Source organism: Haliotis rubra, unplaced genomic scaffold (assembly GCF_003918875.1).
Source record: "Haliotis rubra isolate DU_JTF1 unplaced genomic scaffold, ASM391887v1 Scf45, whole genome shotgun sequence".
Classification (NCBI taxonomy): Eukaryota; Metazoa; Mollusca; class Gastropoda; order Lepetellida; family Haliotidae; genus Haliotis; species Haliotis rubra.
The window spans coordinates 2837897-2982075 of record NW_025767135.1 but is presented as its reverse complement, the minus strand read 5'-3'; the positions used below and the strand labels follow the sequence as shown (position 1 = coordinate 2982075).

Below are 144179 nucleotides of genomic sequence, written 5' to 3'. Positions count from 1 at the left end.
ATGGGTAAATGTGTGAAGCCATTATGATATGCAATATTGAAAAAGCGGCGTAAAACTCGATTCAAATCGATCATAAGTTCTTATGATATGTTAAACTCGATAATACATGAGATGTTCTGGTAATGAGAATGTTGCTGACAATTGCTCATTTCATGTGTTTAGATCGGACACACCACATATGTATTCAGTTAATGAATCAGACATTCTTTGTCGGTTTACATTCTAAGTACAATTTTTAATTGAATGATCATTTGGTTGTTGTTCTATATTCATCCACCATACAAATCGCTGTAATGCGTTCTTTTGTCTGGCTTAGTCTTCAGCAACCCTTGCTTTACGTAACAGGCCACTAACGGAACCGGGTGATCAGACTTTGTTGACACATGTCATCGTATCCCAATTGTTTGGTCCAGAATCACTGGATTGTTTACAGACTCGATTATTTACAAACCGCCACCATATAGCTGGAATGCGGAATTAAACAAACTTTTGCTGGCGAATTCTGTCTTACATTTGCCTGTAGTTGATACTAATGTGACGCACATTTTCCTGTGACACAAGACACAGATCGAATGTTTTCATCTACGTTATTCAACACTTCAGAGGTTATCTGGGAAGGACAAAAGTACTGGAAGTTGACGGAGGTCAGAAAACCGGAGTATTCCAGTTCTGGACTCCCGTGCCAGAGCTCATGATCCTGAAGTCTGTCGTTGCCAACATGTCGTCGGTGTTCATCACCGCCATCAGTACTGACCAGGAGGACGCCCTACTCGCCTACGAGAGCGCGGTCGAAATGTCTTCTGACACCTTGCTGAGCACTCACGCTGAGGTAGGCCTCATCCACCCATACTCAGATCAGATTTATCTGGGACCATAGCCACAAATCGTTCGTGGCATTACGTCATTCATAAGCCAGTGATGTAGTATAGTGTTACGATAGGTCGTAACTTTACGAAAACCACCATGACCCGATCAGTTTTGTATGTCTGCTGGCGTCGTGCATGAATACATTGACATAAAACACTTAACTCTCTTGGAGCATATCTGTGCTTCCGGTGATTCCCTTAGAATGAATCCATGTTGTTTTACGCCATAAGCTATAGTATAGCAATATCACGCCAGGTTCTGTCATCGCGTTGATAGCTTGTATACATGTTACTGTGGCCGAGATGATGTTATTACTGTTTTATATATTTATATTTTAGTAACATCTTTTAATTTATCTAGCTTCTCTCAGTAAGGGCCGTTTCAAGGTATATCACTTAAGCAGTATACAGAATGTAACAATAGATTTACACCAGCACTTACATAAATAATATATCAAGATCCTCCTCCTCTCTCTCTCTCTCTCTCTCTCTCTCTCTCTCTCTCTCTCTCTCTCTCTCTCTCTCTCTCTCTCTCTCTCTCTCTCTCTCTCTCTCTCTCTCTCTCTCTCTCTCTCTCTCTCTCTCAGTACTATAATTTTGATTTCAGGTGTTGAATACTGAGCAAAATTATACTTTTCATCTCAGATGTTGATTACTGAGTAAAATTTTACTGGCATTTCAGGCATGGCGCAAGGTGTGGGAGGAAGGTCGCCTGGAGGTGAATGGCAACCCGGATGTAGCTCTGACTCTTAACGCGGGCCTCTATTACATCCTGTCTTCGATTCCCCTCAGTCGTGACCACCTCAACCCATTCATGGGTCTCAGTCCAGGTACTCTATCCATCACACAAGGTTACTGCCCACGTGGCTGTATTAATGTTCTGTAACCCTCAACCCTCAACCCTCAGCCCAGGTACTCTATCCATCACACAAGGTTCCTGCCCACGTGGCTGTATTAATGTTCTGTAACCCTCAACCCTCAGCCCAGGTACTCTATCCATCACACAAGGTTCCTGCCCACGTGGCTGTATTAATGTTCTGTAACCCTCAACCCTCAACCCTCAGCCCAGGTACTCTAACCATCACACAAGGTTCCTGCCCACGTGGCTGTATTAATGTTCTGTAACCCTCAACCCTCAGCCCAGGTACTCTATCCATCACACAAGGTTCCTGCCCACGTGGCTGTATTAATGTTCTGTAACCCTCAACTCTCAACCCTCAGCCCAGGTGCTCTATCCATCACACAAGGTTCCTGCCCACGTGGCTGTATTAATGTTCTGTAACCCTCAACCCTCAGCCCAGGTACTCTATCCATCACACAAGGTTCCTGCCCACGTGGCTGTATTAATGTTCTGTAACCCTCAACCCATAACCCTCAGCCCAGGTACTCTATCCATCACACAAGGTTCCTGCCCACGTGGCTGTATTAATGTTCTGTAACCCTCAACCCCTCAACCCAGGTTCTCTATCCATCACACAAGGTTCCTGCCCACGTGGCTGTATTAATGTTCTGTAACCCTCAACCCTCAACCCTCAGCCCAGGTACTCTATCCATCACACAAGGTTCCTGCCCACGTGGCTGTATTGATGCTCTGTAACCCTCAACCCTCAACCCTCAGCCCAGGTACTCTATCCATCACACAAGGTTCCTGCCCACGTGGCTGTATTGATGCTCTGTAACCCTCAACCCTCAACCCTCAGCCCAGGTACTCTATCCATCACACAAGGTTCCTGCCCACGTGGCTGTATTAATATTCTGTAACCCTCAACCCTCAGCCCAGGTACTCTATCCATCACACAAGGTTCCTGCCCACGTGGCTGTATTAATGTTCTGTAACCCTCAACCCTCAACCCTCAGCCCAGGTACTCTATCCATCACACAAGGTTCCTGCCCACGTGGCTGTATTAATGTTCTGTAACCCTCAACCCTCAGCCCAGGTACTCTATCCATCACACAAGGTTCCTGCCCACGTGGCTGTATTAATGTTCTGTAACCCTCAACCCTCAACCCTCAGCCCAGGTGCTCTATCCATCACACAAGGTTCTTGCCCACGTGGCTGTATTAATGTTCTGTAACCCTCAACCCTCAGCCCAGGTACTCTATCCATCACACAAGGTTCCTGCCCACGTGGCTGTATTAATGTTCTGTAACCCTCTACCCATAACCCTCAGCCCAGGTACTCTATCCATCACACAAGGTTCCTGTCCACGTGGCTGTATTAATGTTCTGTAACCCTCAACCCTCAACCCAGGTTCTCTATCCATCACACAAGGTTCCTGCCCACGTGGCTGTATTAATGTTCTGTAACCCTCAACCCTCAACCCTCAACCCTCAGCCCAGGTACTCTATCCATCACACAAGGTTCCTGCCCACGTGGCTGTATTGATGCTCTGTAACCCTCAACCCTCAACCCTCAGCCCAGGTACTCTATCCATCACACAAGGTTCCTGCCCACGTGGCTGTATTAATGCTCTGTAACCCTCAGATGAACATTCATCGATCGAAAGTCAGTTAACGTATTTAAAGAAGGACTGAGTTCGTCTACTCTGGGATCTCGGCGATTTTGGTTCATATCACTTAATATCACTTTGTCTGCTATATTGTACGAAATGTATAACTCAGTGACTTAATGTCCAATATTGACGGGCTGTGGGGTAACACAATGGTTAAAGCGTCACGCTGACGACTTGGGATCGATTTCCCACATGGATACAATGTGTGAAGCCAATTTCTGGTGTCACCCGCCGTGATATTGCTGGAATATTGCTAATAGCGGCGTAAAACCATACTCACTCAGTCACTCACTCCAACATGGAATCAAATACAATATCTAATACTATTAAAGCAGAAAGTTCTCCCATTACGGGAACTTGATATATACGTGAACGAGAACGAGAACTTTGCAACCATTCTTATTTGAGATGAGCATTTTTTGGATTAGCAGTGAAATTTCAATTTCAAGCACAAACAGGTACTCAAATATTATTAATTATTATTTAATTATTAAAATATAAAAGAATTCTCTGGACACTAGTCAAAAGGGAAAGAGCATATAATTATTTGTCCTACAATAAGAGATATATGTAAATATGTCACTCAAACTGGGGTTTGAGTATTTTATGTTTTATGTTCTTCGGCTTTTTGTGTGACAGGCTATACAACAACACTCGGATGACATTGTCCTTGTCAATCTGCAGTGATCAAAGACTCTTATTGTGCTTCATCACGCGACACCCGTGAAGATCCGGGTCAGTAACTTATGCTTGTCGTAAGAAGCGACTGACGGGATCGGGTGGTCAGCCTCGATGACTTGGTCGACATACGTCATTGTATCCCAATTGGGTAGATTGATGCTCATGCTGTTGATCACTGGACTGTCTGGTCCAGACTCGATTATTTACAGACCGCCGCCATATAGCTGGAATATTGCTGAGTGCGGCGTAAAACTAAACTCACTCACTCATTACGCGACACTGTCTCCTATGTCCTTATGCAGGTGGACTCTCCCGAGGGGGCGTGGCCTTCCCCAACAAGACATCCCCCTACAACGACTACCTCGGTCACGTGTTCTGGGATATGGACACGTGGATACTGCCGCCAATCATGTCTCTGCATCCTCATCTAGCAATATTGCTGATTGGCTCAAGAACAAGGGTGCTGCCGTCAGTTAGACAACACGCCAACAAAACAGGTTACCAAGGGGCTAGGTTTCCATGGGAACAAGCTCAAACAGGTAACATTCATTTGATTATGGATGCTATTAGTGACATACTCCTACCAAGACAAAATGTTGAGACAGCAACATAATATGATAAACCCAGCCTTATCACTCTCACTTTATATCTTGATCATGCTGAACAGCGGTGCTTGTCACCGTCCGTTAGACCAGTGGATTAGTAATACACGCAGTTGATCAGCACAGCGACTCAATGGGTTGGGTTTGGTCAAATAAAGTGCTGATCAGAGTTGAGAAAAACTGGCAGTTATTGAAGTCACTCTCCGTTGTCGCTCTTTGCTCTTTCCCCGATGGTGGAACTACATTTATTGTTAAAACAGCTAACTGCTACACATTTTCTAAATGTCACGCTACCCGTGAAGGTCCGGGTTAGAATATTGATCTTCAGTAACCCATGCATGTCGTAAGAGGCGACTAACGGGATTGGGTGGTCAGGCTCGCTGACTTGGTTGACACATGTCATCGGTTCCCAATTGCGCAGATCGATGCTCATGCTATTGATCACTGGATTGTCTGGTCCAGACTCGATTATTTACAGACCGCCGCCATATAGCTGGAATATTGCGGAGTCCTACGTAAAACTAAACTCACTCACTCACTAAATGTCACGCAAAGGAAACATGCATCTGCTCTCTTTACAATGATATAATTCAGTTACATTGTTTATATAAAAGAAATTGAAACTTTCCAATATATAACTGTTTCTGCTCATGCGTTGTATTAGAATTGCATTAGAATTAAGCCTTTTTGTATTTTGTTCGATTTAATCGCTTTAGCCAGTTCGTTTGCAATGCAGGCGTTTGGAATCCATGCATGAATTAAAACATCACAGAAAGTAGCTAGGTCGGTAAACTCTCATTCGTTACAGATAACTGTAGTTGGAACAACCACTGCTGTATTCTAATGTCAAATTCCGATATAAAACTTCACGCATACTGTTCCCCTAAGATACCAGTCTTGCTTCAGGTGAAGAAGTGTGTCCATGGCGCGAGGCTGCTGAGTATCAAGTCCACGTGACCGCTGACGTAAGTCTGGCTCTCCGTCAATATTTCTATGCGACTGATGACGTCACCATCCTGACCGATGGCCATGGACTCGAGCTGGCGATGGACGTCGCCCGGTTCTGGGCAAGTCGAGTTGTCCTGAGTGATGATGGTCAATATGAGATACTGGGTATGTACGTTGATCATAGAGCTTTATCACCTGCTAATACAATTTCAGAATATGGGGACTCTGGGTCAAGATAAACTCCCAGAAACAGTTGTTCGCCAAGTGAAATGGAGATCAAATTTCAGGTTCATTTGCTTGGCGTATTTTTTAATGCTTTGAACCACTGGTTTGCCTGGTCCAAACTCGACTGTATACAGACCACCTCGTTGGTCTCACTCACTCACCCATTGACCCTGAACAATTTTATTTTCCTTCAACACAGTTTTTTTTTCTATAATTCAAAAGCTCTGAATCAAGCAAGTCAAGATTTTACTGAGGCCTAAATTTCCAATCTTATTGAGACTCTTTTTTCTAAATAGGGTAATCTGTTGCTATCAAAAGTATATGTTTCCATACGTACTGTCAGTTTTACAGGCCACGGAGATTTAAGTGGAAGGTATCCTCCCAAAATATATCAAAGCAAAAAAACGTCTTCAGCATTAAATAAACAATTAGTCATACATTACAACGAGGTACTCGAAAAATATAACTGTTGGCCTAATGACAGTTATACATACACAGGTAAAGGTCGTTGTCAACTAAAACCAAAGGTCAATGGGTCAAGGCTGTTCCGTAACGTTTACTATACACCGGCTTCATTATTCAGGAAAGTCAAGGGGACCTGAACCATGACACGAGTGTGATATGCACGCCACTTGATGTTTAAGAAAGTCTGTTTATTCAGGAAACACTGAGTCTTTGGTCAACCGTATGCCCACAAGTCACCCGTATGCACTTCATTGTCGTAGCCTTATGCTTGTAGGCGTCATGGGACCCGACGAATACCACTACAACGTCAACAACTCTGTCTTCACTAACTACAACGCCAAACTGAGCCTGGAGCTGCCGGCCTACATCAGAGATACCTACAATCTGTAAGCTGACGTCACGTAGATGCAGCGAAAGATTAGCTAAACATCAATGAATATGTAACGAGAACTTACTTCGCTGTTTTCACTTTTGAGGGTTGTAACTAGTGAAGTACATAACGATGTATCGAACTATCGATGGACTGCAATTGATGAGTCTCCCGATAGCAATTAATCGATTGTAGAAACAAACCCCATCGATAGTATGTGTGACTATCGATAGTAATTGATAAATGCGAAGCGCAAAATATTGGAAGTACCAGATTTGTTCTCTTTGATTTAGAGTTATCCGCCCCTGTTACCTCTTAAACAAACATGGCGGCAAACACGGCATGCGACTCGGAGTTTGAAATAGTGAATAACAATAGGTTTATGTTTTAACTGTTTACTTGATCTGGGTTTCAAGTTTCTTGTCAGTTATCAAAATAGACTGAAACTACTAGTTTCTATTTCATATAAACTATACATTCATTTGGGAAATGACTTCAAATGAGACAATGCAAGGAGAAAAATCATATTGCGATAGTATTGCAATAGTTGGTCGTAGTAGGCTATCGCTATCGCAATAGTATGTTGCAAAAAACACCACCAAAGCAATTATTACATGCACGGACAGAAACCAAAATCTTAATCAATGATTCAGCTCATCAGATTTGCAAAGTAAAAATTAGAAAGAATATATACTGAGGCAAATGAAATGTTACAAGACTGTGTAGACAACCTCTGCTTGTTTCTCACTATGCAGAACTAACGTCATTTTAAAACAACTTCTCGTTGTGACACATGACATGTGAACAAAAACAATGTGATGCACAACACAACAGCTATGGAAAAATCCATTTAATTGCTGAGAACCAAAACCTAACCCAAGTACCTAACTGTTGCATTTTCATAATTTACTTATCACCAAAATGTTTTTAATGTTAATCTTCAGATGTTGTAGCATTTTGGAATGTGAATTTTATAAATAAAAGATGTACTATTATTATATCTACTGATGTAATCACTATATGTCATTAATACACCAATTTAATCATGTTTCCTATAAATGAAATATTGATAATATTTTACCTCTGGTTCGCAATGTGAATCTGGTACCCATTGATGATGCTGGAATGGTATACCACATCTACAGACATCAGGCATCTGTAAAGAAACTAAATTACTTGATCGAAGCAATGTTGATATTGAAAAAAATTATCAAATAATAAATTATATTATTATTAATTAGTATGAATGTTAAGAGGTTCAGCTAAAGAAATACAATCCTATCATTTATCAATCTAATTTTAAGAAAATTAAGATAAATATTTTTTTAATCAATTTCATGTGAACAAAATAGTTTCCCTCAAGAATTTGTGTATACTGAACATTCATAATAGACTCTAGACAGTGTCAAAACTGAAAACAGATTTTCTAAGTCAATCTAAATAGCTCTAGAATTAACATATACCACATATTGCAAAGAAACATTCTTTGTTATGTACAATTTTCGATCACCGGAAATAGTGTCGAGTTACCTCTCTTGCCCACAAAATATGCTTCTCCAACACTCATGTCGTTTGACCCATTTGAGCTATTTTAAGCTTGGATAAAAGTGGCGGTAAATGACATGTCTTATGAAAAGAGACTTCAAACTGTTTGAAAACAGCCTTGCTATTGAACGGCTGCTAGACGTATTTAAAATAGTTTTGATTATTTTAGTTAGTTTATTCATTTGGTTACATGCTTAAACGAAAACGTTTCCCCCGCAATAAGTCACCCCTAGTTGTAACGCACTTTGTTTCTCTGCAGGGATCTAAGCCAGACAGAGCAAGGCGAGATACAGACATTCTCCCACATTGCCAAGAACATGCTGATTCTGTTTGACGAGGAGCAGCAGTTCCATCCTCAGTTTGAGGGATTTACTCTCAATGGTAATGTCGAAACTGACCTGGTAATGATCGGGGCAAGAAACGATCTTGCCATTTGTATCCAAAATCACACGATCTTAACATTTATGTACACTGCTGTCACATTCTAATCAAAACGACTTCCAAAATTAGCACTTGAAAGAAGGCATCATCAACTATAATTTTCATATGGCCAAATGAAATTTGTTTGTGCTGAAAACAAAAACAATATATAGGTAATTTGTCTCAGAGCCGTGAAACCCGACTGTGACGATCTTCAGCAGCCCATGCTTGTAATGTTCTATGGGGTGTCTGTGAGGATCGGGTGGTCAGGCTCCACATTTCGTTGATTCAAGCCATCGTATACCAGATGTGATTATACAAATGGTTCAGGCTGCTGGAATATTCCTAGTAAGTAAGTAGGTAAATGGACATTGGTTCGATTATTTTATTAAGAAGGAATATTAATAATCCATCTTGATGGGACATGATGTGGTTTATGACTGGGGCGTCCAATACGTTATACTGATGTATTAATATATGACTTCATGTAATCCACAGAGACCATTAAACAGTCGGACGTGGTGCTGCTCGGATTCCCGCTCATGATGACAATGCCACGCACAGTCAGAAGGAACGACCTTATCATCTATGAAAATGTAAGTTTGAATAGGGAAATGAAATGATGTGTTGCCATCCTCGCGAACACCTGGTATCATCACTGATCTTCATATAATTATCAATTTGCACATTACACCAAAAGGAATCTGTTTCTGAGGACAGCCATAACTGGGTATACCTTTGCACTATGTATATTTTAGCTTAGAGCGACAGGCAGAATATTTCACGTTCATAGCTTAAGTTTAAAACTAGTTCCGCTTTTGCAGATCTAGATGTAGCTGCAAACGTACCTTGTCTACGCACAATATCCCATGAATAGAATAAGAAAGTTGCCATCAGTCTGAGATATATATGTCCATGAGCTAAGAAGAAAAACTAGGTCGTTCTTCACACGTCGTCTACTGATCTGTATAAGACTTTAAGGTATCATAACACAAATGTATTGTAAACAAACAAGAAGCGTCAAACAGTCAAACCCATTTCATAGAATTACACGGAAATGGACCTGTTTTGTCAGTTGACAGACCGCGTGGGTCCGGACACCGGCACGTGGAGCATGCATTCACTGACCCGCTTGGAACTGGATGAGGAAGAAGAGGCAGCAGAGAACTTCCGGATGATGTTTCGAAACATCAATGGCCCGTTCAAAGTACGTTACATATTCGAATATATACCGAACAAAGGAATAAGTTGTAACGAATATTTTTGGCAATATTGTCATATTATTTTCTGTAGACTTCACTAAACATATACTATTTTTGTCTGTATAAGACTGAACTGATCCGTTCTTATTTATGGTTTGACTTTCACTTTGTGTGAGTTCATTCGAGTTTTATTCCGGGACATGCCGAAGAGCGACTTGTCCCCATCTGGAAGGATTTCATATTGGCATGAACATTAGAACTACTTTAAACAAGAACGATAACTCTATTCCTGTTTGTTTCCAATGGTACTTAATATCACCGGAGCACTCGTACATTGTTCTGCTGTTTTTGTTTTAACTTATTCACTTTAAAGAATTAAACCTCTTTGATACAACTAAAAGAAGGGAAAAACATACTTGTTAAAGACATATTGTAGCGTAAGTATTACCAGCTTCTTCCAAATATATGTTTCTAAATAGGGTTTAAGAGTCACAAATGGGATTTTGTATTGAATATGCAAAGAAAATGACCTTTTTTTCTTCTACAATAAATCCCAAAGCAGATACTCAAATATGACTTTAAAATATTTCTCAAACTGAACAGTCGTGTAACCTTGCTGCCATACCCCTGGTGGAAATTTCAAAAGAATACTGCAAAAACAATTATGAATGACCCCTCAAACGTCAAGACTAAAATATCCCTAAAGAAATATATGCCCAATGATAAAGATTAAATTAGTTCAACCCGTGAAGATCCGGGTTAGACTATTGATCTTCACTAACCCATGATTGTCGTAAGAGTCGACTAACGGGATCGGGAGGTCAGGCTCGCTGACTTGGTTGACACATGTCATATGTTCCCAATTGCGCAGATCGATGCTCATGATGTTGATCACTGGATTGTCTGGTCCAGACTCGATTATTTACAGACCGCCGCCATATAGCTGGAATATTGCTGAGTGCGGCGTAAAACTAAACTCACTCACTCACTTAAATTAGTTATGCAGTAGTTACTTCATTCTAGACGAGAGCTTGGTCCAAATACACTACGACCTGACAGCTGGTGATGATTGATCGATGAATTGTCGAGAGCGTAGCCCGAGACGCAAATTCATCGACCAATCAACAGCAAGCAGGCCGTGGTGTATTTGGACCAAGCTCGAGTGATTGGATGAAGTAACTGCTTTGTACCATGCCAACATTCTGCATTCAAATTTCGAAATCTGCGAATCTTTTTAATTTCAAAAGTCTCATTCTGTTTGATACTGCCGCCAGGTCTAGTCGTGAGTGGGATAACACTATGACGACATTACACTGTCACAAATAGTTGACGCGACCGCCTCCGTGGTGTAGTGGTTAGAGCGTCCGCCCGGAGTGCGGAAGGTCGCGGGTTCGATCCCCGACCGCGTCATACCAAAAGACGTTAAAATATGGTACTTGTTGGTCCCTGCCTGGCGCTCGGCATTAATGGGTACAACAAGGACTGGTCGGCTCGGAGTCAGTATTCATGCTTCACTGCGGAATGGTATCTCAGTGGGCTAGCACTATAAAACCAGCTTCAGTCTGGGCTAGTACAAGCAGCCGCACATACACATACACACGCATGCACGTCGTCATGTGAGCGAAATATTCTCAAGCACGACGTTAAACCCAATTCCACCACCACCACAAATAGTTGACGAAATTGAAGGTGCTAAACTCTGGGATGATACAATCGACGACATCATTCTCTCACAAGCTGCCGATATAATGGAAACTAAATCTACCGTGTTAGAGGGATTGGCCCACTTATCAATGTCAAAGTCAGGTGAATGTGGAACATTTACCAAAACTGTATTTTCAATAATTATTGAGTTGCGAAAATTGTGAAATTACCTTTAAAAAGTTACGTACTTCGTAAATGATTCAAACGTTTAATGATGCATAGGTCACCGTGTTTCCGACAAAGCTGTCATTGTTTTCATTAAAAGAGTAAACCAAAAGTTGTCTTTTTAGAAGGTTTACATCCACTTGAGACAGACAATTATATTTGTTAAACGTGGGCGTGGCTAAAATTGCCAAGAGCCAATCAGAGAGTTGCTGTCGAAAGCAGTTCAAAACCGTGGTGTAACTATACAATAATAATGTCATTGGTATGTTTTAACCAATTACTGAAAAAAACGCATACCGTTCTGACAGTTCTCATTCGTGACAATTCGTGTCGTTTCCGAATACGGAATATGCAGAGTACATATTCCGTCACAATCTTCTGGTCAGAAAACGTCACAGATATAGCCATCGCGCTTCGATACAAGACGTGCTTTTGTGTTCGATGTGTTTTCTATACAGAAATGGCAAACTCGTGGTTTCTTAAGGGTATTTTATGCCCAACAGAGAAACTTCACTTAGGTAAGTGACTTTGAAACTACTCTTCTCTAACCTTTGACAAACTATTTATGTAGAAGATATACAAGGTTGTGTTAAATTGAGATGCGTTGGTATGTCCATGTATCCGTATTGGTGTGCTATCTATGAATTTAAAACGTTTGCAAGAACTGAACATTTTAGGAAGAATATTTAACTCTCTAAAATTATATCTTGAATTGTTTAGACGATTCCTAACGAGTAACTATTACCTTGGAAAGAATCATGAGAAATATTTATTCCATTATTCCTGGACTATCTGACTCCATGTCTGTTTATGTTAAACAATGTACTACCTATAATGAAATACAATATTTGCAGAGCTTTTCTTCATTGCCTTTAAAGTTCCATACGATTATACACATATCCACTTGTTTATACATGTACACACACACACGTATGTTGCAGAATTGGTATGTTCGTAGAATGTGATCAACAGGTTTGGGGTTTTTTCCTATCCAGGTTACCCGTTAACTTCAACTCCTCGAATTGAAAGCCAATATAACGTTGCTGCGGAACTATGGAGAAGACATCTTTGTTCCGACAAACAGAGTCCAGAAAGCATGGACAATGTAATATTACCATCCTCTATCACCAGCTAGGACTTATCCACTCCAGCATCGTGGGCATGGCGGAAGACACCAAAATGTGAAGATATATTCCTTGGCCATACCATCCGAGGGTACAGATTCAAGCATGTAATAGAATCAGGAGGAACCGCCATCGTATACAAAGTCATCAAAGATGGTCGAATATACGCTGCGAAAGTGTCACGCCGAAATTCATTCGACCCGGAAACAATAACTAAGCCATGGCCACAGAATTCAGGATTATGAGTCAGCTGAAACACAAAAATATAATCCAAGCCTATGACCTGTTTACTCACTGCGGCCTCCAATTGATGATAATGGAGTATTTCGATGGCTGCGATCTGGCGGACTTCATTGCCGGGAAAAACATCTCGCAGAGACAACGCGCTTTGAAAAAGATCTCAAGACAAGTTCTTAAAGCCACCAAATTCGTTCACAAGGAGAGCATTGTTCATCGAGATATAAACCGGCAAATATACTCATTGGAAAAGATTTAAAGGTAAACATAACTGGCTTTGGATGAAGTTGAGGCCGGAGGAACCACTGCAGGACAGAAAGCCAACCATCAGCACTCCGCAATACACACCACCTGAGGTACACGCTGGAGAACGCCGGTCAGCAAGTGACATTTTTAAAAAGGCCTTTGATATATGGAGTATTGGAGTAACATTGTATGAATGTTCGACAAGAAAGATGCCGTTCTTGGGCAACCCCACATTTGGTAAAGACAGTTCGTTCTCTCTGTCCGATTTCAGTGTTTTGGAAAGACGTGACAGAAGATTACATTCATTGGTCAAAAAAAATTTGGACATGAATACGGAATCGAAATTCACGGCTAAAACAGCTCTTAACAAAAATTATGTGCGCGTGAGAGGCTCATATATATAGAAGAAACAGAGAGCGCGAGCGTGCGAGCGATCCAATAAAAAATACAAATTTAAGGTAAAAAAATAAGGTTAAAATCGAATTCCTCACCTTACTTCCGGTCTAGGAAACATAAACTGGGGATTGTAACAGCGTTCACTGACGTAAACAGAGTAAAAAGTAATCGTGTGCTGAAATTTTATTCAAATGCATGCTGGGAAAAGGAACTGTACAGTGTGGGAACACTCTGATGGTAAAGTGTTTTTGATTGGTTGATTTCTAATGACGTAATATTAACACGTTCCTAATATGGAAAGTTCACTACAGACGATCGACAAAAGTTCACTACAGACGAGATCATTTTGAGAACAGACACGGAATGAAAATCAGGGATGTCTATGAAATAAAGGTCCCGAGGACCTGATACTTTTTGGTAACTGGGAAGGCAAAATTTGTAGTAATTCGGTGTTGGAAAATATTATTTGTGCATGGACAAATCTTACGGGAAAGATGGCAGATGCTGGAAATGTTCAAGGAAAAAACTTGTGGTAGGAAATTTTCTATAAGGCACAATTCTTTCTTTGAAAACAGTAAAATTAGCATTGGGGAACACTACTTTGTTGACATACTGTTGGGTGTATAAATTGCCACAAGATTTTGTGCGTAGAGAATTAGACATTGTGTCTGGGAGTACATCTGTGGACTGGTACAACTTTTGCAGGGAAGTATGTGTTTGCATTGTTGATGAGGACAGTGAACAGATATGTGGTGTGGGACACGTAGTAGAAATAGATGAGTCAAAATTTGGAAAGAGGAAATTTAATAGGGGAAAGAGGGTAGAGGGACAGTGGGTCTTTTGGAGGCATTGACAGGGACACAAAACTGTTTTTTTGTAAGCTTATGTGGAACACAGAAATTCGGAAACTTTGATTCCAGTGATATTAAAATTCATCAAACCCGGAACCACTATTATTAGTGATTGCTGGAAAGCATATGACTGTCTCAAAGAGGAAGATTTTAAACACCTAAAAGTAAATCATTCCATAAATTTCAAGGACACTGAGACCGGGGCACATACAAACACCATCGAGTCAACTCGGGGGTGCATTAAAACGCCCCTACCCAGGTCAGGCACCACAAAAAGCCTGTATTCAACATACTTCGAAGAATTTTGCACAAGAAGGAAATATTTGTGTGTTGAAGAAAAATTTGAAAATTTATCGACCTTGTGGAATCTACAACCCTCATTCAAAGGACAGTGAACTTATTAGGATGCCATTAAAACCGGCCAATCGTGACAACCAGGATAATCAAAACGATAGTTTGGATGATTTCCAGCTGTAAGGTAGGTACAGGCTTTTATTTCAACAGTTGCCTGATCGTTCCCCTTTACCCCAATTATCTTTACCTTTTTTAGCTTTAATATTGTTTAATATTTAATATTTTATATTGAACGCTGCGTCAACACAGCCTTCATTCATGGCGTGCCGTTACTAAGGAAACTGCGCAATCAAAATAAAAATGGCGGAAAGGTATCCGGTATTCTGTAATCTTGCCAAAATATTTCAGGCTTGTCTTTTTTTTTAGATTATTTCTAAAATTTGATATTCCTGATCAAACCATTCAAAGCCCCCAGACCGACAATTCTGCGCCTTATCATTGAGAACGCATATTACGGATGATATCAGGTCGGATTTCTATTGCAAAAAGGTCCCCAGTACCTGATGCTTGTTGTAAAAGGCGACTAAAATGGTGGCCAGACTCGATGTGATTCTTCTGACTGTGTTCATGGTGCAGTCAGGTTGTGGATCGTAGCTCATGCTTGCAGCCAGGAAGAGTTCCGTTGCCTTATCGGATGTTTTACCATGCTTGGTAGTATTCTATAGGATTAGATCACAACTGTGGTGATAGAAACACCATCTACGATTGAGCTGCATCTGAACCCTCAAATTCCAGTACAAACCATGTTACCATTGGAAAGAGTACATTCGTGTGTTTGTGAACATTCTTGAGCTGTTGCTTGAGCCAGATCAATTTTGAATGTGGTTTGTTTAAAATCCTGTCTTTCCACTGAAAAATATTTGTATATATTTCAACTGTTGCCTGATCGGATGTGTTTTTTAAAATCCTGTCTTTCCACTGAAAACTATTTGTATATATTTCAACTGTTGCCTGATAAGATGTTTTTTTCTTGTACATGACCGTTAATGAATTATTACAATAGATCTGTATGTTCTTTTTGTAGTTTAAGAACAGCGTGGTCAGACTCTTTGCTTCATAATATCCAAAACATTCCATTTAATGTGTGCACTTATATTCTCTGATTGCTTTCTTCATTATCTAAGCACCATTTCCTTGCTGACCTGAAGTTTCTGATATATGACGACCCGTGAAGATCCGGGTTAGAATTGATCTTCAGTAACCCATGCTTGTCGTAAGAAGCAACCAACAGGATCGGGTGGTCAGGCTCGCTAACATGGTGGATACATGTCATCGTATCCCAGTTGCGTAGAATGATGCTCATGCTGCTGATCACTGCATTGTCTGGTGCAATATTGCTTAGTGCGACGTAAAACTAAACTCACTCACTCACTGTGCTATATGACGCCTGATACCACGTGTACAGAAACATGCTTTTGTTAATCTGCTGTGGGTTATTTGAGATGGAGATGCTCTCATGCACTACGGCGATGGAGGAATGCGTTTGGTCATTTGGGGTGCACGTAAACCAATGGTCATTAGTTTGAAACCGACCTAGGTTCAACCTGCAACGTTTCTTGGTTTGTCTGCACCATATCACTATTGTGATGCTAAACGTGCGTTGACTTTACAGGGGTTTTAGTTTCCAGACACTCTCATCTTAAAAGTGCCGACAAAAATGTCTGTGTCCGCCAAAGTTACCACATTTCTGCTAATAGCTGATTCAGTCATTACCAGTGTTCATAAGATGTACGTCACTACGTACGTAGTAACAGACAAAACACGCACTAAATGCAAAAAGACAAAAACAAATGGTAGGCAGGACTACGAGGAACCGTTTCCTTCTTGAGATAGTGATTGTGTGAGTTTAGTTTTACGCAGCTTTTAGCAATATTCCAGCAATATCACGGTGGGGACACCAGAAATGGGCTTCACATATTGTACCCATGTCCCCCGATCTTCGGTGTGACGAGCGAACGCTTTAACCGCTGGCCTAACTCACCGCCCCGCGTGTCATTTGAACCGGACTGACAACTAAGATTAATAGTGGTTAATGGGTTAATATTTTTTAACAGACCGGTTAACAGACTGCCGGACTGATGAATCGGACAAAAGAAAGTATATATCCGTACATTTACACGTCACTGTGTCCTGAGAACCAGATATTCTTCAGTTGTCATCTGTGCGTTATGATGGGTGTTCTGTCTCTTTCGTAATCACTCGCCTCTTTCCGTGACCTACAAGAAGACTCGTATCTGTACAGAGCGCCCATTCCCGACCACTCGCCCCTTTCCGTAACCTCGAAAGAGACTCGTCCCCCTATGTGCGTGTTATGTGCGAAAATACGACAAACCAATCAGAACGAGCGTAATGTTTGCCGTACTTTGATTAAAATAATCCCCAGTACTTAAATCGGTTATGACATCATGGCATTGTTTAAAAAATCATGAAAAATATATATCGTCATACTGAAAGCACAAAGAACGTAGCTAACAGAACTGTGTTGCCTCGTGCAGATTTTAGTAAGGATAGTGCCATGGACGGTGAGAGATTCAATGACACGCACGTGCGTTTGTTGACATAACGGCTCCCATGAGTCAAACTGAGTGTATTTCTGACGATCGTGCGGGCTTGTTACGGAGATTGTACGCGCGCTTCCAACATTTGTAGGAAATGCAATATAAATCGTTACGAGTTTCACAACAATAATATTAATAATTATATCTGTATATTACTAATCAACTTTAATCTTTAACATTGGGCTTATATTTCACATCTCGGGGGATACTGTAGTGTGACAATGTTTTGGCCATTCATATTTTTTCAGCAAATTCATTTAAAATTCCATCAGGAGTGTGACAGCAAGGTTACACCAATGTTCAGTTTGAGAAATATTATAAAGTTATTTTTGACTATCTGCTTTGGGATTTATTTTAGCTGAAAATGATTATGTTATTTGTATATTAAATAAAACAATTCCCAATTGTGACTATTAAACCCTATTCAGAAAATTAATATAATTGGAAATATACGGTGAACAGCTGGTAATAATTACACGAGAATATGTCTTTAACAAATATGTTTTATCCTTCTTTAAAGTTGTATCAAAGAGGTTTAATTCTTTAAAATAAATAAGTAAAAACAAAAAACAGCAATACAATGTACGAGTGTTTCGGTGATATTAAGAAACATTGGAATCAAACAGGGATAGAGTTATCGTTCTTGTTTAAAGTAGTTCTGATGTTCATGCGCCAATATGAAATCCTTCCAGAGGAGCACGAGTCGCTATTCGGCTTGTCCCGGAATAACACGAGTTGGTCACGAATGTAGAACGCCATTATTGCCAAGAATCGTCGCAAACCAATCAAATCGCAAGCAGTAAAACGCATTTCGATGCATGAAAATGGCGGCACCGTCGAACTTTGAAACCTCGCTAAACTATGCAAAGGACAATTTAAACATAAACTTTGAGCTAAAGGATTGACAAATTTCAACACTGAAACATCTCTACGCAGGGAATGACTGTATAGCTGTTTTGCCCAAGGGATATAGAATATTCTCGGAGTAGAAATGGTTAGAAATTCAGAGTTATCTTTCCTTGGAAATAGTACTAGACTATTTTCAACTCCGTGCCCGTTTGCGCTTGGACAAGACCCAGTCGTGAAAATGGCTACGAGATGGGTATCAGTAGTTACGAATGTGGCTGTCTTACAGAATACATGTTACAGGCTTCTACAAAATAAAGAAAAGCATGTTGACCTGTGATAAATAATCGTAGAATACCCAGATGTGTCGACAGCAGCCGCAATGTGGTATGTCAGTGGTTACACATACTGACATTAAATTGGAAGTAAAAGGCTTGACGAATTCACGAAGTGAAAAAGTTCTCACTTCCAGATATGCACACTTCGCTATAGCAGTGTGTGTGTCTGATTCTTGATGGGGGGTGTTATGCCGGGACAAGCGACTCGTTCCCCTCTCGAAAGTTTTCATATTGGCCCATGAACATCAGAACTACTTTAAACAAGAACGATAATTCTTTTCCTGTTTGATTCCAATGGTACTTAATATTACCGAAGCACTCGTACATTGTATTGTTGTTTTTGTTTTAACTTATTTAAAGAATTAAACCACTTCCATACAACTAAAAGAAGGGGAAAATATATTTGTTAAAGACATATTTTAACATAATTATTGCCAGCTCTTCAAGATCCAAGTATATTTCTAAATAGAGAACCAAACTGTCGAATATCGGAGCTTGCCATCGATCAAAGCGAGGGTATACTTGAACGGGCATCCAATCAAAGTGAAAGAATTATCCCAATTATGTTCAAAACCTGTTCATGATCAAGATTAAAGAATCTAAAGGTCAGAAACAACGTGTATTTATTCGTGCTAGCGAACTCCCAGGGTTTTCCCCAGGAATGTCGACGTGGAAGGAGTCCTGTCATCGTTCAAGTCCTTTCAAGAATAGCTCCGTAAACTTCGAAATGTGTAGTTCATGTTCTTACGAATGCCACTTTTGCGGTCACGTGACCGACCTCTAATCCAAAGGAAAAGCGACATATGTCAACATAAGGTCAAACATATTATAAACGATATGAATGTTCAATATTTTGGACGATACATTTAATGATGTTTGGATGCATATTAAGCCGGACACACAGCTTGAAGCATGACATGCAGAAGGGTCGAAGGTTATAAGGCATTCCTGCTGTCCCATATTCTAGAGAAGCAAGTGACTAACATTTTATTTTCACCAGATATTCAGCGAGAAGCCGGCATCAAATCCCCAGGGAATCCGCTGTGTGAATTTCATCACCGCCGCAGGGGGACTCCTTCAAGCAGCCATATTTGGATATGCAGGTGTCAGATATCGCGATCACCACCTGGACCTAAGACCACGTTTGCTCCCCAACTCGACAGACTGGGCGGTGAGAGGTCTCCACTATCAAGGGTTCACGATGGATGTAGAGATTTTCAAGGACATGTTCAAACTAACACTTGTGAATGGTAGAAGGGATAAGGAAATATATTTGTCCAGTGAGGATGAGGATGGGACATGCGAGATCCTCAAGCTGAGGACAAGTGTGACAAAACCACAGCGGAAGTTCAAGATAACAATCAGGGAACCAAAGGGCAAGCCTGCAGCTTCAGCATGGGAAATGCGACCCACTCTTTATGTCAGTCTCGTACTGTCATTGGTAACTGTGTTTGCAGTGAAATACTTGCAAACATATATATATTAAATAGAATGGTAGCGTTATACAAGGGGGTAGATGGATGCTGGATGGCAGGACTGGTACCCTCTGCGGGTTGGGTTTGCGTTTTACGCCGCATTCATCAATATTCCAGCTATAGGGCGGCAGTCTATAAATAATCGAGCTTGGACCAGACAATCCAGTGATCAACAGCATGAGCATCAATCTACGCAATTGGGTTACGATGACATGTGTCAACCAAGTCAGCGAGCCTAACCACCCGATCCTGTTAGTCGCCTCTTACGACCAGCATGGGCGGCTGAAGACCAATTCTAACCTGGATCTTCACGGCTCTGACCCTCTGTGACTTCTGTAACTTCTACATAATTATCTTTAATAACCTGCATTTATATATTTTTTTCTGTTGTCATGTTTGGTTGAAAAATCGTATTCTGTGAAATATGTTTTATAAAATAAATACGCGTAATCATGAGAATCTGACTCTTTTTGTAGGTAGACATTCTCTTCCCACAGAGGTTACTTGTCATATCTTCCTACGAACCTCTATTCTAATACAGCCCTTTCATGGCGCGAGTGTTCAGGATTCGTGATTGGTTGCAATCAGATTTAGTTGTGCACTCAGCGACGTTGTTTCAAAAGTGATCATTCGCAAGGCCTCGGTAATTTCCGTATGCTTCGGGAAAACTAGAACCTCTTCCCCTGTGCGATGCGCAAAAGTTTCTTCTAGACAGAACTCAGTCATGTAATGGCGGATCAATGGCGTCTCCATCGCCCTCGTTGACAACGGAAAGCAAGCCATTAAATGTCTTGTGTGTCACATCAACACAAGTCCCAAGCAGAAGCAGAGGAGGGATACTTGTGGCCCCATATTTGCTTGTATAAGTCAAGTTGGATCTAAGTCGATGTAACACGTGTTCTGATTGGATAGAAAGAAGATAATTCGTGTTGCGATTTTTTGCCGCTAGGGGATTTTTCGAGAACCGGGAAATATGGACGTATTAGAACAGAGTTTCGTAGGAAGATATGACTAGTAACCTCAGTGGGAAGAGAATGGTAGGTAGAGGGTATGATTGACTTATTGAACCAAGGCGTGGTCTGTGCTTATAGAACTGATTCATAAACTAACATTGTCCGGGCCAGGTTTGACACTGAACCTCTATCAGGTCAAAACTATTTTATATATAGTAGGGCTCCATCAATAAGAATGTTTCGCGAATTTTACGAAAAACCTTTTGTGAACCTGGCCGTTACCTTTGTCCAAATGAAATAATTTCCCCAGGGTCAGTTGGGAGAATATACACTTCTCATAAGGGCAAAATTTCTTTATGTGTTTCACGTAGCCACCAAATTCGGTCGGTCGAAAAACAAATAAAAAAAACTTATAAAAGACAAAATTATCTGAATAATGTTCTTGATTTTCTTTTATTGTAATTCTTATTACAATTTCTCGCGTTCTCTGTACTTGTGACAGCGACTGAATAAATGATAAAGATTTTATATGACAAGGCGGTACGTGTTAGGTTCGAGTCAGAGTTTTTGGGAGGGTCGGCAATAAAATTACAAGGGTCGGTCAGGCGATGAGAAACACAGAAAATACAAATGCTGCCCTAATCATGTTTGCTTGCACTTTAAAACAAACGTCCTCCTTGCAATTTCATTTATTCCTTAAAGCAGTTTGACGGATATGGGTGCTACCGTACCCTTTTAACAATCACCTAGGGCCGTATTAATAAAAATTCTGAGACTTTTCTTTGAAACAATCAAAGAATTAAAAAATCACACTTGATGATAAATGTTACTTTAAGAGTTTATAAAAAAAAAACATTCTTAGAGTAACTTTTAGCTAAGTCTGACAGACAACTCTTAGAAAATTCTTAAGTGTTATAACCAAGGACTTAACACACATTTATAGTAACAATAGAACTCTTCTTTTTCTGAGATTATATTTTTTATCATGTGATAGCCATGTGATCTTAAAAGCACCTGTCGGGTGAAATGAGGTACCTTTACAATTGTTTCTCAATGTTCACTCACGTTATATGTCCGAATCTTTTATATATCATAATTGTTAAAATGGCTATGGAAATAAAAAACAACAAATGAACATATAAAGTACATGTAATATACTATTTTAATGGGAATATCACTTTCAAATTTCCATCGTACTTTCGTATATTTGAATTCCGCTTCCGTTTATGTGGCGTGTTTGTTTACCCTGGATACAAGATGTTGATTCTACGGTGTACTACAAATAAGGAAGTCAATATATTTGAGGTGAATGTAATATATAGGCTATACATATTGAAATTCATTGACGAACTATACACTAATTAGTTTGTTGTTGTGGTAAGTCGTTGCACGCGCTGATTGAATCAGACAATTGTTTTGTCAAGATTGTAAACAAAATGGCTACTACAGTACTGTCAATGAAACAGAAGTTATGTCCTGCACGAAAGGGACTACAGATAAAAGAAAACCAACTTCGTCAACAAATGAGATCTTATTACTTGTGCAGTTGACAGAAGAAAATAAGAGTGTTTTGAGAGGGAAATTCTCTCAAAAGGTATCACTTTAGCACAAAGAGATCTGCATGGCAAGCGATTGCCACCCAACTGTCAGTGGCCATTACACACGTCGTCAGAACGGCTGACGAATGTGAAAAGAAGTGGTATAATATTTTATCAAAATCTCGTCAACGAATTGGTGCATACAAGAGACAAATCACTGGAACATGTACGGGTAAAATTCCAATATTAAAAGTTGCCTAACAAACAATGATGATATCAGTATTATAATGTTTTTATAGAAGAAAATAAAATGAAAATTGGTTTGTTTGTTTTTTCATAATTAGATCTTGTAGTGTTTTTAAGGTTGATGATGAGGATAACACATATTAAATTTTTATTTGACCCCAGGGCTTTTATTGCTTTTGCGGAAATTGTCTTCAGTTAACATATCTAAAATGCAGAATAAATTTTAAATGGAACACTCACAAAATATACATTGATTTCCATTGCGTCATATAATTTTGTATTTTAATGTACATGTACATGCCAGTCGATAAAGAAACTTTTGAAAGCAAAAGTAGGCTCTTTTTCAAAATTTACTAACAACAAAACTTTTACACTTAATCTGAGGACTCCTAACTTCCTGTAAAGTTAAGAGTAATTCTAAGAGTAAAATAACTTTATTGATTTCACTTAAGAAAATTCTTACATTTAAGATTGAAACTTGATTTATTCTATTAACCAGAGTTAAGAATTATTTTTCACTCTTAGAAACTTTATTAATACGGCTCCAGATTTCCGGTGACAAGGGTATATTCAAGAATCAGTTCCGGTTCCAAATTGTGTGACCGCCAAATATGACTTTACAGGACCGGAGCAAGTCTTGTTACACAAGTACGTTACAAACAAGTAGTTTGTCACCGGGAGTACTAAGGTTCCCGAAGTGCCGTGACCTACTTACGGCCCTATTTTCCGGTGTTGACGTTTTATGTCCATTGAATAGTAGAAATGTCCCTCTCATCTCACTTTTCCTGTTCCTTCAAACATGCAGCAAATAACATTGTTCAGTTTGATGGGGAAAAACAACTCACGCAGCTACTTAAAGTTACCTTATGTACGAGAAAAAATCTTTGAGTTTTTCAATTCCATTGCACTTCATTTTAATTCCATTGTATTGACTGTAATAGATTTGCAAGCTTTGATAGAATACAGTTGTTAATTATATCACATCTCTTGGTTTCACGTCGAGTTCTTCTAAGGACGGACTTCCAGTTAACTTTTCAACTTTGGAATATCAGCACGTAACAACTACTTTGAATGTCTGATTTGTTTCTTTTTTTCTTATACCGAACTCAGCAACAATCAAGCGACATCCCGTGATCTGTAAATAATCAAGTCTTTGTGTGATGTATGTATTCCGAGATATTTGATAAAACATAAACTGTATGAGGAAAGAGTTCCCTTGTGGAAAGATCGCCAACACGATCACAAGAATGTATTTACTAGACGAGAGTCTTCCTCTTGGAGGTGTCATGGACCCGACGTAGTTCTCATGGCCCCGACGTAGTTCTCTACAACGTCATGAGACCGCCTCCGTGGTGTTGTGGTTAGAGCGTCCGCCCGGAGAGCGGAAGGTCGCGGGTTCGATCCCCGACCGCGTCATATCAAAAGACGTTAAAATAGGGTACTTGTTGGCCCCTGTCTGGCGCTCGGCATTAATGGGTACAAGGACTGGTCGGCTCGGAGTCAGTATAATGTGTCTGAGTGGGGTATTCATGCTTCACTGCGGCATGGTATCTCAGTGGGCTAGCACTATAAAACCAGCTTAAGTCTGGGCTAGTACAAGCAGCCGCACATACACATACACACGCATGCACGTCGTCATATGAGCGAAATACTCTCAAGCACGACGTTAAACCCAATTTCACCTCACCTCACCTCACAACGTCATCAGCTGTTGTGCAAACAACAGACCAACATGAGTCTTGAGCTGCAAACGTACATCAGGGTTACCTATAAAGGTGCGTTGACTTACTTCCTCTCTAAGACGCTTTGGACCCAGCTAACAATTTCACGTATTTGCAACGTTGTCACAACGTTATTCTTTGGACTCCTATTTTTCGTTATCATAATGTTGTGGCCTGACGTTGTGATACGTCATTTTTACTTCGCCACAAAGTTGAAGTTGTTTGATGCTAACGAATTTTACGTTGTCTCAACGTTCTATTTAACGTTAATAGTTGAATAGTTTTCCCAGTAGTGAACATTGCATATGAAGCAACGCAGAAATTCACTTCAATGTTTATTCGTTAATTTGCAAGTTGTTTTGGTAGTGTGTTTTCTGAAGCTGTTGCTGAATAGTGAAAAAAATCGTGTTTGCAATATTCCAGCTATATGTAAATAAGTCTGGACCAGACAATCCAGTGATCAACACCATGCGATTTATCTACGGGATATAATGACGTGCCAACCAAGTGAGCGAGCCTGACCACCCGGTCTTGTTAGTCGCTTCTTACAAGCATGGGTTGTTGAAGACCAATTCTAACCAGGATCATCACGGGTAACCTTTTCCAATACTTCACATGGGTTTTTCCACTTTCAAAAGACTGACCAAAAGAGTGAGTGATTTTAGTTTTACGCCGCACTCAGCAATATTCCAGCTATATGGCGGCGATCTGTCAATAATCGAGTCTGGACCAGACAATCCAGTGATCAACAGCATGAACATCTCTCTACATACATTGGGAACCGATGACATGTGTCAACAAAGTCAGCGAGCCTGACAACCCGATCCCGTTAGTCGCCTCTTACGACAAGCATGGGTTACTGAAGGCTCATTCTAACGCGAACTTCACGGGTTTAAAACGTTACAAACTTGTCCCAACATGCACCATCGAACTCGCGAACGATGATTATGGAATATTTTAGGGGTGTCACGATTCCGTTTGGTTCATCGAAAATCAAATAGATAGACGTACGATTCGATGTCAATTTCAAATACATCTGATTCGATTCATAAAGTACTTACTTTCTAATACTGAGAGTTTATTACACCTGAAATCGTGTTGAAAATTCGCTTTCGTTTCGTACTTGGCAAACGCAGGCTTTATAACTACTTCCTGTTAAGAAAAGTTACATGTAATCTGATTGGACAACTCTAACGAATGGCAGTTGCTTACGAGTGTATGTAGTCCTTGGAAACAAAATGGCAGATGTGGGTACCGCTTTAGAAACCTCCGGCAAACATAAAATCAAAAGTCTGTGAGTATTTTGGAAAAAGAAACAGCAACATGCTAAGCGGATATTGGTTACAAAACATGATCGACTAGTACGACGACGAATCTATTCAATCACTTGAAGCTGAAACATAATGTGGATGTGAACGAGTCGTGTGCGAGTGCAACGAAACCATGAATTGATGATTGCAAAATACGTTCCAGTGGCCAACAAACTTTATCACAAGTTTTTGCGAAGTCAAAGTTGGGAGATGACCGTAAGACACTCATTCTTAAGGCTATAGGAGGATATTTAGCTCATGACATGCGGCCTTACTCAACGATTGAGAAAAGTGGATTTCAACATCTCATTAACGTTTTGAAACCCAGATATGCATTACCTTGTCGTTCACATTTTAGCAATACCATCATTCCAGCCATATTTAAAACTGTGCAGATCGAGTAATCAAATCTTTGGCTAGTGCAGAAAGTATATCTATCACTACAGACTCCTGGACATCAAGAGCGACTGAAAATTACATTGCCGTAACAGCTCATTACGTGAATGAAGACTGGAAAGTAGAGAACGTTACTCTGGAAACTCAAAAGTTTTCAGAAGCTCACATATCAGAAAATCTGACCAGATGCTTCAAAGAAACAGTTGATGTCTGGAAATTGGAGAGGGTTGGGAGGGAACGCTGCTAACATTGTGAAAGCAGTTAAGGAGTCTGGACTTAATCCGCATATGACATGTTTTGCTCACACGTTGAATCTTGCCACCCAGCGTGGTTTAAGAGTTGCCCAGATGGAGAGACTCCATTCGCATCGAGAACAACGTCAAAGTCTCGGGAGACGAGAACCCAAGAGAGACAGCAGAAAAGATCTCGGAATGCCAGCAAGTTTCGGAAGGTTTCTGCCAAGTATCCAAGAAGAGTTGAGGGTACAGACCACCAACGACCTAGCTCTCCCAGGAGATCCAGAGAAGAAGATACGGCGAGAGAAGCGAGAAAGATTCTGTCCGTTGGCTGCATGCCACTCTTGCCACCAGCTAGAAGAGACTGGACGAATCACCTCATCCGTCTCTCCGCTGGCACCAGAAACATCGCTTGGCCTCCTAGGAGCTGGGAGACCCTCAGCCCTGACCAGAGACTCCTCCAGTGGGAATTTGCCGCAATGACTCTTGAGGAAGGCCTACAAGGACGGATCCCAAGGATGGATAGAAGTCTCCTCCATGACAAGTGGAATATGCTCGCTCTTCCTGGCACAGCTCTAAACACTGAAGACCATTCACCCTCCAGAAAGTCGCGGCTGTACACCTATCGTACCTTGCTAGACATCTCGCAAGGAAGGATCTGTGGTCAGACTGCCAGAGCAACGACCCTGATGTACCATGCTGCCCAGCGCCACAGGACCACCGACACGGACAGAGTTGTTCGATGCATTGAGGCAGAGAGGATCGGTCTCCGTCTGGAGGCAGATGTATAGGTCAGGGGACCTGACCTTTGAAGAGGGGGATGTTGTGATGTCCATCACGAAGATTTAGATAATACTCCTGCATTTTAATTGCAAAATTCATGTTATAAAATCTTGTAAATGATTAGGCATCATGACATATCTGTTAGGTATTTCCCATCTGTATTTTTGATAGTTTATGGCAGTGCAGAAAGTATTATTATAATTATCGTGTAATTAGTTTTGCAGCTATATACGAATATTATTGGCAACCTCGTTTTCACGTAATTCAGTGTTTTGAAATCAGTTTTGGTAAGAAATCTAGCAAAAGATCGTAGCATGTTGTTTTGAGCATTATAACATGTATTGCATTCGTAAAACATCATAAGCTAGTGCCATCACATTACGCTATTTGTTTAGAACACAGTTGTACTTTGTAAGAGTTAATGTCAACAACGTCGCCTGTCAGAACGATCTTGTTTACCTTTTCAAGAGTTTTTGAATTGACCGTAACTTTTTGACATTTCCTCGCTCTAAGCGTCCAGTTACGAAAACTAACTATCCGATATGGATTAATCTTACCTTGTCTTTCGACAAACTGATCATAATCCCTTACTCCATGGTGATGACCTAGGGTCAGGTTATGACGGACTACTTTCCAGATTAAAATTCATTAATAAGTTACTTGTGCTTCTATCGAACAGAAACCTGTTACTCGTGCCCAAGAAACACCTTTACACCTACCTGTTATTTTCACGAATGCAACATTAACAGGTATGTATACAATGAAACTCAATTAGAATAAATACAACACGAATCTATTTATTTTCTAATTCCTTTTATTAACACTTTAGATTTTCAGTCATGAATTCAAAATGGCTCGAACAATCAGTGATACCTGTGTAAACAATTATGTGAAAATCGCCGTTAGAAATAAAGCCCGGGATTCCCTTCGAATATTCAAAATGTACAACATTGGTACTTTTAATGGAGAGATGCGACAAGTGTCATGTATCTATCCATTGTGAGATCGATTTGCCTCGTTTCTTTGATGCATTGATGAAGATTACTTTTCACTGTTATTACCCATACGGGTGAGGAGATCCCGTGTAAGATCTTTTTGATATTTGCACAGTGTGCAATTTAGTGATTCTCGACGTTGATTGGTTGATCGTATATTTGTACATTTTCATTGTATGCCGGAACTACTTTCACACACTACGTTCATTCATAAAGTTTCATCGATTGTAATCGCACTTATTCGAGATTTAAAAACAGAACAAAAACAACATACAGGATTTCGATTTCGATGCTAATTTAATGTTTTATTTCATACTTCATTAACAATACAGCGCCGTCTACTTAACATGTTTTGTAATAAAAAAATGTCTAAAATTGATCATCATAAAGTCGTCTTTGTAAACAAACATGGCTACCCAGTTAACGCCAATCAAAGTCAATGACCTGGTCAAGGTGGACGGAGACATTACAGGACGTGTAACAAGAATAACACAACCGCTAAATTCCTTTCACGTGTATGTGATAAACACGGAATATGGAGAAATGCAAGTTGCAAGGTACAGACTGAAAGTGTTGCCGGAAACAATCTCGAGCGAGTCGGCTTCTCACCAAAGTCCCCACCTGCCCCAGAGTGTCCTAAATGACTTGCTACAAGATGATTTTTATTACCCCCCCAATCGAAAACAAAACTTTTGACAGGTTTGTTCCTGTTTATGACCATGACATTGATAACTTCGTAGCTGCGAACGAAAACGAAAACACAAAGAAAAAGACAAAATTGGACATGAATCTTGTTTATAGATTTCTTCGCGAGAGTCTTAATGATCCAAGACAACTTGAAGACATTGCCCCCCATGAACTGAACACTATCTTATGTAAATTTTTCATATCGGCAAGAAAATCTGATGGTTCGGAGTATGAACCGTCTTCCCTCCGGGGAATAAAGGGTAGCGTTAAACCCTATTTGAAGCGTGTTAGCCGAGTCAATGCTTTTCATGAAACTGAGGGAGGTTTTGAAATCAAAACTCAAGTCATTAAAAAAACAAGGTAAAGGAAACCTACCATTCCGTGCTGATCCTGTATCCGACACTAAATTACAGAAACTCCGTGAATGTGGCCAACTTGGCACCAGCACGCCAGATTCCATTTTAAACATATTATGGTGGAACAACACGGTTTATTTTGGCTTGAGATCGGCGACCCCGCACAGGCGTATGTAATGGGGTGATGTAACACTAAAAGTTGATTCTGAGAACCGAGAATATCTCCAGTATATTGAACGGCAGTCAAAAACCCGTCAGGGTGACCAGTCTCGCGATCTTGCTCCTAAAGCATGGGCACAACCTGGGGATCTGTGTTGTCCAGTCGCTGTTTACAAGTCAGACCACTGAACTTCTCCAGTGATGATCATCCATTCTATTTGGCAACAAACACCCAGTTTGGGGTACGAACCGGGAATACTTGGTTTAAACGTCAACCGGTTGGCAGAAATAAACTGGGATCACTGATGAAAACAATGGCAAGTAAAGCAGGCCTTTCCAATGACAAACGGTTGACAAACCATAGCGCCAGGAAACGCATGATTCACACTTTGTCTGACAAAGGTGTTCCAGCTCACCAGATCATGCAAGTGTCAGGGCACAAAAAACGTTCAATCCATCAACAGTTATTCCACAATGAATGAAAAACAACACCAAAACATCAACAGACTTCTGTCGGCCGTATGTGATTCCACACCACGAGACACAGGCCTGTCTCTCCCTTGCCTACAAAATGCACCAAAGCCTCAGTCGAATCAGTCCAAATCAGTCATGTCCCAGATGAATTCAGTTTCCCATGATATCCATGCTGTTCATACTCTTTTTTCTGGTCCAATTTACGGTGGAGTATTCAACTTCACTATTTCAAATGATTCTTCTTTCAACCAACCACCTGCACCGAAAAGGCGTATTTTGCCTGTTGTCGGACTAAAGTTGGAGTTATCGTTCCTGACAAGGACACTGACGCGAGCCAAAACTAGGTCAAAGTCAAAATGTTGACAAACGTTAATAATTGTGAACAGTCTTCTTAGAAAAAAGTTCACCATTCCTACGTTTTATTCTTCTCTTGCAGATTTTCACTGTTGTATCAGTTAACGTTGAAAAAAACTGACAGGTTTTTGCTGTTTTGTATCCAACCACAGCCACCCACTTTCTGTCACGAGTAGATCTAGGCTACACATTTGCGATCTACGACTAAATATTAAATATGCGAGTGTACTCGTTAAAAATAAACTTAATCTTTACAGGGGTGTAATAAAATCGTCATGAAACTAATTTGAAACTGATGAATTGTGTTGTTTTTCATACCGGTTTCTACAGTACTATATTGGGGTTCGTATGCGATTCCATTAGGCGTGAGCCGTTTGGTTTCCTCTGCGCATTAATACGGATCAGCTGATTACGTTGAAACACATAACGAGGTGCGGCTCAGTTCATAAGTACTGGTTTCTCGGTTTAATTACAGCTCGGGACCCACGAGGTAGTGAACATTAATTTCCTCGTGAAATTATATTTCACGCTAATCACTCGTACCTCGTGGGTTATTCTCTAAATACAGTATGATGAAGACCCACTTGCAACTCCGAGCTACTATGTGATTCCAATGTTATCATATTCACTCATGACAATCAGAAGTAAAACACACTCGTTGAAATAATGTATCAACATGGAACGTTTTGCAAGGCATCATGAGTGCAAATGGCGGCACACGTCCTTTCTATTCAATCGAACATGTACAGGAACGGTTGATCTATACATTAGTCATTGCTCAAGATATTCCCCTGACGCGAGTTGTAGGAAAGTTCACACACTTTTAAAAGATAAATGGTATTTGAACACTCGTTTAGTAATCTCTATCTCTTGCAATGCCCTGACGTCAATACATGACTCATAATGCTGACGTCAAAACCTAATGACATCACAATGCTATGACATCGCTGCACTGGAAGTCTAAAGCGGCCTTCACATGGCAGACTAAAGTTTGAGAGTGCGAACTTTCCTACAACCCACCAACACCAATAGGGCCCGTAAGTCTCGCGAGGCGCTACTTCCGCTACCAGATTTCCGGTGACAAGCGAATACGCAAGAACCAGTTGTAGTGCCAAATTGCGCGACCGCCTAATATGACCTTACTAGACCGGACCAAGTGTACTACCATGCTTGGCTGTCACAGCTGGTGACAGTCGTAATAATTGGATCATTTGGGGACGATAAGATCGAAAAATTATTATTCCTTCAAGGATTATCGGTTCCTTACTGACAACCGACAACCATGAGTCAATTCGAAAACATATGAGTACCTTTCTTTAGCTATAATATATTTTTGACAACCAGTGCAGTTCTATCGGCGATAGTATCGCTAAACGTGTTTGTCACAAAACATATTTTGGAATCAATGACATGGTTAACGTAAAATGCATTTGAGTAATATGTATTTATATTGAATTAATATAACTATTCATTAATATACTGCAATTCATAAAACAGCCATGTGTTACCAACTTTTCAAGTTAATGTTCTATTCATATTTGGCCACATTGACTGTCATTTCCTTTTCAATAAAAAGTATGTAATTCCAAATTATAATATTTTTGTTTGTTTAATTTGTTATTTATTTTCTAAATACATTTGTTCTGCTTCAGCAATATTTTGTAACTATTCCAAATTAAAACTATTTTGTACATATTCAATATATTTATATTTGTTAGAACTATTTGAGATCAAATAGTTTCTAACAAATATCAATATTGATATGTACAAAATAGTTTTAAATTTGGAATAGTTACAAAAAATATTCAACAGAGACAATTGGCTTTATGCAATGTAAAATGCATGTGTATAAATACTTGAGGTACTAATATAAATACTTTGTAAACTAGTTGGTAGGCTTAATAATTTTACTCTTTCCAAGTCCAAGGGATGACTTTATGCCAGTTCAGGTGACAGAATGACTCAAAGATACATGAAATAAATTGTTTGTTGTTTTGCAAATGTGAAAGAAAATGCATTATAAATTTTACTTTGGATAGATGACAGGGATCTGCATGTGTCAAATTGTTTCTTTGCCATGCTGTAAATATACTGATAATGATATATTGAATACAGGGATTGGGATGGAGACCTTCGACATTTTCACGATTATTAGCCATTTTCTGAATTTAGAATGGGCCACTGCCCTTGTATCAATAGTAAACTTCAAAATTTTAATGGGGCATTTTTATTCTAATGTGCAAAATGGCCACTGTCTTTCCCAATGCCTGGAATAAATAGCAGTTCTTGTAACATTATAATTTTTTTTTATAAATATATGAACTTTCCCATTTATGGTGACGTTTTTATTCACACAAGAAGTCATAGTGTCACAAATCAATCAACAGCTCGACAAAATAACCTTGATGGCATGGTTACAATTATTTCGGTTACTACTGTCAGATATTCAAAACAAAAATGTGAAAACCCTCAGCCATATGAATATTCATCATGAAGCAATTATTTATCAAATTATGTAAACATTATTTTAGAGGTGATTTATAAAACTGGTTGTTGCACAATATTTATTACACTTTGTACTGGATGTCTTGGGTGAGTGTACAATGTACTATGATCTAAAGTACATGAGTGTTACTTAGTTCTTGGTTATGCAGGGGTGAGGTTCTGCTATGCTGTAAGCAAAATATGAAGCAGCACACAGCACCTTCAAGTCACAATTGGCAAAATGCAAGACAAAATACACTCAAAATTTGGAGTAATCACTCAAAGACATTTCCTGTATTGTAAAATATACTGATCAATACATGGGAAACTAAATGTGCATATATACTATGTCATGACTGTAGATTCTGCAGACACTGGCTGATAGCAGCATGAGTATGATTACTTGTCATGTAATATAGTGTTTTTCACCCATATTTAGTAACTTACATATTCCAAATATTCTGCCAATGAGGCCAAGGTTGGTAACTGGCATTCCATATTTTCCACTATACAGTTAGACCAATATGTTTTAAAATAATGGAAAAGAATAATGTGTACTGGTTATTGTGCTATGAACCAGTGTTGTAATCTTACAGCAAATAAAAACAAAAGAATTTCATATTTCAACAAAATTCCATGTCATGTAGAATCATATGCCTATGCCATTGATTAAGTTTAACTTTTCATTGGAAAGCATGTTTTTCATGGAAACTGGAGTAGTAGGGTAACCTAGTGGTTAAACTGTTGACACTCGTCACACTGAAGGCCGGGTTTGATTCCCCACATGTGTGCAAAGTGTGAAGCCCATTGCTGCTCTCCCCAGCATTATGTTGCTGGAATATTGCTAAAAGCAGTGTAAAACCCAATTCTCTCACTTGGAAACCTTTGCTATCTACACTGAAAATCTAATCTCCTACATCCATCGTTGTATATTTACTGTCAAATCAATATCATGGCTAAAAGCAGAAATCTTCCAAACCATTCAATTTGTGCTTGCTTTATCCACACTTAAAAACAATAAACAAGTTTTAGAACTATTCTGCAAGTTTATTCCAAAGACATAATTACTCATAACATATCAAACATTCTTTGCATTTTCCAGATGCTAAACCTGAAAAAATACTGTACCAGTATCATCTGGAATACAAATGTTCTTTCATGGTCACTCATCTAAATTCTCACTGAATTATCTGAGAGTCCCAAGATGTCACAAGACTTTCCAAAACACCTTGCTGGTTACAAGCATTTCCTGTTCAGCAAGTTTCCAAAGGATGATGTGTAGGGCTTTAATATGTTTTATAACTGTACATACAACATTTCAATGACTTGCTGTTTCTTCATTGCAATGTATATTGCTTGACCACCAGATGTTAAAAGAAATCTGAAGATCTGTTTCAGTTTGTGTTGCTCTTGATGTCAATGGTACTTGTGGTGATAATGAAATCTATTCCTCCTTCTTTCTCCTCTTAAAGATGTGCATCTGTTCAAACTGAAAAAAATACATAACACACGTTAGACCAAGTATGATATACTTAATAAAATGTAAACACTAAAACAGTTCCTTACAATGTTGACATCAAGATATTATTGATAAATTAAGCATGTGGATGTTATGTTTAACTGAACATGCTGCACCATAACCAAATGCTAAATGGGGTTGTAATAATATATTAATCAAGCTCATATTACAGAATACATTTGTGAGAGACACCTATTCAGAGCTATTGGTATCAATCAAAGTGTGGGTATAATCATCATTGTTTACGCACTATTAAATTATTATTTAATTCATTACATTTATTTTTTTAGGAATTACACCTGGATTTTCATTGCACATAAAGTTATCTTCTAGATAATTCCAACTGCAAGATACTTTATTTATTAACACAGTTTTTTGGGTACACATGCATTATACCGGATACCTGCCTGTCATATTTTATTAGGTCCCCCTCTCCGGGGGACAATAAAATCCCACTGTAAGATATCAAATGCAATCAAACGATTAACTAATCTGCACACATGTCAACTCCACCCTTATTGTGCGTGCCATGCTTAAACAATACCAGCCTTTAAATAAAAACAAAGAAATCCATGTAACAAACTTACCTCGACTAATGAATGGGCCAGCCTGAAGACGACGCTGTAACAACTCTGCATCTGTTTGGCAAATATTCACGTGCTGTTCATGCAACATTGCCTTAGTGCTAATTGCCGCATTGACGTCATTGTTTTACCCCATGTAACAGTGTTACGCCATTGACCCACAGAGCGCATCCGGTACCTACTTACGGCCCTATAGAAATTGCAGTGACGTCATTGTTTTGTTAGAACCATAGGTTCCAGCACGTTGAAATCGAAGTACCGTCATCATTTTTCTTTGAGTTGGAGTTTAGTCGAATTCGTTCAGTATGGTAATATCATGTGTTGTTGTTGGATGTGTCAACCGTTTCAAGTCAGGATCTGGGGTGAAATTCCATCGAATACCGAAAGAAAGGGAGCGGCGATCGAAGTGGCTCAAAGCTATCAACTGGAAAAATTGGACCATTTTCTGTCAGGTAGTAGATAATCTATGAATATATTTCAGTCGGCTTCAATGAATATATTTCAGTCGGCTTCATTTATTATTTACTTTAGAAACTAAATCGGAGAATCAGCTTTTCGAAAGTAATGGAATGTTATTGTCCTGTTTTCGATCATTGGTCATACAGTGGATTTGATTAGCACTTGTGTATATATTTAGAAAATGCGGTGGAAATCAGCCATTTGCCATTTTAGAACATAGATAATACTTATCATTCCATCACAAAATTGAAGCTGAAAACAATTTCATTTACTGTAAATTATTTCATATAGAACGTTGATGACATGTTCTAATTTCATTTATATTGTATTACATTATTAAACTTATTTTAAAGTCATATATGATACCATGTTGACAGGTTCTGCAAAGAATGATCCTACTGATCCAGACTTCATTCCTCATATCAATATGGGTTATGAGAAGAAAGATTTGGCTACACCAGAGTCCAAACAGGCCAGGTTTCAGAGGGTCAACAGAAGGAATGAAGACAAATCAAGGAGGAATAAAGAACTTGTAGAGATGAAAGATGCTGCCTCTGTCCTGATGGAGCCGATCAGTCGCGGTCGATAAGCCCCGCCCACTTCGTTTTTTGACGTTAGGGGGGACAACCACGGACTAATCACAATGGCGTCACCGCCGTCGAAACGTACGTGATTGTGAACGTTTTTGTTGATGAATTCTGCTTGTAGTACGTTGGTATCCGTCGTCTGTGAATGATATTTAAAGAGGAAAGTTATACGTACTATATTTTTAATATATTTTAGTTGACAGATTGTAATTGGCGAGTGAAAATAAGTTGCATGCTCGATGAAAAATCGTCTCGGCCAGCTGCTGAGTGAGAGTAAGAAGCGTATTTCCTTTGGAACCAAATCACATATCTGGCAAGTCACGTCCGTCTAAGATGTTAGCAGGGAAAGGGTAACTGAATTATGTTGTTTGTTTTTTATTTTAAAACTTCCCATCGTAATATTACAAAAACCGTGAACACAGCCACATGTTCAATTCGGAGATCGTTTCGGGATCTATAAATAGATTGTCAACACTGCGCGTGGAGCCTTTATTTATTTATTTGTTGTTCAAATTTAGTTAAATCAATAATGTGAAAACATGGGTTTCTACCTTTTAATGAACAAGGCAGAAAAAATGTTTCCCGTCTACGACTTTGTCCACCTTTTTGTCTATATTTGTAAACAAATAAATCACAGCATATCCTATTTGATCTTATTTGGGAATATAAAAAATGTTATTGGGCTTGTAAATAGTATGTTTACATCGAGGTATCTGGACATACCCAGAAGCAAATATTCAGCAGCTAATCTGCAGCAATTCTCAGTATAATTTCTCGCTTCAAAATCTGCACACCATCCTAAAATGACACTGAATATAAGGAAGTCCATTTTTAAATCATCCTTTCCAATATATTTGTCTATGTGTACATTGTTGTTGAATCATAATTTACAAACTTCCACAATACTGGACTTCATGAACTGCCAGCATTTATGTACAGGTATGTCACACCACAATAACACAAAGAGTGAGTGAGTTAGAATTTAACGTCACCTCGGCAATATTTCAGCCATATAGTGACGAGAAATGTTTTACATAAACAATAAATTAAAGTTGCTAAATAATCAGTCATCGAAGGACTGTAAAATAACTAGAGTATCACAGATGGAGTCTAAAACTAGCATGGACATGTAAAACTATTTTATTTACGAAGACAATACAATATAAAAACGGGCTATAGATCGCCAACAACTGAAGGTAGATCACCATACTAGGAACCATGGGGACTTACATTACTTTTGCTACCTGCATGGACCCTAGCTGGATTTACACCATCCCTTCAGCTGTTGGCGATTGTAGGAAAATTTAGCCACAAATTAAAATGACAAGAATACTACGTTTAAAAACACAGGACGTGAAAATTTTACTTTGAAAGTTTTTGGAACTTACGTACCCTCTCAGGAGGACAATAATTTTACGCTACTTCAACCCCCTTTGAGGATACAGCCACTAACAATCTAAGCTGATAATCTACACTACCAATCATTAAAACACATCTATCTACAGAACATATTTATCAAAATTCATTAATTAAATCAATTTCTTTTTAAAAAAGCAAGAATTAAATGAAGATGAACAGAATTAAAAACATCCTTAATAGTTTTAACATTGAAATATTTATCCCTTATGATGGAGAATTCAACACAGTCAAGCAGGAGATGCTTGACTGTGACTCTCTCATCACAAGGGATACAAAAAGAAGGATCTTCACCTTTTAACAAATATTTGTGAGTGTACCTTGTATGGTCAATACGACACCGTCGCATGATGACCTCTTCAAATCTGGACTGACAACCCAAGTAGGTGTAACCAATATAGGGTTTTATTTCATGTAATTTATTAATACCTACTTGGGTGTCCCACTTCTTCTGCATCAGATCGCGGATGTAAGTTCTAATGGTAGCTTTGTAATCAGAGTATGGAATAAGAAGTGGTGTCACAGATTTGTTGAGTGCTGCCTTGGCAGCAAGATCGGCCATTGTATTCCCAGAAATGCCAACGTGGCTGGGTAACCAACAAAAGACGATGTCGCATTGGCCAGTAGCAAGCTCATTATACAATTCAATAATTTCTAATAAAAGTGGATGTTTACAAGAAATATTTTTAATAGCCTGAAGACACGAAAGAGAATCGTAAACTATTATGTATTTTTTATATTTACAGTGTTTATTAATATATTGAAGAGCTGTTAATATGGCCTTAGCCTCTGCTGTGAAACTAGAGCTGTCGTTTGGTAGTCGAGAAGATATTGTTCGGGATCCAATGACAGTGGCACAAAGAAGATCCAAGATACAGTCTGCACCTGTACACTGACCCATCTTCCAGAATAGGAAACCTGTGAAGCAAAATCTTGGAACAGAGGATCCATATTTATCCAAACAATTAAATAGCATTGAAATAGATTGTTACACAAAATACAAATATACTGCTTTTCCTTCACAGATATTTAACTGCTAACTACTAATGTAAATAAGGTGTAAAGAATATACCCTAAGTTCAAAGCTTTTTGTCAATAAATATATATATTGTCATTATTGCTTCTTAAACAGTCATAATCTTTGTATTAGATCTGAGACCATATCCCTTAGGGACATAACATTAATTTTGATCTATTTCCTTTTCTGAGATACTTACTAGTGCCATCAAAAGTATATTTAAGTTGTTTCAAAATTGGTAACAAAATAAAAGTTTAGGAAAACACACATGAACATGTCCTGAAGCTTTCACCTCCTTCAAACCAGTGTGCAATTTAATATGAAGCTCATTTTCCAAATAACCATCAACAAACCTTGAACATTATTTTCCCAAAACCAACATCTTAATAAACACTACTTTGGCTCAGTCTTCAAATAATGCTAACCTCCTCAAAAGCTGATGATTTCTAAGAAGTATTACATCAAATCTGGGATAAATATATGTTTCAATATCCATTCCAGTTACACGAATAGTCAACTGAAAATTTTGTAAGTTATTCCGTTCCAAGACTGAATAATGCCTGACCGGAGTGTGACCAAAACATAGCCTTTATGTTTTTTCACATTCTCTGGATGTTGAAATTTATTATTATGAGTTTGCTACTAGCAATCATTTTCAGAATAATCCTTTTATTAAATATATTATTAATAAAAACAAAGATATCTTAAAGCAGGAGCCAACAAACTAAGTTAGTAGCAAGTGATTGTTCTGCCAGGGTACGTATTTAGTGTTTGTTTGCCTACCTCTGCCTTAAAATCACATGAAACTGATATGTCAGTCAATTAAGTAATTATTTATAATTGATTTTGTTATTATTTATCTTAATACCTTTCCACGTTTACTTAAGAACGCAAGATTCTCAAACCATACCTTGCTATCATTTCCAGTGAATTATAATTAAAATGACAGTTATGTTATTACTCCTAAAATGTACCAGTGCACCTCCCCAACATGTAAAAAAAGATATGTTGTAACAAAAATTCAAAAGAAATAATGTTCTCATAGTTAAGAAATAAACTTTTATTTCATTCCGTCCAATATTCCTGAAAGTCACTATTCTTCTCACATAATTTTCGTCTCCGATCCACATGGAGTAAGATAATTCAATTCAAGGTCCCATCTCTTTATAGAAATTCTGAAATATTTAAAGGTCACATGCAACCAAAAACTCAAACATAATTAAAACACAATTATCACTTCTTCATGACATATAATATGCATTGCTGATTATGAAAAAACAAATAAACAAAATTATAAGCGTATAATCGCAAATCAAAAAGTGCAATATTTTGTACTTGGGTTTACCTCCCTCGAAACGAAGCAGCCGGGATACCGAACCCAGTCAGAGCGGGTGGGTGTGCACTCAAGTGTAACGGCTGGTTCATTAGCAGATGCCGCCTTCACGGCTCATTGTGTGTGTATATATAGAGATGTTGGGTTTTGTAAATACATGCTCATTTTTTTGTGTATAGACTGATTGGTGTTAAGTTCAAATTGCATGTGGTCAGTGATCGCAGTTGTGTATTGAATATTGTAATTAGCAGACAGGCAGGCAGACACACAGGTGTCAATAAAACAAGACATTGAGTTTTGTCTGTGACAGCGACATATCTATATCACAGTTAGAAATTGTGTCAACGCTAAATAATGACATTGCTTTTAAGTATCGAACTGAGAAAGTGACTCGGTAAGAAGAACGTGTGGTGAAATAGACAAATGAAATTATATAAACAGTTTATTTACTGTCATAATATATAAAAAGCTCGCGCCTGTGAGATATCAACAAAACATTATGAAAATAGCTCACACCAAAGCCTTCACCGAGTATTCACCAGACAGCCCGCTTCCAAATTGCGCGAACCTATTTCACTGCGCACGTGCTATGAGCGCAGCCCAGCTGTTGAAACCCGTATTCCCCAGAAAAGTCTGGGGAAAATTAGTGAAACGTTTGAACTCCGATTTCGCGCGGTTTTTTTCATCGCGTTATTTTTCAACTTTATAAGTTGAATTTGCATTTTTGACGATTTGTTTCGGTGAGTCCATACCGAAAGGTATCAGAATCTGCAAAGTTTTGTTTTACGTTGCATGTGACCTTTAAGGCATGGTTTTATAGACACTCATTTGAACTAATTTTTATATTTGGATGTTGCGTGATAGGCAACGTCTGACACTGACTATTTTTCTGTTTGATTAAAAAAATATTATTCCTCGAATATTTTGCACTAATAACAGATAGTGTACTGTAGGCTTTCAGATTGTGTTTTTGAAACTTTAAAACAAATTTAAGAATATCCAAGGGCGATGGTAACAATATCCACCACATTGTTCTTTAATGTAACAAGTTCTGCTATTTCGATCGACCTTAAACCGAAATCAGATCGCTGTCAAAATTGTTTACATTGTGTCACGGCTTTCTCATTTCAGGTTTATGGTGTACCAACTCAATGCCCAGTAGTGACAAAAAACGTTAAGCAAAACCAATTTTGTAGTTACAAGAATTGCCCGTGTTTATAACACTTGCAAAGTCTTAAACTGCTATTTGTTGTCATCTCTTGGTAATGATTTGGCACATGTGCGAAAGTGTGTAAATTCGTGCAAATTCTCACCCTCGAGCGCGATGGTGCAGACATTTCACTGATCGTGAGGCCTATCGCACTCTTTGATCCGCCTCAAAACTTTTGTATTGACCGTAATGGTCAAATTGCAGCAATATGTAATATATATAGGGAGTGTGAATGGCATAATACGAAGCACATCGCTTCCGAGGCATCGTTTGATCCCGGAAATAAGTCAAATCAAAGACAAATCCACAAAGCGCGCCCGGCCTGCTGATTGGCCAAAATTGACGCATGCGCCAGTTTTGATTGACAGACTGGATCGGTCTATTTCATAGTTGTGAAACTGTTGTCGAGAAATAGGATCGGTCTCTATATTCTCACCAACTTTTCAATCAAACTTTCACGTGTGAAGTGTTGTCAAACTCGTGTTGTTCAGAAACAACAAATCGCAGTCAACGAAATTGTCACGTGACCGCACCGATAGCGACATATGGCGCTCAAATGACACGAAAGTTTGACAACATGTGTTTGATGTGTGAAACCGCGAGTTTGACAACTTTTACAATTTTAACATGTGTTGTCAAACTTTAGTTTGCCGTGTGAAGGCCTTTTAATGGCAGTACCATGTTCAGAGATGTACATTTTCCATTGAAAACTTATGAAGAGTGATTTTTTATGATAAATAGAATCTCACCTTCATGTCTTCTGATATCAAATATATCAACACTCGTTGATAAAAGTACAAATATCCTCGATAAGCCTCAGATATTTGTAACTTTATCAACTCGTGGTCATATATTCAAAAGACACTTGGGTGAGATTCTATATATTAAACGACTAATAGAACTTTAATCATCAGTAAGTCACAAAATGAAAATGCACAAAAGAACTCTAGATTTGGACAAGATATTCCTGTAATGATAAAATTTGAAAGCTCTGGATTTTCTTTAATACCGAAGCTGAAAATGTTACATGTGTATCTAGACATTCTGAAATGATAAAAATATATTTACAGAAACTATATGCGAACTAAAATGCAACAATCAATACATGGCGTTATTTTTTCAAATGGAAAAAATTAACATAATATTCAGTATGTAAAATGAAAGTTCAACCATGATTTTAAAAGATTATTTTAAAACGCCTAACATGAATAAGAATAAGTAAAATTTAAAAGTTCTAATTTAATTGTTTCAAAAGTGGTATTTACCAGAATAAAGTCGTTATTACCAATTTTAAAAAAGAAAATTAAAAAGACAAAAACATGTTGATCCCTCTGGGCTTTCGTACTTCCTTCTTCAAGCATCGGCTCTGGACCCCCGATTCAAAAGCATGCCTTACTTGGTTGACCTCACCAAACACAGACTATAAAACAGGAATCAATTCAGTATTCAATTTCGTATTTAACCTTTAGTCTGCTGAATTGTTTACAGCTTTGATAAAAGTGTGTAAACTTTAAAACTGTAAACCGTTATTCATGACGTCACAGTAGAGTAGAAGTAAACATATTATTTTGAAGACTGTGAGAGTAAAGACTGAGGCAGGGGAGCAGACTGAAGAGCCAGGACAAACTCTTCCTAATCTTCCAACTATAGATGGAAGATGATCCTGGGATGGAAGATCAACCACTCCCAATGCTGAATAGAGAACAGAGAGACAACGATCTTTTTGGTGATGTGATTGTGGTGAAAGTTGAACAGGGTGTCCGTGTCTTTCATAAAGTGGAATCTGGAGCGAAAGGGTACATGGGGTGATGATTTTCAAGACCTGTAAGGGGATCCATTGATGTGGGAGGGAAGGGAAGGAAATTACCCTCTGATAGCTTTATTTGCTAAATACTGTCTCAGTGTACCTGTTTCAAGTGTGGTCATTGAGAGGGTATTCTCCTCAGCCGGAGACATTGTAAGTGCCCACATGTCTTTCAAGTGAATATGTGAACATGCCTGTTTTCCTTGCACAGAACATGATCATTCCAAATGACTTTCAGTGACATTACAGTCACAATGGACAGTTGATACTAGAGTTAGTGACTGAAATTTAATTTCATGACCACTTGTTCAGTGAGTATTTGTTGACAACTTGTCTTGACAGTGTTCCATCAGTGCCAATCTCCAAAGTTTGCCAAATTAAACTTATATTACAACAAATTTGACTTTTTCCTTAACTGTGATGAATCGAATCGAAATTAATCGATAATCGCATCGAATCGAAGTGAGCGTGAATCGTGACACCCCTAGAATATTTTACGAGCGCTTGCATCACTCTGATGCTGGAAGGTTGCCGTCGTTGTGTCGTCGAAATAAAGACTCCCACACTTCTCAAGACGTACTAATTTTGTTTTTTGACAGGAAACAGTTCGGGTTTTTCTCTCTGTGATAATACTTGTATCATGGCGCGATCATTTTGTTCAAAGATGTATCCTCGAATATCCATTGTTATCTTGGTAATCACATGAACAGTTGTAAAATATAACGGACAACTCTTCTTTAACAACAAGCCACCGTTCGAGATTTTACAATATCTGTGTGACGGGACAACCTCGTTGTGTGACGAGTAAACACTGCCGCCATAAAATCTATGGCCCCGAGATACTCTGCAACGTGAACCTTGTATATGTGAACTGGAGGTTTGAGTGAGGTTTGCTTTACTTAAAACATCCTTTTGAGCCAAAGACGTTTTATTGTAGCCAACTGAAGTTCAAATACTGAGGTAAAGCAGAAAAAGGTAATATAGCAGTATTCCAGCAATATCACGACACCAGAAATAGGCATCACACATTGTACCCATGTGAGACACAGGCCCTCGTGTCTTTGCGAGGATTAACTATTTGATTAATCATGATGTATTGTATTGTGAAACATTTAGAGTCGGGGGTCATCTCAAATATATATATATATTTTAAAATCTTTAACCCTCGCAAAGACACGAGGGCCTGTGATGTGGGACACAGAGGACAAATCACAACACTTGGGGTAGTGGGTGAGGACGTTTTTAGTTGATTTGTAAAACCTGCCGTCACCTCACAAGAAAAAGTGACAAAAATAAAAATAAAGGTATCCTCACAGCGGGTTAAAGTATTGTAAAATTAGTATCCTCCTGTGGGGGTACGTAAGTCCCACAGCATTTAAGATATATTTATAATTACCATATTTTTTTAACGTAGTATTTTTGTAATTTTAGATTATGGCTAGCATTATGGATACAATCGCCAGCAGCTAAAGGGATGGCGTAAGTCCAGCTAAGGTCCATGCAGGTAGCAAAGGTTCTGTAAGTCCCAATGGTCCCTAGTATGGTGATCTACCTTCAGTTGTTGGCGATCTAGTCCTCTATTGTTGAAGTATTTTAGATTTTATTACTAGTTTTAGATATATACATCTGTGATAGTCTAGTTGGTTTTACTGTCCTTTGTCGACAGATATTTTAAAATGATTACCTTGTTTTCATCGCTATATGGCTGTAATATTGCCGATGCGAAGTATAATTTCAACTCTGTCACTCAAAAAAAAGAAAGAAAGACATAAGCCACATTGTTTATTTCCACGGAGGAAATACGTAATATGAGTTTTTGATATTCTACTCTGGGCATTGGTGGTAAGGAAATGCCGACGGCCGTTTCCATAGGCGGACCCCCCAACTTTGTGTTGAAAGTTTGTTCAGTGACCATTGAAACTCGAGTGAAAATGAAGTGTGCACCCCACCCCCTTTTCTCAATAGTGTGCACCCCCTCTTTTCCAAAAAGCTGCATCCGCCCCTGTGTTTCGTTGATCACGTAACATATGTGGACTATTTTACGAGCGCTTACATGACAGATGTCTCTCACAAAGCTGAGAGCTTGCTGATTCCGTTGTAAATGGAGTTTTATGTCTTTGCATCTGCAATCGCTGAAAAATGAAAGTCATCGAGAGAGAATGACTTTCACTTGTTATGGACGTGGAGAGATTACCCAGCAATCGTCTAGTGTTAAAACTAAAGTTCTGCACAGGTGTTGGCCTAAGATGGATTTAATTTTGAATATATATTATGGACTTGATGGAGACACTAGTCTTGCATGTATACACGTGGAAATTGTGATTTACGTGACTATGCGGAGGGAAACTGGGTGTGGTCAAATTGGCAGTCCGTTGGTTCATATGTTTCAAGCACCTCTTGAGTTAATCTGCTTGCTCAAGTTGTATATCCTGTATATTTAGCTATGACTTAACGAGTACCCTAACTGCCCCAGTATCATACAAGTCACTACTTACTACATGTCAACCAGGACTGAAAATGACCACCAAACCAACCGGATTGCTCCGCTTTCGGAACCAGACAATATACAAAAACAGTCGCAGTGAGCTAAGGGAGACCACTCTCGATCGTGTCACGCATGTTTTGACTTATGGAGGGTGAAGTGATCGTATAATATCCAGTTTTTTCCCACACCGGCTTGGCTACCCATGTGTATTTGCTCTTCCCAGGCTAGGAGACAGCAACACGATGGTTGAGGACAAATGCCCCTGAACATGTTCATTTGATAACTAGTTTCCTCTGTATTACATGTTTCAAATAACTTAAAGCCAGGCTCTGATCAGCTGCCTCTACTAGTTTGTTGCTGTCACCTACTTATTAATAGATGTAATAAAAGGAAGGACAACAGACTCGTGTGTATACTGTTCATCAAACATTTATTTAGGTTTCATCAAGAAATAGAATGGCATGCGCCAAATGAAAGCATCAAAATCGGGGTCGAAAGGGAAGCACAAAAATCCTAATCTGGTTAGAAGAGAAATATACGTAGCCGTGTCCGCCAAAGGGTATGTCAAAATACTGATAGTTAGACCGAAAGAGTGTGTCCAGAAATATGCCGAAACATAGCCAAAAATGACCAAAAAGGGAGAGAGGATTAATTGGAAGGGCACCTAACCAAATCCTGTCACACAAATACACTTACTCAAAGACACAAAACACATGCAACACACACACACACTTACATCTAGTCACACATAAAAAACACATTATCTCAACTCACACGTTCCTATACACCCTCACAAATTCAAAAGCACACTATCTCTCAGTCTCTCTCAAACACACACAGAAAGAAAGATACACACGCTGACACACACACCACACCCAAAACACATATCCCACACATGCGCCAGTTTACACACGCAAAGCCCCTCTAACACAATCACGCATACATCCAGTCCCACATGCAAAACACTCTCACATATTCACACACACCCAAATACAACTGCAAAACCCAACCTCTTACACATACACACATGTACACACACAATCAGACACACATACGAAACACAAAGCTCGCACACATATACACTTTCACCTGCACATATACACACACACTCACGCTTGCACACAGACGCACGCACGCACACATTGGATGAAGAATCTACGAGAAGAGTCTCCTCCAGAAGGCAGCCACTCTCCTCAGCTCCTTCCTCACAGGATGAATCTCTCGGTCCTCCGCGAAACTGTCCTCACCGTCTTCATAGACCCAGTAGTCACTGTCGTCGTCACTAGGGGCAGTATAGTGGTCGACGCAGGTGATGGTGACTGGGGCGGGTCCAGGACGGGGTGAAAACACTCAGGGGATCGGGAGAAAGGGACGGGGAAGCAGCCAGGGGACGCTACATCGGTGAGTGGGAGGGAGAAAGGAGGGGCATTTCAACAGGTCTAGAGTTAAGAGTTCAAAACTGCACACGAAAGTCATGGCCATAGCCAAAGATTACACGTGAAAGATATTGTTTCTTTGTGAATGAGAGAGGTGTTTGAGGGGGCTATTTTCAGAACACCATAACAGACAGTGAAAACAATGTCAAATGCAACAGCAAGTGGAAAACGACCAGCGAGTCACGGACAAAAAAGCAAGCTATTCAACCCATTCTGACGGAGATATGGACAGAATATACATACAGAGTCGGATTCCTCATCCAGCGACGGCAATAGACTAGCAGCAGGAGTGACATGATACCGGATCATGTCTTCCCGTGCTGAAAAATAACCCAAACAACACATTTCAACACACAATAAATACATGTTCAACGAAACCTCCTTAACCTTACATCCACGGGGGAACATCCATAATATAGCAAGATATTTGCGTGTCTAGATGGGCGGATTACACATATTAGGCCATCGGGCCAATAGAGACTCTTCTGGGAATACATAGTTGCTTCATTTAAAGCGATTTAACCTTTGAAATGGTTCAAGTTAAGCGTTTTCACCTGAAGACAATCAACATGGAGCCCCTTGTCTACAAATATACATATTTCACGTAAAGCACATCTCTGCACAAGTTCTTATTGACACCTAATCCTCTTGTATGAAAAGACGGACAGACACGTGCTCAAAGGACTTAGGCATACAGGCCTAAGGGCGGCGGCCTTGAGAAGGATTATTGGCATGTAATCATTGTTTCGTTATAAAGTGCATCTTCTAATGATGCCAATGAAGGCCGTATTTCTTAAAGACTGGTTCACGGGAAAATAAATACAAAAAAGTGTCGTATAGATAAAATTCATCTGATACATGAATTAACAATATGTATGTACGGACAGCTCACTTTTTAATGGCAGGAAGATTATTTAAAAGATACACATTACTGAATTTGTGAAAAATTGCAAATGGCGGCCGTGCCATCACTACCGATACGGCTGTCAGTCTGCATCTAATTTCGGCATCAATCTACGTCTTTAGCATTTTAAAATACAATAACTGTCTTCTTAAATACCTTGAATCTGCAGCCTTGTAAACATCTTGTCAGTAGAAGACCTCGAAACGATGCTGTAGTCAACGAAATGCAGAGCGATAGGGAGTAAGAGTAGTAGCGATTCTGTTCAAAACAGAGGGGACGTTGGCAACGGCAACGGTAGCTATATGGAGACAACGTCAGAACGAGGCGTCATCGTCCATTTCCGGCAACGACAATGGCCTGCTAAGGCTGCATATCACTGGGCCAAACACTTGGCGATTTCTTAGATCCAGCCGGTTGACTATGTATTCAAACGTTGGATATAATCGGAGTCCACCACCCCTGTCAAAAATATAGCACACAATCGCAATAGTTAATAGTAGTACAAAAGGGAAAACCTAAGCATTCTTTTTCAGCCAACTGGGTAACCTTACAGATTCCTTTTTTTCTTTCTTCGTTTTCTTTCTTTTTTCTTCCTCTCTTCCTTCTAGTGCATGTCCGTTTACCTCAGAAGTATAGTAGTGTATTGCAGTCTGCAGTCCCGGTCACAATGACAGATCTCTTACGTGATTATCGTCAGTTGTATGTTTTAAAATAGACAATACATGATGGGGGCCATTTGTCACAGATTGCTTGCAGATTGTAATCCATGAACAAATGCTGTTTCAAACATAGTAACACATGCTCTTGGGACAGGTCTCTTCTTAGATGGTTATGAAACAAAGGAAAGTATCCATGTGATGGAAACTAAAGCACGACACACTTTAACACATTGTTGACTTTATAGATTTGTAAAATACACGGGAAAATTGACAGATCAGTTATTGAAAGCATGCAAAGTATCTAAGTGTTATAATTATTAATTAGTAATATTGGGTAATTACCATCTGAAAACACAACATGGCAACCTGTTTACCGCATAATGTCATTATTCAATTGTATAATCAAATTAGTCACAAACTTTCTCGAAATATGCCCATTATGTTATAATGTCACCTTGCCAGCTCAATCTGAAACAGTGGTGGAAATTCTTCTATAAAGACAAACAGATTATTTTTTTTACTGATCCACCCAGAGTAATTTCCCCTTACCAAAGTGATGTTACTTCAGGCCATGGAATATAAGCTGGTTCCCGGCTCCCTTTGCGCGCGCTAACGTTCGCCAAAGCTATATATATTGCGATATGCGAGACGGGGCCCAGCTTAATGGAATATCACAGTTGTTTATATTGTCATCATATTGTTTCGTAGTGGGCTCAGGATTAAAATAAAAATGCAGTCAGCACACATTTCAACGGAAGGAAGGGCACTTGAAGATAGACACTATTGAATTAGTTTTTTTAATAAATGAAATGGCAATGCCGCTACCCATACCGTTTCAGTATCAATCATCCCAGTTTTTCCTCGCTCACCCAAGTGCCAATTCAAATTCGACCCAAACGATCTGTTTCGTTTTCTGACAGAATATTCACTGAATCATATGGCAACTTTCAAGTTACCGTATTTCCAGTAATATAAGCGTTGCAGACAACAAGCTGTGACTACAAGTCGCATCGTCAAAAATCTCGTTTAGTCTGAGTCCAAACACCGTGGCGCCAATTTCAACGTGGCTCCATGACAATAGCGATAATGTGACGTCATAGGAAAGTGTGACGTCACATGTTTCGAAGTTCCGGTTTCTGATTGTGGTGGTAAAATACGACAACACAGCCATGTTTGGATTACTTTGATAGCAAGAGTAATACAAATGACAAACATAAGTCTTTTGGTGTTTCTCCTCCTGTTGCAAGGACTACATGCTGGTAAGTAGCGGTAAGATTACAGATGGCACCAAGAAACGCTTCGAGCAGATGTGGATCATAAACTCCTTACATGTGTATCTACGATGTATGGAGTTGACGTCGATGTTTCGTATTTCGAAAAGTGTTCGTTTTTGTCACCTTTCACACCTTCAACATGAAAAAGAGTGGTAGATTCATGAAGAAAATAATGTACATTACAACAATTGGAAGCATTCTATCAATTTACATTTCTTGAAACTTGGTATGCTAACAGCCGTTTCTCTGACTTTGTCATTGGCCTATATACTATGAAGTATGAAGTATATGCACGTTAGATACTAAACAAAAGTAAAGAGGCGGTCTAGATTTCTGACGGACGGTCTAAATTTACAGCTAGCCAGCCCGATGGTCTGGTAAAATTTTTAGATGTTGCATGCGTCTGCGTAATTTCACCATATTTGGTCTGGTTAAATCCATTTTGGGCTGGTAACATTTTGAAGTTACCAGCCCTGATGTCTGGCTGGATTTTTGGCTTACTTCATACTTATTTCTCCAACTATACTATTTTAGTATCGTTCTCTTAGTAGTCCCTCAATTACCCAGTGTTTATCAAACATTTATGGAAAGTGGGTAAGGCCACTTCACAGTTGACATGCATGAAGGAACAAAAACACAACTTGCAGTATGTAGAATTATAATCAGGATACATCCCTATCCTTTAGTTCAACCTGTTGCTTTTGTCACACCCACTGCAGAAACAGTTGGCAGGTACCCTGTATATTAGGGGCAGATGCAGGATTTTGGAGACAGGTGGGTGGGGAAAGCTCCTCAGGGGAAGAAAATTCAGTAGGGTACACTTGCATTACACAGGACCCCTTTCCAACAATATTGGATCTGGTCCTGGGCCTGCTTTCACAAAGCACTTAGGTGTAGTGTTTAGAATTGGTTATAATCTCATTATTGATGATTGGTCCATTACAACCAATCAATCATCAAAAATAATTGGTAAGCATCATTTATCAAATGTTATCTTTGTTAATGCACAAAATAAAAAATGAAGAAACATGCAGTTCTTTTGTTCTTTTGCAAATTGCACAAAATGCATTTTTGTATTTCACATCTAAATGATGGTCAGTATGTTAGGAACATTAATTTCCTGGAATCTTTAAGATAAATTCACTGATGACTTGGAACAAGCTTGTAGTGCTTATGGAATGTAAAATTAATGACACAGACAAACCAACCTTTGTTAATGCAAACGATTTAAGTGTTCCAAAATTGTTTGTGTTCGATTATAGGAAACCATTTTCGATTGCTTGGTCGTTTAGTCACTGGGACCAATCTTCGATTATTTCAATTAATCGGACCACCGTTATTAAGGTGATCGTAAGTCACTAAGGTAACCTTAGTGCAATGTTAAAAGAATGGGAGCTAAGGTTAACCTCAGTAAAGGTTGCTTCCTGAAAGGAGCCCCTTGGCGCCCTTATACAAAACAACCATAGCCATGAGACTACCTTAAGTCTACATTAAGATATGGGAGTTACTGTCACCTTAGCAGTAATGGTAATATGCTTTGTGCAAGGGCACCCTGGTCCCTAACCCTAACTGTAACCCAATCGTATTAGCAGAAACCATATAATCTATAGTGTATGGCATTTCATCATTTTAGGGCATAGGTCAGGATTAAGGTGAACTGGACATTTGCAACATATTGCACACAAGAAACTAAAAAACTGCTTCATTATGCAAATAAACAGCGGTGTGTATATTAAATCAGAAAGCACTTTGGGTAGGTACGTTTAGTGCCCAATTATTGCAAATTATCAGTAAAGTATCTTATTGAAATCAATAGCCTAGTGGTTATCCCTTTGCTCCTCATGCAGAAAACCCAGGTTCAATTCCCCACATGGGTACAATGTGTGAAGCCCTTTTCTGGTGTCCCCTGCCATGATATTGCTGGAATATAGCAAAAAGCAGTATAAAACCTCCCCCACTCACTCACATGGGGGAGGGTCATCCAACATTATGGCAAGTCTTTGGGCATTGTCATTATTTTCAGTACATACAATTCTCTGACATGCATATGTCTAATTAGCAATAGGTGGAATATATCACCTTTCTTTTGCAGAATTCATATCAGTAGAGTTTATGAGTGATGCCTATTTTCAAATAGTAAATAAAGATCTGAAAGAAGTTCACACTGACATAGTGGGTAGTTCAGTAAAGTTAGGTTGACTATTGGGTTTTTTCAATCAGAATGCATATTTGTATGCAAGCAACTCAAAATTAGTAATGTATTTGTTAATGGTTAAATACTTTGCATATCTTATACGAATATTGTTGCATGCAGCTTATCAAGAGTTTGTAAAGACATGACAGCTCACATTCAAGTGTGAAGCACCTGTAAAGAAGTAGAACCCCAATATTTTTGTGTTAGTCTTAGGAGTTACATTCTATACAGTAGTGGTGTTCCGATTAATTGAAATAATCGAAGATTGGTCGAAGTGATCAAACGACCAAGCAATCGATCACATTTTCTCATAATCGAACACAAACGATTTTGGAACTGCTGTTTTAGTGTTTGAAATACTTTATGATGGAACATATCTTCGAAGTTGTCAGGGCCTGAAAACTTGTTTAATTCTGAGAAAACTCACTTCACTAACTGAAAAGCCATGACTGAATATTTCTTGAAGACTCAAGAAAGTTTATGTTCATGATATATTAGTCATCACTTTAAAGTAGCAAGTTGCATCATGTTATACATATCTACAATAACAACCTTGGTAGGAAAATCTGAAAAATGATACTTACCAATTTCTTTCGATGATTGTTCGTTGGTAATGAAACAATCATCAATTGTGAGATTTGCAACCAATTCCCAACACTATACAGGGGTGGAAATAACTTTAAATTGCTAGTGTACTCCGCGGAACAGTAGCACATGTAAAATCACTTGCCCTGATAAATTTTCCTCTATACCCGCCGTTTTCTTGTTGATTTTTTACAATAAACAACATAGTTAACATTGGAAAGTCAACTGGACACCGGTACAGTGTGATATACAAATTTGCTTGCCCGACAGAAACAAACACTGGACTCGGACGTCGGGCAATGGGTTATTTCCACCCCTGCTATACAGTATTGTAGTGAAATACCCTGTTAGCCATATTAAGTGCTTCCTGACAATTGCCTAACCAGTCTTCTAGTGATCTTTATAGGTACCCAGTACTTGACCCAAACATTTACCAGACACTTTGATTGTGTATATTCAGTTTTTACAGGATCACTCATGAGTCAATATTAAACCGTCAGACTGTTCCATACACACACAAAAATAACTAGCAAAATGCAAAAGCTTATCAAAGTATTATATTTAGTATGAAACAATTGCAGATTCATATATTTCTATCTTTTCACAAAACATTGTTTACAAAATTAAGGATAATGCATGCAAGCAAAGGTAAAACATGTCAATAGGGTCTAGGCTAACTGCGTTGGTTAGCGTCATTTATGAAATTTGTTAATGCACAAAATGTATGGAAAAAATGTACTTATTTTTTTGGGGGGGGGGGGGTTGGCAAAATTTCGAATCTTTAAAGGATGACTAGTATGTTAAGAACATACATTTCTTGGTGTCTTTAAGATAAATTCATTGATGACTTGGAACAAGCTTGTAGTGCCTTTGAAATGTAACAGACAAAACCAACCTTGTGAAAAATATTGTTGATGAAAACAAGTGTTCCAGAATTGTTTGTGTTCGATTTTGAGAAAACATGATCGATTGCTTGGTCGTTTAGTCACTGCGACCAATCTTCGATTATTTCAATTAATCGGACCACCACTAGTGCTTATTATGTCAAATATGGTAATTTATGTACCCATAAAATGACGTATGTAGAGATTGATTAAATGGCCTCCTGATTTAAAGATGTGGTTAGAATTGTTCTTCAGGGAACAATGCTTGTCTTAGATGCAATTAATTGGATCATGTGGTCAGTTTAACCCACTTGGTGGATGCATGTCACTGTATTACCAGTAGTGTTGGAAATTGGTTGAAATCTCACAATTGATGATTGTTTCATTACCAAGGAACAATCATCGAATAAAATTGGTTAGTGTCATTTTTCAGATTTTCCTATCCAGGTTGTTATTGCAGATATTTATAACATGATGCAACTTGCTACTTTAAAGTGATGACTAATATATCATGAACATAAACTTTCCAGAGTCTTCAAGAAATATTCAGTCATGGCTTTTCAGTTAGTGAAGTGAGTTTTCTAAGAATTGAACATGTTTTCATGCCCAGACAACTTCAACGATATGTTCCATTGTCAAGTATTTCAAAGACTAAAACAGTAGTTCCAAAATCGTTTATGTTCGATTATTAGAAAATGTGATTGATTGTTTGGTCCTTTGGTCACTGCGATCAATCTTCGATTATTTTAATTAATCGGAACACCACTAATTACCAGTGTCACCAATTGGATACATCAATGCTCATAATGTCAGTCACTGGTTTGTGGTGCAGACTTGATTGTTAACAAATTGCAGTAATACAGCTTGAATATAGGGAAGTGTGACATAACAAAACTAAAACAGTAAACAGATCATTTATGTAGAGTTGTAGGTAGTTTGAGTGAGTGAGTTTAGTTTTACACCACACTCAGCAATATTCCAGCTATATGGCGGTGGTCTGTAAATAATCGAGTCTGGACCAGACAATCCAGTGATCAGTAGCATGAGCATTGATCTAGGCAGCTGGGATACCATGACATGTGTCAACCAAGTCAGCAAGTCTGACCACCAGAGTTGCGTCTTAGGACAAGCAGGGTTACTGAAGACCAATTCTAACCCAGATCTTCATTGGTGATTTGAAGCTATTTGACAATATTTGCAGTAGTAATAACTTAGCAACATTGATTGTGTCAAGATGAGTTTATACTGATCCACACCTTGAACATGTTTGTTAAACCTGCAAATTCAGTATCCTGATACATATTGATGTTAGGTAAGTTTAAGGCTGTAACGATTCACTGGCATATTCAGTGAATCGAACCGTAGCCCTTCGTAAGTTCAATTCGTTATTCGTGGTCACCAGAACCAAATATTAACAAATATTTACGATTTTTTAAGGGAGCATGTTTTACTTGAACCCTTGTGTACTTTTGGAAAGTGAGATATGCAAGAATTCAATATGTACTAGTCTTGAGTAGCGCAAGTCATACCAAATTTGAGTGTCATGAGATCACTGGTTATACAAATCAAAACTGTCAACATGGGCATTCCATAGTGTACATCAATCACTTAAGTACAATATTGTATTCGTGAATAATTAATCATATTCGTTACCCACTATTCATAATACGTATCATATTCGCCACATAGTGTATTTGTTGCAGCCCGAGGTAAGTTCACCATCAGACTCCTAATAAGTGTTACATCTTTTGCTTCCAGCTACAGTTAAAGAAAAGAAGACAGGAAAAGATGTTCATCATTTCCCTGGAAGTGATAAGGATTTGCCTAAGTCTGTACTGTCAAGTAAAACAGGGAAGTTGATTAAAAGCACTGGTGTCTTGTTGGTGGTCCGAGCAGGCCAAAAGTTGGGTGACTGCAAAGCAGCATGTAGAGATGAATTCCTCATTAATTGTAAATTCTACAGATATATGGAAGAAAGGAAGTCTTGCTTACTCATGACGTCCAAAGGGCTCAATGGTACGCCAAAAGGTAAGGTTACCAGCACTTCCTGAATACTACTTGTCAGGGCTCTATTTAGTGCTTTGTTACTTGCACGCGGGTGCAACCCAAAATTACAAAGTGCAACCTAGTTATTAGCCTACCTTGCACCAGGTGCAAGTAAATTTTAGAGAAATAAATCAACAATAAATCTAACATTATAAGCATAAGTATGTCAGCTCATTTTTTTTCTCAACTTTGAATAGTTCAATAGCACATTTCTTTCATTACATATTGCAATAAAAGCAATGCAACTGGAATTTGGCTGGAGCAACTAGGCTTTTATCTTAGGTTGCACCTGGTGCATCTTGGTTACGATCTCTTAAATCGAGCCCTGCTTGTCTTCGACTGCAGAAATGTTGATTTCAATCCAGAATCCTGTTCCATGAAGCGATCTTTGCACTTCTATGATCGTGGCCAATGTTAAAGTATGGGAGTTACGTAGCGCTAAGATCACCTTGTCTTCAATAGCAGAAATGTTGATTTCAATCCAGAATCCTGTTTCACAAAGCGGTGTTAGCACAACAATGATCCTGGGCCAATGTTAAAAAATAGGAGTTATGACCACCTTAGCGCTAAGATCACTGTGTCTTCAATAGCAGAATTTCAGTCCAGAATCCTGTTCCACAAAGCAGTCTTAGCACTACAATGATTGTGGGCCAATGTTAAGATATGGGAGTTATGATCACCTTAGCGCTAAGGTCACCTTGTGAAACTGTGCCTGCTTAAGGCTGGCTTAAAAGATTGATAATCATTAATATCACTGATGCGAAGAATTATTTGCCATTATCGATACAAAAATTGTGTCATCAATAATATTGGACATAAACTATTGTGGTGAAATATAGTATTATATTACACACACAAAGTTAGGTCTATTTTCATGGGCTGCTTTCTAATTTATGTTCAAGAGGCTGCTTATTTATGTAGCCCATGCAAACATGTGTCACCACTAACCAGTGATTTGAAATAGGGTGATTTATTTCAGATTTTTTTTGCATTTTACTTAAAGTTACTTCTCCAATATTTATCAATAATCATTCAATATTTAGTTAACGATTATAGATCTCTATGACATGTACCAATAGCCAGTCCTAGCCTTGATGTTTAAACTTTTGGACTCACCTCTTGATTTTAAGTTCCAGGAGCTAAGAGTCGTATTTTCAAATGTAACTGTACTGCAAATCGCAACATTTTCAAGCCTTATATATCAGGACCTAGGTTTTCAAAGCTCTCCTTTCGATGGTCGTAAGTGCTAAGAAGGCTTCGAAAATCTTGTCCCTGAATTAAGTAAATATTCTGTCAGTCAGGACAGGAATAAATATAGCTTAAATATATAATACTTAAATAAGGGGCGTGGTGGGCGAGCTGGCTAAGGCGCCAGGCTAGTGATCCAGCGAGTCAACCTTGGAGTCAACTTTCAGTGTTGTCACAACCCCTAGTGTACAGTATACAACCCTGTGCACTAGAAGAACCCACGAATCCGTTGGTATATGACCAGATGGTGGCCAAATGAATAGGTGCAAACACCTAGTTGCGGTACAGCAACGTGCAGTGAACTTGGACAAAGTACTGTGACTATGAGTCCCACTCCACCCAGCTGTGAATGGGTACCTCGTAAGGATGGAAAAGCCGCAAAAACTTGGTGCGCCTTGTGACAGCAAGAGCTGTATTCTCCCCAGGGAGCTGAGATTGATAATACAATGTGCCGTTGAGATTGACATCCAATGATCAAGGGAAAAAATACCAGTGCCTCGAGCATGCACTAGTGCGTGGATATGTGCGTTATATAAATATCCAATAATAATAATAATATGAATGCAACTAAGAATGCATCTTTGTCCTCATTGAGTTTTTGTTATGTGACACTTGGTTTGACAATTGTTAGCGGATATATTTTCAGCCAAATCAGAGGAAAAGCAGGATGACCCAAAAAAGGAAAACGAAAAAGGAAAAAAGCAGGAAGAAAAGAAGGATCTTAAAAATATTAAGAAGAATCAGAAAAATCATGAAAAAGAGCTGAGTCAGATAAAAAAATTGTTGGAAAAGGTCAATGATGGTAAAAAAGGGGCCATGAAGAAGATTCAGAAAAATGAAAAAAAGATGGAAGAAAGATTTAGGGATCTTCTAAAGGGTGAAGGGAAGATGGGGAACGTTATCATGGAACTGGCATCAAAACTGAACAAAGTATCAACAGACGTGGCGTCAATCAAAATGGCAAATGATGAACTGAAGCGGCAGCTGTCCGATTCTGGTGGCAGTTCCCCAGCTATTGAAAGGAAGCTGGCAGGTCTAATAAGGGATGTGGCAGAACTGAAAACAAGAACAGAGGTAATTTGTTGGTTTTATGCTGGGATAGCCTTTTAGGTTAACAAATTTGTGTTTAGCCAGCAGGTCTTTCTCCATTTTTAGAGTTAACTGGTCCTTCTCCAAACATACTGGACTACTACCAAGTATTCAAGGTTACCATGCTCCAGCATACATTTTGCAAGTCCTCGTCCCTAAATTAGCATTTTCCTGCTATCTGACAGAAACCTCAGCTGAAAAAGTATATGAGCAAAAACAATGAAATTATAGACATTTGGAAAAGTGATGATGTTACTTGAATAACTTCCAAACTGTTTTTGGAATACGACACAAGACACTCTCTCTTTGAACTAATGTGAACAGGGAGAGTAGAGAATACAAAGGATAAAAGTATATGTACCCATCACTGTGTTATACATTCACATGACCTAAACCCATATATATTTTTTCATAAAACGAACACAATTTACAAGTCCTGCAGAGGCCCAGATAACCTGCGTATTCTGGTAAAATATGCATAGAAACTTTCCAATTACGTATTGAAAAATAATTGTTGCGTACCAATTACGCATTTAAAATGTTAGATGCGCAAAAAGTTTAAAACAAATGCCTACGGAATATATTTATAAAAATCGCTTGCATAATGACAAAGACATCGATTGCTATCAAGTTGTACTGTTAGTATAGGACTAGTGTTGTCTGTTAGTATAGGACTAGTGTTGTACTGTCAGTATAGGATGAGTGATTTTTTATGAAATCATTTCCATTATATTTAACTTGGTTTTGATTAGGTATGACATGAGGCAGAACACACCTGCTTAGTAAAATGACTGAAATACGCACATATTTGAAAGCAGTGGGTAACAGAAAATGAAATACCCACTCAACGTTCATAATACCCACTCCAAAAAAATACAGTGGGTACAGTACCCACATGAGCTAAATCTTATCTGGAGCTCTGAGTCCTGACCCAGTTAAAAAATAAAGCCACACAGATTATATTTTTACGAGTACTTTGTGCAGTAAGAAAATGACACATCACTAAACAAAATTTTGTAAATGGATTAGGGGCCAATCTATATAGGCAGGCCATTAGGGCTGCAATGAATACACTTTGAGACGAATATAGTATGTTCCACAAATATTGGGTAATGATATGAATATTCATTCATGAATATTTTCTGTTTGATAAATTAAATATGTATTTGCTTAGGTTTTAAAATTTCAATGATATTTTTTTGTTAGGGGAAAAAGCAATCCATTACAACAATGTACTGTAAAGGGAATTGACAAAATAACACAAGCTACGCTATTTCTTGGCTCTAAATGTTCCATTTTGCTTATCACAATTTGATACAAATCAGATTAGTTCCAAGTGAAACACACACAGCAGGGGTTCAAAAATCCCATCGCCCGACGCCCGGGACAAGTCAGTTTTCATTTCGGACAACCAAATACTGGTATCTTACTTGTCCTTGGGCTACTAGATAATCTCTGCTTACAGTTTCAAACTGCAATTAAAATTGGATTTCATTTCATATCTACTCAAAATGTAGCTTTTAAATTTTGCAATGATAATTAAGTAGAGTTATCCTTCTTTGCCATTTATCACTTCTCTATAAATAGTCCAGTGAACATTAACATCAAATACCATGTTGATTTATTCTTTCATAATTACATCATCATGATTATGTCATAAAAATCAGGGCAAGTGGAAAAATAGCCAGGACAAGTCACTTTCTTAAAGTCACTTGCCCTGTGGCAAGTGGCTTTTAAATAGATTTTTAAACCCCTGCACAGTCTCTAAAAAGAAATATTTGATTCTTGCAACCAATAACATGTTGAATTCATGAAGGGATGCGGTTCAATTCATCAAGTACATGAATGAATTGCAACAAGACTACAAGCCATCATCTTTCCAATTCAGCAATCCCTTCATAACTTGAACTGGCCATGGAACAGTGGGACAGCGGTAAAATTGACCCCTTTTGTCTTTTGTATTTAAAAATTATTGATAGGTTGTATTTGAGGAAGAAGGGTGGTTGATATGGGAGTAGACAGCATTGGTCATTTGATAGTCAGCAGATAAGTTTTTACTATGTATACCTATGAATATTTGGGTTAGAATTCTTCAGGAACACATGCTTGTAAGCAGTGACAACAGGATTGGGTAGTCAAGTGGTGAGTGAGTTCGGTTTTTCGCTGCTTTTAGCAATGTTCCACTAATATCATGGCGGGGGACATCAGAAATGGGCCTCACACATGGTACCCATGTGGGGAATCAAACCCAGGTGGTGGTGGTGGAATTGGGTTTAACGTCGTGCTGGAGAATATTTCGCTCATATGACGGCGTGCATGCGTGTGTATGTGTATGTGCGGCTGCTTGTACTAGCCCAGACTGAAGCTGGTTTTATAGTGCTAGCCCACTGAGATACCATGCCGCATTGAAGCATGAATACCCCACTCAGACACATTATACTGACTCCCAGCCGACCAGTCCCATGTTGTACCCATTAATGCCGAGCGCCAGGCAGGGACCAACAAGTACCATACTTTAACGTCTTTTGGTATGACACGGTCGGGGATCGAACCCGCGACCTTCCGCACTCCAGGCGGACACTCTAACCACTACACCACGGAGGCGGTCCAAACCCGGATCTTCAACGTGAGGAGCCAACCTATAACCACTAGACTACCACAGATTGTCAGGGATTGGATAAGGCAGGGCCATGGGCCATTTTGCACATTAGAATGATAAATGGCCCATTAAAAGTTTACTATTGATACAAGGGTTTCAGCTCATGCTAAATTCAGAAAATGGCTAATAATCCTGACAGTGGCCCATTGTCAAAGCTCTCTATCCCAATCCCTGGTTTGTATAGATCAACGTTTATGATGTGAGCCTCTCTGTGTTAAATAACAAACAAACAGTAGTTTCGGGCCAACATACCACCAGCCATGTTATTAGAAAAGTAGCCAAAATACAAGTTTGGGCAGAAGTGAATTTCAGACTTTTTGATAGTCACTAGATATACGAGCCCAAATATATTTTCAGATGAATCCGACTGTCTTCAAAATTACGAAGAACCAAAGGATACTGGCAGAGGCGCTTGAGTCCATTGACAGAGAGCTGACAGTTTTTCAGAGCAAACTTAGACACATTGACGAGAGAACTGACGAGTTGAGAGGTCGACAAACAAGAGAAGAGCTTCACAGAAAAACTATCAATGATGCTCTACAAATACTAACAAAAGCTGTGAAGAACATGAGAACAAACATTAAGAAAATTATCAATCCTCAGGTAAGATCGTGGTTTTGAGAAAGAGTTTGTATGTTCTTGTTGCCATGGTTACCTGTGATAGGTTTGATATTGCTAGTATTTCAATTTAAGGATGAATGACATGGGTTGATTGTAATGCTTATAGAAATGAGGTTAAAGGTGACCAAAGATGAGGTGAGGTGACATGGGGTTTTACGTCATACTTGAGAATATTTCATTCATATGACAATGTGCATGTGTGTGTATGTGTGGCTGCTTGTACTAGCCCAGACTTGAGCTGGTTTTATAGTGCTAGCTCACTGAGATACCAAGCTGCAGTTAGCATGAATACCCCACTCAGACACATTATACTGACTCCGAGCCGACCAGTCCTTGTTGTACCCATTAATGCCGAGCGCCAGGCAGGGACCAACAAGTACCATATTTTAACATCTTTTGGTATGACGTGGCCGGGGATCGAACCCACAACATTCCGACATTCCGCTCTTCGGGCAGATGCTCTAAGAGTAAGACCAAACATTAAACCATGGGGACCTCTTTAGTTTCTGACATGATCACCTGAATACCAATTTTCTGTAGAGCTCAAATATTGAGGACATAAACTGGTTCTTGTTCTCTCAAACCAGTGGGCCAATTGTCCTAGCGTTGTGAAAATCTTGATGAAACCCTGCATTTCAAAGTGAGAAAAAAAATGAGAAATGGTCCCTAAATTGAAAGTTGATTACTATTGCTAATCACTATACTTATCCGGGTGTACTGTTTACCCATACAATGAATGTCAAGAAAAGTGTTACTGATTTGACATCATGAGCCAAGAAAGCATCAATCAGCCTCATGACTGTATCCCAGAACTTAGGCGTTTTAACACATAGTATATACTTTAAATTGTTTGATTCTCAAATTCAACCCATAATGCTATATGCCTCAGAAATTTGGGGGTTCCAAAAACATGATTGTATTGAAAAATTGCATCTTTTAGCTTGTAAAAGATTTTTATCCGTTGGTAAATCAACGCCAAATTGCATGATATATGGCGAGTGTGGTAGATACCCTCTTTTTATCAACTCAAAAATAAGATGCTTGAAGTATTGGTTTAAGATTCTCGGAATGCACGAACGAGCGACGAATTCCAAAATTAGCTTATTATATGCTTCTCAATCTAGATAATATTGGTAAAACAACATGGGCGTCACATATAAGAAACCTTTTATTTTCTCACGGTTTTGGGTTTGTTGGCAATGTTGCCCTATTTCTTAACCAATTTCGAGAACAATCAGGCCTTAAAAAAAAAAGCTTGTGGTTCCGATTTCCCGACCGACCCTAAATATTCCCGCTGAGCCTAACAATTTTACTCACCACATAATAAATTAAATTTATTTTCTGACACATGAGTAATGTAAAAATATTTTGCAAAAAATACAAAAACCCTACCTACCTACCTACCCTAGTTCTGAAATGTAGGAAATCGGAACCACAACATTTATTTTTTTGGGCCTCAATCAACATGTATCATCAAGAATGGCATTTCACATTAGAAACAAGTTCACATTATGATCTATATAGATCCTTCAAGAGTCTCATACAACCACAAAAATACTTATCTGTGCTAACATCCAAAAATCTCAGGCACAAATTTATTCAGTATCGACTTGGTCTTTCAGACCTATTCGTAAATAAGGGTAGAAGATTGTCAATAGAGAAATGTTTAAGATTATGTCCTTTATGTCATTCAGCCATTGAAAATGAAATCCATTTTACATTTGTCTGTCCATTTTATGTTGATCTAAGAACCAAATATATACCAGTGCAATATCAGTCAAAACATCCCGAAACTGCCTTTGTGTCAATTTTATCCTCAAATAATGAAAACGTTATTCTCCAACTTGCCTTATATGTAAAACATGCGTTATCTTTAAGAAATGAACTGTTAAGCATTGATTTACTTTATTCCTTTCATCCTTGTATTATTGTGATCATTAATATATGAATATCATGTATTCTCCTTGTATATGGGCCGGAGGCCTTAAATACAATAAACACTTTGACTGACTTGAAGTGTTTGTCAATGTGTTGTCATTATAGACGCTTGTGGACTCAAAATGTTGATGACGTTTATTTATTGTAGTCATCGTATAATATTGAGAGGACTAACGCCATGAAAGAAGTTCAGTCTGAACTGGAGATGATGTCAAAAGCAAATAAGAAACTGGTCTATGATATGTCCCAGACAAGGACAGAGCTGAGCTCTCTGTTGAAGGATCTTGTAGGCATTCAACAGGCACACCAGCAGAGCATTGCAAGCATTGAAACTCTGGCTCAGGCCAATCTCAACACCAAACAGAACTACAAGGTTCTGAAGTCTGATCAGGTAGGTTTAGGGGAATAGCTCCACTGACACTATCCAATATGATATGTAGTATGTTACTTAAACACTTGTCCAGAGACCGAGTCTAGTTAATTCTGTTCTATTTAGTAAGCTGTAGTAATAATAGTCCATAGGTTAAATGCATTCTGAAAAGGCTGCTTTGAGCTATAAATACACAATGCCAATTTAGAAAGTGGTCAAGTGTAACAGATTATATTTGGGATTACACTTTCTCAGTAAAGTACAGATTCTAGTACTGGTATTGGGTCAAATACCATCCGGGATTCGAACCCACACCCTCAGAGTCAAGCATCTAATCGCCAGCACACAAAGTCAGCCATCTAACCCACTCAGCCACCCCAACTTCCACAAAAATGGAAGTCGGACAACTGGTACTCTGGACCACGGTCTTTGTGTACTGGGAAAGTGTAATCCCAAGTATAACATATGTTGCTTAGAGCCATGTTCACCCTATAAGACAAAAAACATTTATAAACAGACTTGATATGTATCAATGCTTAGTGGATCCTGTCAGGCTTGGTCAATAGCATTGTCATCGGTGCCCAATTGCCTTAGGATTGGTGTTCATAATATCTATCACTAGAATATTTGATAGAGATTTGATTTTTTACAGGAATGATGTCATAAAGCTTGAATGTTGTTAAGTGTGTATTATAATAACAGGAATTTCACAATGAACTCTTTGACTTTATATCTCATGGACGTCAAATTTCATCTGAATTTGAAGAATGATGTATCTGGATTAAGTTAAAAGCAGCATTAAACCCAACTCATTCACACTGAATTTGAGAAACAAGAATTCAAGTGAAATATTTTGAAAATTACTAACCTGAGAAAGTTACCATTTACCTTGGTAGAAGAGCCATTCATGAAATATAACTTTGTGGGATCACTTGAAGAAACACTATTTGACAGGATAGTCGTTTTAACCTTCTATGTATCAAATGTCATTATGTGTTATAACTTATATCCATATACATTTAATTGCATGCTCTTATACTGTTTTATGGTATATAGAAAATTAAGGACAATGTGCCAACATATTTATGTATTTGTTTCTTTTTAGGATCAAATGATGACCAAGATTCAGACATTAGCATCTGTGTACCGGAGCGTGCTAACCGCACTTCACAACCTGGAAATCAAAGAGATCAATGTCATGCATAAACTGGAACGCTATGAAGAAGCTGTTTCACGGTTAAATGCAAATTTTTTAGGAGCAACGAAAGGGAATGGAAAGGGCTCAAAGAAAGGGAAGCAGGTAAGTTCTTGGAACATGACCATTCTGCATTGGCAGACAGACACAGCTTAACAAAAGTCAGTGTCTAGTCAAAGTTTCTTATCAGAAGATGTTAATTTCAAGTTTTATATCTTTGCAGTGATCCAAATAGAGCTGAATTTGTGTGCCATGGCAGGGTAAATATTGAAATGGCATGGATGGAACATTTTTACCGTACCCTGGCGGCACACCTAAAATTATACAATTATACTCACCATTATTCATTTAATGAAAAATGTGATTTCAAAAAAATATATATATAAAACGTGCACACGGCATTCCTAAGAAAAGGCTACCCAAGAATGCAACTAATGCAAAACTATATTCTGCAAAGTTTGTAGAAACTAAGATTGTGCAGTCGGCGGGTATGGTAAACCAAATCACTTTGGTTTGACACATGTCATTGTATCCCAAGTGCATAGATCGATGCTCATGCTGTTGATCACTGGATTGTCCGGTCCAGACTCAATTATTTACAGACCACCGCCATGTAGCTGGAATATTGCTGAGTGCGGCGCTGAACAACAAACAAACAAACCTAATCAAGGGGTAAACCGGAAGCACATGTGGAAAGTGATGACCATTTGGTGGCTCTTAGAGCTTGAAATTATTGTTATGTTTCAACAAAAGGACAAAATTTAAATGCTACAACTTTCATTAACAATTTAACATGTATTTATTTTTTTGCATTTCATAAACATCAGACATCAAAGGACTTGACGAACTTAGCCAGTCTATTAAGGTCCCAGAAGTACATTTACAGTCAAGTAATGAAGCTACGCAAAGATTTAAAGAAAGTGAAGAAGCAGTCGAGACGTCGTAGCAAGTCTAAAGCTAAATCACGAAGCAGGAAAGAGCGTCGTAGAAAGAAAAAACGCAAGAAAAAAGGTATGTTGAAAGGCCACATTTTTAAGTTAAGTTAGAACAACGTAGTTACAACTATATGTCTTATGAAGATACAGGTTAGAAAAGATTATTGGCCCACAAATACAATTGGATGGTCAGGCTAAATGATTTGGTTTATGCACATAATTGTAGCTCATGTATGTAAATTGATGCTCAAGATGTCTGCCAACAGATTCCCAGGGTTCCATTCTGCAAAGCGATCTTAGTGCTACGACTGTCGTAACCCATTGTTTTAGTATGGGAGTTACGATCACCTTAAGGCTAAGATTGATTTGTGGAACGGGGCCCAGGGCCTAGATTTTCGAAGCTCTCTTAGCGCTAAGATAGTCGTAAGTGCCATACATTAACATTAACTTACGACTATCTTAGCGCTAAGAGAGCTTCGAAAATCTAGGCCCTGGTCCAGAGTCAATTATTTAGACCTGAGTGTCCTCTGATTACAAACAAAGTAAATAAATTTGTTCGAAACTATGAATTTCAAACTTAATATACTTCTTAACATACACCAGGGGAAGTTTGGTATGTAGCATTACATTTTGTTGCCTGGCTTTTTTAACAAACAATTGTCTCTTCCTAAGATTATCGAAAAAAATATATTTAAATTATGCCACAATGATTTAGAAATCTATGTAGAGGTTTCAAGTTACTGTATATTTCTTTTTGTGATATCCTCATTCTGATGAAAACCTAGGCTCAATTTCAAACATAATTAAATTGAGTGGAACCCTTTTCTGCTGCCCATTGTTGTAATATTGGTAAAGGGGGCATAAAATCATACTCATTGACTCTGTGATGAAGGAAACAAAAAGATTGATCCTGTTGGAACCTGGAAGTTTGACATGCTGAAAGACTTAGTTCCGTAGTGTTTTAGGCTCCTTTGTCTTTTATACCATCTACAGTAAAGAGTCAGATTGGTTTGATTGGATACATTTTTCTCTGTCGTCCTGTAGGAAGAGGCATGTTGCGTCTTGACAGAAAGATGAAGGGGATTCGTGATCTGGACAGGCGGGTGAAGGAATTTAATGGAAAGGTAAACAACCGTCTGTGGCTCTAACCACTAGCCCAGAACCCAGAACAATACATTTACTTGTTATACTGCAACTTGTAAACAGAAAAGATAAAGAGGCCCACATTTTAAATAGAAATCCAAACTTATATTAAGAAGATGAATAATGGGGCCACCATTTGATTTCCGTGTATATGTGTGCGCGCGTACGTTCGCATGCGCACAAACATGGGTGGCCATGGGTGGGTGGATGCTTGCACATTCAGAGTTACATGAATTTAGTTGCAAAGTTAAGTAATAAGGTTGAGTACTGTACTGTAAGAAGTAAAGATTACATTTATAACTGGAACTTTACACTAATTGTCAATAATTTGATTCAGTGAATATTATTGTGCATCCCTTTGGATGAATTTCTATGCCACGTAAAACCACTTGGAAAACAATGGGTTACAATATTTAATGTGATGTACAGTGATGTATGTCATTGCAGGTTTCCTAAAATGGAATTTCATGTGAAAAAAATAAAATCTTGACCTCAATCATTAGACACAAATATATTGATAGGTTCTAAAATGAACCTTCAAGGAATATCTTTATGATTCAAAGTAAAACCTTTAACCTTAATTGAAAGAGGTAAAACCCAAAGCAGATATCAGTGGGAAAAGTATGACTTCCCTATTCATATTCACTCTAGGCTTTGCACTTGATTAAGTTTTACTTTCTCAAAGTAGTTGTGAAGATCCGGATTAGAATTGTGACAGCAACCCATGCTTGTCCATAAGAGGCAACTAACGGGATCGGGTGGTAAAGCTTGCTGACTTGGTTGACACATGTCATCATATCCTAATTGCATGTATCGATGCTCATGTCAATCAGTGGATTGTCTGGTCCAGACTCGAATATTTACATACTGCCATCATATGGCGGTAGTATCACTGAGTGTGGAATTAAACAACAAACAAACAAACACTCACTCAAAGGAGAAAATATATAACAATGGAATGACATCACAAGTTGTTTTTAATTAATTTCCTGATTTATGGTAAATATATATATGAAATAAATTAAACATTCTCATGTTTACTCATGTTTATATTTTCTTCTTTTCCAGGCAAAACCATACAAAAAGGAACAACGTAAAAGGAAAATGAAAGAAAGAGATGAGTCAAGAACATGAATGAATGTCTGATACGTGATGACATGCTTTACTTGTTTTTACATGGCGAAATGCATAAATATTACAAGGTAGAAACATAAATCTATTCTAATAATAGTAAACATCATACATAGCATCAAGTAATAACAAATTCATGATTTACATAAAATACACAAGAAATTCAGGACGGGACATTATCTACAAACTTACCGGTAAGTGTTTCAGACTCGTATGGTATCTACTCAATCAGCTTCATGTAATATTTCTGAAGTAAGTGAGACGATCGGCATGGATGGTTAGGTTTTATTAGGATGGTCTTGGAATTGGCTTGGTTCTTCCCACCCTCAATTACCCTGTGTTTCATATTCTTTATTCTGTTCTGGGGGTGTCGGAGTAGCCTAGTGGTTAAAGCGTCCACTTGTCACGCCGAAAACTCAGGATCGATTCTCCATGTGGGTACTAAACTCACTCATTCACCCATTCTATTCTGATAAATACCCTAAACACTGTTGACATAATTGATTTTGAGTCAAATTTAATAATTTTCAAACTGAACATGTGAGCACTTTATTTGACTTGTGTGCTGTATCAAATACAAAAGAGATGGCAGCTAAACATCTACCACTACCAGTGGGGTATTTTTAGTACAACTAACACTGGCCTGCTGGGTATTTGAGTTCTAAAAGCACTTTTGGTGTGGAATTAATCCCAGGATTTCTCTGGAAGCCAGTTGTTGGTTATCACCAGTAGAGCTGTGACGATATATCGTAGTATCGATAATCGTGATACTTTATCTGACGATAAATATATCGATACGTTTTTTCGTATCGTGATATGTATCGTTAAACTTAAAATTGTTAATTTTCATTAGATATTGACGGTTATGTCAAAATTTCTTGCTATTAAAATATGATTTTTTAAAGAAAATAACCGAAGAAAGCATATCCTGATATGCATCGAATCGAATCGTATCGTTCCAAGATATCGCGATACTTATCGTATTGTTAAATTTCTGTATCGTCACACCTCTATTAGTAACCATGATTCAAAATTAAATGACAAAACCTCAGACATAGGAGGAATAGCTGAACATTCCCCATTAAAATGTGACCAATAAAATATAAGATCTTGAAGTTCACAATCCCAAACAACTGAACACAGTGTGCCAGTAGGTCAAAAAAATCCTGTTGAATATGATCTCTTATTATCTTCTTGCATACACTTTGACAAAAACAATGGGTACCGGTAACCTTGATAACATCAAACCTGTGTATCTAAGGCATAGACATAAAATGGTTCACCGCGAGTTGTCACAGAGAACGTGATGTTATTTCTACTAAGCCAAAGTAATCTTAGTACTAAACCTTAGTAATCTAGTAGTCCTTATAAATGGAACAGACAGGAGAGTCGTCTGAAAGATTCTGATTGGTCCAATGGATATAACCTGATAATAAGAAAATGGTCAGGATTTGTTTTGATTAAAAGTGACCCATACATTATCCAAGGGTTAGGTGTGGACCCACTTGTACATAGAGATTTTTTTATTATCCATTTTATTCATGTACATTTGTGCAGTAAAACACGGTAAACAAGTGTGATGGCACTCTTCAGGGATGTCATTTTTAATTGTTTAATGATGTCACAGACAACGAAATACAGAAACAATGGTTGCTAGGCAAAAGTGATATGTCCACACATCATGTACTGAGAAAAACAAATAAAGGATCACAAGAAAATTCAAGCGTTTCTTTAATATTTTCCAGTTTTTCATCACCAGCTTTGAATAGCGCTGTGGTGATGAAAATTGGAAAATAATAAAGGAACGCTTGAATTTTCCTGTGATCCTGTATTTGTTTCTCTCAGTATATATATGACACTGGTTATGTTTCACCATATGGGTAATAAAAACTTTTATACAGCTGTAAAGGTTACAAAAGGTGAGTTTTAACTACATTAAGTTCAAATCAGTTTATGATTTTGCTCTACAACACAGGGTGCGACTTCAGGATTTGTTTTTCAGTACCTGCACTGAGTGCAATCTGGCTTATGGGTTTGGCTGCACCATCAAAATTTTGGTCGCACCATAAAATAATGTCACTGGTTCTAAAAAAGTAAAGTAAATATTTGTTTAGCAATTTTCATAACAAGTACTCAGTATCAAGATACATTCAACAGAATCTTACCCCATGATGAATTATTCTGTTTCAATTTTGCATTACCTGTATTTATAAATCTAAATTATATCATTACTGCTATGTAACTGATTTATGAGTGTACAAATGTTTCTGCTTGTAACAAGTCATGCGGCAAAAAACATATCACTTGCAGTTCCTAACTTCCCAATTAAGACAAACGATGACAGCTCCAAGATGTTGGAGGATTTATTGTTACCTGCACCAGGTGCGACCTGCTGCACCAGCCATTTTTAACATGCACCAGTGCACGTTTTAAATAGCAAAATCGCACCCTGCAATACAATGAATGACCATGTGATTCCATATTACACTTTAAATCATAATTTGTCTTTAACATGGTACATCACATACTGCACAATGATCAACAGAAGATGAGTGTACATGTACTTGGAGGACCGTTATGACTGGAGCAGTGAAACGAACACATCTGACTCCTAAGTTTGTATGCCTGTATAGTTCTTGCTTAGTTGAGTGTCTGTTCATATATTTACTTAACTCAGCTTGTGGACATTCTTGTTATTATCGTCTATTTATTTCACATTTTACACATAGTGTATGACTTTCATGTATTGTCCTAAATAAATGATTTATTACATTTTTGACTTGGTGTCTTTATTTACAAACAACCCTGATGGAATAGACATCATAATTATGATAACAATCATAAAGATCTACACAACTTGTACAAATGTAAACATCAGTGTTATGGAAGACAGTATTGAGTATGACTGGTCACATTAAGGATAATGGTTTTGAATATTTGGCCACTGATGTGATATGTCAATAGGTTATAAGTGTACTAACCGGTTGGTATTGTTGATAATCACATGCTCAGTCCATAACACAAGGTGCGGTGGAGTAGCCTAGTGGTTAAATCATTCGTCACATCGAAGACCCAGGTTCAATTCCTCACAAGGGTACAATATGTAAAGGCCATCGAAATCAGTATGAAGCCCATCAAAGAGCTAGTGTTTTCTAATATTGATGGTAAATAATTCATGGTACTATCTTACCAAATTATGGAGCATAAATTGATTTTGTGCTACTATTCTCCTCTGACAAATATTCAAAATATAAGGGATACCACCCTTTACTGGCTTAGGTTTGGAAACTCATTCATCTTAATAAAATAATCAAAAAAATAAATATAATCTAAAATGGCTCATTTTGTAAATGATAAAAAAACAAAGGAATGTACATTAATATTTGTTTATAGGACCATGTAAATCTATAGTGCAACTGGCTCAGTCATATAAAATATACACCCTTGTACACAGGGATTTATCTAGTATTCTGAACTAACTTCCCCTGAAAAATGAGTTGGAGAATAGGTGGGTTTTTTTTCAAAATTTATATTTACCTTTGTTCTGAGGTATTTCACCTATGGATTTAGTGGCAAGTCTAGTTTCTGAAAAGGAAGTCTCTTGGCTCATTTTTACTGTATCTTATTGAGATAATTTAGCCAAAACCATTCTCTAAATTATGCATGTTTCAGGGACAATGTTAGTCAGATCAGCCTCTGTGCAAATCCTTGGTACATTTGACAAACAATTATGAGAATCACTAACTTGGCACTGAGATCAAGGGCATCACAATCATCATTGAATGATAGTCAGTTTTACCCTGACTGGCTACAATCAAGGGAAAATTATCCACGATTGGCAAGGTTAAACTTGATACAGTAACAAGCAAGTTTTAAATGGAGAAATTGCATAATTATTGTGGATTGCACACTAGCAGCATATCTTCACACCAGACAACAGGTTTTCTGATAAACAATATTTAACAAGAACAAAATATCACTTCAACCTTAAAATCACATTTCTTGCCCTGAGGATGCAAAGAGAAAAATCTTTAACGTGATAAGTGTCACTGGACAAAAGAATTAAATTCACAATTCAAAAGATAACCTGTATCGCTTCAATATAACAATCATGAGAAATACATATGTGATTTACCACAGAAAAAGACATTCTGACGCAACCAGTTAAGTATTTTCAGAAGCCCATTAATATTGCATTTAATATACCACCATAAGATGAGGACTAGAACTACCAGATTATGTTATCTGTTTAGTCATCCATATTTCTTTTTAAACTTGCTGCTGAGTTCTTCATTTTCATTGTTCTGGGGGACCCTGGCAGGGCTCAGATACTTGTAGCCATGGATCATGAAGGCAATGGAGATAACTGAAAGTAAATAATTAGACATTGCAACATGTTCATGAACAACTCTGTAATTGCGATGTCTTGTCATCAATATTTACGCCATTGTCAAGCAGCAGTACAATAAGGTGTTACCTTCATACTACTGACTTCTTTGTCATCAGTTAAATTCTAAGAAATGATTCTCAAAGAATCCTTATTTTTTACACTGACATTATTATACTTATAATTTTGGATATATTCTATCAAAGTAATAATAATAATAGTCCATTTATATTGCGCATTTATCCATGCACATTGCATGCTCAAAGCGCTGACATATTACAATATGGCAATGAAACATAATACAGATTTAGTTATTAGAACATGACTAGCAAACTGTAAAGAATGTTCACTTACAGGACACAATGAATGGGGCTGACACACCAACACACAACTCGACAGTGTTGTAGATAAGGATCTCTGTCACATAATGTACAAACACAACCACGAATGAAACCAGTGTCAGGTTGTACACACTGAAACAGAACAGACATAATTTTGACCGACTTCAACTTTTAATCTGTCATATACACACTGTACATACACTGTCTACACACTGTTATAAACAAGACCAAATATTCTACTCTGAAAAACTCTGTGGTATACTTCCGAGGTGTCAAATCACAATATGACTTCAGTCATCAATCAGCTGTTTCACCTGATGATACAACAAAGATACGTGAAATCATATATTTATCCAAATGTAATTCATATGCAATAATTATCAACAGACAGTAAAGAACGAGATTATGATAGACTGTCTCACTTATATCTGCATATTTTGTTTAAGTAGAAGATAGAAGAATAATAATAATAAAAGACACTTCATACCATACACATAATATATTCCAAAAACACTCACGCTTTGTTATAGATATCAATAGCACAGCTGAATCTTAAAACACCTGAAATAAGTGTCCATATACCAAACAGTCGAGCAACCAGTCCATTCACTGAAATATCAACAAGATATAACTTTACAATCATATGAAGAGAAGGGGCAACATCAAACATGGAGCCATGTCTTTGGCCTGTTTCTATTATCTGTTTAAACATTTGCATGACAGATCTACCAATTTGATTTGGAAAAACGAAACTAGTTGTGTGTTTCTGGCGACAACAGACTATACAGCTTATACCTGTTCTAAAACGCCATACTGAACAAACTTCATGGATAACAACTTTTTATATTTCGTGAGTGCGACGTTTCGATACAGATTCTTGTACCGTTGAATCTGTATCGAAACGTCACACTCACGAAGTTGTTATCCATAAGTTTGCTCAATATTGCACTTCCCAACTTCTAAAATGCCACTCAGAGAAGTTCTAAAATACCATGTAAATATTTGTAAAGTCATTAATTATCTGGTTCCAATATAAATGATTCGCATAATTTTGCATCGGTTGGAATACAAATTACATGGTTCAGTTGCAAGCGACTAGAATATCAGAAACTGCATAGACTACCGTGTCAACAAAGATCAGCTGATACTGTCCCGGTCGGCCTATGCCGTTAGTGTGACCTGATGACATCGAGTGTGGCGTGATACTACTTGTACTCATAGCTGTGTGTGTGTAGCCTTACCATTCGATTCAGAAACAGTGTAGAGTCGGGAATATAGAAAGCTGTGGTCAACGAAACATTGCATCGTATTCCCAAATGCCATCAAAGATACAAATCCAATCCAAATGCTCAAATACTTCATATATCTGGAAGTCTTTTTCGGTGAATTTCGTGGTGCCATTTTCAGGCTGTCTGCTTGAGACCGGAAATGCATCGGCGGTGGGAAATATTACGACATGCAGATATCGTCATAAATTTTCCATCACATAACAAAAAGATAACATCTGTTTTCTGTTCAAGAATCTATCAACCATATTCATGAATTATGCAGTTGGACATAAAATTTCAACTTAAAGTTTAAATTCAGTTTTGGGGCATGTCGTTAAATCGGTGGATGACGGAATACGTTAACAACGCATAAACAATAAGCTGCAGATGCCGACCCGATAACCGATTCATAAATACAGGAACTAGCTTTTAATACAGTTTAACATGTTTATACCTATTTATGTGGCTATTCGGATCACCATGCATGAAATAACACAATGTCACGATCGCCAGTTTTCATGACTGGCGTATGTCACTGAAATCGGAAAAAGGTTTCCAGTCATTCGGATCATTAATTGTATTTCCTGAGCCAGAATCAGGGAATTTAGAAGACGGTGATTTAAGCAAAATAAAAATGAAGTCAAAATCAGACAAATTAAAACGCTCACAATCTTTACCTGATGGAGATGAGGTCCATGAAGAAAACGGTGTTCTGTTTTGGGTCAACAAAAGTGGTTTCCCAATTGAAGATAGAACTTGGCAGAGAATGTGGGATCATGTGGCCAAAATCCATCCAGAGGGACACAAAATGGTGCAGGGAGTGAGACAGAGTACAGACTTAGTTACGGTAATAAACACAGTTGATATAATTATATATGTAATACATTTTGTGAAATACACAATGACATTTATATCTTGTATTAATTTAATAATGCTATTTCCACATGATATTGTCCTGATTTGATACAGAAAGAGTCATGCTTCATGATATATGCCATGCTTGTCGTAAATGGCAACTAATAGGATCAGTGGTTAGGCTTGCATACTTGGTTGACACATGGGTATGTATCCTAATTGCATAGATTGATGCTGTTGATGTTAGTACATATAACTGCATAATCTGGTTCAGACTCAAGTATTTACAGATCCCTTGTCATAGCTGGAATATTGCTAAGTGCAGCATTAAACAACAAACAAACAGTTTGAAGGAGCTGAGAATGTCCCTTTCCATAAACAGAATTTGGTTTATCCTTTTACAACAGCAGTATGATATCATCATCATCATCATCATGATCATATTCTTAGTGTAGCGGCCATAAAATTCAAACCACGGACCTTCTAATCCAAAGTCGGACACCTTGTCCACATGACCAAAGAGGTTAACCCCGTCAGCAAGCTGACAAGGTAAGGATGTCATCTGTGGGATGACTCCACGCCCTGCTACACACTCCCCTGTCAACAGAAGGCACGTTCCGAGCCGCATAGTTGGGTACTGAGACTTATTTTGCTCAAATTTGATATGAACGTGCTCAGCCCCACGTTGGGCGTCAATGTAGCGGTCATAAAATATCCGAGTCCCGTGCTGGGATTCGAACCACTGACCTTCTAATCCGAAGTCAGACGCCTTGTCCACATGACCAAAGAGGTTAACCCCGTCAGCAAGCTGACAAGGTAAGGATGTCATTTGTGGGATGACTCCAAGCCCTGCTACATAAGCAAGAGAGAAAGTGACCAGGTGCAACTTGCCTGAAGTTATGCATAATGTACTGATGAGGTCTTTGTTTAATGCTGATTTTTGAATGCTTATGCTAAAGATTATTGCAATGTCTGGTGGGGAATGGGATGGGGTGGAGTGGATAGGTGGGTGTATGTGTGCTTGTTCTAGTCCAGCTGAGGGTAATGCATGGTTTCATTGTGCTAGCCCAGTGGGTTAGAATGTCACTGTGTTGACATCAAGCTGACCACTCCTTGTTTCATCCCCTCTAGCACCAGGCAGGGTAACACCAAGAAGAAATTGTTTTCACACATTTGTTATGATGCTGGTTAAGGATAGAACAGCTGACCTGCTCTCTAGGGAGACACTCTCTGTTCACTAGACCATGGAGGCAGTCTGCTCTTGCTTCCTTCTTAAGTGACACGTGATGTCGATTCGGGTTAGAATTGGTCTTCAGTAACCCATGCTTGTCGTAAGAGGCGACTAACAGGATTGGCTGGTCAGGCTTGCTGACTTGGTTGACACATGTCATCAGTTCCCAAATGCGTAGATCGATGCTCATGCTGTTGATCACTGGATTGTCTGGTCCAGACTTGATTATTTACAGACCACCGCCATATAGCTGGAATATTTCTGAGAGTGGCATAAAACTAAACTCACTCACTCACTTCTTAAGTATTCTTAATTGCCATCTTTACCTTTGGGCATCTTTTATCCAGTAAATCTTTGTTGATTAAATGCATCCAGACAATATATATTAGAATTGAAATTTATTCTCTAGAGTGTTTACTACAATATTATATAGATAATAACATCATGTGTAACTATAGGTTATACTGTACCATAAATAATACTTTTTTCTGAAAAGAGCACAACTAATTGGTGTTAAAGGAAAATAAAACTGCAGAATATAAAAGCAAACATTATTAATTGTTTCTTTGGCTCATTGATGTGAAACTGTCAACATAAGAGGGCTAAATGCTTTTATCTTTACTGCTTATTGTATGTGTACAGATGGAATGTGCCAGTGCCTAACACACAATTAGGGAGTGGCTCATTATTATAAAATACACACACTGACACAAGCCAGAATGTATGTTATGCTTGGGACCACTAGCCACCATATAGCTGGTATATTGCTGAGTGCAGCGTTAAACAACAACCAAACAACTAGGGACCCCCCAAAACATCTGACATATTGGGTCATCTTGCGATATGAGTTCAAGCAGTTCTTGAAAAGGTACATGTCTTTGTAAAGACTTGGTAAATTATATTCTGTAGTCTTTCTGAATGTTATAGTCGATAACCTCAAACTGGATTTGCTCTTCACCCTGACAAAACCACATGAAGCACTATAAAATCATCCTTTTGTCTCTGCTATGTGTAGCATGGTGTAGTCACACTTCTGAGTTGGATTGGATAGGCAGATTCTTTGGGCATGTTGAGTCCGGGGCCTAACCACTTTTATCACCTTTGAGAACTCACTGTTTCATCCAAATTTAAGCTTTGTAGTTGAATAAAGTGTGTGAGTGAGTTTAGTTTTACGCCGCTTTTAGGAATATTCCAGCAATATCATGGCGGGGGACACCAGAAATGGGCTTCACACAAGTTGACTAAGGAAAAATCAAACAAACAAGACTGAATTTCATGCAATTTTTATGAATCAACTTTTATCAAATTCAAAACTACAATGTAACTGTATGTGACACATGAAAACATCATTGACACAACACTGTCAAGGAGAGCTACAATATGGAAGCATCAACCATTGCGAACAGTGTAAACATCTTGTATGCATGTAATAACGTCACATTTCGCATTCACAAAACATCTGGGCTTAGATTTTTGAAGCTCTCTTAGCGCTAAGATAGTCGTAAGTTAATGTTAATGTATGGCATTTACGACTATCTTAGCTCTAAGAGAGCTTCGAAAATCTAGGCCCTGATAGTACGAATCACATAAAGCTGATTTCTTACATTTAACCCAAGGGCTTAAAAGAGAAACATCTCATTTTAAGCCCATGAGGTAAAACACAGGGGCTTTGAAAGCAAGCATCGCTGGTATCATTCCAAAGTATGATAGAACAGACCATACAATTAGATTCAGTGATGTGTAAGTGAGACACTGTTGACAGCCACAGTTCCACCAGGCCTCTCAGTTAAGAAAATACTATCCAGAACTGTATCCATAAGAGAGATGCAGAAAATATGCTGTACTAAGGGAAGAATCAAAATAAACATTCTACATGGCAGTAAATTAGTAATTCAATCAGTGGTAACGCTGGTCAGAGAAATCAGTCTCACAACACGCTTTTGAACACAAATTAAGATTATTGTCATGATCATTACTTGTTAAATTGTTCCATGTCATATTTAGAAATTTGACCTATTAGTTTCCCTAAAGGGGTTGTTGTCGGCACAGTTACTAGAGGTGCTATGACAGCTCCAGAGTTATCTCCCCTTAACCAGGTTTGAAAACTCTCAAGGGATTTATTGTCCCCAAAACACTATTGAAATGTAAATGAAAAATTGATAAAGAAAATCATTTGTGTTGTATTGTTATGTATATGATGATACTGATTGTGATAGATTTGTATCGTCAGATCCCGGCACCACAGGCTCCACTCAGCTTCTCACCAACGGTTCCTATCGGCGATCGGGTTGAGAAGATTCAGAACTACATGACAGAACTCCAGTATCCTTCATATTTGAAACCCTATACTAACTATTTTCAACAGTTAGAAATATTATTTTCTTTCGTACATAAGGCCAGACCAATTTAATATCTTGTTTTACAGATATTTGTCCTCAGAAAACCTAGAGGCAGGAGGGGAAAAAAATAAAAATAAAAATCACCAGTCAAAGTAACATTACTTTTAAATACTAAAAGTGTTTTACTTTTGGCAATTTATGAACTGTATATGGGGTAAAAAACAAGTTTACATTTTGGGCCAATAAAAACATTATGATTTTATATTTAAAGCGGGGAAATTAATTATATTTTTTTTCTCATTCTTGAATAATTACAACCCGCAGATCCGTAAAACAAGAAATAAAATTGGTCTGGCCTAATGTAAAAAAAAGTAAAAAGACATTCTCTTTTCTTGTATGACGTACAGGAGGCTGAATGATTTGGGTAGATTGTAGGGCTGGGACAGGTGCAAATTTTCTACCGGGTACCCGGATACTTGTTATGTTAATTCCTGACATCAAATTTGCAAGAAATGGCAAATATATTCATCAGCTCGGAGGCTAAAATTTCGAGTTTTTCAATATCTTAATCATGTATTATATTCAAAAGATTAAAAGAAGTGTAAATTATGTCTCAATCTTCAAAGACAATACAACCTTTTAATGAAAAGGTAACACATTACATTGTTTAATCTAATTAGTCACACGATCATAGTGAGTACGGGTACCCAGGTCCAGCTCATTACCCACCCATCCCAGGGTATCCGGGTTACCAGTCCCAGTCCTAGTAGATTGTTATGTGGAGTGGAAAATATTGTTTAAAAGATAGAATATATTCTCAACTGAAATAATGGTGTTATTCCTTCTTTTTTCTTCTAAATTTTACCGTTTACACATGCCCAGAAATAAACAAGTGCACATTTAAGATTCTCATTTAAAGCATTGTAGTCACAGATATGAATTCTGTTCATGCCTCATCCTTGTGGCTTAATTTTATGACATGATCTGACAGATGTGTGGAAATTAGAGGTTTCCTTAACACAGGAAGATATAATCATACAGGAACACAGTTTTTCGAAATCAGAAAAAACAGACCAATATCAGGGTAAGTAGAAGACTGACTGACTGAGTTTGGTTTTACGCCGCTTTTAGCAATATTCCAGCAACATTTCGGCGGGGGACACCAGAAATGGGCTTCACACATTGTGCCCATGTGGGGATTCGAACCCGGGTCTTCGGCGTGACGAGTCAACGCTTTAACCACTAGGCTACCCCACCGCCCCTAGGTAAGTAGAAGAAGAAGAAATATGACAGTTGAACATCTCCAGTCCTGGGTGCTGTTGTACAGAACAACCTTAGCGCTAAGACTACCTTAAGTCTATGTTCAGGTATGGGAGTTACGGTCACCTTAGCGCTAAGATCGCTTTGTACAACGGCACCCTGATCTCCTTAATACAGTAATGCATCATTCCGGACAGTTACTTAGTTTGTATGTTTGTTTGATGTGACACTCAACAATATTCCAGCTATATGGTAGCAGACTCTAAATGACTGACTGACTGAGTTTGGTTTTATGCCACTTTTAGCAATATTCCAGCAACATCACGGACGGGGGACACCAGAAATGGGCTTCACACATTGTACCCATGTGGGGATTCGAACCCGGGTCTTCGGCGTGACGAGTCAACGCTTTAACCATTAGGCTACCCCACCGCCCCGACTCTAAATGATGGCTATGGAACAGAGAATCCTGTGATTGACATCATGATGATTCATCTATACAGCTGGGATAAGATAATAATGGATCATATGTTGAAATTTGCCAATTATATAAAATTTGCAAAGTCATGACACTTTTCATTTATAAACATATAGAAAAGTTTCCAAAAGGCTGATACCTATTTTGGAGGTGAGGTGAAATTGGGTTTAACATCGTTCTTGAGAATATCTCGCTCATATGACGACGTGCATGCGTGTGTATGTGTAGGTGCGGCTGCTTGTACTAGCCCAGACTGAAGCTGGTTTTATAGTGCTAGCCCACTGAGATACCATGCCGCAGTGAAGCATGAATACCCCACTCAGACACATTATACTGACTCCGAGCCGACCAGTCCTTGTTGTACCCATTAATGCCGAGCGCCAGGCAGGGACCAACAAGTACGATATTTTAACGTCTTTTGGTATGACGCGGTCGGGGATCGAACCCGCGACCTTCCGCTCTCCGGGCGGACGCGCTAACCACTACACCACGGAGGCGGACATACTTATTTTGGAAGATTGATTAAAGTTCAACTTGTTTTCAGTGACCTTTTTGTCTCCTTTCAGTCTCATGGAATGTGCCAAAGAAATGATCCGTGAGTCTCTCCCAATCAAGTGTCTGGAGGCTGTTATCCTTGGGATGTATCCTTGATAGAACATTATTGTAACATAGTCATACAGTTGATGTTAGGACTGGGGTAGTGAGTGAGTGAGTGATGGTATAATGCTGCTTTTAGAAATATTCCAGCAATATCCTGGCAGGGGACACCAGAAACGGGCTTCACACATTGTGGGGAATCAAACCCAGGTCTCTGCCGTGACAAGCCAATGCTTTAACCACTAGGCTTTCCCTACTACTGACCCAGGACACAGGGGAAATTTTTCTGCTTTTTTTTTTTGTTGGTTCTGTAATGGTTCCCCTGTTGACAAACCTAGGGCTGCTGTGTGGATGAGTGAGCGAGTATGGTTTTACATACGTACGTACACACACACACACACACACACACACACACACACACACACACACACACACACACACACACACACACACACACACACACACACACACACACACATACATACATTTGTATAGCGCCGATATCCAGCTCTGCTCAAAGGCGCTTTGTTTTTCCCTCGTTCACTGGATGTCAATCTCAACGGCACATCGTATTGTCAGTCTCAACTCCCTGGGGATCATACAACTCTTGCAGCCACTAGACGCACCGAGTTATTGTAGCATTCCCATCCTTACGAGGTACCCATTTACAGCTGGGTGGACTGGGACACATAGTCATAGTACTTTGTCCATGTTTACTGCACGTTGCTGTACCCGCAACTAGGTGTTTGCACGTATTCATGTGGCCACCATCTGGTCATATACCAAGGGATTCGTGGGTTCTTTTAAGTGCACAGGGTTGTGTACCGTTGACTCCAAGGTTTTACACCTGCTTTTAGCAATATTTCTGCAAAATCACAGCAGGAGACCACATATATTGGCTTCAGACATTGCACCCATATGGGAAATCGAACTCAAGTCTTCGTCATGACGAACAAGAGCTTTAAGTTTAACCACTAGGATAGTAGGATACCCCAGCACCCTGCTGTTTGGATGAAGGATTGCCTCCATGGACCAGGAGATGAAGCATCTACTGGGAGAACATGACAAACATAGGGCTGTAGGTGAGCCTTAGTGGTCTAGTGAATAGAGCATCTGTGCAGAGAGTGAAAGGTCAGTGGTATGATCTTCATCCACGTCATACAAACAGCCACACCAAAGTATAATAATTTTCAATCCTTCAATAAATGCTTATCAGTTTATAGATGCATGTAATGGAGCAATTTATGGGACCAGAAACAAAGTGAGTTTTGATGGTACACAAACATTCTCAAGGGAAGGATAACAATATATGGATGAACAGCTTCTTCATTACAGAGAGGACGACATTTTGATCTAGGTTCTAACACCATTTTCAAGCAAGTGGTCACGTGGTAAAGAAGATGGTCATCCAAATATTGTTATCCTTCCTTACCGTTCCAACTTATAAATGCCTCTCAAAGAAGTTACGAAATTTCTCACCTCTGCTAAACAACCTTTAACCTGTCGAAGATACCTAACCAATGGCATGATGGGTGTTGAGCGATATCCAATCAGTTTCAAGAGTACATTTCAAGGCAGTGTTCATCGTCATGTGGTGCTGGGAATTTCTCATGGTGGGCGATATGGTGCTATTGGTATGAGCCGGAGGGACGATCTGATGTATAAACCTCTTTTGTTTAAGGTAAGTTGTTCCAAGAGACAAAGCTGATGTATCTCGAATACTGTTACAAGTGTCATTAAACCCTTTTCACGCATGCAAGCCATGTATGCTATCAACCAATATTTACAACCATGATTTATCCTGAATATTGATGACTGGTAAATAAATCATTCATTTCGAAAAAAAACATTTATTTAAATGTCACATAAGAAAAGTATAAATGCACTTTTTTTGCTGGAAAACCTTTTTGTGAACAGGGACAAGTATCAAAAGTATTGTTCCTATTTTTCAGAGTTTATCAGAACTGGTGTTCGACTTTGAGAAAGCCTACACAAACTGTGAGTTGTGTTTTTACAATTAATGATATGAAACTAAAATATACTGGGTGTGCACAAGGCTTGAAAAGGCCTTGAATTTTAGTGAATGGACTTAAATTGGCATTTGCATGAAAATTAACAATAAGACCTTGAATGTAACCCAGACTTAACACTGAAATTATTAAACAATCTATATACAAAACACAAAGGTGCTTGTGAATGTCCTTTGACTAAACCCGTGAAGGTCCGGGTTATGATGTCCCTTCAGTAACCCATGCTTGTCGTAAGAGGCGACTAGCAGGATCGGGTGGTCAGGCTCGCTGACTTGGTTCACACATGTCATCGGTTCCCACTTGCACATATTGATCACTGGATTGTCTGGTCTAGACTTGATTATTTTACAGACCGCCGCCATATAGCTGGATTATTGCTGAGTGCGACGTAAACTAAACTCACTCACTCACTCCTTTGACCAATGAAATAATGTATGGTAATGAGTAACATAAACTTTGCTGCTGACTCAGCATAAACGTTTTTGGCCATGTGACTTACCCTCATCAAATTATAAGGCATTATGTTGTTTTAATTTCATGAAACATTATTTTGACACATGTATTAAGTACAAATCCATCTACTGGTATATGTTCTAGATTGGCATGAAGTAAGGAAGGTCAAGGTCGGTCTACCGAGTCCACACGACCCACACAGCTATGAGACAATCCAGTGGAAGGTTGGTTGTTTTAAAATGTTCTGTATGACAAGGGCCAGTATGTGGTAGAACACATCACATGTCAGCTGAAATGAATAATACTATATAGGCCTATGCATTCTACAATGTGTGAACAAGATGAAGCAATATGTCATATCCTGAACTGACAATACCAGTTTTATAGATGTCAGTTGACACAAATTTAGTTTGGCAGAAAGCAATTTGTTGACTACATGTGTTGCTAAATTGATAACTATTAGAACTAAAAATCTGGAAAGTTTTCATAAATTTATTAAAAGTGGCCAACAATAGCAATTACTCTCAACAATGTGAAATGAGGGAAACAGGCTGGGAGGGGGTGTTTATTTAATAGTGCACTGGTTGGTTTGACGTGTGGAGCTGAATAGGTGAGGTGAGGTGAAATTGGGTTTAACGTCGTGCTTGAGAATATGTTTCGCTCATATGACGACGTGCATGCGTGTGTATGTGTATGTGCGGCTTCTTGTACTAGCCCAGACTTAAGCTGGTTTTATAGTGCTAGCCCACTGAGATACCATGCCGCAGTGAAGCATGAATACCCCACTCAGACACATTATACTGACTCCGAGCCGACCAGTCTTTGTTGTACCCATTAATGCCGAGGCCAGGCAGGGACCAACAAGTACCATATTTTAATGTCTTTTGGTATGACGCGGTCGGGGATCGAACCCGCGACCTTCCGCTCTCTGGGCGGACGCTCTAACCACTACACCACGGAGGCGGTCTGGAGCTGAATAACAAGATATGCCTGCTCATGTTTGTTTGTTGGTCTAAAAAAATAGCTGCGCCATGAAACGATTACTTGTGTGTTTTTGGGCCACAGTAATTTCCTGCTCTTAAACTTCCAGTAATTGTTTCTTAAGATGTTTCTCACCAGTCTCACTTGGTATTGTCTGACTTGTATTGATATGACATGTTCAGACATGTCACTGTGATTTGCCATCTGGACATAAACACACATTAACAGTTAAAACAGTATGATCGATCGATTCATCCTCTAAAAGTTTTTACCTTTGTACATTTTCAGACGCTGACGTTGAATGTGTCCAAATTATCAAAGAAAGAAATGACCAGAGAATTGGAGCAACACTCCAAATTAATACGAGCAAAGGTGAAAATGTTTACTTAGAGGTGTTCCTCACGTCTGTAATGTTTGATCTCATCCGCACTGTGTAAACTTCCCTGCAAACCACTAGCAAGAATTCTCAGCCTTGTCAGTTTCAAAAGGGATGCCAGTGAGTGAGTGAGTGAGTGAGTTTAGTTTTATGCCGCTTTTAGCAATATTCCAGCAATATCATGGCGGGGTACACCTGAAACGATTTCACAGATAGTACCCATGTGGGGAATCGAACCCGTATCTTCAGCTGACGAGCGAACACTTTAACCACAAGGCTACCCCACCACCGCAAGCGGATGCCAGATTACCATTGGTCCTCCGTTACCTTTGCTAGTCACAAATTGCGACATACTGGATCAGGTGGTCAGACTGAGTAACTTGGTTGATGGAATGTCGTACCCCGACCGTGTGGATCTGTGCTCACTATATCAACCACTGCACAGCCATGTCCAGACTGGATTATTTACAGTCTGTATTTATATGGTTTAAACATTTATTTTTTCAAAAAGAATATGGATTGGTAAACAAACTGTAATGGTTTATGTGAATACCTCTGCATTACAACTATTTTGAACTGAACTGACTGACTGAGTGTAGTTTTACGCCGCTTTTAGCAATATTCCAGCAATATCACGGCGGGGGATACCAGAAATGGGCTTCACACATTGTGCCCATGTGGGGAATTGAACCCGGGTCTTCAGCGTGACAAGCCAACGCTTTTACCACTAGGCTACCCCACTGCCCTTTTGAACTGAAACTGATAATTTATAACGAAAGATATCAGGAAAATTGTATGGGTACCAAGGGACAATAAGCAAGCAGGTTTTCTGTCAGTCATTTCAGCGTAACGTTTTCATTAGTTGAGTTGTAATGGTGCAAAACCATCAGATTTCAAAATAGCCAAGTGGACAGATTTTAAGATATTTGAATTAACAGTGGTTGTTTCTTTAGCATTACATTAAGAGAACTGAGTTTATATCAAAACCTTTTATATAGTAATATAAATGATTTCTTAATTCTAAACCCTTTTATGTAGTAATATAATCAGTTTCTCAATTCATCATAAGTGTACAAAAAGTAATGTAGGGGATCTTTCCAGGTATGTTTTCAAGAACAAGTAGGGTCGACTGCGATATGTCATCCATATTCATAAGCCTTCAAGTTACTGCAACTATAGTCTGTTTGCAGTGAAAACGTATCGATGAATTTCACTTTAAACAAGAAAGTAAATCGAATAAAGTGAAATTAAGATTGAGAATCCTCATAATTTTACCTTGCCAACTGAACATTTAAATATCAGAATTTTATTCATCATAGGATAAAAGTTGTTTAACAAACGATCATAGTTTCAAATCGTTATTATTGGTTTGTATTACAAGGGGGTATGCACATTAAATGAAACACCGAAAACAAGTAGGGTTGGTGTAAGTTAACGCTCATCACGTACCGCACTGCATTTGTTTCAGTGTTCCAACTACTGCTCTTACCCCCTTGTAATACAAACCAATAATAGCGATTTGAATCTATGATCGTTTGTTAAACAACTTTTTTCCTAAGATGAATAAAATTCTGAGATTCAAATGTTCAATTGGCAAGGTAAAATTATGAGGATTCGCAATCTTAATTTCACTTTATTTGATTTACTGTTTTGTTTAAAGTGAAATTCATCGGTACGTTTTCAATGCAGACAATAAGTCGTAGTTGGGAGTACATTTTCTGACAAATTCTTGAACTTGACTTGGTCTGTTGTGTTTATTTGTACTAGTCTTTTAATTACCCCTGGGGCAGTGGGTTAGCCTAGTGGTTAAAGCATTCGCTCATCATGTCGAAAACCGAGTTCGATTCCCCACATGGGTAAAATGTGTGAAGCCCATTTCAGGTGTCCCCCACCGTGATATTGCTGGAATATTGCTAAAAGCGGTGTATAACAAAACTCATACTAAATCTTAATCACCCCTATATTTGCGGCAATATTAGGCAGCTGATTTCGTAGTTTTATGATCCTGGTTGGGAATTGTTTTGCATAAAATTCATGGTGACAGCTTAGCGATTGAATGTTTTCACTGTTTCCAAAATTCGCAAGTACTTAATGTTATGACTCCTTCTGGAATAAGAGGAGATAAATATTTTGGAGTTTAATTATTTATGATCTTGTAGAACAGCAGCATATTAAAATTTTGTCTTCTTTGTGATAGCGTTCATTAAGTTGGAATACTGAAAACACACGCAGTTGCTGTTGGGGGCAAGTAAGGTTGTTCTCAAAATATAATTTGTGCTGCATGATTGTAATCATAGTATTGCGTTGGATGTGTTTTGCTAGGCCAAGTCGTGGATCACCCCACCCAATCTGCCCAAGAAGATGGCCACCTTCATAGACGCAGGTCGGGACATGCCCAGCACTAGCAAGTCTTCCCCAGTAGTCAAGATGACTCGATCGTAAGATTCTGCTTCCCTGTGAAACCCTTCTGAGATGCTTCATGTTGGAATTCGTCCAACATGAACAATAATAATCATGATTGAGTGGCGAAAACTATTTGATTGTCATTGTACATGCATAAATGACTTTATAGTGACAGCATAGCTTGAGTGAATAACATTGTCAGCTCTTTCTCTATTTGTCAACTCTTTCTCTATTTGTCAACACCAAAAAATAAACAAAACTGTATAGAACCAGATAATCATAAACTCCCCAGAGAAAATGAGGAAGGTTTTAACATAACTGTTTCAAAACTCACTTATAATCATTCCATATTCACTCTTAGGACCAGTCACCTACCTTCAATTAATGAACCTGAAGAGTTATGTCCCTTCAATAAGCATCCCACCATAACATGAGCGAAGATGATCGTAACCCCTATACTTTAACATTGACTTACGACCGTCATATTGCTACGGTCGCATTACCGGAAGTAATTCATCACCTAGATTAATGAGTGTCAAGTTATTTGTATATTGCTTGCAATGTTGTATGTTCACAATGTTGCTGATGATGATGTTTGTAATGTTGCAGACACTCTGTTGTGACCAAGTCACGTGATGAGCCAGCGCCCGTCAAGTCTGGCAGCAGTCGAGGAGCAGATTACCAGATCAGGATATAGACAGACTGTAGCACAGGCAGATGGCTGAAAGGAGCTCCCTGCTGTTGTTGACTTCTATTTATTATGATTATCATTCCATAAACATTCCAAGGCTGTGAATGATTTGATGATTATGGTCATCAAATTATTTGTGTAAACATTATTGTCATATTTTATATATTTCACCTGTACATGAAATCCCAAGATATTCTTTTGTAGACTGTCGTTTAAATTTTAAAGCTGAGAAAACTAAATCAAATTAGTCTTAAGGTAGGATGCTGTTCCCGTGTATAGTTTCCTTTCAGTAAATGCAGATATGATCTTATTCTCGGACCATGCAAATAGTAGGTTAATGAACATTCTGTAATATTTCATTGAAAATATGTCACAGGTATTCCACAAGCACAAGCGTAATTGAGGCCACCAATCAATTATAAAGTGCAGGATTCATTTAAGAGAAAATTCTTGACTCAGCAGTGTGGTATTGATACACTGATTCATCCTTTATTGGAATAATGACAGATGTAACAATTTCCTTAAAATGTTTATCCCGTTATTAATTAAAACCAATTCCCAATAATTTAACTTCAATTCACACCTTTTTATGACCTATAGGTCATGTCTGGATGAAGGTTTATCAACATTCTGTCTTTGTGGAGTCAATTCTGATATGTGCTTTTGAGATTTGACTCGGCTAGTATTCAATAATTAAGGGTGTAAAATTGAGACTAAGAGTGAAGAAAAAGATCGTATTCAAGAGTTGACAGGTTCATTGGCAACAGCAGATTTATTTGAAGGAAAACATGGTACTTGGCTGTCCTTTGGGTAGAGAATATGTGCCATTTACCAACTCAACCTTGTATCATTTTCAGTTGCATGTGTCAGGTGACAAGTGTCATAACGCCTGTTCCAGCTGCCACAATCCATGACATACTTGTTCCCCTTCTGATGAACTTTTGGCAAGAGCCCAAGAAATCTGAACTTGCATATAAAATGTAATTAAATGTATTTGAAACAAAAATACAGCCTCTGCTACACATATATTTAAGATATCATTTTCAAACCCATTAATCATGATTTAATATTTCCAAATCTTACTGTCAAATGAACACATATGTAATCATAATCCAAGGCACCTGTGAAATATCTGTACATATATCCCAATCATGTACATGTAATTCAGTTGTTATTGTGTCATAAATATTCTTTTGATAACCCTGTTCATATTTTTTGTGTAGCATGAGGTCCTCTAACCTGTGGAGATCTGGGTTAGTGAGTGAGTTTAGTTTTACGCATCACTCAGCAATATTCCAGCTATATGGCGGCGGTCTGTAAATAATCGAGTCTCGACCTGACAATCCAGTGATCAACAGCATGAGCATCAATCTGCGCAATTGGGAACCGATGACATGTGTCAACATGGCCAGCGAGCCTGACCACCCGATCCCGTTAGTCGCCTCTTACGACAAGCATGGGTTACTAAAGGTTGATTCTAACCCGGACCTTCACAGGTACATCTGGGTTAGAATCAGTGTTCGGCAACTTATGCTTGTCATGAGAGGTGACTAACGGGATTGTGTGGTCAGGCATGTTGAATTGGTTGAAGCGTATCATTGTTTGCCAGCTGCAAAGATTCATGTTCATGTTGTCAATCACTATATCGTCTGGTCCAGACTCAATTATTTCCAGACTACCATGATATAGCTGGAATACTGCCAAGTTTGGCATTAAACAACATGAAAAGCGCACAAGTTACAGATCAGGTGAATGTAAGAAACATGGAATGTAGTTGGTGGCAGGCTAATGTGTATAGTGGGGTCTACCATACAGAGTTCCAATACTGCACCTCCCTTAGCTCAAATGGCTGTGACAAAATAACCACTCAACACCAACTGTAAAGGTTGTATCAGCTTAAAATGAGAAAATGGTCTCACTGTTAACTGCAACTATGCCAAACTTTACGTACATTATGAAAAAATGAAGGCCATAAATGGTTTTCTAGATATGGCTGCCGTTGTTACCACTGCAGCCATGTTGAAATTCAGACTGAATTTTAAGAAAATGTTTATCAACTCCATGGGCGGGATTGTGCATACAAAGTTTCATTTTCATGGGCCTCATATTTTAATTGGTGAAAATCATCCTGAGCTCAACACATTTAAGGCAGGATCTGTGAAGTTGTTTCCCTCATTTTTAATTCCAGATAATATACCATTCAAAAAAAGTAGGGGATATTCCATTTTGCGAGCATAGCACTAGCCAATGCCAATGCACATGAGAAAAAGTAATATATATATATCCATACAGAAGAAACATTTCCAAAGGAATGGAATAAATTGTCACATTTTCCCTTAATTTCTCTTCATCATCTGTTTCCTCCTTGGCTTCATCATTTGCATTTTATCAATCTTGTAAATCCAATATCCCCTACTTTTTTAATGGTATACATTCCATAGTCATCACTGGCAATATCTGTCCACAGATAACACAACAAAACAGATAATATATAAACTCCATGGTTTATCAACAAAAAATGGAAATATCTTCCACATACGACATCATTCAAACAGAGACCTGCTACATATTGTCATCATAAACCAATGGACAGCAATAAAATATCCATGAGATATATACATTATTGTCTGACTGCTGGCTTCAGTGGACCTGTTTATATGCATAATACTGTGTGATTGCCTTGTCAACAAAAACAGGAACTCTTGCTGATGATTAATATAGTAGTGTTCAGCTAATTACAAGCAGCTCTTCATTACAGCACTCAAAGCTATTCAAATATACTTATATTTTACATCTGGTTCATAGCAGGTGGTTTTCTGGCAAAGTTTGGGCATGTGGATGGTACGTACTCCTGCTTCATATATACTAACCATCAAAAGTTTAGACTCACTAGTGCAAATGTAGCCACTTACTTCAATCAACTGTTCTGAACTAGATTTTGTAAAATATTCCATACATTTCCACATGAACTGATGTATTTTAAAATAAATTTGTAACGTTGAAAAGATTATTGTCATGAGTTTAAAAAATAATAACACTCAGTGAAATTTGGCAAATTCTTAACAAATCTTTACACCAAAACTCCGCTGTTCACATGCACGATATTTGCCCATGAGTTTCAGCAATTTGATGTCCAATTAATCTGCATAAGGTTTGCAGTTTGTCCCCCCAAGTTAGTGGAGAAATTCATCTTCCATACAACTTCGATACATATATACCGGTATACATAACATATAGTAAGTGCTTCAAGTGAGTCTAAACTTTTGATGGGTTGTATATAAAACTGGGCACAAGGTCGCAAAATTTTCATTCTTTGTCAACCAGAAAATTTTCCCAAGTAGCTTTTTTGCATTTAACAGGATTGGAAGAACCAAGATGTACCCTTTTAACATAGCCACATGTCGTTACCCAGCATCGCTTTTCTCCGCATATGTCCAGTGATGAAGAATGTATTTCAAATCAATACTAATAAATATTTATCATGGAACAACACAACAAAATCAGATGAGGTATGGAATTGATGAAAGTCTGCCATGGATTGTTTTACTGATCCACTCCTAAGGCTAAGTCACTGGCAAATACATGCTGAAGTGGTTTTAAAAACAGCTGCCGCCACATCACTTTGTGAGAAGGAACGCTGAGATGAGAGGGACATGGTCTGATGGACACAAGGGGTTTGGCAGCCCCCCTAGACCAGATATCTCTGCTTGGGACATCAGTCCGTACCTCCGCAACAGCTTCAACGGTCCCTCGTTGATATGGTGTGTGTATATCTTGTTGTTTCGAGTCTTCACTTCTTTGTGGAGTACATTATAAAAGATGAAATCGACAGTACATGATCCTGCACTGTGCTGCGTTGTCACCTCATCCCACTGATGGTTTAACCGAGCTATGGTGTGATGGTAGGAGGACACAAAGTTGAGTTCATGCCACAGGCGTCCGGAACCCATGGAATAGAATGAAAAGTCAGAAGGACTGGATGAGAAACCATAGGAAGTTCCCATGGGACTCAGATTAACTCCGCTAGACTGGGTGGACGGGGAGATGGACGCTAGGTGTTGTCAGGGGGATTGGAAAGAGTGTCTCCTCCTGTACTGGAGCTGAGTGACTGACAAGGGTCCTTCTTTTCTGTTAATGATGCCGTCTCCGATGAACGTGTATCAAGAACTTTCTGATACTGGCACTGATCCGTGATTCCAAATGAAGGACAAAAGAAATCTTTTTTCAGACGAATATCGCGTCCATGACGTCCATCTTTCTGTCCTGAGAGGAACCTAGCTATAAGACCTTTGTACTGAAGATAGCCACGAGAAATAAACTTATACAGATCACTATGAGGCTCCGAGTTGAAGTCTCCACACAGTAACACAGGGCTGTAGTTCATCTGTGATGTCTTGTCACTTGAACTATTAAATGCACATTTATCTAACTCGGCCATGAGGACCATGAGTTGCCCCAGTTTGATGTCCCCTCTCCGTGGGTTGAACAGGAGATGTGTGTTGGCCACACACAGTTTACCCACTCTGCCCTGGTACACATTCTGATGAGGTACCAGCTCCAGGATCAAGGCAATGTTATCACGGTCCAACAAACCACCTCTGCAGTACTCAACTGGAGTTGTTTTGCCCACAGAGAACTTGTCCTGCTTGTAGAATGTGGCACAGCCATCACACTTGTCTCCTGTCCTCTTCATATAAACTCCCCGGTAACCTGGAAATTACATTTCACTTTGAATAGATTTTCTGTTACATTTCTGCAGTTAATGATTAATGAGGCAGTTAAAGCTCACTGTAACTCAGATTCATACCATCAGCAGATCCTTACACACCTAAGGGCATTAACCTTTCATAGCAAATGGAGGTATCTGGATTAAGGAGAATGCTAAGTTTTCAAATACTTTTATGTCCCCCCTCAATCTGCCCTGACTTTCTGGTTGTGATTGGGCTTGCATACTGCAGATTCACACTCAATACAATGTTTGTTATCTGCCCAATCTAACTGTGAATGTGGAGCAGAATTTTTCATCGAAGAAATTGAAGTGGGTTACATTATCTATATTTTGTACAAACCATACCCTAATGCAATGCATTTCTATATATCTATGTATCTAAAGATTGAAACCTCAGCTCAGTTTCCCAAAGCGTTTAAAATGTTTTCTCTCGAAAGTCATGTATTGTAACCTAGGCTTATGAAAGTTGTACCATTATGGTCACTTTGTGAAACAAGGACTTTACTAGCAGCAACGCGAGGACACATATGACCAGGTACAGCTGCACAGGGCAAAAAATACTTCATAGCGAGATGAACTGCTAGTTTACCAGAAACCACTCCCAAAGACAACCCAAAATTCAATTTCTCCCATTTAAATTGGAAACAGCCTTACAGATGAAAATTATGAATTTGTAACATAAACATGACACATGCCTTATGATGGTTATTAACCAGACCTACCAAGGTTTTCCATTTGTGGTTTGAAGAAGTCCTGGTAGTGGTCTTCCTGAACCTCCTGCAGACACATCACCTGAGAACAGAAGACACACCAAGGTGAAAGAGGTTTTTAACATTTTGTGAAAGATATGTTTAATTTTTATTCTGAAAGTATAACTACTATAGCGGCAGGGCAGGGGTTGAGGAATTATAAATGGTGGAAAGTTGAGGTGAGGTGAGGTGAAATTGGGTTTTACGTCGTACTTTAGAATATTTCGCTCATATGACGACGTGTATGCGTGTGTATGTGTATGTGCGGCTGCTTGTACTAGCCCAGACTTAAGCTGGTTTTATAGTGCTAGCCCACTGAGATATCATGCCGCAGTGAAGCATGAATACCCCACTCAGACACATTATACTGACTCCGAGCCGACCAGTCCTTGTTGTACCCATTAATGCTGAGCGCCAGGCAGAGACCAACAAGTACCATATTTTAACGTCTTTTGGTATGACGCGGTCGGGGATCGAACCCACGACCTTCCGCTCTCCGGGCGGACGTTCTAACCAATGGTGGAAAGAGAAGAGAAAACCATGCATTCTTTATGTACAAGAATAGGGACAAACTTTTCACAATACCAAACAACTGAAATATATACATTTTGTGAGGCCCACGCTGTGTCTTCAGAGCCTTTATATTGGTGTGACATTAATATTTCTGGTTGAAAGTGCTAGTACACCTACATCTGGAGAGTGAGACGTTATTTCCTCCAGAAGTCGTTCCCGGCGATATTTCCATTGCAAGACCTGCGTTTCAGCCTCCCGGTATAAATATCCATGATCCTCCAGAAGCCTCTGTGCCAGAACGTTGTAGGACATGACAGAGAACTCCAGCCCAGCATGTCGACACCTCTCGTGCTCCTGCCCATACCGAGTATACTCCCACTCTCGTGGCAGCTTCATCCGATCTGGAACAACCAGCCACACATCATACAGGTATAGGAAGTGTTAGAAGTAACTCAAGGATTTAACGAGATTTCAAAAGCTGGCAAATTAGGAAACCCTCACTTGCAGAGTCTGGCACCTAATGGCCGCACAAAGTCAGCGATCTAACTCACTAAGAAACCGTGGCTTCCACGAAAATGGAAGACAAGACAACTCAGGCATCGAAAATATCGAAATGGCACGGACAAAAAATGTTCTCGGTGCCCTTATGGCACTCCTAATTTTTTAGAGACATAACACACCTTTGGACTCTTAATAACCAAACAAAACACTTATGCAAATGACAACCAGGCAAAAACATTTATTGACTTTAACGCCCAGGAAATCACTGGAATTATGATGGTTCATGTAAAGAAATCTGGTTGTTTTTTCATTTAGAGTGTTAGGAGTACTGATAGTTAAGTTATTGAAGAGGAAATTGTGTATGTTAGATATATAGAAAAAAGTGAACCTCTCACACAATTCTTAGCTATTAAAGGTGTTGGGAAAGCAGAACAAATGAAACATAAGAAAGCCATCTTAAACAGAAGACATATCAGTGATAACCGAAAAATGGTTACATTTGTTGTTTTCTGACAATAAATTTCAATAGATCATCATCCTTGCTACAGTCATTTATTCTAAAAACATGTGGGCACACCTGATTTCTGAAAGGCACACCTACAATATTTACCTGGTGCCCTAAGGCACACTTAGAAAAAAAGTACTTCTATGCCTGCAACTCGTAGTCTAGATCACATACTTTGTGTACCCCTCTGACTAATGTAGCCAGCTGCCACAGCTGAAAACAATGAATACACAATACCATTTAGTGGTAAAATGTAACATATGCTATATTTGAAATTACATTTTTACAGTGAAGTACAGATTCTTGTACTTTTGTTAGGCTGAGTCCCATCCAGGATTCGACTGACAGACTGACTGAGTTTGGTTTTACGCCACTTTTAGCAATATTCCAGCAACATCAGGGCGGGGGAACACCAGAAATGGGCTTCACACATTGTACCCATTTGGAGATTTGAACCCGGGTCTTCGGCGTGACGAGCCAACGCTTTAACCACTAGGCTACCCAACCGCCCCTCCAGGTTTCGAAGCCAAATATACCAGTTACATTTGTTACATATGACCTCTTTCTAAATGGCATTGTGTATTCATAGATGCTTTAAGGTTCAGTGTCGCATTACCATCTCATCCTACAGGTACCAATGACTTATATTTCGAACCAAAACCAACAAAATTCTTAATAGTAAACATGGTAAAGCTGTCCAGTAATTTCATTCCTAAACTACTTTTCACGAACAACTTTGTCTGATTTATGACCTGGGAACAGGATACCATCAAACCAGAGGTTGATAGTAGTGATACAATAACCATGGGGACATGATAACACATTGTCAGGTCACTCTGACCCAGAATACCCACTGCGGGATAAGAAGTAATCATGACAAAGTGCTACAAGTATACTTTATGAAAGACCTCAGCTGCCAACATGATCTAGGCAGGCAGTGTACAACAGTACATTAAACCTCAACACAGAGGTCACAGTGACCCAATGACCCAGGTCAGTTATCAGTCCCACTTCCTGACCATGACAAACGCACAACAGCAGCGGCTCAGAACAATGACTCTGGCAATTCTAGACAAGGAAACAGGTGTAACTTGTTGATACAGCTACAGCAATTAGAACCCACCTTTCTGTCCACAACATGTTTAGTGATACGCCCAGGAGTAATGAAACAAAAAATTTATGTTAAGTTGGAGATCACCTGGATAGGCTGCATGACTGAAGACAGTGAAGAGCAATTTAAGGTGTCCATCATCTGTCTTTCGTCATTTGATTAAAAATATACACATCCCAAAATATGACATTTGTTGACCTCATGATTAATGTAATCTTGCATGAACCAAACCTGGCTGCTAGTTACAAATACTGACTGACTGAGTTTGGTTTTACGCCGCTTTTAGCAATATTCCAGCAACATCAGGGCGGGCAACACCAGAAATTAGCTTCACACATTGTACCCATGTGGGGATTCGAACCCGGGTCTTCAGCGTGACGAGCCAACGCTTTAACCATTAGGCTACCCCACCGCCCTAGTTACAAATACATCAATTCAGGAGATATTGTGAAAGTATTTAATTTCTTTCAAGATGCTGCAAAGAACATACAGAGAAAACCCAGTCTAAATGCTCTACTGCATTTTGTGACAACAGTCACAATTGTCATGCTCCTTGTTTGTAAGGATAGATCTAGATTCAGAGATCAGAGGAATCTGAGTACACATCAAAATAGTTTTATCATGATTGGTGCCAAGTGTGAGTGGATGACAGTCAGTGATAAACCTCTGTCTTTTCAGTTAAAAACTTTTAAACCATGATGAGAAGTTTGTGAATTTGTATGAAACTGAACACACTAGCATGGATTCTTTACTTTCAAAGAGTACATATTTGAACCAGTTTGAAAACAGGTTTATCTCCATTCAACCATCATTACAAAAGCAAAGTGAGATGGCGACAGTCTGTAAACAAATCAGGTTCGGACCATACAATCCAGTGATCAACAGCATGAGTCTCAATCTACACAACTGGGATGCAATGACATGTGTCAACCAAGTCAGCGAGCCTGACAACCCGATTCCAAAACGCATGGGTTGCTGAAGACCAATTCTAAGCCAGGCCTTCACTGGTAGAATCAATGATTGACATGTCACAGTAAATGACTTGCACCAAAACTTTGGCTGCTTCGATGTTAATGAATTTTACAACAGAATATTTTTTGTTGTAAAACACTTTTTTTGTCAAACTTTTATTGTCATACATGGTCATGATATTCTAGGATTCGCACTACAGTATTTCAACACAATTATTAATCAAAACTGACACTTGGAAGTGTAACCTTGGCTAGGATTATAAAAGTGCCTTTCAAAAATTTCTTTTTTTATGATCATGGTGATGCAATCATCAGTAGCATTACCATATCATGGTCTAACTTACATAGATTCTCATTCACTCAGGCCTACCAAAGAAAACTGTCCCACTGTGCAGAAAAGCCCACATTAATCGTGGAAATAGCAACATAAACATATTACCTCGCTACTGAAACAGTAAAGACTATGAAACTGCAACATTTTTATATCACCAAACTTTGACCTCAACTGCGCATGCGCATTACTATCCGCGCGTCTTTCAATTTTCCGAGCAACCTCGCCTCGCGTATAGAAAGTATTGAATATGTCGAAATAATTGCTGTCAAACATTTCATACAAATGGAAAGTAAACTAATCAAATGTGCACACAAGTATCATGATGATAAATGCCAAATAACACAACAGAAATACTTTATAAAGGGAATGTAACTTTTGTCCAAAATCGAAGTTGCAGGTTCTTTGTTTTTTATCCAGTTTTAGCGATTTAAAGTTGCTGTTTTTACCGTTTCAGTAGCGAGGTATGATGTTTATGTTGCTATTTCCACAATTAAAGTGGGCTTTTCTGCGTTTTTCTGCAAAGTGGGAAAGTTTTCTTTGGTAGGCCTGTCACTGCTCTGCAGGATTTTAAAATGATCTTCGCAATATGTCAATGTGTTCCTCCAATACCAATTTCTAAAAGGACATAAACCTCCATTTATTATTCAACTAATCATTTCAGTTACCATGGTCGCAGGGAGAGTAAGTGTAAAGACCAGGTCATATGACCTAGGGTCAAAATATTGACCTGTATACTTGGTTATCAGTTCGACAACAGATATATCACCTGACCAGCAGCCAACAACACTTCAACATATGTTATCCATTATCATGTGGGTATAACAGCTGTTCATACATAATACAGTGACCTTTGACCTCTTGGACTGACCTTGAACTGGTTTTACTTGTTTGTGCTGAAGAAATCAGTACGCCTTGACCTGTATACACCACTGTGTACAATAGTTACTCCCCAAGATATAAATAACGGAATGTACTTTTACTGTACTGTACATTAACGCAACAGAATTTGGCACAGGAAGGGTATTTGACTATAAGGGATAAAGTCAACTACATCCCATAGTTTGAGAACAGTACAAGAATCTGTATTGAAATGTCGCACTCATGAAATAAAGAACCTGTTATCCATAAAGTTTGTCTATAATGTACATCCCATAGTGATTGGAATTTTTTACCATAAACTGAGCGACAGAAACATACATTTTCAATCCACAAGTACTGATATGATGACAGCTTTTTCCTTTAACTTCTAAGTCAGAAGATATTTTATCAATTTTGGAATAATAACATAAGACAGTATGATCAGAAGCATTCTGTATCAAAAGTTCAAATACTAAAAATGTTCTATTCCAATTTGTCTCTAACAATTGTACTGCCAAAGAAATCCCTGCGATGTTAATCACTGATAGATAATGTCAGAGGTTCCTAGTTTAAGTGAGTGAGTATGGTTTTCCGCCGCTTTTAGCAATATTCCAATAATATCACGGTCAGGGGACACCAGAATTGAGCTTCACACATTGTACCCATATGGGGAAACGAACCCAGTCTTCAGCATGATGTGCGCTTTAACCATTAGGCTGCATGGCTGCCCCACCGCCCCCTCCAACATTTTATAACCATTACCAAGAATGTGGTGGACAAAAGTTGAAGGATTACAGGTTTCCTGAAGTTGAAGTAATTTTCACGTCTTAGAATTAAGGCTGTAACACATTCTACATATCTCAAGTTCTTAACATATTTAGACTACCTCAAAACCTGAAATTTTGTCGATTTCATCAAACATGGCATTGCTGCTGTTGAACACCCCATCCCATCCAAAAAAGGTTGCTTTGAACAAACTTCTAACAATATTTAAGAAATTTGATAAACCGTCTGACTTCAAATGCTCAAATCTGACTTTTCAGATTGAAAACTTGCAAACTGTTAATCCTAAAACTTAAGGATGTGAGATTTTTAATCTGACATCAAACATTTCTACTGCTTCCTGATCCTTTGTAAATAAATCATGACTTGTTGCTATCATAATGTTTCTTCATATACATGTTTGAACACTCACAAACGGTTCATGTCGTTGTTTGGTTTGTTGTTTACTCCCACTCAGCAATATTCCAGCTATATGGCGGCGGTCTGTAAATAATCGAGTCTGGACCATACAATCCAGTGATCAACATCATGCACATTGATCTACACAGTTGGGATACGATGACATGTGTCAACCAAGTCAGCGAGCTTGACCACCCAATCCCGTTAGTTCGCCTCTTAAGACAAGCATGGGTTACTGAAGATCAATATTCTAACCCGGACCTTCACAGGTCATGACCACATGAACGCTTGGATGTTAACGATATATGTCGATTGTATCTGTCTGTGTTCATTTTTTGTTACAAGTACTAAACATCCTGTGTCTGTGGTTCATCTGTTTTATTTCATCTCTGTTTTCCACACGTCTCAGGCATCCAACTAGCTCTGCATTTATCCACGAGTATCGATTCTATTGCCAGGTGATAAATATCCTAACCTACATATCCTTTATATATCCTCATGGCAATTTCTACACTTTCCTTGAGTGAGTGAGTTTAGTTTTACGCCGCACTCAGCAATATTCCAGCTATATGGCGGCCGTCTGTAAATAATCAAGTCTGGACCAGACATTCCAGTGATCAACATCATGCACATTGATCTACACATTTGGGATATGATGATATGTTTCAACCAAGTCAGCGAGCCTGACTACCCAATCCCGTTAGTTGCCTCTTACGACAAGAATGGGTTACTGAAGATCAATATTCTAACCTGGACCTTCACGGGTATTCAGAATACTGAGCTCATTATTTAAATAACATTAAATACTACATGAAGACTATTTAAATTATATAAAGAATATGTAACTGTCATTCATACCTGTTACTTCTGGATCAACCAGGTCTTTCTCTGTTTCTGTCCTTGGGACTTCCTGAATCTGTGGCACTCGGGAAACGGCTGCTGTTTGGGGGATGGAATGGGTTGAATATTCCCTCATTTGATGGCTCGTTAGTTGTGGAATCAGTTGGGAAGCTGTGAAACACTGACTGTGAAACATTTGAAATTGGCCACCAGCAGCGGCAAATAATTGAGGAACGGAAATCCTGTTCCTCACAAAACATGGGGCATTGTTCAACCCACTGGCACTCTCCGTCACACCAGCTGATGTCCCAACCTTCTCTCTCAATGCTGCTTTTAGGGGAGACTTGGGTTGGTCCTCCTTGTGAACAAGACTACCTTCCTCAGATGTCATTGTCACTTCCACAGCTATGTGTCGTCGTTTTCTTGGACTGGTCGTTCTTGAAGGTTTCTCATGTCGACAACGCTTTTCCCTTGACAAGTTTTCATGTGCACTTGGAAGAGAAACAGAACTTTCAGGCTGCACATTTTCATCTTTGGCAGCATCGTTCATATTTAACACAAATTTCCTTGATCGTTCCTGAGCTACATAGACTCCAAGAATCTTCGGACGGCACCTGTAAGTTACAAGAAATCTGAACTTTGAAACAAGCATTTTCTTTCTCTGCTATGCCACCAGTTTGAAGAAATTCCAAATTCCTCGTTTTGTTCTTAAAGTTACACTGCTTTGTATTAGCAAATATTAAGAGAGCCAACACAGAGTCAACAGCATAGAACCAGTGCCATGGGTCTTTTGGTACTTAAAATGTACCCGAAATTGCGTAAGTCCATTCATGTCTAATAATAAACACCATGTGCTCGAAACTCTTCGTGTGAAGTGGTCGCAGAAAATGTATAAAATTTTACTGGCGTGCTAAACGCAGAAATACAGGGTCGTTCTCCAGCCTGGGAAATCCAGCTTCGGCACAATCACAAGGCCGTGTCAACGGCCACAGCTGACATAATACATCAGAGTAGATCTAACACTACTGTTTCCTACAACTAACCAGCGATGTGTACCGTATGGGGTTATATATAGACCCGAAGCTTATTTATCCTATCACTCCTTGATCATGCTGTCACTGAAGGTGAAGGCCATTTGAGGATTTTGCTATAAACTTTTGACCGAAGCTTAGAAAGATAGGAAGCCTTTCGTCTATGCAATGTAAACAACGATTACCTGATGCCAATGTACATGTGACTTTATTCATGAGAATAGAGTCACAATACTCTGAGATTTATCCTTGAACAGAACACCATACACGCAGCTATCACGAACTTCTCTTGCATTTGTCCGTGACGTCATTCAGGGGCCATAACTCTGTAATGTTCGTCTGCAATGCTTCAATCGGTCAATACACCCAAACGGACATATAGGGTCGAGTCTCTGTCACCTTCACTCCCTGCCAGAATATGAACAGGTTAATATTTATTTCGAAAAATCTTATCACTTGAAATGTGATAATGCATTTTTTTCCAAACTATAAAGGCTACAAGAATCGTAACCATGATCATATATACGTCTGATAATTGCCAGGGGTCGTATCACAGTTCCCGAACCACATTATTTTCCCTTCCGCCCACCACTTTCTGCAATGCAAAAACTCTATAGCAAGACTACATTTCCTCAGTCCTCTGAGTTCACTGGGGTTCCTTTTCAAACGAAATAGAACTGTTTCTTTGTATCAGAATTATACATTCAGAGTCGAGCTCACTGGAGCTCCTTTTCAAGTTAAAATGGAATTATTTGTTTGTTTCAGAATGATATACACTACACGCCAAAAGAAACGTTACCCTCATACCTTTATGAATTACTGAAAAACTATCAAAGATATGTTAGAAGGTATTACTTTACAAGAAAGCTTAACAACACAGCTTTATGGTAATCACGAAACAAAATTCTCAAATGCGTTCATATTTAGGTGAAATGCATCCTTTTCAGAAGGGTTAAATTGTCCTATTTTCGTCCATGCCGTAAAAAAACAACAACAGTCATTTAGATGTCCAAAAGAAAGGTTGAAATATAATTCTGCTTTAAGACAAAGATAAACCATTTAAAGTCACCATTTTTCAAATATTAAAACAAGAATAGTGTGTAAAATTGTAAAATAATCATTCCTTTGATTCCAGTCTTTTAAAACATTTTATGCTGGTTTGCATCAGTGAAATCAACTAAAACGTGTCTTTGGTATTGTGAAAAGTGTTTAGGAACATCTAAAATTATCTTTGTTAACATTTTTGCTTGCAGAGTAACATTTTTCCATTTTCTGTGTACACACAGCAGTATCAATCGCCAAAACGCAGCAATATTCAAGCAGTATTTGCATCCATTTCACATGTAGAATGATTCTACAGGGTATGAAGAGAGCCTAGAATACATGATATGATACACAAGTACGAGAAATATGCCACGATTAACAGCTGAAGAGAGAGAAAGAGCCACTGGGATGGTGTAGATGGGGTCGACGTACAATGTTGTTGCCAACGCCCTCGGATGTCACCGTATCACGGTTATAAGACTTATTCAAGGCTTCAGACAAACTGGGGTGGATGTTGACAGATCAAGAAGTGGACGTCCACGCATTACAACGCCAGCTGAAGATAGGTACCTCCGTCACTAAGGCAGGAGGGTAACGTTTCTTTTGGGGTTTAGTGTATATCCAGAGACTAAGCGCGTTGGTCCATACCAGGGACAAGAAGCCTAGTTATTCATTTAGTAAATTCAGTCACAAATTTCACGCATACAACTAATAAGTGATTGATTTCCGATGAACACCGCTATGTACATGTATATTATTCAATACATCACATGACGTCCGCTAATGGGCGAGGTTACGTGGACCACTGATTAGTAGTGTGCCGATTTACTGAAACAATCGCTGATTATTTGGAAGGCCCAAACAACCAAGCAAATGAACGCATTTTCCACAGACGATTCCGTGGGAGTTAGGCTTCATCCCAGTATAGATCTAATATGTGGACAACGTCCCAAGGAGAAGGTTTCATAATGAGTTACAATATCATACAAAACCCTCAAAATAGCCAGTTTTATTACTGTTTGTATTTGGGTTGTTTCTATGAGGATTAAATTCTTGAAATTAACATTGAAAAACGCAAAATGAAGCAAACCGATTAGTTTCGATGATTGAATGGGATAGATGATCCAGTTATAACTTAATTAATTCAGTTAGTTTACAACCAAATCCTAATATACTCATGCCAATAATGGTTGTCACCCCCTCTCCCCACCCCAACCCCACACACACACCCCACATCCCCTCTCCAATAAAAACAATTGAAGAGGGTGACAACCACTATTAGCATGAGTATACTAGTTGCTGATATCCCAGATCGCATTAGGGTTCATGGTCACGTGACAAGTAAGTTGACTAGACTGACTGACTGACTGAGTTTGGTTTTACGCCGCTTTTAGCAATATTCCAGCAACATCACGGCGGGGGACACCAGAAATGGGCTTCACACATTGTACCCATGTGGGGATTCGAACCCGGGTCTTCGGCGTGACGAGCCAACGCTTTAACCACTAGGCTACCCCACCGCCCTAAGTTGACTAGAAGTGAATTAATGCAGCTACAAGCTACCAAGCAGGCGTTGGGCAATGCTCCCGACATAGTCAAAACAAACTCGTCAGCATTATCGTAGACTTTCCTTGACCTTTACATGCCTTCTGGTAATCTCCAGATAGTCCAGTGTTATATAACTCATGGACAACTTTTTTCTTTATACACGCTTGTGAGTGAATTGGGTTTACACCGCTGTGAAAAGTACGAAAGTGAGTGAGTTTAGGGTTACGCCGCACTCAGCTATATGGCGGCGGTCGGTAACTAATCGAGTCTGGACCAGACAATCCAGTGATCAACATCATGCACATTGATCTACACAGTTGGGATACGATGACATGTGTCAACCAAGTCAGCGAGTCTGACCGCCCAATCTCGTTAGTTGCCTCTTACGACAATCATGGGTTACTGAAGACCAGTTCTAACCCTGATCTTCATGGGTCACCGCCATCAAACATGGATGTCTAACCTTTACTTGCCCTCGACAGTGTATAACATCCGAGTCTGCGAATAGATAGAAAAACCTACACAAAGACATGTCCGGAAGTAGTGCTGAAGTACAAGTGTGAATGAGTTTAGTTTTACGCCGCCTTTAGCAATATTCCAGCAATGTCACGGCAGGGGACACCAGAAATAGGCTTCACACATTGTACCCATGCATACATGGGGAATCGAACCCGGGTTTTCGGCGTGATAAGCGAACGTTTGAACGACTAGGCTACCCCACCGCCCCCGTAGAACCAGGGCCCGCGTTTTGATGTGACGTTACGTTACGTAGGACCTGGCTCTCATTACTCAGTAACCAACATTCTAACTAACGTCATACATTTCAGTGTTCATATATTCAGTTCAGTTATACTCGATAACTTACAACATGTTGGAGATTCTAAGATATTACTTTACCAACGCATGTTATGATATAGTGTTTAAAGAAAGAAATATAAATACTTTCTATTCAATGCACATAAGTCCCATATCCAATTACCCAACAAGTTCGATAGACTTTTCAGACACTATTTGAAACAGACCATGACGGCTTTGGTGGCCGTGGAATAAAGGCTGCTCACGTAGGAGGCATAGACCTAGTGCTATACTGACGCATCGACCTCTGCCTTCCTTGCATAGAGCTGTACGATCGCTTAGTCCACGTGTGCAAGCGAAGGGCAGCTTGTACCTATTGGTAACGACGGGTGTTGAAGCTCACGTGGACACGGGCTGGAAGCCAGATCACTGGGCCATGTCAGTTGGGAAGGGCATTCGTGACCTCTTCTGTAACCAGGGACACTTTACCGAGAGTCATTTGCATACATAGTGAATATTAGTCTTACTGTCTCTGAATTACCCGTGAAGATCCGGGTCAGAAGTGGTCTTTAGCCACCCATGCTTGGAGTCAGTCACGGGTGTAAGGGTGCGCTGACTTAGTTTGATGCCTGAAAATATATCTCAGATCGCTGCGCAAATGTCAATTACTGAATTGTTTGGTCTTAACTCAATTAATTACTTGAAAACTGCCGAGTTAAAATTTACATATACCGGGAGTATTATTAACAGAAAACGACGAGGATGGGTGTTCGAGTCCCACTTCTGGTGGGGTAAAACCGTACCTATACTCAAAGAAGAATTTGCCAACAATGATATTGAAGCTCTCTCTCTCTCTCTCTCTCTCTCTCTCTCTCTCTCTCTCTCTCTCTCTCTCTCTCTCTCTCTCTCTCTTCTCTATGACTCTCTCTCTCCTCACTGTCTCACCTCTCTTTCTCTCTCTCTCTCTCTCTGTCTTTTCTATGTCTCTGTCTCTCTCTCTCCTATGACTCTGTCTCACGTACCCTCTTTATTTCTCTCTATATGAATTGCAATAAGCCCCAGTAAGATCGGAGATAGTCGCGAAAATCTACACTTGCTTCGTGTCTGTGTATGTGTATCTCTCTCTGTGTGTCTGGGTCGATCTATCCACTTGAAACAGCATTAAGTGTATATTACTTACAAACATTCAATATGTTTATTGTTGGGAAAATATCCGAATCTGGTCACATTCAAAGACGCAAACTTGGGAGAGCATCCTCCATTATCAAGGGAATATATTTTCAATCACGTGCGACACATACAGGTACCCATGCAATACACATTTCAACGAAACATGTGGTATTACATTTCAGCTACAGTCATACCACATGTAATGGACGGTGTGCCCTGTGTGTCCCTGGCTGCATCCAGTCCCCCTGCACCTAAACCAGCAGGAATGTGCACCCATTCCCAGAGCGTCTGTAGGTCAGGAAACCAGTGTGCCATGGTGCAGAGCTGTTGCAGGTCACGGTGACATAGATAGCATCATTATCATTACTGGCGCCGTCTTACAAGTTTTTGACAACCCGAACGTCACTTGTGAGTTTCCGTCACGCAATACGTGGAGTATTAGTTACGAGTAACGGTGTCCTTGACATCGACGTTGTGGGATTAATAATTATTCAGTCAATACCATTTTCTTTATCTTTACCCTGTGTAGAAAGCACAACATGACATTAGTCTGGGACGTTTACCAATTTAACGATCGAGCATGGTACTGATAACTACGTGTCGTCATCAGAGCTTAGCTGAGACTCGAACCGACGATCAGCGGATCCAGGTGTCACGGGGCGTAGGTGTGCACGTACCATGGGTTTTCCTCAATAATTTCCCCCTATGCCGTGATGTAGTCGAACGCCGGAAACTCTGGTTGGTCTAGTCTGCATGATCTGGTCACTAGACCCAGAGACCATATATAATATAATCTATTATATGGTCTCTGCTAGACCAGATGTCTGATCCCCAGTCATCCATTCAATCTTTGAAGATATTACGGTCGCTTCTTGAACCACAGCGGATATCATACTGTTGACCGAGTTCTCTCCCTTGAATTATCCCTCACGCTGTTGTTCAAAAAGCCACAGACATCAAAATATGTCAATTAAAATGTTGTGACTAAACCTGTATAAAACTTTCTAACATATATCTTGGAGAACTTAAACTTAAAAGAAGTTGCTATGTCTTATAATTATAAAACCAGAACGTTCCTCTGAAGAAACGTTTTCCCATTTTACGTCCCTGTACATTTCCTCACCATACACATGCTCGTGAATTTCACCACAGACCGCCATTCTGTGGTCTCTGGTTCTTTCAAAGTGGTAGAATTCTAAGGCCTGCATCACTTCTAGCTTTTCTCCCACACCAAGCCAACACTCTCTGATACAACTGGAATACTGTTTTATGCTTAACCAACTCACTCACTCTCCTGAAGACGGTGGGGTTGCCTTGTGGTTAAAGCGCTTGTTACGCAAAAGATCCGGCTTTGATACCCCAAATGGGTACAATGTGTGAAGCCCATTTGTGCTGTCCCCACGCCGTAACATTCCTAGAATATTCCTAAAGGAGGCGTAAAACCATACTCACTTAATCGCGCACGGGACAAAAACAGTGGCGCTCCTGGAATGTATGTCATTTTTCGATGAACTGCGTGTCAATACTGTAGTGAACAGTGGCGGATCCAGAGAGAGAGAGAGAGAGAAGAGGGGGTGGTGTGTGTGTGAGTCCCCAGGGTTCGAACCCCTTTGAAAGTGACTTAAGCGGGTGTGTGTGTGTGTGTGTGTGTGTGTGTGTGTGTGTGTGTGTGTGTGTGTGTGTGTGTGTGTGTGTGTGTGTGTGTGTGTGTGTGTGTGTGTGTGTGTGTGTGTGTGTGTGTTTGGTGTTTTGAAAATTGGGGTTTTGTTTTTGGGCAGAGCCCCCCTTCAAAATTCCTGGATCCGCTCATGGTGTACATGTTTTACTGTGGGACGCAATAGCTTCAAAGTAGTTGCTTAAAATGAAAAATGCATATGATCACATTTTGACCGAAAAGAACAAAAATATTTGCGAAACAGCACAGCTTTTGGAGTTTTTGAGACCCTCCTTAAACACCGTACACCCCAACCGTTCATAGAGGAGTAGATTGATTTTTGTAGGTGTCATACGTATACGACATGGCTATATTTTCCATAGTACATACAGACCTTCAACATATATTATTAGCGTGTTTCTGTAGGCGTTCGTTAAATTGTGCTTCATGAATTAAGAAGATGAATTGTTGTTGTCGTCGACAAACTATTGTCTGTGACGTGAAGCTATTCACCAAGCGCTCCATTTGACATTGTTGGTTGAAGCGTCAGTAAAATACATCTGCATGGCCTGCTCGGAAAGAACTGATCCCTCAGCACGTGTTCCTCACTTCTTCACACACCCGTGAAGGATCCCGTTGAGTTTAGTTTTATGCCGCTTTTAACACTATTTACGTAAAATCACGGTGGGGGACACCAGAAATGGGCTTCACACACTGTACCCTTTTGAGAAATCGAACCCGTATCTTCGGTGAGATGAGTGAATTCTTTAAGGGTCCGTTCATAATTTATGGCTAGGGAGGGTGATGATGCTTTTAATGGGGGTCACCTATTTTGTTCTCGGAAGGTGGGGTGGGTGGGTGTGGAATCAATTTTGTACATGTTTCGGTGTGTGTGTGTGTGTGTGTGTGTGTGTGTGTGTGTGTGTGTGTGTGTGTGTGTGTGTGTGTGTGTGTGTGTGTGTGTGTGTGTGTGTGTGTGTGTGTGTGTGTGTGCAGCAAGTTTCTACATAAAATATTAAAAAATTATGCTTTAGTTAAATGGAAAGGGGAAGGGGGGAGGGTCATTGATTTTGTACATGACATGCAGGGGGGTCACTTACTTTGTACATCAATTTTAGGGGGGGGTGTCATTCACATTGTACATGCTTCTCCATAAAAATCATCATCGGTGGGGTAGCCTAGTGGTTAAAGCGTTCGCTCGTCACGCCGAAGACCCGGGTTCGATTCCCCACACGGGCACAATGTGTGAAGCCCATGTCTGGTGTCCCCAGCCGTAATATTACTGGTATATTGCTGAAAGCGGCGTTAAACTCACTCACTCACTCTTTAAGTGACAAAGTGGTAGAGCATTTATAACTACATGTAATAGTAAAATAGAATGGATTATCACTTCTTCGTTAAGAGTGTAAAACGATATGTGTTTAGCAATCGTTTGATAGTGATGACAGACTCGACACTGAAACGACGCGACAATTGTAATAAAGAAACTGATAAGCCAAAGGTATTAGTTTACCCGGGGCGGTGCGAAAGCCAGATGGTAAAAGCGTTCGCTCGTCACGCCGAAGACCCGGGTTCGATTCCTCACATGAGTACAATGTGTGAAGCCCATTTCTGGTGTCCGTGATATTGCTTGAATATTGCTACAAGCGGCGTAAATCCAAATTCACTCACTCACTCACTTAGGACCAGTCACCTACCTTCAATTAATGAGTACCCCTGGAGGGTCAATACAGGTGTACTAGGGTAGATAGGAATGGTAGCATATAAGGGTCCAAGTTTAACCTCTGCTGTTTCTGAGAGCAGAAATATTGAAGTTCGTATAATCTCAAATCTGGGCCTAGATTTTCGAAGCTCTCTTACCGCTAAGATAGTCGTAAGTACCATACATTAACATTAACTTACGACTATCTTAGCGCTAAGAGAGCTTCGAAAATCTAGGCCCAGGTTCTTTGTGACACTTGCACTGTCAGGTACTCATACTGTCAATCACTAATTTGCCTAGCCAGAGTTGAATATCTATAGACCGCAAGGGTGTACCTGAAATATCGTAGATACCGATATAAAACATTTTCTCAGTTGATATCGTGTACTAAAACACTCTGTACTTTAACTCGTTTACCTAGACCAATTACAACTGATTGATAGCCTTCGATCACGGTGGATCAGTACATAACTACAGTACTTAAGTCAATAGGAAGTATACCACCCCCCGCATATGTGTCACTAAGTTCACACAGGCACTGTATACCAGTAGATCTAAGGTAGTGTATTATACCTATGATCGCCCTGCCTACCTGGCGTGAGACGGACTCATAACGGCTGGTGATCCATCACCTCCCCCTGTCAGGTCATGTTTGTGTCTGGCAGCAGTGGGGAAGGGGGTGGGTCAGCTCCAGGAGACCCCATGACAGTGTACTCATTTGACACCAAGGCGGTTTGTAAGATAAATACTTATTTACCTCAAATGATGATCATCAACTGTCAAGTACATTTGGAAAACAAGTCAACAAAACATTTGGGTTATATAAATTACAATAGCATACATTTTAAGAGAAACCGTATATATTTTTGCTATTTTGTATTGTCGCTGTAATTACTATCGTCAACGTCGTCGTCACCATTACCAGCATCCAGTGATTGACATCGTGAACATCGATCGACGCCATCGTGGCAGTCGTTTCGGTTACTGGAGATCAATTCTAACCCGGATCTTCACGGGTCCAACAGTAACATATTCGAATACTAACAACAGCTGTGGCAGTTGTAACCACCCAACGGGGCGGTGGGGTAGCCTAGTGGTTAAAGCGTTCGCTCGTCACGCCGAAGACCCGGGTTCGATTCCCCACATGGGTACAATGGGTGAAGCTCATTTCTGGTGTCCCCCGCCGTGATATTGCTGGAATATTGCTACAAGCGGCGTAAAACCATACTAACTCACTCACTCACTCACTTACGACAGTCGTAATCCTTAGAGTTTTATGACAAACTTAAGACAGTTCAGACACTACAACTGTCGTAACACCCATACCTTAACATAGACTTGCAACAGTTGTGTCACTACAATGGTTGTATATACCATATTTTAATTACGACTTACGATAGTCGTAATTCCTTGAGTATAAACACATGCTTGAGGTCGTCTTGACACTACACTAAAGTAATTCCCACACTTTAACGTAAACATAGTAGGAGCTCTGCTCGACTCAGGTTATAGCTTAACATAGACTTACGGCAGTTGTAGCGCTAAACGACATCCATAGCAAAAACTTGGGACAGCTTTTCAATGAAAATAGTTTGTAATATAGAGCCGGACGCTTGACGTCATCGTTAAGCTCTTCTTACTTATTCACACTTTCACGTATTTCGTCTTTGCATGGCATCGTATTGTCAGAAATACCCGGGTTACCTTTGATAGGGACCTTCCCACTGCACTTGTCGACTCTTGGACAAGGAGGCCGATCATCATGCTGCAGACATTGCTTCGACGTTGTCATGTACGACGTTGAATGAGGTGTGTATAATGGCCGATTATCCGTGGTTTTGTCGAGCCTCTGGTGACATAGGTAAATACAGTTATACACTTGATCTTTCATAAAAATTATTGTAATGTTTGTTTAAGGTTTAGCCGACTAGACTGACTGACTGACTGAGTTTGGTTTTACGCCGCTTTTAGCAATATTCCAGCAACATCACGGCGGGGGACACCAGAAATGGGCTTCACATATTGTACCCATGTGGGGATTCGAACCCGGGATCTTCGGCGTGACGAGCCAACGCTTTAACCACTGGGCTACCCCACCGCCCCTTTAGCCGACTAGAAAATCACGTAGAGAAAGATCTGCACCAAATTTGGTCAACATTTGGAAAAATATCTTGCTCTCAATTCTGGTGTCTTCCATGTAATATATAGTAATAATAGTAATAGTCCGCTTATATGGCGCTCATACCCAGGCACATTGCCTGCTCACGGCGCTACGTACATTACTATCCCCGGTCATAGGACACTATCGTACTTCCGATACTTTTTCAACTCCCTGGGGACCATACAGCCATGAACCTGCTAGGCGCAATGAACTAACCACTCACGGGTACCCATTTTACAGCTGGGTGACCTGAAACAATGTGGCTCTAACTATCTTGTCCAAGGATACTACAAAAATGTGCCCACCTCGGGACTCGAACCTAGGTTCCTCCACCGGGGATCGAACCCGGGCCTTCAGCGTAATAGGCAGACGCCTTACCACTGTACTATTGCGCTCCGGAATGAACACATCAAAGGCAAACATCAAACTTCAAACGATTTACATATTTTCATATACAGAACCATGGTATAACCTGCAATACCTGGACAAAATGTAAATAGATTTCATAACATGTGAAAAGGTGACGGTTCAGTTTAACAAATGACTGATTCTTGTATTATTGTTGTTTTTGTCGTCGTTGTTGATATTGGGGCGGTGGGGTAGCCTTGTGGTAAAAGTGTTCGCTCGTCGCATCGAAGATCCGGGTTCGATTCCCCATATGGGTACAATGCATGAAATCCATTTCTAGTGTCTCCCGCCGTGATATTGATGGAATATTGCTAAAAACTGCGTAAAACCATACTCACTCGCTCACTCACGTTGTTGTTATTTCTATTTTTATTTATTTGCGTTCTTAACGAAAGGTGTGTCGCGCTAATCTGAAAATTATCAGGATATCCTTGATGACATTGTCTCAGTGTAATAGTTTGTATATGTAGATAACATTCCTATACGTAGTTGGTGACTGAATAACTTGGGACTAACGCGACATTCACCATATTGCAGTTATGTCACGGTGCAAATATCACAGTATACATGTCATACGCAGACCCGAACACGGACTTGGAGCGTGGCGGGCGAGTGGTTTAATCACTAGATGACAATGTCAAATCTTTAAATGTGAAATGGAACACATACAATGCAACAAAACAAGTGTGAGATCTCTCTCTCTTTCTCTCTCTCTCTCTCTCTCTCTCTCTCTCTCTCTCTCTCTCTCTCTCTCTCTCTCTCTCTCTCTCTCGTATATGAATTGCAATAAGCCTCAGTGAGATCGGTGATAGTTGCAAAAATCTACACTGGCTTCGTGTCGTTGTATGTGTATCTCTCTGTGTGTCTGGGACGATCTATCCACTTGAAACAGCATTAAATGTATATATCAATTGTACTCGTATGGTTATCTCTTTTAATCTTAAGCGTTTTCAGGATTTAAATTAATTTATCTGCGCACGTGAACAGACAAGATACAGGGATGAGACGGAAGTGCCCTTGGGATAATTTATTTTTTTATACCCCGGGATTATCATATAATAGGCTTTTACCTGTCGGTGCCTTTGATGTGATGACTCACTATTAAAACAATACACTGTTGTTTAGAATGTTATTCACACTATGATATTGTACAGGTGCGTGCGTTATTCAAATCACCTGGCCACAAAAAGATACAGTAGCTACTGTGAATTAGGAGTGGTTGGTGGGCGACCTGTGGTAGGACAAAGCCAGAAATTCTGGTGGAGGCCCGCCAGCGCCGATATATAATTGTGACCTAAGTAAGCAAGCAAGCGAAATTACATTTATAAGTCTCTGGGAAAGAAATGCAACAGTGAGTGCATTGGGCCTTACGTCGGTTGAACGTTATTCCAGTTATATCGAGACGTGTCTGGTTAAAGTGGGAGGAAAATCCGAAGTAAGGCAGATATCAGAAGTTTACAGTTTTGGAGACAGCGACGAGTACAGAAACACATCAAACATAAACAATACATAGACTGTTTACCACTATTCACTATTCAATCGACCTGGATGAGTGCCTCCAAGATTCTACAAACTCGACATGTGTTTTGTTATGTTATAAAGTGCTGTGCCATGTATAGGTTTCATGGGGAGTGCAGCCTTCTAGAGTGACATTTAGTCAAAAAATATAGTTAACTTTAAATATTAAAGGGGCGGTGGGGTAGCCTAATGGTTAAAGCGTTGGCTCGTCACGCCGAAGACCCGTGTTCGAATCCCCACATGGGTACAATGTGTGAAGCCCATTTCTGGTGTCCCCCGCCGTGATGTTGCTGGAATATTGCTAAAAGCGGCGTAAAACCAAACTCATTTTGTCAGTTAAATATTAAAATTAATTTAGAATTATTTAATATTTTATATCTACGGGAAACGGAATGCCCAAACAAAATAGAATCCTGAAGGTTTCCGGGACAATTACTGTTAGAAAATGAGAGCCATGGCAGTTAAGACTTGTTATTCTCGACTTGAATTAGACTCCTTTTTTTATTTATTCTCAAGGATCTCTGAGACCATCAGCCTTTTAAGACGGAGATGTAAGTATTTTATGTACGACTCAGTGAATAGCTGAACCACTCCTCAACATTGTTCTGCTGTAGATTTCCCTGCATTGTTTCTTACACAATATCCTGATAGCTGATTTGTGTCACATACGTTCATTGGATAATCCACTGTATCAGTGGGTGGGTATTGCATTGCCGTGTCACGAGTATTGGCCTCTCCAGGAGACCAACGTGTCCTTTGTAAAACCACTTTACGATGTAACGTATATTAGACATGGCATAATGTGGGTAGCTAAATACTGATATGACGTTACGTTGCTAGGAGACACTTTTCAAACAAACAGTATATTTGAAAAATAAAACCATTTTAGTTTTGTTATATTTGTTATTTATTGCGAATAATCCTGTATGTCTGAAATATATTGCGACTAATCATATATGCGTTCGAGACGAATCGTGTCATGTCGGAATTGTTCGGTACTGTGAACGCTCTTACTCTGACGTCAGGAAATGTAGCCACACATTGAAAAAAGTGTGAAATACGTAAAATTTAACATTTGATTGATTTATTTATTTTTGATATTATCATTTTTATAAGTTTCATGCACTGGGTTTCAAATGTACTTTGCACGTGTTATGCAATGTGGTCGTTTTCATAACACGGAACTGGATGTTGTGTTACCAATTTTAAGTTCTCTCTTTCTTAAAATAAATTCCGTTAAAAATTCCATTTACTATGAATTAATTACAGACTGTAGCTAATGCAACGCTGTAGTTGAAATATTAAGCACTGGGTGTGAAAGAATGAACACCACTGCTTATTAGAAGGAATACGGGAAGAATATGCATGGCTCGGTCTACAGCGACGGTTTTCTGTGCGTCTAATAGGTCATATGGTCTGATTCTTTCCATCAAACTTTTTCTTGACATATTTGTATGTTACAATGTGTCGGACTTTAATACAATCAGCGTCTCCCACAACATCTTATAACATTGAAGGAGTCACAACACGCTGTGAAGTATACTATTCACACTTTGCTAAGGATCAAATCATTGATTCAACAGAAAACTATGATATGGGGTCAAATTTGGTTTAAATATCTAATTGTAAGCATGGATCCTAGGTATCAGTATGTCATTTCATCTTGTGGATCCAATACGTGCTATTGACAGGTGTTGTGTACTTGTCAATGACCCGTTCCATGATCTGCAAAACGGTTGATTGGTGCCATGAAAACCATGTTTATGGTTTATGGCGCTAGATAGTAGATAGGGACAGTGGGAATCTCCTTAATCCATTCATGCGCGTCACTAATTAGATGACGCGGCATTTCAAGTATCAAGTGCATAAGGTTAGATAAAAGTGACTGTTTGCCTAAAGAGGGCTTACCATATCATTATTTATCCAGTTTTAAATTAATACATTTTCAAATTATACATCTTTGTTTAAGTAAAGTTGTGAAATTTTGTGATCCTTAGCAAAGTGTGAGTAGTATATTATTAGTATATTTATTAGTAGTAAATTCAAATTATCGTTTGTGCCATCAGCAACGAAACAATGGTCGCAACCGCTAGACCAACTAGAATGCAGGATTCTAAAATGTCAAGAAAGAATAATATGGTCCTCCTGGAATTTTTCCAGGGGATATAGCGATAATCCTAGTCAGCCACCATGCCTTTGTTCCAATACTATACCAGACATAATGAAGATATTCCTGTCCGACCTTTAAGGTTTCTGATCACGACCTTCTCATGTTCCGTGTTCCAAGGAGACGATATAACCTCTGTGTTGGTCACTCGTGGTCAGTTTACGTCACATGCGAACATGACAATGTTGGTTTTGTAGTCGTTGACGCCGCTCTGTGTCTAAATCAAAACCACAAACTAAAATAACACCGAGACGTCTGACAACATAGTTTGTCTTCATGGCGGGGACGTGTTTGTTGTCGTTGATGAAAGGGCTAGTTCACATGGGTTTACGTGACCGCTGTTGGCGGCTCACTCAGCCTCGCTGGATTAGAACAAGTTATAGCCGGGTCATATCCATCACCTTTAACTTGGAATACAATGTAAATGTTAGATTTTTTTTAAAGCATATGTGTATTAAATCTAGCCTTGTGGACAATTTCTCGCCGCGAATAGAAGCAAAATTGTTCATGCGGCGTAAAGTAATATTCACTCACTCACTCTGGCTTTGTAATATATGGGAGTTAATGCGGGCTCTACATGAGAACATGCGCGAGTGAGTGTGTGAGTGAAATGCGTTTTACGTCACTTCTGCAATATTCTACTCATGTCACGTTGGGAAGCACAGAGAATGGTTTTCTGATATTATACCAACGTCTGGAACCGTTCCTCAGACTTGACAAGTTCCCATCGCCACAGCTGTACAACCAATCACCTCCTTTTCCAATTACGGAAATACATTATTGACATATTTTATGGATAACAACTTCTTTGATTTCGTTAGTGCCACCTTTCGATATAGATTCTTGTCAGTAGTGTACTTCCCAGTTTTTAAAATGCCACTCAATGAAGAAATACTTAATTTGTTTTCAGACCCCTCAGAATGGTTACAGGAATCATAGTTGAAATACCGCATGCTAAATAATTTCCACGGAGGTAATCAATATTTCGACTGTGAGACAATCAAGATAGAGGGCAAATAGAATTAGAATGCATTTTTGTGTGTGTGTGTGTGTGTGTGTGTGTGTGTGTGTGTGTGTGTGTGTGTGTGTGTGTGTGTGTGTGTGTGTGTGTGTGCGTTATGGGGTAATAAATAAAGTCATATATTTCAATACAAAAATATATATAAGAAATGAAAACGAACAATAAGTATAAAAAGGTCCCGCCTGTACCTTGTGACCTCGTTTTCGGGGTAACAGAATGGAAAGCATCAGTGGAGTGATTCAGAATCAGTATATATATTATCATGATTATAATTGGCATTTGTGTCGATAAAACCAACATAATCACTCAGTGACACATTACTGTACGGCGGGAAGCACACACCCATCTGCATTGTTACAGAAGTGATTTGCAGCTGGATAACTCTCGACGACTGATGTCATGGAACGCCGCGTCCTAGGTCACGTGACCGAAGTACAGGCGGGTCGTGACGTCCTACCGCCTGTCGAAAGAAAGGTTGGTATGATCGTGAGCATGGGATAAGACGTATTTTCAAATATCGGATTAGCTGACACTTGGCGTGATTATCTGGGCATGAACGCCTTTTGTATTGTCTGTATAGTAACTTGTCAGAGGTGAGAAACCGTTCGGCTATGTCATTTGGTGCAAGGAAAACATGAGATGCGCGCCTATTCAAAGCTAACAGTAAACGATGAGGTCATACCAATAGCAAATATATTTTCGTACTTAATATTCTGTACAAACAAATTCAAACACGTCAGCCAGTTTGTTGGTATAGAGTATTATGTCTATGGTCCAGTGGAAAACGGCTTGACAATTAAAGTATGCAGCCAAGTTAGTTCTGAATCTCATAAATAATTGTATAGTCTTCTGTTCGTTGCATCGTTTTCAGGATATGCGAGTTTTAACGTTTTGTAAGTGAAATGTGTTATAACGATTTTCTTGTCAAATCGTTCTGTCATGTAAAGCCCTCTGTTAGTTATGAACCATATATTTTACAACGCTCTGTTTCTTATATAATCCACAGTATCGGTGGACCTGTTTGTCATGAATTTATGTTAGTTATAGTGTTCTGTCACTTTCGAATATTTCTGAGAGAGGTATTTTCGGGGTTGTCGACTCCCTCAGGTAAAGCACTTTTTTAGTTATAAACTTCACTAGTTATAACGCTCTGTCAAAGATAGTAGTGTTTAACATTATTAATCTCCGTATCGTAAACTTTATATCATATTTCAGGACTCAAATTTGTATCTTTGGCGAGCATTATACATATAAAGTGTCGATAACAGAAGAAAAACGACGAAGTTACCACCATCATCCCACCCCACCCCCCACCACCCCAAACCAACGCTTAGTCTTTACATAGTGAATATATAGTTCGGGGACCTTGAGTGAGTGAGTGGGTGGTGAGTTTTTAGCAATATTCCAGCAATATCACGGCGGGGGACCAAGAAATGGGCTTCACACACTGTTACAGTGTGCCCATGTGGGGAATCGAACCCCGGTCCTCGGCGTGACGAGCGAACGCTTTCACATCTAGGCTACCCCCACCCCTCTACAAGTAAAGAGGGAACTCCTAGCAGTGTATGAAATAAGCCCCAGCCAGACATCATGGCTGGTAACTTCAAAATGTTACCAGTCCAAAATGGATTTAACCAGACTAGACACCAAGATATGATTCAGATGTATATAACATCTAGATTATTTTACCAGACCATAGGGCTGGCTAGCTGTAAATCTAGACCGTCCGTCTGAAATCTAGCCCGTCTCGGGCGGTCGGACGGGCCTTATCTCATACACTGCTCCTAGCTTATTGATGTCCCCGGTAAGTGTGATAATACGTTGAGCCAACATCGACAACCCTCAGTAACATATTCTAACATGTTCGCTGGATCCATTCGGCACCATGCGTCGTTACGTGACCGATTCGAAATAGGTGATGCTATAAACAGTCGTCCACTCAAATCACACTCGTGAACGAGATAAATTGTCTATGACTGACTGACTGAGTTTGGTTTTACGCCGCTTTTAGCAATATTCCAGCAACATCACGGCGGGGACACCAGAAATGGGCTTCACACATTGTACCCATGTGGGGATTCGAACCCGGGTCTTCGGCGTGACGAGCCAACGCTTTAACCACTAGGCTACCCCACCGCCCCAAATTGTCTATGAGGTCACTTCATAGTGTGTAAGACTGGCATGATGACGTCACTCTTTAATAGAATCCCGTCGTGATACTGCTGGAATATTGCTGAAAGCGGCGTAAAACTAAACTCACTCACTAACTTGAAGAAGCTGTGACAGCGAAATGGTCCAGAGTATTCATGGAGGATATGTGAGCATCTGCAGTCTTTCTCACGCACTTCACCCTGTGTGCCATGTCAATGTATATCATAGTCCTCGCGTCCCCTGAATTGAATTAACCCCTAGAAACATCTCTAAAACGTGGATCAACACCTGAAGATCTACATACACTCATCTCAACAAACACAACCCTCTCTCGTCAATAAATCCAATATGGCCGCTGAGATGTCCCCGTGTGTGGCGGCAAACAAGCATGTCGTCTGCTCTCCTTTCTGCCTCTGCTTCCACCCGACATGGCACACCCGGATGTAACGGATACACCCGAACAAACACGAAAACACTTTCCCGCTCTTAATTCTTTAATCATGGCGATATGGGTATCAAAATGAACATTCTGCAATCTCGGGCTGTCAGCTTAAAATATACAGATCGAATGCCTTGGCGTACCTTCAGTCTTTGTTGAAGCAGGTTACATGCTATTAGTCCGACGACTCTGTGTGTATAGAAGGGCACCTTTACCACCTGAGATGGAAGGGACACGCCCTAAGTGATATGGAGACATTTAGTGGACGCTGTCATTACAATAGGGACGTACATGTCCTCCTTTCTATAGTAACGAAAAAATAGCACTGAACGTGTCTTTAACATGAGTGCCGGGGTCAAAGTTCGCACAAAAACGAAGGTAATGTTCTTCACCTTTTACGATAAAACTGATATCCAAATGAATCTGCAAAATGAACAAGACACGTCCATAATTTCAGTGATACATTCCACATGTTGATCCTTTAGCTTCTGTGGTACTTGGTGCCAACAAGGTGCAATCTATTAACACGACAGTATATCTCGCTGGATGAAATAATAGGGAATAAATAACACGTGCTCCCCTTCTTGCTGACCGCCTCCGGTTCGATCCCCACCGTGGTGTAGTGGTTAGAGCGTCCGCCCGGAGAGCGGAAGGTCGCGGGTTCGATCCCCGACCGCGTCATACCAAAAGACGTTAAAATATGGTACTTGTTGGTCCCTGCCTGGCGCTCGGCATTAATGGGTACAACAAGAACTGGTCGGAGTCAGTACAATGTGTCTGAGTGGGGTATTCATGCTTCACTGCGGCATGGTATCTCAGTGGGCTAGCACTATAAAACCAGCATAAGTCTGGGCTAGTACAAGCAGCCGCACATACACATACACACGCATGCACGTCGTCATATATATGAGCGAAATATTCTCAAGCACGACGTTAAACCCAATTCCACCACCACCTATATGGATACACTGTGTCACACTCACTAACCCTTCTTGGACGTTTGCTTGGATTGAAATAACAGAACAAAGGGATTCGACCAAGACGTTTAAGTAACCATTTAATAGTGGACAGATAGCCAATCAGCTTTCAGTGATTTGCCAGTCTTGATCAGTGTAATATTCAGAGTGACAAACCAAAGGAAACACTCTTGATGTGTTCATAAAGAGTGACAAACACAAAATAGAAAATACCCTCGCCACACGTATGTATGACATGAGGGAACACTTCGACTTTAAGAGTGATGTCCAGTTTCTTTATGCCGAATAGTGCTCCAAACAGCTCCAGATTTGGGTGTCCTTTTTAACGACCATTGACTTACTATGAGCATAGTATTTCTAGGAAGATTTCATACGACTCTTGCCCAAAAGTTGTTTGATCTGCGTTCAAGCGTTCAAGCCCTAAGCAAAGCTTTCAACAGATTTAATGGTAGTGAGTGAGTGAGTTTAGTTTTACGCCGTACTCAGCAATATTCCAACTATATGGCGGCGGTCTGTAAATAATCGAGTCTGAACCAGACAATCCAGTGATCAACAGCATGAGCATCGATCTGCGCAATTGGGAACCGATGACATGTGTCAACCAAGCCAGCGATCCTGACCACCCGATCCCGTTAGTCGCCTCTTACGACAAGCATAGGTTACTAAAGGTTTATTCTAACCCGGACCTTCACGGGTTGATTTTATGGAAGACATGCGTTCATATGCTTTTTCGGACGACTAATTGACTTGCCCTGCATGTGTCTGTGACGGCTGTCCCCGCTGAGGCAGGGTGCTCTCAACTTTTTGCAAACACCTGGTGTTATTGCCGCTCGTTATTCATAAACACAATCTTATGATGCTTTATGATGTCTCAAATAGCTTCACCCATACCTGGAATGTGTGACAGGATACCCTCAAAGAACAAGGGGGCGGACAGGTAGCGTAGTGGTTAAAGCGTTCGCTCGTCATACCGAAGACCCAGGCTCCCTACATGGGTACAATGCGTGAAGCCCATTTCTGGTGTCCCCCCGCCTTGATATTGCTGGAATATTGCTAGAAGCGGTGTAAAATGATATTCACTCACACATTCACTCAAAGAACAGGATGTAGATAATGTGGATTGTATTCTGTGTCTAGGTAACAACCAAGGTGTCTACATGTCCAGATTCCCACACATCCTGAGCACCCCACATGGTTAATCTGCAGTGATCTTCGCCCCAGGCGTTCACCGTCATATGACGTTTTTTACTGACCGAGATTTGATTGCTGTGCTTTTAGCAAATGCGCGTTATATGTCGGGTGTCTGACATCCCCGTGTGAAAATACTTAAAAAGACTAAAACGATCACATCATCATCATCACCATCATCATCGTCGTCGTGGTTGTCATCTCTATTTCTCAAAAAACCCACCAACGGTGGTACATTAGACAAATAAATGCAAATGAATACAATAAATACCAAGATAGCAAGGATGTACAAAGTGACATCGACATCATTTATAATACATATACAAAGATTTATTATAACTAATTGAAAAAGCGTAAATGTTAAAAATTTGATTTCATTTGGAGCTTTTGGGAAACAATTCTAATATATTTTGCTAAGTTACGTAGTGTTTGTTCTTTGGGATTTGAGAAGGTTCGTCATTTTGGAGAGATTCGGCCATTGTAGAAATTGATTTGGGATAAAAATGGATCTTTCGGAAATGAAGGCTTGTTTTTCTATCTCAACATGTTTACATTTTAACAATTCAGTCAGTATCTTTTTAAAGTGAATAGTAAAAAATGGTTGTGGGTTACTTAATTGAAACCAGAGGTTGCATCGGTGTGATACACTCACATCGAGTGCGTGGTATTTACATATGTTGTGACGTACGTCCATTAAACCAGCGGTTGGTATTTAAACAATTTCAGATAATTCCACTGACTCATTGGTCGGTATGAAAAAGGTGTCAAGAATGTCCATCGAATCAGTGGTGGGTATATTTATATGTCTATAACGTACATCCATTGAATCAGTATTTGGTATTAAAACGATGTCAATTACTTCCAATGAATCAGTATTTGGTATTAAAACGATGTCAATTACTTCCAATGAATCAGTATTTGGTATTAAAACGATGTCAATTACTTCCAATGAATCAGTATTTGGTATTAAAACGATGTCAAGTATTTCCATTGAAACAGTGATTGGTATTAAAACATTTATAGCGTACTTCAAGTGAATTAGTGGTTGTTAATATAGATGCTGTACATAATTAGATGTTGTCGCAATTAGTTAAATTGCTAGCAACTATTGCCATTATTTTGGAACACGTACATTGCGTGTCATCGAGGTTATTATAACTAAATTTAATCAATTAATGTTTTTAATGGAATTAAACCAACTCCAACTTTCAAATCCCTGTTCATTCACATATAACAATATTAGAAAACAGAGGGCATTTAAAAGTAAGTATGCCTAAAGGGCAGTCATGTGAACAGCCGGAGGGTGCCGGGGGATGCCGGGGGATGATGAGCGGGTGGTGGTGGTGGCATGGGGGGTAATTGTGCTCTGTGTCTGAACGAAAACAACGCGCACGTGTGATCTACCTGATTGTTACATAATAATTACGTCACGTCCCAAGTGTGTCATCTGTCAGGAAGCAACTCGAAGCAGCACTGTTCGTGAAAGAGTCACATAAGGGAGGTAATTAAGTGGCTATGATAGCTGGATTGGGACATATTGACCTTGAATGTATTGGTACTGCACTACGGGAGGCAATATTACCTCACTACAAGTAGCTCACACCACGGTGTGAAACATTGAAACATGGGAGGGGTGACTTTATGGGAGCTGGTAGGGGGTCGCGCTTACGACTTCCCATAAACTGGTTTGAATGGAATGCTGGGTATCATTACGCTCGACAATATGTTTCTGCTATTTTTTAAGTAGTAAGGAACATATCATTTATTAATGGAAGGGATGTGGTGGTAGGGGTGGGGTGATGCTGGATGAGGTGGAATCAATACAATTAACAAACCAAATTGTCTTCTTTGAGTGGCATTTAAAGTTGGTGTGATGAACAACGGAGAGTTCTATGGATGCAACTTCTTTGTTATCAATATCAGCGACGTTTCGGTGTAGCTACTCAGCACCGCCATCAAGCAAGTGATTGATAACGGTGTTGGTGGCTACACTGAAACGTCGCTCATATGAATAGTAAAGAAGTTGTATATCCATAGAACTATCCCCGTTGTTGTAAACCAAAATGTCGGAAAACCAAGTTCTATGGATAGTTACAGGGGCTTGTAACGCTAAACACTGCCATCAAGGTATATACTGTCACTGACGGGGTATTATTACTATATAAAAGGATATAGTAATAATACCCCTAGTCTGTCTCACAGTCCCTGAACCACATTATTTTCCCTACTGCCTAGCCCTATCTGCAGTGCTAAAGCCCTAAATAAAGCAAGTCTAGATTTCCTCAGGTTCAGAATCTCTGGTCTCCCTGGGGCTCCTTCTCAATTTAAATGGGCTTGTTTGTTACTATCAAAATTATATATATTCAGAGACTAAGCATTAGTCTATAATACCCCGTCAGTGACAGTATATACCTTGATGGCAAGTTTTAGCGTTACAAGCCCCTGTGTGGATAGTCAACTTCTTTATTGCAATGAGTGCGACGTTTCGGTGTAGGTACTAACACCGTTGTCAAGCAAGTGCTCCATATACCCATAGAACATGGTTTTCCTTCATCTATACCACTTCTAAAATGCCTCTCAAAGAAGTTAACCAAAATGTCTTTGAAAAATATCACCTCTATTTTGAGTTGTGAGTTGTCAAGTAATACAAGTACTATGGCGGCTGGGTGGGGCAGTATTTTAAGTATATTAGTGTAGGCTATCCAAAACATCTGACCAGATACCATATACCAATATTTGGTCTCTGTTCTGACCCATCCCACAACAATAACTGACCGGTCCATAAGTTCTCCCTTGCCTGGAGTAAGATTTCCTATCAACTCGCCGTTGTTTGTTTTTGGATCGTATGCCACATCGCGGCACGGCTATATACGTTCTATCTTTAAAGACCTTCAAGTATTGATATTGCAATAAAGTGTTTATCTTGTCTGTCGGGGCATATGGTGTAAATCCATTAGATCCTTGACCGATGGTCAATATATATGTATGCTATAAACTCGTCAGTCGTTTGCGACATTGGGAGGCCGTGACCGGGTATTTCCGCCTCAGGCCGGTTAAATCTAGTCCGGCAGTCAGACGAGAGGTCATCGATGAGGTTAGGATATGAGACAGGAATGATAAAAACTCGGATAGATCACAGATCCATACGTCACATACTTCTGTGATCACGACATTAGCCGACAGAGCATTCATTCTTGATTAGTTGAATTCAATCAGTTTGAATAATTATTCGGAAGGTAAGACTTCCGATCGTTCCAGCATTTTAAATTAAAAAGCATATATTTTTTAAACTGAAAAAATCAGTATGAAAGTGAATTAACTATGAATGCAATCAGTTCAGATTAGTTAACCCTAACTCTTGAAACCACAAATAATTGGTAGGAACGATCGGAAATATTTCAGTTCGGAACACCCCGATCAAATATTGATCGTATCCATACACCACGATGCGTCTTATTTCACAATGGTGAAAATCAATATTTATTTCGGGGTTCTTTTCCAAGCAGACAACACAATATGTTATATATAATTCATTGGTTTATTTACCAGTATGTTTTTCAAGTTTTGCATCAAAGTCATTGTAAGAAAGATGTCCGTAGAAACACCAGTTTGGTCAACACACCTGCCCTTGAACGTGTACAACTTGAAGACTTAACAACAAAGAGACAATAACGCTTCTTTATGCATGCTGTCAATGTGCATGTTTCGAGATGTATTGTAGCTAGTCATTCAGGATGCTCGCTTACACGACAGGTGACACGCATCTAGGTTCGCCAAGTCACAGACCGTGTTTCTGGCTTAACATTATAAAGTTTTTACCACTCTGATTGCACCCGTCTGTTCGTGGGACACAAAGGGGCCCGTGTGGAGCGGGGTATTTGAGCCACGGGGTGGGCGTGTCGCATGTCTTGCACGTGCCACCCAAGCGTCTCACACCTGGTACATAGTTCTACTGGTTACTCATGACTGCAGGAATGAGGATGAAACGTAACACCGATGCAATATGGTAGACAAGGAACCTGCATTTTTTAATGTTGAATATTTCACAATGCTGTTCACAAATTCACTGTTTTTAAACAGGGAAATGTATGGCCTGTATAGATGAAATCATAGATCAAGGTAACGTATCTCCTCACACTGGCTACCCGTGAAGATCCGGGTTAGAATTGATCTTCAGTAATCCATGGTAAGAGGCGACGAACGAGATCGGGTGGTCAGGCTCGCTGACTTGGTTAACACATGTTCTCGTATCCCAGACTCGATTATTTACATACTGCCGCCATATACAATGTAGGTGGAATATTGCTGAGTGCGGCGTTAAACAACAAACAAACAAACCTCACATTGGCTGACGTATCTCATTACACTCACTACGTATCTTCTTACACAAGGTAACGTATCTCCTTACACATTGGCTAACGTATCTCATTACACTCACTACGTATCTTCTTACACAAGGTAACGTATCTCCTTACACTGGCTACGTATCTTCTTATGCAATGTAACGTATTTCCTTACATTGGCTAACGTATCTCCTTACATTGACTACGTATCTTCTTACACGAGGTAACGTATCTCCTTACACTAGCTACGTATCTTCCAACACAAGGTAACGTATCTCTTTACATTGGCTAACGTATCTCCTTACACTGGCTACGTATCTTCTTATGCAATGTAACGTATTTCCTTACATTGGCTAACGTATCTCCTTACATTGACTACGTATCTTCTTACACGAGGTAACGTATCTCCTTACACTGGCTACGTATCTTCTTATGCAATGTAACGTATTTCCTTACATTGGCTAACGTATCTCCTTACATTGACTACGTATCTTCTTACACAAGGTAACGTATCTCCTTACACTGGCTACGTATCTTCTTACGCATTGTAACGTATTTCCTTACATTGGCTAACGTATCTCCTTACACTGGCTACGTATCTTCTTATGCAATGTAACGTATTTCCTTACATTGGCTAACGTATCTCCTTACATTGACTACGTATCTTCTTACACGAGGTAACGTATCTCCTTACACTAGCTACGTATCTTCTTACGCAATGTAACGTATTTCCTTACATTGGCTAACGTATCTCCTTACATTGACTACGTATCTTCTTACACAAGGTAACGTATCTCCTTACACTGGCTACGTATCTTCTTACGCATTGTAACGTATTTCCTTACATTGGCTAACGTATCTCCTTACATTGACTACGTATCTTCTTACACAAGGTAACACATGTCAACATTGGCTAACCTTTCTTCTCACACGGGCTAAGTCTCTCCTCACACGGGCTAAGGCATCTCCTCCCAGAGGCTAACACATCCTGTCACAAACGTCGTGCCTCCTTGAGCAATATAATAGCTTACGTTTCGGTTAGAGCGTATTTCTCCTCGTACACAGTTTCCACAGTACTTGGTATGTATTACTCAAATATGAATACAATTGGCTGAACACTCCTTGTAATAATCCATTGCGTAAACAATGAAAGTCTGTATGTTTCATTATTCATTACTAACGGTGTACAGGTGTTTGACCACGGCATAATCACGAAGCTAAATGTGCTTAGTGGTTTCATGGCGTGGTGGCTTCTACCGATTGTGAAGATGTTTTTAACTCTGTATTGGCTCAAGTATGTTTTAGGGATTCCAATCTGTAATTTCAGTATGGCTGCTTGGGGGCCATCTTTCGGGGAAAGGTTTTGGGTAGTACAGTAGCGATATAAAGGATTGCTAGATGTGTTTGTGTAGCGTAAAACTGCACCACGGGACTGCCGAAAACCGCGCGACACAGTGCGCCTTGGTTTTTGAAAAACAATTTAAAAGCTTCCGCGTGTGACTCAGAGATACTCAGCGGTGACAGACGGAGCTTTTCCCGAAAATACGATTAGGACATAGAAGGAAATCGTTGTTAAGTCCAAATGGAACGTAAATGTCTTGTTTTGTATTGACTGGAAATACAAACAGGTTTTCCCCCGTTTCATATCCTGGTACCCTCTGAGAAGGAAACATGTGAAGTGTGAGCTTTTTATTTGTTAAAACAGGGCTGACTAATGCCTCGTATCAGAGTTTATATACACTACTCACAAGATGTTAAGGAACAACAGATGCATGATAGATTCTCTATGGTACTATGAAAGAATATGGTGTTATCTAATTTCATTTGAGTCGTATAGTACCATCCCGGATAATGTTCCAACGTGTATTGACGTACACGTGAAGGTCCGGGTTAGAATGTGCTTTCAGCAACCCATGCTTGTCGTAAGAGGCGACTAACGGGATCGGGTGGTCAGGCTCGCTGACTTGGTTGACACATGTCATCGGTTCCCACTTGCGCAGATCGATGCTCATGCTGTTGATCACTGGATTGTCTGGTCCAGACTCAATTATTTACAGACCGACGCCATATAGCTGGAATATTGCTGAGTGCGGCGTAAAACTAAACTCATTCACTGTATTGACGTGAGTTTGCAATTAAAAAGAGTACGTATACAAAGGGCATTGTAAATATTAATTTAATTATACTAATAGCATATTCTCTATGTATTGCATGGGATACTTGAAGGCATAATCTTTTGTTGATACACATCGGGGATGGGGGGATGGGTAAATTCACATTTAGATTCTTGAACAAAGTTATATTATCTACGAATATGATTTTTATTATGCGTACAAAATACAAACAATACCACTCAAATGGAGCACAGATTAATGCTTAATTTCACAGTTGAGGCAGTCTTGACTCAGAATATCATTCTACACTTGAGTTGGGTCGTCGTGTATACTGATTAAGCTGTATATCCGATTCAAATTAGTATGATAAGTATGTTTACAAAGAGTTGAGTTCAATGCTACTTCGCACCGGCATTATTTCAGCCATATAGCGACGAATAGGTTTCTTTTTTTTCTTTTTTTCTTATTTCACTTTAGAAAATGTCAGATTGTCTACGATTAAGATTTCATACCTTACAAATGAGAGTCACCCACCCTGGAGGTGATCCTTAATCCTGTAACAGGGGCATTCGGACAATAATATATATACGTAGAGAAACGGATAAAGGAACAAAGGAAAATTCAAGTGTTCTTTTATTATTTCTGGTTTTCATCACCAGCTTTGAATAGCGCTGTGGTGATGAAAACTGGAAAATAATAAAAGAACGCGTGAATTTTCCTTTGTTCCTCTATTTGTTTCTCTACGTATATATATATAAATATAGCGACGAGACCAAATCTGCATACATACACATTTTAAGTACAAAGATTAAATGAGCTTCTTAAAGCTCATAGAGGAAATATACGGACATCAACTTTTGTAATAAGGAAACACTAGAGTATATGCGTTCCTACAGTTACAAAAGCTGACATCCATATGTTCCCCCTTTACGTGCATCACTTCTAAATACCATTCCAAGAATACACCCAGTTACACCCCGTAAGCCATGGTACCCCTGGAGATCCGGGTTAGAATTGGTCTTCAGCAACCCATGCTTGTCGTAAAAGGCGAATTACGGGATAGGGTGGTCAGGCTCGCTGACTTGGTTCACACATGTCATCGGTTCCCAATCGCGCCGATCGATGCTCATGCTGTTGATCACTGGATGGTCTGGTCCAGACTCGATTATTTACAGACCGCCGCCATGTAGCGCTAAGCTCACTCACTCACTACTACTAAATACCATTCAAAGAATACACCCAGTTACACCTCGTAAGCCATGGTACCCCTGAAGATCCGGGTGAGAATTGGTCTTCAGCAACCCATGCTTTTCGTAAGAGGCGACTAACAGGATAGGGTGGTCAGGCTCGCTGACTTGGTTGACACATGTCATTGTATCCCAATTGCGCCGATCGATGTTTATGCATGCTGGTGATCACTGGATTGTCTGGTCCAGACTCGATCATTTACAGACCGCCGCTATATAGCTGGGCCTAGATTTTCGAAGCTCTAAGATAGTCGTAAGTCCCCTTCATTACATAGGCGGATCCAGACGGGGGGTGCAGGGGTGCGCGCGCACGCACCCACTCACGCACACACACACACGCACACACACACCTTTTGTCTTGAAAGTTTATTAAATGACCATCGAAACACGGGTGAAAATGAAGTGTGCACCCCTCTTTTCTCAATAGTGTGCACCCCTAATTTCTCAAAAAGCTGTATCCGCCCTTGCGTTAACATTATCTTGCGACTAACTTAGCGCCAAGAGAGCATCGACAATCTAGGCCCAGGGAATATTGTTGTGTGCGGCGTTAAACAACAAACCAACCAATAAGCCATTGTTATTTTTCGTGAAACCACCGATCGAGGATGTCTCAGTGTGGGGGCTCATGGTTATCGTAACTGAATCGTAACACTTAAGACACCTAGGTTTTCCTGTTAGCATCTATTGATGACGGATAAGGTGTCAGTCTGTACCCAAGTTCAGACCGCTCCCACCGCCTCCGCCAAGGACGTGGATTTTTTCCACTTTTGTTCATCTTGACAATGTATCGCAGGAAAATCTAGCGCTTCTCCATGCATATCCAGACCAACCCTCACCCCTTTCCGTCCTTGCCCCTTCGCCTGACCTTGGCACCGATTGAGTCACTGTCTGTGAACTATACTACGCGCTTACCTGTACCTGCCTACGGCCAAGATCAAAGGCTTTTCTAACCTAAGTTATGAACTTTGAGTGCCGTGCCTGATGGTTAATCCCTCATAAAGATATATTTTAGTTTTTTGTGTCGTCCTGGGAAAGTCAGAGATCATACGTTAAATCTTTAGAAGAGCAAATGTTTTCATTTCTGGCGGGAACCTAGGGTCGCGATATTTTTGTTTTCGTCGTGCCGATGGGGGTCGTTCGTGACAGGTGAAGATTTTTATATTCATCCCTGACCTTGTTTGTGACCCATGTTTATTGTGTTGTTTGTTCAGATCTCAGTCGCTGATTGTATGAAGTTTCAAAAAGAGTATTCGACAATAGATTTTTACAGAAGGGTGGTTAGTTACAGGTGTGATGTCACCCTACATATATGGGGAGAGGCTCTTCAACGCCCTGGGGGTGAAAGGGGAAGGGTGAACATGACGGAAGTCAAGCCTCGCTGACAATACGCTCACGTGGGTAGATCTCGTCAACGAACAAAGAATCGTTAAAAATAAGCATCAGTTAATATAAAACCGTTACTGAAGACACAAAAGATAAATGACCGTGTCCTACAACTATCGTATATCTATTGGAGCCATCTACGAGACGTGGTTGGTGTTGATACAATAACATCTCATATGGGGTAGGCGTTATGGAAAAAAGTCATTATCTACGCAGTTCCAGTGGATTTGTTTTTATTCCTTTATCATTTTTTAATTCTGAATCCTATACCTTTCTCCCACTAGGAGTGTCAGACATATAAGCCAGCTGTTGACTTGTGACGTCCTGGTCTGTTTGGTCTCCTCGCTCAGGTTAACCTGACTTTTATTACCTGTTGCACTCGTACAGGTGTGTGTCCCGAGTGTCACCTAATTACAGGTAACCAAAGATGCTGACGTCACGTGGGGTCCAGTTTCACCTGCACGGATGACGTCATGACGTATCGATATCCCTGACTAAGCCTATGTCCACACAACAGTGTGAGTTGGGTCTCTATTCAGCTAGATTAACTACCCACACAACACCTGGAGATCTCCCGCTTTGAAGGGTGTCTCAGCAAGGGTATTGCACGTGTATTGAATGTTAAATGCACTCTGTTGCTAAGTGATGTGAGTGTACCATAAGGTACTAGGTTTACAGTCTAGAGATCTGGAATTGTTTTAGAAAAAAAATAACAAAATAATTGCCACGTAAAATAAGGGTTGGAAAAATATGCCGTGTTGAAAGCGTTAAGGGAAACAGTATTGCTGTATTGAATAAATTAAAGCTAACAATGTTGCTGTATTTTAAGAATTAAAGTTAACAATGTAGCTGTATTGAAAGATTTAAGGCTAACAATATTGCTGTAATGAAATAATTGAAGCTAACAATGTCGCTGTATTGAAAGAATTAAAGCTAACAATGTTGCTGTATTGAAAGGTTTAAGGCTAACAATATTGCTGTAATGAAGGGTTTAAGGCTAACAATATTGCTGTAATGAAGGGTTTAAGGCTAACAATATTGCTGTAATGAAGGGTTTAAGGCTAACAATATTGCTGTAATGAAGGATTTGAAGATAACAATGTTGCTGTATTGAAAGATTTCAGGCTACAATGTTGCTGTATTGAAAGAATTAAGGCTAACAATGTTGCTGTATTTTAAGAATTAACGCTAACAATGTTGCTGTATTGAAAGGTTTAAAGGCTAACAATATTGCTGTAATGAAAGAATTGAAGCTAACAATGTTGCTGTATTTTAAGAATTAAAGCTACAATGTTGCTGTATTGAAAGATTTAAGGCTAACAATGTTGCTGTATTGATTAATTCTAATATATACTCATGAAGAAAATAAAGGAACACATTGCGATAAAGCAGATACGTATTAACAGTTGTTTGTGGTAAAACGAAGTTGAATATCAACAGATTTAGCCACAATGTGAGTCCGTTTTAAACCAAATTCTATAACCAATAAATATTGACAATCGAATTGTCCACAGGCTCAGTGTTCATCTGGCGACATCTCCGATGTAAAGATATAAGTAACAGTTCACAAAACACAGCTCATGATAAATTGTGCATCTTTGTTTACGGAGGAAAAATATTACTTGGCCGTAAATAATACCTGCGTTGTCCTACGAGACATACTTTTTAAATGTACCGTATTCATTCAGTGTTCGAAATAGCCAGTGACCCGCTAACCGGTGGCTAGTAAAAAATCAGTCGGTCCAATAAATCTCCACAGTCTCTGGCCCGACATGCTAACCCACTCAGCCAGCGCCCCTTCCACCATTTCCACCACTTGGAAGTCAGGGTGGCTGAGCGAGTTAGGCGGCTGACTTTGTGTGCTGGCGATTAGGTGCCTGACTCTGAGGGTGTGGGTTCGAATCCCGGATGGGTCTCAACCCAACAAAAGTAGTAGAATCTGTACTTTACTTAGAAAGTGTATTTTCTAAATGGCATCGTGTAATCACAGTAATTATGTGTCTGCCTTCTATCACGTGTAATTATTATTGCTTGTAAATACTTTTTAAAGTATGCTTTTGGTTTTGGTAAATAATAATAATAATGATAATGTCACTACAGTTGTTTTGTCATGTATTTTTTTTTATTTCGGGGCCTAGGGGTAGCCTAGTGGTTAATACGTTCCCTCGTCACGCTGAAAACCCCGGGTTCGATTCCCCACATGGGTATATACAATGAGTGAAGCCCATTTCTAGTGTCCCCCGCTGTGACATTGCTGGAATATTGGTAAACACGGCGTAAAACCATACTCACTCACTCACTTTTATTTCAACAATAAGAACAAGTTTAGGTTAAAGTGTCAATTGCATCCGTGAAGCACGTGCAAGTCAGGCGATCCATCCACGACGGCCGACAACGTTGTTCGGAAATCAGTGACAACGGTATTTGGTGTTAAACCGAGAACAACAAAAAAGACACCCTTAACCCAGGAAATTATTTACAAATACGTATGTGCATCTATGTATTAGGGTGTCTCTTTTTCAAAGACACTTTGATTGTATACATCATCTGGCCATAAGGGGCCTAAGATATACCTTTCCGAGCGTTAAAGTGTCGTTTTACAATCACCTATCACTTGTAAATTGGTCGTAATTAACCTACACCAACATGCTAATTAATTCCAGAAAACCTCTGTAAAAACAACTTCGTTATTTACACACACGTCTCCTCGTCGTTACGTAACACAGCTTGTGGCACTAATTATCAATCTGCACTCAACGTCCAAGTCATCTGTGTCAGTGTCTTCTCCCATGGCAACAAACATGGTGTTTACGACATGTTCTGCTCAGTATACCACAAAGCAGCACTTGTCGTATGTATGTCGTAATTAACAGCATACGGCTAATGATGAGTGACAGGTTGACGAGATGCAATACATGCATACACAGGTAATAACATAATTAATCACCTGTATGGAGGTACAGGCTGTAATAAATCACAGCACTTAGAAGGGAACATCCTTGTAGCGTTGTCGTGCTAATGAATTTACTTCATAGATCAGCCGTTGAAATAACATCCATGACGCACGTGTCAAACATGCTCGGGGTCAACAACTGCTGTCACATCGACATGGATTATTATGTAACGACATCAATTTGGATGATGTACTATAAATACGGACAATCAATCACCCCTCGTGTTAAATTATCCGAATCAGAGAAGCCATATTGTAGAAATGAGTGTCTCTTAACGCCTATTTTAACAGTATTACATCATTGGTGTCTGTTTGATGTTGGGGAAAAGCCCGAAGTAATGCATATTATAGTGATGACAAATCTTGAAACGTGATAGGGGCGAGCTGGCATCGAACTAATGATCATAGATTCTTGGAATGATAAAGGTTCGAACCCCTTCATTTTTTATCACATACATATATATCATTATGTCATGACCTGAAGTGAAATAAAGTTGATTTGATGGGTTGACTGTGTCCTTGGGAGAATTTGGTTTTACGCCGCTTTTAGCAATATTCCAGCAATATCATAGCGCGGGACACCAGAAATTGGCTTCAAACATGGTACCCTAGTCTCTCGTACAGACCCTGAAGCAAATACATGTATATCCAAGAAAGCCCACGCAAGTCTAGAAAATGTGGTAAGTCTAGATTTCCTCAGCTTCAGGAAAATGAAGAAAGTCTCAGGGCTCCTTTTCATTATATTATATATTTTTTTACTATGAACTTTTTTCAGTAAAATATGTTCATTTCAGAGACTAGTTAGTCTAATTGTACCCATGTTAAGAATCGAATCCAGGCTTTCGGCGTGACGAGCGAACGCTTTAACCACTAGGCTACCCCACCGCCCCCGGTGTCCTTGACCTGACTACTGGAACTGATGTACCTTTGTATAAATATAATACTGTAACGATATAACTCCACGTTTTTATTTAACAGACCGACGTCATATACCTGGAATATTGCCGAGTGCGGCGTTAAACAGGAATCATATAGACCACGTTTAAAAAAACAATAATGGGATATAGAATGCGCAGAATAACGTTTTCAACATGGCTGCCACGGCGGACATGCTGGTACTATATTCATCACCTTCATAGCTTCAAAGCTTCATAGTCAGACTGTATGGTATAACGCCGTTTTAACCATAAATCCATTAATATAACTTTAGAGGTCACCATTCAAAATACGTTGAGGAGTGGGTGGATAGCCTAATTGTTAAAGCGTTCGCTCGTCACGCCGATGTCCCGGGTTCAACACCCGACATGGATAGAATGTGTGATGCCCATTTATGGTGTCCCCCGCCGTGATATTGCTGCAATATTGCTAAAAGCAGCGTAAAACCATACTCACTGAATCACGTGGGAATTGAATCCGAATCTTTGGCATAACGAGCGAACACTTTATCCTACTGCTCTGGTTGTATGAGAATAAGTATCGGTAGAACACTCTCTATGCCTCAGTTCTTTCAAACAACGCTCGTGATTCTCAAATGTTATAACGTATATCGACCTAACGGTAAAATATTACCCTTACAAAACAATACATCGCCTGTTTTTTGCTTGGCATATGTTATGAATTCAGGGCGTGGACATCACCATTCTCCAGTGCATCTCCTTCAACAGCTAACGATAGAATTGCGGACGCACGTCGTTGTCAACGTCGTTAACAAACGTTTCCCATGTAAATAACCCACAACGTTAGCTCAGATCACAACGTAACAATCATAAGTCGAGTTATCTTTCCTGGAAAGGACATTTCAGTAAAAATAGGGCCGTCGGGGTAGCCATGTGGTTAAAGCGTTCGCTCGTCAATCCGAAGAGCCAGGTTCCATTCCACATGGGTACAATGAGAGCGCTCTGAGGATTGAACTGGATATGGTACGATTTCAGCAAGCTGGATCCAAGGCTTTTTACACTTGGTCAGAAATGCCCATGCTTCTTCAAAGACATTATGGGGCGGTGGGGTAGCCTAATGGTTAAAGCGTTGGCTCGTCACGCCGAAGACCCGGGTTCGAATCCACACATGGGTACAATGTGTGAAGCCCATTTCTGGTGTCCCCAGCCGTGATATGCTGGAATATTACGATAAGCGGCGTAAACCCTTACTCAATTCAGCAAAGATGTGAAACAGTTTTTGCAGATTTAAAATAGATATAGTCACTGTGCAAATTTATTGATAATTTCTACTTCCATTTTCATCATCCGGGTCTTTTATTATGGATTAGTCAATACATTCACCATTGTTACAGATTTTTTATTTCTTTAGAAGCAGAGCCCCATAACAAAAAGCTTTTTATTTCGTTTCAGACTGTAATTCATTTGAGGAACAATATTGAAAACCGTACATTGTCATGGCCGAGAAGAGCATTTAACGAGGTGATTTAAAATTTACATGAAACTTTTACAACGTCGTCCGATCAAATAGCTTTGAAATGCGATAACGCTGTCACCGGTCATTTCTCCATCTGTTGAAAAATGTAAACATTCAACAAGGCTGTATCGAATCATCTTCTGTACCCCCAACGCCCACAATGACAAAGCCTTGAGTAAATATCTGCCAATCTGAAGGCGATTAGGTATGCCCTCTCGACGCGTTACGTAACAAAAGTGACCTTAATTAGCGTAAAATGCCTCTATAATAACAGTCATGACGGCGAAATGTACATTTGAAAATTTCAAAGAAAGCCGCTATTTTGACAGGTATCATTTCAGTTTTATGCCCGAGGCACACTTTCGATAAAGTATTTTTTAAAGTTCTGTCGTTAACACTGATTGGTTAATACTAGGCGTGAAACCCGCGTGACGTCATACAACCGCAAACACAACCTTACCCATGTCCTTTGATGTTGCCGACAGGTGACAGTTTTTAACTAGAGCAGTAAGCGATTTACCATGACGTGTTAGAGCCGCTTAGACGGAAATTATAGACAAATACGTGAAAAAACAACACTCTCGGACTCTCAGCGGTCGGCGGTTTTCATGTCACAACTTCACGCTGTTTGTTCATGGGCGCCAGAGTACCGACATTGTTGTTGGTTTAAACATATTTGCTAAGAAAACAAAAAGGGGAAAGTAAAATTGAAGCCGAGATTTAAGCAACCGAAATAGAAAGCTGTTGATCACCTTACGTCACTGGATACGTAAAAGATTATTTAGTGCTGCTAATGGACTTAAAATTACCCTTAATTAACAGGCTAATCAGCAGATGACCGAATTAGGCTAATTAATGTTGTGATGGATTGAGGAGTTAATTACTACGTATAGATGTCTTCTACAAACAAAACCGTTGAAATGCACGCCTAATATAACTTAGTCATGTATTCATGCATTCTTTGTTACATATAGTGTTAGTATATATGATTTCATGCATAGAACACAACTTGTGTTTAATATGTAGATTTGGTTTAATTTTCTACCCAAACAAACGGCAAGACAATAAGAGAATCAAGGAAATGTATAAAATAAACAATATCTAATCACGGATAATCTTGAACTTAAAAGCCACAAAAATAATCGAGTTCATCGAAAATGTCTAAGAAATACATATTTTAATTTTGGTACCAATATGATAATGAATATGTTGCACTATGTTAGCAATAATATTGTAAATAAAATTGTAGATGAGAGAGATAAAATAAAACACTCACACACAAGGCCTAGAATCCGGAAGATACGTTATCTCCTGTGTGCAGGGCTTCTGATTATTGTTTTCAGCATGTAGTATTCAAGGTATTCCTGTGCCTTGAGCATGTACTAAATGCGGGATATGTGCGCTATATAAATAATAATATATATGCCGGCAGTCTGTAAATGATCGAGTATGGACTACACAATCATATCTTCAATATTCGTACAGACCGCCACCATATAGCTGGAATATCACTCAGTGCGGCGTTACATAACAAACAAATATGTTAAGCATATTATTCACTGCACGACAATAGACGAACAATCAATTACTTTCAGGTGCGACAGAAATTCTGTGTTGGAGCTACTGATAAGAGAGATTCATGATTCACCTTCTAAGACACTTGCTTTCAAACACGTGTACTATATTTTAGTATTATGTACATATAAGGTACCGCCTCTGTGGTGTAGTGGTTAGAGCGTCCGCCCGGAGAGCGGAAGATTCTTAAGCACGACGTTAAACCCAATTTCACCTCACCTCACCTCACCTCACCTCACCTCACCTCACCTCACATATAAGGTAACCATCATAGAGAAGGTACGTAGTTTGACCATACAGATGAAAATCTTTACCGGTCCGGTTCCACCTCGTTGAGTAAATACATTGGTGTGTATTGTTCTCAATTAAATATAATAGTACAGGTAACTACATTTATAATGAACACGCTTATCACGAACTGACGGATATAACGAACTGGTTTTATCCCGACCATTTGCTGTATGTTTTAGTCGAAATACGTGTAACGAGCTACGGATGTAAGGAAGTAAATCGGTGCCCTGGGTGCCGTTGTACAAAACAACCTTATCGCTAAGACTATGTTAAGATATGGGAGTTACGGTCACCTTAGCGCTAAGATCGCTTTGTACAACGGCACCCTGTACCGTACATGTAGTTTCCTGTATTTCAAGACAAGCGTCTAAGGAATTGAATCATGCCGTGTTGGCGGAAGATTTACGCTTAGCACAGTCAACAAATATTAAACTGTACTTTATTTTGTTGAAAACATGTGAAGCAATGGTACCCTAACAGTGGATCGCAGCAAGGTGGGAAAGAAGGGCATAAAGAAATAAATACATAGTTGAATGGTTAAATTGAAGATAATGGTCGAAGAGTGAGTGAGTGAGTATGGCAATATTTAGCAATATTCCAGCAGTATCACGGCGTAGGACACCAGAAGTGGGTTTCACACATTGTACCCATGTGGGGAATCGAACACGGGTCTTCGGCGTGACGAGCGAACGCTTTAACCACTGGACTACCCCACCGCCCCTCTATACCTAAGGACAAAGATATATAATTCATGGTTGAATGGAAGAAAATGGCCAAAGACTGTTCTCTTATTGTAGGGGTCTCTCATAGATGACCCACGACCAGGAAGATCCTCTTCGGTGACAAATCCTGAAAAGATGGCTGCTGAGGAAAGGGGGTAATGAATGATCGACAGATGAACATGGTGAAGGATGTGGAACACGCCCGTAACTGAAGTAAGAAAAGATGTGAAGACGTCATTCATCAACATCTTGTCGAGGGCGTCAACATGATGGGTAACCAGCAAGGTATCCCACTCAACCAGAACTCCAACAAAGGATGGATTGCTGCAATGAGTTCCTGGAACTTTACAACTAGGATGCAAGAATTCTTTTGCATCATGCTTGGTTAATATTTATGAGGCGTGGGCTCATCACTGGAAACATCCAACATCTCCAGATGTGGTAGACCCCTAACTATTATAAAATGTCAGCCCTATTTGAAACTCATAATCAATTAAGTCTATGTCCATTATAATGGAATGACATCCTGTAATAATTGCATCTCCAGCACCCCCCTGAACATTTGTACCAAAAGAAATATCTTATCCTTTCCTGTTATTTAGAACAAGTAATCATCATCTCCCAACTGAAACTGGCCGTTGGAAACGCATCCCGCAAAATGATAGAACCTGCCATCTCTGTAATTCACCCTCCACAGCTGATGAATTTCATTGTCTATTTAGATGTTATGCCTTCACTCAAATTAGATCTCATTATTTGGAACCATATTATTGTACATTCGCTAATTTGTATAAGATGAAATCATTGTTCACATCCAACAAACTGTCTATTTTTTAGAAATTATGAAAGTTTATATCTAATATCAACATACGTGTTAAAGCTACGCAGAAACTGAAAAATTATGCAACGACCTTCCAACAATGTTATCAAATATTTGTGTAATGTGTATCTAATGCTCTTGTACCACCGTGGGTGGTTAAAAAGAGAATAAAGAATGATTGTGGCTGACCCATCCCTTTGTTGATTCTATGGCCGTAGTATTCTTGGACATGATTGGAGAGTTCTTGGTATCGTATATGAACCTCAAAACTACAATACCAGCAAAGTATTATGTCAATATTCTGGACGAATTAAACAATGCAATACGCACAGAATGCAGTTGGTGTCACCTGGATCTCAATGCTCCAGTTTAGGTGCCGGGATCGAGCCCACCTGTGACCGGGTGTAAAAAACCTTGGAGTCAACTTTGTGTGCAGACTCTTTCAGTGTTGTCACAACCCCTAGTGTATAGTACACAACCCTGTGCACTTAAAAGAACCCACGAATCCGTTGGTATATGACAAGATGTTGGCCACATGAATACGTGCAAACACCTAGTTGCGGGTACAGCAACGTGCAGTAAACTTGGACAAAGTACTGTGACTATGTGTCCCAGTCCAGCCAACTGTGAAATGGGTACGTCGTTAGGATGAGAAAGCCACAATAACTCCGTGCGCCTAGTGGCAGCAAGAGTTGTATACTCCCCAGGGAGTTGAGATTGATAATACGATGTGCCGTTGAGATTGACATCCAATGATCGAGGGAAAATACCAGCGCCTTGAGCATGCACCAGTTGCGTGGATATGTGCGCTATATAAATATACTATAATAATAAAAGAAAGAGAGTTGTTTTAATAAGGGGATTCGGCTTTGAACGCTTACATCGTGCCCTCCACCCAGGGCCCAGTCCAAAAACGATCGCAGCGCTAAGACGATCGTAACTTTCATACTTTAACATAGACTCACGAGAGTCGTAACGCTGAGATCGCTTTGTGGAACGGGGACCAGAACGTGTTCTAACTGTCTACCATCTCTTTCGGCAACTGAGGGACGGTGGGTTAGCCTAGCGGTCAAAGCGTTCGCTCGTCAAGCCAAAGACCCGGGTTCGATTCCCCAATGGTACATTGTGTGAAGCCCATTTCTGGTGTCCCCGGCCTTATGTTGCTGGAATATTGCTGAAGGCGGCGTAAAACTAAACTCATTCCCTTCGACAACTAAAGTCTACACTGCAAGGATAACCGTTTGCAGACAATGAAGCCTTGTCTGCTGTTGAGGACTGGCTGTTGGTCCAAAAGAGTTATAAGATATAGGAATAACAGGATAAAGGACTAAATGCATTGAAAAGAGGGCCAAAATATTGAAAAATAAAAACGAATTCAACTTTCTGTTAATTTCATATGTCATTTATCATGCAGGATCGACCAGATTATATCGGCATGATTACTTCAATCAGTAACCGAATGGGACATACAATCAGTATTTGTCACAGCGTAGAGACAGTGTAGGCACAGGTGATATTGATATCGCACACGATAAACTTGATATAGGCTTTGATAAGGTCTGTTTAAATCATGTGACTAACGCGTTTTATTGATTAACCAATCAGCATTTATACATGGCAAATCAGCGACTGATAAATTCCAGGATCTCTATAATTTGAAAAAAAACAAACAGCGAAAAGCAAAGCATAATTATGTATTAAAATATTGTCTTTCTTTGTTGTTTTACGCCGCACTCAGCATATATTCCAGCTATATGGCGGCGGTCTGTAGATAATCGAGTCTGGAGAGACAATCCAGTGATCAACAGCATGAGCATCGATCTACGTACTTGGGATACGATGACAGGTCAGCGAGCATGACCGCCCAATCCCGCTGGCTTGGTTGACACATGTCATCGTATCCCAATTGCATAGATCGATGCTCATGATGCTGATCACTGGTTTGTCTGGTCCAGACTCGATTATTTACAGACCGCCGCCATATAGCTGGAATATTGCTGAGTGAGCAGTTAAACAACAAACCAGCGTTAGACGTCTCTTACGTCAAGCATGGGAGAGACAAATTCTAACCCGGATCTCCACGGGTTATATAAATATACAGCTGACGTATAATTGAAGTGTCAGTGTCTGTTGGGATATTGGTAAACAACCCCGAGTATACAGTTTGGCAAACGAACGTTTTTACTACTAAACTACACCGACATTTACGACGTGTTAACGCGTGTGGTTTGACGACGACTCGGCGACCATAACACCAGCTATATAACGGCAGGGATCGAAAATAATGTGTCACAGACGTGGTAGTTTACCCGACTTTAATTAAACGAAATTGCCGTGTTTGGAGAACTCGTTCCTCTCCCACCCACACCTCCTCCCGTGTCCAGTTTGCTCCACCCCGGGTAGCTGTCCCAGATCTTGTTTGGGGTACATAGATACAAACATCAACACTCTATATGGTGTGGTGTAGGATAACGATTGTTGTGCGAACAAGTAAACGGGTCAGATCCCCGCAAGGGCAGGTGTTTATCATCTCGGGTATAGTTGTAAAGATGTTTTTCGTCGGACCAAGGACGAAGCGATGCGCTTCGTTTGCCGGGAATAGTCGGACACTGTTCCGATGGCTACAAAACGGCACGTGGTTCTAGATAAGCCTGTATTATAAATATTCAGAAAGTGTGGCCAACAGGCAATTAGTTCTCGCTAAAGTTTGACAGGGTATTTTTGCCATTTTTTTGGCGTGTTTTTTAAGAGAAATTCATTGGAAAGAATATGCTAATACTGAAATGCTATCAACAGTAACTGTTGCCGCCTGTGTACGGGCTTACACTGACGTTGCGGTTCAGCCTTGACGTTAACGTTCGTTGTTGTTTTACGCCGCACTATGTAATCTTTCTGTTATATGTCGACAGCATGTAATAGTCAGGTCTCGACCAGACAATCCAGTGATTGACATCATGATCAACCTCTCACTCTGTCGGATCGCAGTGACACACAATCAGCCAAGTCACTCAACCTGACTTCGTAATTCTTTTATTCGCCTTTCATTCGCTCGTCGCACCGAGAATTCGGGTTCGATTCTAAGATAAGTTCATAATTTTTTTAATATTTTTCCCCCATGAGGCCTGCATATTTTGCTTTATGACATCCGATCCCCTGTTTTAGCCAGGCCTTACGACAAGTCTCTTCTGACCACCCAATCCCCACAGATGTAACGGCCCTTGCAACTGGTGTATCTAACTCACCATTTCAGGAAAGTCTTTCCAAAACTCTGTCCATATTTACAAGAATTTATTCTAAAAGTAGTTCATTGTACGATCCCGTTATATCATAAACACATGTTCATGAATCACAATAAAAAAGTGGCCATAACACGTGCTCACGAAAATGTAAGTATACCTTGCCTCACCGATGGCAATTGTCAGAAACACACGCAAAGGCAAATAAACTATAACAATTACAGAGAATACTAAACAACGCTAATAAAAATATGTGTGAAAAAGTAACAACCTATCAGCTTCATTAGTATTTTTAGCCATGCCCCGTTGATTGTTTTGTACCTGTAACGCTTACATCACTGTCATCCCCAGGCCACAATGATGCAGGAAAACAGTTATCACCCCCATCGACCGTATCTAGTCTGTATATACAGGTGACATCCATCAGATAGGGTATCTCATCCTCTATCTAGTGCATCGCAATGGATAGACAGCTCAGGCCGTGATGTGTCAACTTTCGCTCTGATTAGAGAGTCGCTTTGTCATCCTCAGAATGACTTCTAATTATTAAAAGCGATGCGAAACATATTCTATTTCAGTCCCTCTTTTCATTACCGTGTTTGACACGCGCTGTGCTGAGGAATATGATAAATGTTATAACGGTGCGTAATCGTTAAGGTGGGAATGAGCTAGGTCTAAATATAAGATCTACGCATGGACGACAGATTGTAAACGAAGGGTGTGTTAATGAAGAATGTTTATTACATTTCAGTGCGATGGGGGAAATATTAATTTTATCTGTAGCAATCATAATCAACGTTGTTCTTATCAGTTGACTATAACAGTGGTTTAGTGGCCCAGACGGTAATCGAACCCGTGCGGGCGAACACTTTAACCACTATGCTACGCCATCGCCCCCGCTGAAGATTAGTAGAAGGAATTGATGGCTACATTAGTAGAAGTCATACCAGTTGCACGAGGACCTCCAGATGGCAGTTTTTCAGAGACGGTTTCAAGTATGCAAACGCTTACATTCTTTTTTTAATTAAAACTGTTTTTCTATACTCCTTTTTGCCAAGATGTTTATGACTGTTATTTGGATGCGTCAATGAACGAGCTATATTTATACTTTACATTCAAAGATAACGGTTATTACAGTTACGCATGCTACTGTACTTATTCAGAATCTATATACAGATGCAATGGTGATTCATAAATGTACTGTCTTCAGTTCACTTATGTATTCTTGTTTTGTTGTGGTTTTCAAAAAGTGTTTTCAAGGGCTCTAAAACAACCGTTGTTATGATCAGTGTTTCATTGAGTTCTAAATGTTTAGTAGTTTTCGAGTTAGATTGCAATTCATCTGTCCGATTTTGAACCAAACGGACTATACACAAAAATCAGAAATGTATATAGTTATTTAAATTATATTGTACTAGAAGAATCACAATCACGCCTTTGATTATGAACCGCATAATGAAAGGATATGACAAACGTACATCATGATTGATTCATGCAATAAATCGAACCTTGTACAACTACATGACACCATGGACGCGAGGCATGTAACTTCCTGTCAATACACAACAATACACAGGTGTCTGTAATCAGTGTATATATCAATCCTGGTGTACACCACAGGTAAATCTTGAAGTTGTTATCATATTTAAATGTTTATTCAGTTATGTTAATTTTTTCGTCTTTGTTGGATTAAACACGAGGTGAAAATGGCAACTTTTATATAATGTATTAATAACCCACGTGTGACCATTTTGACAATTTGAAAATATACATTTAGACAACATGATTTCATTATTATAAATGTCAACCTTCTTCTAACAAAAGTTTACATGTATGATACCATAAAATAATGGAATTTGGGAATGAGACCTACTTTATTGTACAGTGGCAAACACACTCGCACGAGTGTCAATTTCAGAATTGCCTTCAAGTACAAGGGAAATAACTCTGATAACCTTTAAGGCCTGGATATCGCGTCCGCTGGTAGGCCTATCATGTATGAGTCTCATTTGACGACGTAAACACCGCGTTGATGGCTTCAGTTACAAAGCCAGCTATATTAAGCATATTTACATATTTTATTATTAACCATTACTTCGTAATAAGTATGAATATCATGGTCGTTCACATGGTGATTTCTCGTAGACCAAACTCATATGGCAGGGAGCCACAGGGTGACACTTTATCGTTATTTAAATTAATGTTTTGCTCCGCCATTTTACCTATATTACAAATGTTTGATAGCAAATATTTCAGAGATGTATATTTTCAAGAGCTTAAGTTGGCCAAATCGACACTATGGATAAAATAAATCCAACAAATATATATACTTCCAGTTCAAAACTTGAGTCTATGAAAATATTAGGACATCGGCCATATTTTCAGTTCACTATGATTTGTGTTTTGTTATAAATATAATATCCTGCAAGTATTTATACACCTATTATCGACATCGTGAACATTTAAACGTGTCAGAACCCCGCAGCTCTACCAGAGTGCGCTATTCGCTTCATTTACTTGGAAAACAATGAGGTGTTAGGAAAACCAAAAGTGATCGTCAATGGACATGCACTAAAG

At 39.4% G+C, this 144179-nt stretch overlaps 5 protein-coding genes and 1 pseudogene across 6 annotated transcripts; 4 read left to right on the top strand and 2 right to left on the bottom strand.

Annotated features, from left to right (window-relative positions):
* The window catches only part of LOC124289803, a 21660-nt pseudogene extending 1352 nt beyond the window's left edge, over positions 1-20308 (top strand).
* A 29046-nt stretch (positions 20309-49354) lies between these two features.
* Positions 49355-57268, top strand: LOC124289802. The gene is made up of 4 exons (XM_046726469.1): positions 49355-49496; positions 54933-55202; positions 57115-57169; positions 57229-57268. Exons 1-4 carry the CDS (start codon positions 49442-49444, stop codon positions 57266-57268), a joined length of 420 nt encoding a protein of 139 aa, XP_046582425.1. The 5' UTR covers positions 49355-49441.
* On the top strand, positions 57185-67573 carry LOC124289867 (nuclear matrix constituent protein 1b-like). The gene is made up of 7 exons (XM_046726544.1): positions 57185-57542; positions 60574-60819; positions 62924-63166; positions 64251-64445; positions 65168-65351; positions 66320-66399; positions 67487-67573. Exons 1-7 carry the CDS (start codon positions 57285-57287, stop codon positions 67550-67552), a joined length of 1272 nt encoding a protein of 423 aa, XP_046582500.1. The 5' UTR covers positions 57185-57284; the 3' UTR covers positions 67553-67573.
* A 3466-nt stretch (positions 67574-71039) lies between these two features.
* Positions 71040-73704, bottom strand: LOC124289855 (ergosterol biosynthetic protein 28 homolog). The gene is made up of 4 exons (XM_046726533.1): positions 73519-73704; positions 72796-72886; positions 72291-72409; positions 71040-71915 (listed from the first exon to the last, which is right to left on the bottom strand). The coding sequence occupies exons 1-4, from the start codon at positions 73676-73678 to the stop codon at positions 71803-71805; spliced, it is 483 nt and encodes a 160-aa protein (XP_046582489.1). The 5' UTR covers positions 73679-73704; the 3' UTR covers positions 71040-71802.
* A 195-nt stretch (positions 73705-73899) lies between these two features.
* On the top strand, positions 73900-88439 carry LOC124289856 (tubulinyl-Tyr carboxypeptidase 1-like). The gene is made up of 10 exons (XM_046726534.1): positions 73900-74392; positions 77862-77953; positions 78998-79054; positions 80275-80349; positions 81815-81986; positions 82258-82303; positions 82933-83012; positions 84058-84141; positions 86468-86583; positions 87158-88439. The coding sequence occupies exons 1-10, from the start codon at positions 74075-74077 to the stop codon at positions 87243-87245; spliced, it is 1128 nt and encodes a 375-aa protein (XP_046582490.1). The 5' UTR covers positions 73900-74074; the 3' UTR covers positions 87246-88439.
* A 1882-nt stretch (positions 88440-90321) lies between these two features.
* LOC124289852 (protein angel homolog 2-like) lies at positions 90322-100873 on the bottom strand. Of its 2 annotated transcripts, XM_046726530.1 has the most exons (5): positions 100749-100873; positions 99551-100146; positions 93408-93631; positions 92691-92760; positions 90322-91949 (listed from the first exon to the last, which is right to left on the bottom strand). In XM_046726530.1, the coding sequence occupies exons 1-5, from the start codon at positions 100763-100765 to the stop codon at positions 91291-91293; spliced, it is 1566 nt and encodes a 521-aa protein (XP_046582486.1). In that variant the 5' UTR covers positions 100766-100873; the 3' UTR covers positions 90322-91290. The 2 variants fall into 2 exon arrangements, with proteins under 2 accessions (XP_046582486.1, XP_046582485.1); XM_046726529.1 differs by lacking the exon at positions 100749-100873 and having other exon boundaries at positions 99551-100689.
* Positions 100874-144179: the final 43306 nt, after the last annotated feature.

Coding starts and splice junctions, on each gene's coding strand:
- LOC124289802 (XM_046726469.1), top strand. CDS start 49,442: ATGACAAACATAAGTCTTTTGGTGTTTCTCCTCCTGTTGCAAGGACTA. Junction 49,497..54,932: donor GTTGCAAGGACTACATGCTG/GTAAGTAGCGGT, acceptor TTTTGCTTCCAG/CTACAGTTAAAGAAAAGAAG. Junction 55,203..57,114: donor GCTCAATGGTACGCCAAAAG/GTAAGGTTACCA, acceptor ATATATTTTCAG/CCAAATCAGAGGAAAAGCAG.
- LOC124289867 (XM_046726544.1), top strand. CDS start 57,285: ATGAAGAAGATTCAGAAAAATGAAAAAAAGATGGAAGAAAGATTTAGG. Junction 57,543..60,573: donor AACTGAAAACAAGAACAGAG/GTAATTTGTTGG, acceptor ATATATTTTCAG/ATGAATCCGACTGTCTTCAA. Junction 60,820..62,923: donor AGAAAATTATCAATCCTCAG/GTAAGATCGTGG, acceptor TATTTATTGTAG/TCATCGTATAATATTGAGAG.
- LOC124289855 (XM_046726533.1), bottom strand. CDS start 73,678: ATGGCACCACGAAATTCACCGAAAAAGACTTCCAGATATATGAAGTAT. Junction 72,887..73,518: donor CACTGTTTCTGAATCGAATG/GTAAGGCTACAC, acceptor TTGATATTTCAG/TGAATGGACTGGTTGCTCGA. Junction 72,410..72,795: donor ATTGATATCTATAACAAAGC/GTGAGTGTTTTT, acceptor GTTCTGTTTCAG/TGTGTACAACCTGACACTGG.
- LOC124289856 (XM_046726534.1), top strand. CDS start 74,075: ATGTCACTGAAATCGGAAAAAGGTTTCCAGTCATTCGGATCATTAATT. Junction 83,013..84,057: donor ATGAGACAATCCAGTGGAAG/GTTGGTTGTTTT, acceptor GTACATTTTCAG/ACGCTGACGTTGAATGTGTC. Junction 84,142..86,467: donor CCAAATTAATACGAGCAAAG/GTGAAAATGTTT, acceptor GTGTTTTGCTAG/GCCAAGTCGTGGATCACCCC.
- LOC124289852 (XM_046726529.1), bottom strand. CDS start 100,184: ATGCTTGTTTCAAAGTTCAGATTTCTTGTAACTTACAGGTGCCGTCCG. Junction 93,632..99,550: donor GGTTGATCCAGAAGTAACAG/GTATGAATGACA, acceptor TGGTTGTTCCAG/ATCGGATGAAGCTGCCACGA. Junction 91,950..92,690: donor ACCACAAATGGAAAACCTTG/GTAGGTCTGGTT, acceptor TGTAATTTCCAG/GTTACCGGGGAGTTTATATG.